This window comes from Osmerus mordax, chromosome 10 (genome assembly GCF_038355195.1).
Source record: "Osmerus mordax isolate fOsmMor3 chromosome 10, fOsmMor3.pri, whole genome shotgun sequence".
In the NCBI taxonomy this organism is placed as follows: domain Eukaryota; kingdom Metazoa; phylum Chordata; class Actinopteri; order Osmeriformes; family Osmeridae; genus Osmerus; species Osmerus mordax.
In genome coordinates, this window is record NC_090059.1 from 2,444,122 (window position 1) to 2,586,743 (window position 142,622).

The 142,622-nt window shown below is 45.3% G+C and overlaps 6 protein-coding genes across 9 annotated transcripts in view; 3 read left to right on the forward strand and 3 right to left on the reverse strand.

Annotated features, from left to right (window-relative positions):
* Positions 1-1,103: 1,103 nt before the first annotated feature.
* On the reverse strand, positions 1,104-46,917 carry nrxn1a (neurexin 1a). Its single transcript, XM_067245111.1, is given in 23 exon segments — positions 1,104-1,388; positions 1,390-1,436; positions 2,343-2,432; positions 3,416-3,587; positions 4,198-4,379; positions 4,633-4,752; positions 6,088-6,261; positions 7,913-8,103; positions 9,133-9,514; positions 10,737-10,859; positions 13,740-13,766; positions 15,234-15,437; positions 18,162-18,414; positions 18,597-18,727; positions 19,702-19,849; positions 22,491-22,715; positions 22,921-22,992; positions 25,642-25,803; positions 28,083-28,106; positions 29,600-29,901; positions 38,387-38,416; positions 39,154-39,171; positions 46,176-46,917. Coding segments are annotated over 23 exon segments (4,104 nt in total).
* A 10,707-nt stretch (positions 46,918-57,624) lies between these two features.
* On the forward strand, positions 57,625-61,755 carry chac2 (ChaC, cation transport regulator homolog 2 (E. coli)). Its single transcript, XM_067244716.1, has 3 exons — positions 57,625-58,038; positions 58,215-58,250; positions 58,960-61,755. Exons 1-3 carry the CDS (start codon positions 57,904-57,906, stop codon positions 59,329-59,331), a joined length of 543 nt encoding a protein of 180 aa, XP_067100817.1. The 5' UTR covers positions 57,625-57,903; the 3' UTR covers positions 59,332-61,755.
* Positions 61,756-64,006: 2,251 nt separating this feature from the next.
* psme4b (proteasome activator subunit 4b) lies at positions 64,007-85,973 on the reverse strand. The gene is made up of 47 exons (XM_067245112.1): positions 85,780-85,973; positions 84,390-84,530; positions 84,005-84,121; positions 83,027-83,071; positions 82,717-82,866; positions 81,953-82,016; positions 81,778-81,852; positions 81,237-81,359; positions 80,261-80,353; positions 79,967-80,145; positions 79,746-79,832; positions 79,008-79,194; positions 78,820-78,909; positions 78,279-78,343; positions 77,655-77,805; positions 77,089-77,187; positions 76,872-76,941; positions 76,357-76,424; positions 75,782-75,985; positions 75,447-75,604; positions 75,263-75,358; positions 75,133-75,188; positions 74,953-75,009; positions 74,753-74,808; positions 74,519-74,617; positions 74,313-74,375; positions 74,122-74,217; positions 73,713-73,844; positions 73,376-73,585; positions 73,077-73,213; positions 72,943-72,996; positions 72,478-72,607; positions 70,089-70,170; positions 69,842-69,995; positions 69,553-69,622; positions 69,336-69,461; positions 69,098-69,250; positions 68,876-68,980; positions 67,271-67,362; positions 66,967-67,098; positions 66,099-66,301; positions 65,926-66,011; positions 65,556-65,684; positions 64,872-65,027; positions 64,446-64,587; positions 64,232-64,365; positions 64,007-64,141 (listed from the first exon to the last, which is right to left on the reverse strand). The coding sequence occupies exons 1-47, from the start codon at positions 85,971-85,973 to the stop codon at positions 64,007-64,009; spliced, it is 5,445 nt and encodes a 1,814-aa protein (XP_067101213.1).
* A 3,042-nt stretch (positions 85,974-89,015) lies between these two features.
* Positions 89,016-98,217, forward strand: LOC136950421 (thrombospondin-2-like). Of its 2 annotated transcripts, none has more exons than XM_067244753.1 (21): positions 89,016-89,073; positions 89,880-89,945; positions 90,022-90,158; positions 90,340-90,501; positions 92,409-92,502; positions 92,763-92,933; positions 93,050-93,260; positions 93,383-93,556; positions 93,649-93,772; positions 93,881-94,015; positions 94,137-94,355; positions 94,463-94,570; positions 94,984-95,143; positions 95,602-95,720; positions 95,838-96,072; positions 96,392-96,619; positions 96,828-96,958; positions 97,042-97,182; positions 97,356-97,453; positions 97,647-97,786; positions 97,880-98,217. In XM_067244753.1, exons 1-21 carry the CDS (start codon positions 89,058-89,060, stop codon positions 97,885-97,887), a joined length of 2,877 nt encoding a protein of 958 aa, XP_067100854.1. In that variant the 5' UTR covers positions 89,016-89,057; the 3' UTR covers positions 97,888-98,217. The 2 variants fall into 2 exon arrangements, with proteins under 2 accessions (XP_067100854.1, XP_067100855.1); XM_067244754.1 differs by having other exon boundaries at positions 93,050-93,226; positions 93,645-93,772.
* A 26,247-nt stretch (positions 98,218-124,464) lies between these two features.
* Positions 124,465-127,230, forward strand: LOC136950507 (potassium channel subfamily K member 1-like). 3 transcript variants are annotated; one of them, XM_067244889.1, is made up of 4 exons: positions 124,465-124,974; positions 125,105-125,509; positions 125,739-126,076; positions 127,102-127,230. In XM_067244889.1, the coding sequence occupies exons 1-3, from the start codon at positions 124,626-124,628 to the stop codon at positions 126,050-126,052; spliced, it is 1,068 nt and encodes a 355-aa protein (XP_067100990.1). In that variant the 5' UTR covers positions 124,465-124,625; the 3' UTR covers positions 126,053-126,076; positions 127,102-127,230. The 3 variants fall into 3 exon arrangements, with proteins under 3 accessions (XP_067100990.1, XP_067100989.1, XP_067100988.1); XM_067244888.1 differs by having other exon boundaries at positions 125,739-126,084; positions 127,102-127,214; XM_067244887.1 differs by lacking the exon at positions 127,102-127,230 and having other exon boundaries at positions 125,739-126,946.
* Positions 126,984-142,622, reverse strand: part of entpd1 (ectonucleoside triphosphate diphosphohydrolase 1) — a 17,821-nt gene continuing 2,182 nt past the window's right edge. Inside the window, exons 2-10 of the mRNA XM_067244886.1 lie at positions 139,986-140,113; positions 139,642-139,759; positions 129,249-129,399; positions 128,718-128,877; positions 128,428-128,625; positions 128,061-128,312; positions 127,683-127,790; positions 127,440-127,577; positions 126,984-127,344 (exon numbers count right to left, since the gene is read on the reverse strand). Of these exons, the coding sequence (XP_067100987.1) occupies positions 127,135-127,344; positions 127,440-127,577; positions 127,683-127,790; positions 128,061-128,312; positions 128,428-128,625; positions 128,718-128,877; positions 129,249-129,399; positions 139,642-139,759; positions 139,986-140,113 (1,463 nt within the window). The 3' untranslated portion in view covers positions 126,984-127,134. The remainder of the gene's footprint in view (positions 127,345-127,439; positions 127,578-127,682; positions 127,791-128,060; positions 128,313-128,427; positions 128,626-128,717; positions 128,878-129,248; positions 129,400-139,641; positions 139,760-139,985; positions 140,114-142,622) is intronic.

Below are 142,622 nucleotides of genomic sequence, written 5' to 3' on the forward strand. Positions count from 1 at the left end.
TGGGTAGTCTGTCTGTGTGTGTGTCAGTGAGTGAGAGAGTGGGTAGTCTGTCTGTGTGTGTGTGTGTTTGAGTGACTGTGCGTGCGTGTTTGCACTTGCACTGGAGGACAGCTTGGTTGCTAGGTAACCTAGTGGATGGTTGAGATTATTTTACAACACACACACACACACACACACACACACACACACACACACACACACACTCACACAGACACAGAAGCGTACACACGATGCACCACATTGAGCGTCAGTATGACCTGATTCCCATCCATAGTTATTGACTCCTCTGCACTGCTCTGCATACCAAATACAGCAGCAAACACTAAACATAGCCTCCGGACTACACACACACACACACACACATGCATGCACACAAACGCATAAACACGCACACTCACAAACACACACACACACACACATATACAGGTTTCAGAGAAAAAGAAGACACACAAACACACACCACACACACACACTCACAAACACAGGTTTCATTGGTGTGAAAAAGCTGAGAAATACACTGTCACTCAAATCCTGCATCCATCCAACTCACACATCCATTATTGATGCTTGAGGCTTAGCTCACAGCTCTGCATTCCATTATTTATGTCTGAGACAGCTGGTGAGTTATACACAGAGGAATTATTCAGCACTGAAACAGAAAGATAGAAAAAGAGATGGAGAAACTGAAAGATAATAGAGAGAAATAGAGAGAGAGTGAGAAACAGAGAGTGAGAGAAAGACGGAGAGCGAGAGAGAAGGAATAGAAGAGGGTTTCACTATCTCCATGGCAACTCCCATCACTGGCAAATATATATTTTTCACAGTGCGGCAGACATAGTGTTTCATAACACCAAATTCAGAGCAGCCCTCACACCTTAGTACACTTTCACACTCACACTCACACTCACACACAAACACACACACACACACACATTGGAACTAGTAATTTTGCAGGATATGTGGCTTCCTTTCAGTTCAAACTAGACCAACGATTTAAATACTGCAGTTTCCCTTCCAGCATAAATCATCAGAGTGCCACCACCCAGACTGCCCAACGATAGTGAGGTCATACTGCTGGTGATCAGGCGCTTTTCTCCATCCTGTCATCCTTCACCACCTCCCCTCACCTGTAGGGTAGTGCCCTGTTTCCGGTTGGTTGCTGTTGTGGTCGTGATGTCACTGATGGAAGGGGCAGAGTCCGAGCGGTTGCCAGCGGCGGCGCTCGACTGCGGGGTGATGGAGGAGGAGGGCATGTCTCCGACCAATCGGGCGCTGCCGTCCACGCGGATGTGGGGGTGTCCCTCGGCGGCCATGTTGAGGATGCGCAGGCCGTTGTAGTAGAGGCCCGACAGCTGGCCCTGGAACATTCCCACACCGCGCCCCCCCCCCTCCCACCTGCACCGTGGTCTGGCTGTTGAAGATGGTCAGCTGACGACCTGGACACACACACGTGCACACGTACCCGGTCGCACACCCACGCAACACACAAGCAAAGACACACACGCGTACGCAATCACACAGCAAAGAGCGTTTGAGTGTTACACAACGGAGCATCTCCCAAACTCTGAGATGAGGATGAGACGCAGAAGCTTTGAAGGACAAGTCAAGGTGGAGTCAAGGTGGTGCTGAGCGAGGTGGAGGTGTGCTGAGCGACGGGGGGGACGGGGGTAGAGGTGAGGAAGCAAAGAGGGAGAAAGGGGGGAAGAGCAGAAGAGCAGAAGAAAAAGAAAGATGGCTGCCATGGACATGACTGGAGAGTGAGTCATCATGTTTCACAAGAGCAAGACACAGGCAGACACAGAGTCCAGATGCAGTTATACATTAACCCAGGAAACATGCACAGGTCCCAACTCTTCTCAAGAGACCTCATTCTATTTAAGGAGTTCTGGTGAAAGTTTAAAGAGGTCAACTTTTGCTTGGTTTCAAAACAAACATACTCTATTAAATAATGTCAAATTTACATATAATACAGTGCTTTGCATTACAATACTTTACTTTGGCATAATTCTTTAGGTGAATCCTTTAAAGTTTACCATTGAAGAAAATTACTTATTACAGAATCTTAATGGGGCCCATTTTTTATCAGTACTTTCACTAGTTTCTGATTTATTCAGATTTATCTGTGCGTTGTCCCTTTAATCTCATATTATCAAACCACTATCACCTTTCACAGGCACTGCAGAAACTCAGTATTACACTCTACAGGTATACCTGCTAAGTTTTAAACTTAGTTATGGATTTAGGATTTTAGACGTTAGTTGATGGTGCACAGGTATCAACTTGCTTCAGAATTGTACGTTTTTAAGCTGAAACTTTTAATGAATTTTAATCAGTGTTTTTACCTTTGTCGAGTAGCCAATCGTCAACTACTCGACCGAGCCGATAGGGGATTCGCTGTCTGGCGATGGCCAGGCGCTCGTTATCATTGTTACCTTTAATTTAGAGATGAAAACACAGTAATTACGCACATCCAAACGAGGTACAGGAGCTGGATACAACAAGAACAGCAATGAAAAGAAAGTAATTGTCTGCCCATTGTCAGCTGATTGTGACCTGGGACCTGTATCAAAGGCGTTCGGTGCAGCGATTCCGTCTCAGCTTTATTGACACTGTCGGAAAGTGAGCAGACTTTTACTCTCTGTTCATTAGCTTTGATTTAAAGAGACATTCCAGGGGTTAACATCTGCAAGAGCACAGGGTGAATCTGCCACAGAATATACTGTCTGAGTTTAGAGACATAGGTTACATAAGAGCCCTCACACATACCTCTCAACCAACTAGCGTTTATCATTTTGCCTGCTAGCTGTCTAGCTTCCCATATCAGCGAAAAACGTTGAAACTAAATATCTTAAATTACAACTTTAACGATGAAATATAGTAAAACAACAGATATAAAATGTTTCAAAACCAAAGACTAAGTTCAAACAAATACATTCCTGTTCCTTTGGTATTTTTTTTTCATTTTAGTTATACATTTCCTCAGCATATGTAAGGATTTTAAGTTGCTGTTTGTCACAATGCACCAACTGTTATTAATGTCTTTTATGATAAGAAAACAAGTTCTACCTGAATTGAATATTTTCATAGATAAGGTACATTTTACACTATTTAACATAACACATAATGACCATTCATAGGAGTAAAAGCTACTGTTATCAACAAAAAGCTCATTTTGTTATTTTAAACATTAAAATATCAAAACATCCATCCATTATCTTTAAGTATAATATAAAACAAGTTTTCAGAAACAACATCACCAACAGGAAAGTAATAAAGTTGTTATCGGCATTAATGTGCACAGTACAATAGCCTTGAATGGACTAAACCATGAAGTCAGGGGGCGTGGGTTTGCCCCAGGCAGTGTTATGATTGGGTGACCCCGGGGGCAGTGCTGGTTGGTGGGTGCGGGGCCTACCAGAGGGGTAGCGTTCGATGACGGGCAGGTCGTCCAGCTGAAGGGTGGCATTGCCTCCGCTGCGGGTGAAGCGGACGATGTGGTACTTCCCGTCGTTGACAAACTTGGAGCTCTCCTCAATGTTGATGTCGTCCGTGCCAACGTTGAACACTACCCTTATGTTGCCCTTGTCCTGGAGGAACAGCACACAACAGCATTACTGCATGTGTGTGTGTGTGTGTGTGTGTGTGCATGTGTGTTTGTGTCTGCTTGGGTAATGAATATTGTGTGTGTGTATGTATGTGTACGTGTGTGTGTTTGTGTCTGCTTGAGTATTAAATAATGTGTGTGTGTGTGTGATATGTGAAGATGTGTGACACGCATGTCTGACTAGTGAGTGTCTGTGTGTGTGTGGGGGATTTGTATACTGTATGTGAGTGTGTGTGAAAATGTGAGTATGTGTGTGTGTGTGTATGTGAGTATGTAAGTGTGCATACGTTTGTGTGTGTGTGTATGTGAATCTGTGAGTATGTGAGAGTGTATATGTGTGTGTATATACAGCTCTGGAAAAATGTAAGAGACCACTGAACCTTTTTCTTTTCTTTTCCAAAACATTGATACTGCAAGTTGAACTCTTCTGTTCCTCAGTAAAAATGTTCCTTATCAAAAAAAATTGGAAAGGAAAGAAAAAGGTGCAGTGGTCTCTTACATTTTTCCAGAGCTGTATATGTCTGAATATGTGAGAGTGTATATGTGTGTATCAGTGAGCATGTGTGTATGTGTGTATGTGTGTGTGTACTGACTATCTGCAGCTGCAGGTAGTCTCCCAGGCCCGTGGCACTGTCCACCCTGAGCAGCGTGGCTTGTTTCTGCTGGCTGCTGAAACCCAACGCCAGGCGGTCAGCTCTGGTGCTGGGCCTCTCGTTAGGGGGCCACGTATACACCACCATGCCCCCGTCACGGCCAAAGATGTATGTGGTACCAGCTGCTCACACGCACACACACACATATATATATATACAGTCACGCATGAGAAAATAAAGACTCAGGTTTACAGAATCTTGTGTCTACGACTGAAGTATGATGAAGTGTTATTTTTCAGCAGTGTGCACTGCCCTCTTGTGTAGACAATGTGTAACACCATGCGTACAGCACTGCTACAATTCTGAAGCTAACACACGACCGAACTGCTCCAGACAGGAAGTGAGGAACAGGAAGCTGGAAGTAGCGAGACTCACCGTCGTTGCAGAGCGGCCCTCCGAATGACGTCATGCTGCAGTCGCAGCTGAAGCCCTCCCACAGCTGCAGACACACCCCCTGGTTAGAACAGGAGTCCTCCTGACAGGTGGTGCTAGGGCCTGGACACACACACACAGAGACATACACACACAGAGAGAGAGACACACAGGGATAGAGACAGAGAGAGAGAGAGAGAGAGAGAGAGAGAGAGAGAGAGAGAGAGAGAGAGAGAGAGAGAGGGAGAGAGAGGGGGAGGGAGAGAGTAAAAAAGAAGAATAGAAAAAGAGGTAAAAGAAGTAAAATAATTAGAAATTATTATAGAGCAGATACAGGCCTTGACTTAATCATGACACAACCCCTGTGCAGTCACACAAGAAGTGTAACAGCAGACCAGTGCCTGTGATATCGTTCAGCCTAAAGTCTCTCTTAGCTCAGGTGTGTGTGTGTGTGTAGAGGCCTGTGGAGGACTAAAGTATACAGCATGGTTAGTTTCATTAGTAGTTTTAGTAACAGGCTGACTACAGGGGTTGGGCAGTCGGAAGGCCTAAATGGCCGTCTTCTGGCAGTAGGGGTGATATCTAGGAATCGAATCACTAATAAAACTATATTCTAACTCCACCAATCCCAAAGCATCTGTTTTAGGAGGCATACAAACAGGCCTCAAGGCTGTGCAAATTTGTCAAATCTGCAATGATTCTTTACTTCATGGAACTTGAACCGAGCCTGACTCTGCTATGAATATAGATACTGACATGCAGCACTGCGGGCTGGGAGAGGAAGGGGCGGGGAGGGGTTCTCAAACATAAGAGGGCGTGGATATGTTTAAGCGGGTTGGGTTATAGGTAGGTGGGAGGGGTTAGAGACATGCCAGTACTGCTGGTGATCGTGGAGGAGGCGTGGTCAAACTCGAACTGAAGTGGTGGTGATGTCACTAGCGTGATGTGTTTACTATGGCCGCCAGGAGAGAACAGGTCAGCGCTGGGTTACCCCTGACCCCTGGATCCTAGGGATCCACACAACACTGACACAGTGGGCTGAGGGTGGGGAAGGAAAAACACACACTCCCAGACACTCTCACACGCACACATGCGCACACAGGGTGATCTACCTTTCAAGTCAGCTTTCATCAATGCAACTTTTGTCAGCCAAACAAAAAAACAAGCAAAATAAGTTAGATGGTTAGTAAAAGCAGACAGATGCCAGTGAAATTCACTTTGATAGATAGAGAGGGAGAGAAAGAGAGAGATAAAGAAAGAGTCAGGAAAAGAGAGTGAGTAACAGAAAAGCAGATGGTATGTCTGAAACAGTGGCCAGCTGGGGGAAGCAAAATGGAGGGAAACAAACAAGTAAAAAGGAAAAACTAAAATAAAAATGCCTGTTATGCAGTGGCATGAGGTCAGGTCCAGATTTAGCGGTGTGTGTACAGAGTGTGAGAGTGTGTGTGTGAGTCTCACCTTCACAGCCTCTCTCCACCTGTCCCGTGGTTGCTAAGGCATCCGCCAACAGGTCAGGAAGACGTCCGTTGAGGTCCACTGTTGCCAGGCAACCCTGGAACCCCTCCCGGGAGTGTACGAGCTTGGGCAAATCCTTGTACATCTCCTTGGCCACGCCCCCTACATAAAGGTCACCTATGGGAGCAAGGACAGCGTGAGTGACATTTTCATGAGGCAATACTGAGCCTTCTTGAAGATGGGCTGTCCAGCTGGTATTTACTAGATGTTCTAAACTACGTGTGGGTTTGTCTCAGTGCGTGTTGGGGTCAGAGTTCGGGTCAGGGAGAGGGATAACAGACAGAACTAGTGTGGTACCAGCTGAGACACTGGTGGAGTCAGATGGCTGAGCGGTTAGGGAATCGGGCTAGTAATCAGAAGGTTGCTGGTTCAATTCCCGGCTGTGCAAACCAAATGACGGTGTGTCCTTGGGCAAGGCACTTCACCCTACTTGCCTCGGGGGGAATGTCTCTGTACTTACTGTAAGTCGCTCTGGATAAGAGCGTCTGCTAAATGACTAAATGTAAAATGTAAATGTAAATGAACGCTCGCAAAATGACATGAATTTGGTGACTTGCTCACGCAATTCATCTGGAAGTCGGTGAGACCGGTTCCACCATGTGGGGGGAATAATTGCACAGTTGAGTAAGTGGCTGGTACCTCTAATCAATCAGTTGTCCAACAGTACAAAATGCGATGTTGTTTGAAAATAGTAGGCTATAGAGTAGGCTAACTATGCAGGGATTTAAAACAACCTAAATTCACGAGGCTGAGATGGAAGTTCACCGATATAGAGATCCCCGTCCAGAAAGGCATTGTCATGCAGCCAAATAGTCTTTCTATTACAGCTTGTGGCTTTGATTGAATGTGTATTGTCTCAGACAGGAACTGTGTACAGTATGGTGTGATGAACCAGGTCTCCTATAAGAGCGTCTGCCAAATGACTAAATGTATCAGCGACACATCCAGATGTTGTAATATAGAGCGCCTGGTGCGGAAACACCAGCCTATATCCTTGTTGAGAGACCACTTGTTTTTAATGCATGAATTCAATCACTCAATCAATCACTCAATTACGGTCTGGAGGGCATTTAATCTACATATTTAGAATGAGTTAGCAAATTCTCCAAATATTGCCTAAGGTGAGAGTTTGATGAAAACAACGCTTTTTGTACCATGTCTGTACATTTTGGTCAAAGTAAATCTTCATACCATTAAATGACCTAGATTGACATGCATGTGTCTCTCCAAAATAATAAAAGACTATGTGTTTCCACTGAAGGAGAATCCTGTTCTGAGCCAAGGCAATACTGTAGACATGAGTGACTTACCCTCTGGTGTTGCAAACAATCTGAACATTTACACAAAGGAAACTCAAGCAATGTACATGGCCTATTGCTCTATAAATGAATGTGCTTGGTTGACTGGTTGACGGGCTTTATTTGAATTGTGGTTTTGGAGCAGGACTGCTCTAATGCATGGCTCTTCCTCCAGACACATCCTCCCAACACACCCGGATCTTTCCACATCCTCTGGACGCTAACACACCTTATGTGGTATCAAAAGTATCAAATGGTTGGAGCCGGACTAGTTTGACAGCTAAATAGACTAAAGTGGCAGATACATTTTACCGAGAGTGTGAGAGAGAGGGAGAGAGAGAGAGAGAGAGAGGGAGAGAGAGAGAGTGTGAGAGAGAGGGAGAGAGAGAGAGGGAGAGAAAGAGAGAGAGAGAGAGAGAGAGGGAGAGAGAGAGAGTGAGAGAGAGGGAGAGATAGGGCGGTTCACACACCCTTCAGGTCCAGGTTCTTGGCCCCCATGGTGGTCTGGGTGGTGACCTTGGTGTCGATCTTGACGGTGTGCAGGTTGTTGGTGTCTCTGGAGACGAGGACGTTGTGCCAGTGGTTGTCGTTGAGGGGCGTGTTGGAGTTTCCTTTGATGAGGTGGGCCCCATTGCCCAGATCAGAGATGTAGTGCAGGTAACTGACACACACACACACACAGGTTAGATCATTCCTCATGTTAAACATGACCGCCACATTGGAAGTCTCCTGGGTATCTGGGTGTAGTGTGTCTTTCAGGGAGGTAAGAATAATAAACAACATTAAGATAGACATACATTCATCAAATGCTAGGATAACAAATGGTCTTTGAGTCTGGTGCATCTACATTATTTTACAATTGTGTAATGATTTCTAAAAGGGAAAAATTGTCGGTACCCAAGGACGAACTTAGATGCTTCCTTAAAGAATTGATGACAGATGTTTGACTACTATACTAACAAATTGTACAGAAAAGATCTAAATATCTGGTGAAGTGATGTATAGACTTTAGGTGAGTATGTTTATGTATTCATATATCCAATATATGTCTTTGTGTGTGCTTACAAGAGTGTGTGTATGTGTGTGTCAGAGAGTGTGTATGTGTGTCTGTGTGAATGTGTACAGTTCATGCTTGTGTCAGTGAGAGTGTTTGTGTGTGTCAGTGAGAGAGTGTGTGTGTGTGTCAGAGAGTGTGTATGTGTGTCTGTGTGAATGTGTACAGTTCATGCTTGTGTCAGTGAGAGTGTTTGTGTGTGTCAGTGAGAGTGTGTGTGTCAGTGAGAGTGTGTGTGTCAGTGAGTGTGTGTCAGTGAGAGTGTGTGTGTCAGTGAGAGTGTGTGTGTCAGTGAGTGTGTGTGTGTGTGTGTCAGTGAGAGTGTGTGTGTGTCAGTGAGAGAGTGTGTGTGTCAGTGAGAGAGTGTGTGTCAGTGAGAGTGTGTACGTGTGTCAGTGAGAGTGTGTATGTGTCAGTGAGAGAGTGTGTGTGTCAGTGAGAGTGTGTGTGTCTGTCAGTGAGAGTGTGTATGTGTCAGTGAGAGAGTGTGTGTGTCAGTGAGAGAGTGTGTGTGTGTCAGTGAGAGTGTGTGTGTGTGTCAGTGAGAGTGTGTGTGTGTGTCAGTGAGAGTGTGTGTGTGTGTCAGTGAGAGTGTGTGTGTGTCAGTGAGAGTGTGTGTGTGTGCAGTCTCCTCACCCCTTGACCAGCTCCACCACGATGAAATCATTCCCGTCACCCCGGTTGAAGAGGATGAGTCCGTCGGGTGAGGTGGTCTTGAACTGCAGGAACAGGTGCATGGAGTAGTATGCCTGCAGCGTGGGCAGGGTCACGAAGCTGGAGCGCGAGCGGAAGGTCACTGGGTCGGCCACGATGCTCTTGTAGCCGATGACGGCGTTCAGCTCACAGTAGTCAATGTCCCCGTTCTTGCAGAGGTCGATGTAGGGCATGCCGTTGAGGGTGAGGCCCTGGAGGTGCCCAATGAAGTTGGACGGCACGGCCGGCATGAAGCGCTTCTCCGTGACGATGCCCGTCTCCACATTGTGGAACTCCAGCTGGGTGTGGTCACCCGCCATCTGACCTGGGGGGGGCATGAGGATCGGGGTCAGGGGGGGGGGGTCCAAGAAGAAAAATGGTGGGGTGTAAGATTCAGGTGTAATATTAACAAATTATCAGAAACTGGACATTATAATAATACATTTTATTATAAATTACCGGTATATATTATACTCAAGGGTGTAAAGTAGCTAACTGAAAATGTTCTTGTTATTATAATTGAGTAGTTTTGTAGGGAAATTGTACTTTATTGTAATAAAAAATGTTTGTAGGGTAAACTTGTACATTTAGACATTTACATTTAGTCATTTAGCAGACGCTCTTATCCAGAGCGACTTACAGTAAGTATAGGGACATTCCCCCGAGGCAAGTAGGGTGAAGTGCCTTGCCAGAGGACACAACGTCATTTGGCAGAGCTGGGAATCGAACCGGTAACCTTCAGATTACTAGCTTGACTCCCTAACTGCTCAGCCACCTGACTCCCTCTGTAGGGTAAATAGCTAAATAGCTACTTGAACCGGCTGCCTAAACAACTATGTTAGCTACAGCGGTCATAGAGGAGATAACAATATTATGATGCTTCAAAACTACAACATCCATGGCCGCACTGTGACAACTATTAGAACTGAAAGACATGAAGGACAATAGGGGCATCATGACTGCCTTCCAAAGCCAGTTGAAATATCTGCCTTCAAGAACTCTGCCTCCAATTTGAAGAATTTAACTTAGTTTTATTAATCACATAGCTTAAAGCTGGCACAGTGTGCCAGCCTTCCAGTGGAATGAGCTTTAGCCAGCTTGCTTGAAATCTATGTAACGCGAAGGCCACACAGGAGACCTTTTTTATTCTGTCTGAAAGACTGCCACTAAAGGGAACATTAATTACAATTCGGGAGCTAAGTGCATTTGTAATTGACCATGATGGGGGAGAAAAAACACATATAAAAAAATATTCTCTACTCTGAGAACTTATAAACAGCTACTCTTTTAAGTAAGACGCTTTAAGGAGAGTTTTGTTTTTGGAAGTAATGGTGCTTTAACTTGAGTAAGATTCTCCACAACTCTTTAAACCCCTGATCAAACGATCAAATCATGTGATTAACTCCTAGACTAGACGGTGCACACTCCTTTACATAGAATCAAGGTAAACAATGTTGGAAGGGGATGAGTCTGAAAGGTTGCTGCGGTCTAAGTAAAGCAAATCAAAGAGTTTCCTGAAGGGGGGGTGATGATGTTTCCATGGTTACCGTCAATGGGCTGCAGGTCATCAACGGTGAGTTTGAGGCTCTTGCCTCGCCGGACGACACGCACAGTGTGCCACTCGTTATCGTTCAGGCCCGTCCCCGCAAAGATGGTCTCTGGTCCCTTACCTACACACAGCCCAGAGCACCATTAACACACACACAGAGACCAGGGGGAGAGAGAGAGAGACACTGCAGAAAGAGGGGGGGAGAGATGGGGGATGAAGATGGAAAGAGAGAGAGGAACAGAGTGAGAGAGGGAGGGAAGGAGAGAGAGAGGGAGAGAGGGGTGTGACGATAGAGAGTCATAGATCCTGCATGTAGAAACAGAGATGGAACAAAAACAGGAAGATAGAGAGTGAAAGAGAAAAGAGAGAGGGACAGATTGGAAGAGAGAGAGCTAACGGGATAGATTTGCTATAAATATCATATATGAAGAGAGAGAGAGAGAGATAGGACAGATACAGTATAAAATGAGGGAGACATAATGAGGGACAGATATATATGAAGAGAGAGAGAGAGAGAGAGAGAGAGAGAGAGAGAGAGAGAGAGAGAGAGAGAGAGAGAGAGAGAGAGAGAGAGAGAGAGAGAGAGAGCAAAAAGACGCAGAGAAAAGAGTGGGAGTAGGAGGGATGGGCAAAGTGACAGACTGGGAGTCAGAGGATGACAGGGGAAGATAATGAAGATGGAGAGAGATGGAGAGAAAGTGAAACAGAACAGAGGGGAGGAGGACCAGACACTGCAGAAGGAACATCAGCATATTGTAATATGCACTCGCTCAGTCACTCTCAGTCACCACACACGCGCGCACACACAGAAAAGCCAAGACGTCACTTCCACACCCACCAAATAATACCAGCCAACACAAAGCTATGTGATGCATTCTGCCGTGCGTTGTGATTCAGAGCCGTCCCACGCTGGGAAGATCCATCTGTTCTGTAAAAAAGTCACACGCGGCCCCGTGGCTCCCCTGAGTGTTCCCAGCCTGACCACACGGTGGCGCCAGAGACCTGGCGCGGCGGTGAGCTGTCCGTGGTGCTGAACTGTCCGTGGTGCTGAACTGTCCGTGGTGCTGAACTGTCCGTGGTGCTGAACTGCAGCAGCACATCATGTCATACCTCACTCATCCCCGGCTCCACCTCTACCCTTCTCTCTCCTTGCTTTTCACTCCCCCCCCCATCCCTCTCCTTCCCCCACTCTCTCTCTCCCTGGCCGACTGCACATATTAGACACCCTGTCCATCCTCACATCCCAGGGGTGAGCCCCTCCAGCGGGGCACCAGTGGGGGCTGGGCATCTGTTAATACTGACCTATAGAGAGTAATGAGGGGGCGAAAGACTCACAGACCAGGCACATTCTGCTGTGGAAAATGTCAAGGATTGACACTCACACACACAAACAGGACCAAATTAATGAAATCACAATAGCAATGGGGGAGTGAGTGTGTTTGTGTACGTACGTATGTGAGACGTGTGTATTCAGCGTTCAGACCACAGAGCTCCCCTGAGGAGACTCAGCTGTGCTTTGGGCATGAGCATCTCATCCTGTTACCATGGATCACTGCCCACAAGTATGTATGTGTGTGTGCACGTGTGTGTGCACATGTCTGTGGCGTGTGCATGTGTGTGAGTGTTTGTAACAGTGTAACTGATGGGGTGAATGGGCTGTTGTGAGAATGAAGCAGTGATCCATGTCGACCTGAGATCAGGCAAGACACACACACACACACACACACACACACACACACACACAGACGTGAAGGTAGGCCTCTGGGATCAGCAGTAAAAGGTGTTACTGTAAGCGGAGAGCTTTTGTCCACTGATGTGGATTAAATCAAAGAGAACGTTTTCAAACGTGTCATGTCCAGAAACAACAGGAACCTCTCGGCATTCATCAGTAGAACCTATGGACAGCAGGAGGGAAAGGACCCATTTCCTAAAGAAGTTCTTTATATTCCACCAAGTGACATGAATACTTCAGATGTCTGCCCGTACATAGTGCTTGACTATCAGGAAGTGTACTTTATGCACAACCTTGTCTTCAAATGCAATAAAAAAATAAAAAAGCAAATGTATAATTCATTGTTTGCGCTCGCCTACAAAGCCTGAATGCTGATCCACTCATTGAGCTTGCTCGTCTAAAATTGGCCGACGGACTCATAGGGTTAGCAACAGCGGTACGGCTAACTGGGTTTCTATAGCAACCGTAGTCGTCCATTTTGGTACCTCCGCACCATCACGGAGAAGAGTCTTTGTGGTCGTGAGGGGAGGAAGTCCACGGGAGAGGATTAGACCTCTTAAGAGACTTTGCTCCCCTCACATCACACATACACTCACACACACCCTCGCTCTCACACTTACAAACAAACAAAGGCGTCAGATAGATGTGGAGATGAGGGATGAGGGGGAGAGAGAGATGGATAAAGTGTTTCTTTTGTTTCCAGTGTGAAAGAGAGATAATTACCCAGCTGTCCTGAGTAGTGGCTCAGCCAATCCCTGCATGGATATTCCCCACCTTTCACACATCCCTCGCTCCTCTCCTCTTTTTACTCCTTAGACCCTCTAACCACTTTCACTCTCTCCATATCGCGTGCTTGCTCCCATCCCTCTCACATCCCTTCATCCCGTTTCCTCAGCAACACTCTCGCTCGCTCCCTCTCTCCCCCTCCTCCCTCCCTCCTTCCTCCCTTCCTGCTTCTATTTCTCTTTACTAAAATGGCCGACGAGGAAAACCCTGGCTCTCAGCAAAATAACCACAGCCCTGCAGAATAACAAAGTAGACACACGCTGACACACACACACACTCTCAGATACACACACACACACACACACACACAACTGCACAGAAGCATATATTCTGACATGGACCCAAAAAACTGAATGTCAGACATTCACATGGAGGCAGAGAGACAAAAACACACCCACACTATCAACCACACTCACCCACACATTCGCAACACATTCACACACACGCGCTGCAAGAGTTTAGGTGAGATGGAGTGTGACTTACTGGCAGTACAGTTAATCCTGATACAGTCTGGAGGGAGAGCAGAGCAGAGGGTTAACACTGCACATATACACACTCCACGCACTGGGGACACACACACTGACACACCTCCCGCACACACACTGAGAAAACACTCTCCCTTAACTCCAGTCAGCAAAGTAGGGTAGGTTCATAGATCATATGCCAACCAGGGCAACTGCCAATTTGGCCTCAACCAATAGGGTATTACTGTTGAAATATCTGCGGAAGTGATTGGTGGACCTTTTAGAGAGGCGACGCCTCATAATTAGCTGAAGGAGAGTGCAAGGTCTCAGCGCGAGTGTCTTGTCATTGGCTGCTCTGGTCTAAGTGACAGTTTCAGTAACCAATCATAATCATAAGGAGACTGAGGTGGGTGTGTCTGTCTGTCTGAAGACAGCAAAAAACACATCCCATCATTTTGTCAGAAAGACTCACAGCAGCAAATCTAGCCCACTGTGGAGCAGAGGCTCATGGGAGCTGGGGTATCCCATGATGCCTTGGTGTGTCGTGTGGCATCAACCACAGCAGAAACGCGGCTGCAGACCACCAGAGACCTACGTGTGCACCCTTCATAACGGAGGGAGAGAGAGAGAGAGAGAGAGAGACAGACAGACAGACAGACAGACAGACAGACAGACAGAGAGAGAGAGAGAGAGAGAGAGAGAGAGAGAGAGACAGACAGACAGACAGACAGACAGACAGAGAGAGAGAGAGAGAGAGAGAGAGAGAGAGAGAGAGAGAGACAGACAGACAGACAGACAGACAGACAGACAGAGAGAGAGAGAGAGAGAGAGAGAGAGAGAGAGAGAGAGAGAGAGAGAGAGAGAGAGAGAGAGAGAGAGAGAGAGAGAGAGAGAGAGAGGTGTGCACAGGTCTTCTGGGAGTGAGCAGAGGATGCAGTCTCTGGTTTGACCCTCTGTTCAACAGACAGACAGACAGACAGACAGACAGACAGACAGACAGACAGACAGACAGAGAAACAGACATACAGACAGACAGACAGAGAAACAGACAGAGAAAAAAGACGTACAGACAGACAGACAGAGAAACAGAAAGAGAAACAGACAGAGAAACAGAGAGAAACAGACATACAGACAGACATACAGACAGACAAACAGACAGAGAAACAGACATACAGACAGACATACATACAGACAGAGAAACAGACAGAGAAACAAACATACAGACAGGCAGACATAAAGACAGACAGAACAGGAACACAAATGTGTGGGCTGTGTGACCATCAGACTAGCTGTGTATTGTAATCAGTAAGTATGACGTATGCAGATGATGCATCTATATGTATGTACTGTTTGGACTGTATTTGGGTACATGTGAATGTAGATGGGACCCTATGTGTGTCTGTGTGCGTGAGTGTATGTGTGTGTGTATGAGTGTGTGCGTGTGTGCATGAGTGTATGTGTGTGTATGAGTGTGTGTTTTTGTGTGTGTATGGGTGTGTGTGTGTGTGTTTACCAAGGTTGACAGTGAGTCGAACACGTCCCCCGTCCAGCTCCAGGCGAAGTGTGTCTGCCGAATTTCGTGAGGTGGTTGCCATGAGAACTCCGTAGGCCCTCTGAGATCGAAACCGTAGCGACACGTCCTCCGCCTCCGTGTGCATCGCCACGGGCAACTGCACCTTCATAAACTTACTGCCGTCATAGGACAGGATGGTAGCATCTAGAGACAGAAGGAGGGGGATGCAGGCAGACAGACAGACAGTGAAAAAAAAGTTTGAGTTAAGTAGTGAAAGAGAGAGAAATAAAATGAGAGAGTGAGAGAGGGAGATAGATGGAAAGAGAGAGAGTGAGATAGAGAGAGAGCTAGATTTGTATCAGACTCTGGTGTCAGACGTGACATATTTAGGTGATTCCCAGTTAGAGTTTATCATCCAATCATTTATGGTCTTGTTCATTACCTCTGTCCCCTTCTCTCTGCATGGACAATCCCTGGCCAGATCTGTTTACTACTGCCAACAGACCTTTTATTGGCCAATTACATTCAGAGCTAGACACATTCTCGCTTCTCTCACCCTCCCTCCATCTCTCTTTTCCTTATTCCCTCTCTCCACCGCTCTCTGCCCCGCCCCGCCCTCCACCTTTCGCTTCCACTCTCTCTTCTTGGCAGCTCCTCTCCCTTCCCCTCGGACCCCCCCTGTCTTCTTCACTCTCCTCTTCCTGCTCTCTCTCTCCCTCCATCTTGCCCACTCTCCCTCCCTCCCCTGCCTGCTCTCTCTCCACCCACTCCATCTCTGTTTCCGTGGGAGACTGTTGGGGCCCGGGTGAAAACAAGAGAACAGGAAGAGAGGGAGGCCTCATGCATACTGATGAGCTCGGAGAGAGAGCGAGAGGGCGAGGTGGAGAGTGTGTGTGCGTGCGTGTGTGCGCGCAATGGCAGAAGGGAGTGTATTTAAGAAACAGCAGAGGAGTGTTCAGTAAAGCGAAAGAGCGAGGAGGGGAAACAGGGAGCGAGGCAGATAGAGAGACAGAGAGAAATAGAGAGGGGAGAGAGAAAGAGGGGGAGAGAGAAAGTGGGGAAGAGAGACGGGGAGAGATGTAGAAAAGGATGGTGAGACAGCTAAAGAGGAAAAGCAGATAGACCTCTTGGCTAAAATGCAAATGAATCCTCATTAACTGGAAGAAAAAATTGGTGGCTGGCCTGTTATATCACAGATAACACACACATGCTCATACATACACAATTCTAAACTTAAAGAAGGCAGCTGACTCCATCTTAGCACCTGACTCTACTTCACAGAGGAGGAGGGGGTAGAAGGGGGAGAGAGAGGAGGGGGTAGAAGGGGGAGAGAGAGGGGGAGAGAGAGGAGGAGAGAGTACTATAGGTGGATAGGAGGAGAGAGAGCTGTAGGTAGGTAGATGAAGAGAGAGAGAAATAGAGAGGAGAGAAAGCTGTAGGTGGATAGGAGAGAGAGAAAGAGGTTGGGTAGGTAGATGGAGAGACAGAGAGAGAGACAGAGAGACAGACAGGGAGAGAGAGAGAGAGAGGGAGAGGGAGAGGGAGAGGGAGAGGGAGAGGGAGAGGGAGAGGGAGAGGGAGAGGGAGAGGGAGAGGGAGAGGGAGAGGGAGAGGGAGAGGGAGAGAAAGAGAGAGAGTGCTGTAGATAGGTAGATGGAGAGAGAAGCTTACCAAGAAGTTTTTGCTGAGATATGTCCTTGTGACAGATTTTTACAAAAGAACGCTGAGTTAGACAGTTGGCCATTTTAGTTTATTGTAGAAGGGAAAAAGATAGAGAGATAGAGAGAAAGAGTGAAACCGCAGGTAGAAGGCGTAAACATGGCCAATCACTCCCTCCATCTGTTTCTCCATCTGGTCTCCCTTTAATTCACTGAACTACCAGTTAGTGACCCCTACACACACACACACACACACACAACATACACTTCAGATCTATATCATACAAAGGCATCCTCACAATCATCTGAAGTCTTTATGTTGGTATGTGTGAGTGTCTCAGTGCATCTCATTTGCAGTATATACACTGTATATCTAGCAGCAATAGCATTAATTATCACAGAGCAAAATAATTGTTCTGATCCTTTATATTTAATCTGCTCTATATCTCCTGGTAGAGCATGAGTTCCTGGGCCTCAAGTATAACAATAAACACACCTAATCACATTTGTGTCTTCCCTCCAGCCCCGGCTGCACCTTTCCCTCTCTACTACCCCCCTCACCTCTCTCACAGGACCACCTCTACCCCCCTCACCGCTCTCACAGGGCCACCTCTACCCCCCTCACCTCTCTCACAGGGCCACCTCTACCCCCCTCACCTCTCTCACAGGACCACCTCTACCCTTCCTCACCTCTCTCACAGGACCACCTCTACCCCCCTCACCTCTCTCACAGGGCCACCTCTACCCCCCTCACCTCTCTCACAGGACCACCTCTACCCTTCCTCACCTCTCTCACAGGACCACCTCTACCCCCCTCACCTCTCTCACAGGGCCACCTCTACCCCCCTCACCGCTCTCACAGGGCCACCTCTACCCCCCTCACCTCTCTCACAGGGCCACCTCTACCCCCCTCACCTCTCTCACAGGACCACCTCTACCCCCCTCACCGCTCTCACAGGGCCACCTCTACCCCCCTCACCTCTCTCACAGGGCCACCTCTACCCCCCTCACCTCTCTCACAGGACCACCTCTACCCTTCCTCACCGCTCTCACAGGGCCACCTCTACCCCCCTCACCTCTCTCACAGGACCACCTCTACCCTTCCTCACCTCTCTCACAGGACCACCTCTACCCCCCTCACCTCTCTCACAGGGCCACCTCTACCCCCCTCACCTCTCTCACAGGACCACCTCTACCCTTCCTCACCTCTCTCACAGGACCACCTCTACCCCCCTCACCTCTCTCACAGGACCACCTCTACCCCCCTCACCTCTCTCACAGGATCGCCCCAGGTAGCCAGTGCCGGAGCAGTCGCAGACGTAACGGTTCCAGCCCTCCCTGCAGATGGCGCTGTGCTGGCAGGGGTTGGACAGGCACTGCTTGGGAGCCTCCCTGGAACAGGAGGGCTTAACCCCCACGGCGCGCTGGGCCTCAGCCAGCCTCCGGATGTCTTTACTCTGCCCGTCCACAAACAGGTCCCGCACACAGCCCACGTAGCCGTAGTTCAGCAGCGCCGTCCACACCTACACACACACACACATATACATTATTGTTATTAGCAGGTCATTACAAACACACATCTTCTCACATGCATATCCACTCATTGGTTTTATTTTCTAACAAATTAATATATTCTCAGATGTTATACACGTTAGACACCTGCAAAGACAAACACACACACACATGCACCCCAGCACACACACACCTCAGTAGGGAATATGAGTCCGGCCCGGTCCTCAGGCAGCCCCCCCAGGTACAAGGTGTCGTCCAAGTCCAGGATCTCACTGTCTCCAGGAGCAGTGTAGGCCGTACGCACAGAGTTCACCGAGATGGTTCCTGAACACACACACACATGCAGGACATTTGGAAGAGAACATTTAAGTACACAGGCAAGTAGCCTGTCTAATCACTGCATTCGGTCCAAACACAATGACTGGTTGTGCTTATTACAGTCCTGGGACGGCCACAGATATTGGATTTATTTAGTTTTACTGTCAGACCATTTGATTTATTGATTGCTATCAAGATGTGAAGTTTATTTAAGAAAATATGACAATAAGTACTTTTCAAAAACATGACCTATCCTAGCTTTAAAGGAAGCAATGTATAACTTATTTTTCTTTTTTCAAAAGAAGGGGAAACAGTTATCAAAGAATTGTAATGTAAAAGTAAAATGGTAATTTTACTTTTAGGAGGGTAATTTGTAATTATACATAAAAATATACCTTTTTTTATCTCCACTATTATGTCCAATTGTTTTTTCTTGCTTCCATTGTGTCGTAAGATATTTCAGGCATTTTACATGGTCACTTTCTGATTGTGAGGTCCTTTCGCTATGTGACATGTTTATGTACAGTGCTTTCATTTAAAATACTTCTTTCACACTGACTGGAACTTGATTGTGTACAATACTTACATATGAGCTAAATGTATTCCTTTTTTATAAATTAATTAGTTTGAATGGTTATGAGAATATTTTTGTGAATATTTGGTAAGTATGTTGAAGATCTAACCAACCATGTACTGTAACCAACTAACTAAAGCCAGTAAGAATGTAGGAAGGAATGTGAGACATTACTTCAAGTAATCATCTTCTCCTTTTAGAGATAATAATGACTGTGTGTGTTCTGAGGGTGCTGGTGTCACTTCTGTTCCTAATGAAATTTAAAAAGTTCAAATCATCACAAAAGTGAGCTTTTCTCACACACCATCCTCCTCACAGTCCTGATAATCATCATCCTCATAACTATATTCATGAGGACCGTCGGTTCCCCAGCCCCCCCATCCTTGTTGCTGGGGTCCAGAGCTACCTGATCGTCCGTCCCTCTGGAAGTCCACATGGTACCACTCTCCATCGTTGACCTTCTTGTCGATGGCCCTGGTCTTGGTGGTGCCTGAGCCCATGTCCAGCAGCAGGTACAGGTGGCCGTCCAGCATCTCGATGGCAAAGAAGTCCACCTGCAACATGGCCGACAGCAACCCCAACAGCAACGTAAACACCACGTTGGAGGTTTAGGCAGGATGACTCAGTAGTTGATCCTGAGTGTTTATTAGCGAGTACAGACACGTCATCTTTGGCGGTACATAAAATACTTTCTACCTGGGAAACCCAACACAAGTTTCAAGTTCAGTTGTCATTTGAGTATAAGTACAGGACATTGGAATTCTTGGTGCAAACTCCTCTCAACAGTTCCTTATCAGGCAAACCTAAATCTCGTGTGGGTTCTAAATTGTCAATTTACAAATAAATATGTTCTAATTATATGTGTAAACTCCTATGTCTAAAATGCAAAGTAATATTTAATAACTAAAATCCCATCAGTGACAGAAAGCTACAATATCCATCCTTGCCACTTGTAGAAAGACAGAACCCAACCTGGAGGCTGAGGAGGGAAAGAGAAGCCTGCGTTCTAAACCCTGGCCTGAGTGAATACTCGATTATGATTGGCTGGAGGGGTCTGTGTTAAGGCCCGGGTTTGGGACTGTTGCATGGACATGAGCTGACGCTGTTTCGGGCCGGAAAAACATTTGGAGCCACGAGGGTCTGGTTTATGTTTGACACATCCACAACAGCCGCGAGGGTCGCTGCAAAAATGAGGTCACACCAGCAGACGCCCTTCGCAAGGATCAGGGGGTTTCACCTGTCCTGGATCAGGAGGCTTTACCTATCCAGGATCAGGGGGTTTCACCTGTCCAGGATCAGGGGGTTTCACCTGTCCAGGATCATGGGGTTTTACCTGTCCTGGATCAGGAGGCTTTACCTATCCAGGATCAGAGAGTTTCACCTGTCCTGGATCAGGAGGTTTTACCTGTCCTGGATCAGGGGGTTTCACCTGTCCTGGATCAGGGAGTTTCACCTGTCCTGGATCAGGGGGTTTCACCTGTCCTGGATCAGGGTTTTTTACCTGTCCTGGATCAAAGGGTTTCACCTGTCCTGGATCAGAGGGTTTCACCTGTCCTGGATCAGGGGGTTTCACCTGTCCTGGATCAGGGAGTTTCACCCAGGATCCCGAAGTGTAAAAGCTCCAAGCGTCTCCACGTCCGGTCATGCCTGTGTAACTATGGAGGTTTTTAAGGGACAAAACTAAATATATAAATCATTAATCGATAATTATATAATTATATGCATGTATACATGGATACATATATAATTATATATATATTTTAAATAAATGAATAATTATATAATTTGATATTTGGTAATTGACACCATAAATAAATCACAAGTTAAACAAGACACTAAATGTACAAATGTTAAGTGTATTTGTGAGTTGATAACTTTATATATATATATTGTGTATATACATATATTTATAATTTTGTAATGTTTTTATTCATTTGTATGTTTATTTATTTAGTCTACTAATTCATGTATTCCGATATGATCTATGATCTAACTTGCTGCAGACAAATAAATCTGTCAATATTATCCATCAAAGTCAGGGGGCATGCTTCACCTGCAGGGATGTTTTGATACTGGCAAGTGCACGGCATCACACATTCAGTTAAATATTACTGCATACCCACATGGATCATCAGTGAAATTGAAAATACTCCAGAAAATAAAGTATCCACTTTTACTTGTTGTGTTGCTTGTTAGCTAACCAGCATTTATTTAATAAAGAAAACACTTTGAAACAAGCTGATTCAAACTACTATGCATGTATTGTCACTCAACACTGTTTATCTCATCTAGCAGTATATCTGTGTTGGAGTAGTCTTATAAAAATGAAAGTGACCGTATGCCCAAATAATGTAAATAAACGTAAGATGTATTCTTCAGAAAACTGGCTAGCATAACGTTTGCTGGAAATGTGTTTTGATGAATTGCAAATTAAGTTTACAAGTGATACATTTGTAAATGGCTATATCTAGAGGTTAACTTTCGAGACTTTTAGTTTCTGCAGGCTTACTTTACCAGCAACTCGAGTCATCTCGTGTCTATCCACTGGAAGAAAATGTTGTGGGTCCTTTCCATAAAAATGTTTGTTTCAAACATGTATAAATTATTGGATGGCATCACTTGCCTACCAGGAATTATGATCATGATTTGATCATGCCTGTGTAACAGGGATAGTCGCGCTGCTTGTCCTTTTACCCACACTGGGCTTCGAGCTCAGGCCCTCTGCCCTACAAGAGTGACTATTAACCAGCTACGCCACCGAAAAGCTAGCTTCTTCCTGGCGTGGGTGGACACTTTACCAATTAATCTCAGCTACACCTGGCAACCAGATAAAAACTAAAGGGACTAGTTAACAAATTAGGCTTTGCCTCAGGGTAGAATTCACCTGCGCCGTGCATTATTTTCAGCACACAGCACACATTGTGTTTTTTGTCTGTCTGACAAGTATTTGATTTCTTGGTCTTAAACATAACATGACAGCGGTATTTTTGACTGACTGGTGCACCCCTCAGAGTTTCCCGCTCAATCAGCTTTGTCCATTTTAAACACAAATCCAACCGGAGATGGACCCAAACAGCACGCTTATATTCCCAACTGTGTAAAGTCAATACCGTTGACAACTGTGTGTCAGCACATTTGTCCATGCGTATGTGTGTGTGTAATTCCAGAGTGCCTTCAGTGACCGTGCGGTCTCACCTTCAGTGTGGGTGGCGTGCGGGGATCCTTGTGTTGCTGTTGCCGTGGTTTCCCGTGGCTGAACAGCATGAGGCCATTGGGCTCGGTGGTTCTGAAGTCGAAGGAGATAGAACCTGCCTTCTTGGCGGTCCACTTGCTCAGCGCCACGAAAGACTCGGGTGTGTCAAAGGTCACTGGGTCCAAAGTGGCCACGCTCTCGCATTTGAACGCCACCACTCCGCTCACCTGCAGCACATGGGTGAGTTGTTACCATGTCAGTGATCAGATCATTTGTAGTTTGAGGCTATTTGTGGGACATGACAGACTGCATTTCTTATGCACTAATTGGTTATGGTGGGACATACTGTAGGGGTGTACATAGGAATGAACAGTAGTTCACTGTTTGGGTAAGAGGTGTCAGTTGAGCCAGGAGGAACCAGTGTGTTCTCACCTTCATCTTAGGATCCCCAACCTTGGCCAGTCGAGAGAGCTCCAAGCGAACATCGTTGTTCTTGTACACCACCTTTGGGGTTAGGATTCAGGATTTGTGGTTTAGCACATAGGCTTCAGGGGTCAGGGGTCAGGGTGCAAACTGAAAAGCTTAGTTTGTTCTTCCCCTAGCCCAAGCCCTGATCTTTACAGTGCATTGATGTTCTGTTGATAATAAGGTCCTGTTCCAAAATGTTTAGGATGCACTTTGAAAATGTACTAGCTTGCTTAATTATTCAAAAGAAGTCATTGAAAACTGTAGTAACCATATTAATTAATTTGATGAGTCCAACTTCAGATGTTCTTGTGATCTCCAGACCTACCGAGGGAAAAGCTACGGCGTATGTAAGTATCTGAGAATCTGCTTTCCATTCTAAGATTATTCTTTTCTTTTTTCTTCCCGAGATTGATAGAGGCGAGAGAGGCTGGAGAAGCAGAGAGGAGGAGGCCACTTCAGACCACTAAGATGCAGCCCAACAACTCCATTCATTTGAATTCAAGTGTTTTGGCCTCTTTGATTCGATAGAAAAACGACCAATTTTTCTCTCTCACACACATTCTCTATTTCTGTCTCTAGACGTCCCTCTTTTCATAGCGTTGCCTCTGTTTCTCTCCATAGGTCTGACTCTAACACACAGTTTTATGACTCTAACACACAGTGTTCTGACTCTAACACACAGTGTTCTGACTCTAACACACAGTGTTCTGACTCTAACACACAGTTTTATGACTCTAACACACAGTGTTCTGACTCTAACACACAGTGTTCTGACTCTAACACACAGTGTTCTGACTCTAAAACTGAGGCCCTCATGTACGTACATTTGCAAACGTAGCGTTATCAGTGACATGGCCAACCCACAGAAAGCACACGCTGTGATACTTCAGTTTACGTCTTATTTACCAAACCTGCAGTTCATCGGGTAATCAGGGCCTTTCTCCACCCACTATACCTTCAATTGCGGCATTTAAACTCACAATTGAATGGGCCTCCTTCTCTCTTTCTATCATGAATCAGCCACCAAAGACAAAACAGCGAAAACAAAGATTTAGTGATGACGAAATTGATCGTTCATGACGTAACAGCGAATTTAAATATTATACAAGGCCGGAATTCCACACCGACACAAAAAAATGCCATCTGGACCGAAATTACAAATTTCAGTAACTGTAATATTGCATGGCTGCTTAATCTGTAACGCGTTATGATTTTGTGTTCACTCAACTGAAAAAGTGTGATCCTTGTGGCAAAAATCCTTTCAGCTCGTCTCCTTGGCCTATGTCTTCGTCTTGCTCGGATTACTGCTGCCATTTCACCAGGAGGCATATGCGAGGAAACCCGCATCCTGTTTTACACCCGCTTTTAAGAGGCGCAGAATTTTTTACGCAAAATAGAGGCGTGCTTTCACGGGCGTTTTTTGTACATACCGTGGAATACATAATGAGGTGCACTTTACGCATCCCCTCCCATCTCTTTATGGGAAACTCCCACTTTCCCCTTGACCCCTCCTGTGAATGTGAATGCATATGCATGACACGGAAAAGCGCAATTTTCAATTTTCAGTTCCTGCGACAGGCAGGCTTTTACCTCAGTGCGGCATGTTTGTACATACCTTGCCATGCTTTTACGTGCACGTTGCAAAACAAATACGTCTGAAGTGGGCGCAAAAGCGTTAGTACAGGAGGCCCACAGTGTTCTGACTCTAACACACAGTTTTCCGACTCTAACACACAGTGTTCTGACTCTAGCAAACAATGTTCTGACTGACAGTGTTCTCTTGTTTCAGCTGGGTCTATCAGCAGCATTTTGATGTCTGCACACTATCTCACACACAGGGTCTAATTCAATACACCACAATCCCATCTGTGACCCCAACACATCTATGCTACACACACACACATATCAAATGGCCCTTCCTTTTATATTCACAGTTGGATGTGTGTCTGTCTATGTGTGTGTATCTGTGTGTGTTTGTGTGTGTCTGAGCGCATGAAAGGTTGTGCAGGCACAATCACTCATGCACGTGATTTGCTGCATACATCTTCATTTGCTCACATGGATTATCATATCAGCATATTAAATATGTAAATGTGTTAGCAGTGACAGCAGCAGGCTCGTTTAAAAGCTATCAGTCTTAATGAACCAAACACACACACATGCACACTTCCACCCCTGATACAGATATCTCTCTGTTTGGCACATCATCTGTCAGTTTGTTTGTTTGTTTGTTTGTTTGTTTATGCCTCTGTGTGTGTGTTTAAATTTGTAAATGTGTGTGTGTGTTTATATTTGTAAATGTGTGTGTTGCGGTGCTGTGGCCCATTTTGAGCAGAGCGGATGGATAGATTCTCTCTGTGGCGTAGCTAATTAGCATGTTAGCGCTTAACTGTGCGTCTTCTCCACCAACCACACTCATCACCGATTCTCTCTGATGTTGTGGAGGGGTTGTGCGCTAGTATGTGTCTGCCAATGTGTGTGTTTTTCACATTTCACATTTTCACATCGACCCTCGGATAATGTGGGTGTATATCTCTATTTGTGTGTTTGAGTGCGTGACTTCACCTGTTCAGGCAAACTCAGAATGCTTGTATGTGTTTTTGGATTGTGCATGTGCACGCTCAAGCATCGTGTGTGATTGTGTGTTGCAATTTTTGCGTGTCATTGTGTGTGTGTGGCCCCCACCTCTTTGAGGCAGCCCATGAAGTTGTTGCTGACGGGGGATCCAGGCAGGTCGGCCGTGCTGGGGCTGCCCCCCACATAGAAGAAGTCGTCGGAGCCCAGCATGGTGTAGTCCTCCTGGGTGTAGCCTGTGGTGGTCAGGATCCCGTCCACTGAGATGGTCACCTACACAACAAAGCACAGGGAAAGGACACGCTATATACTCACACCAAACGCAGCGCTAAGCGCTAGGCTGCCGAATTAGCCCCCTACTGGCAGGGTCTGGTCAGGGGAGATGGTGGGTATTGGTTTGAGTTTTGGTCATCTGGACTGGTGTTTTTGTGTTTTGTGACCTGAAAGTGTGTAAACCAGTTGCCTTTATATGGGAGGTGAAGGTGTTGACTAGCCTGGATACTTGAGTTGCATATGTTATATGTTATTGGGCAATACCATAGAGTTTGCCATTGTAAGGATTATCGCACTGTCCTCGTCTATATCTGCAGATGCAGTGGAGCATTAACAGCAATTCCACTAATGGCCGCCAGCAGTTGCAGAAAAGTGAAGGCAAAATTTGAACTATATCTACAGAATTGGAGTTTGTTGGTTTGGACTGAACCCAATCAACAATACTGCAGTTAGAAGCCTAAACTGCTACAATAGGCCACTGTAAACAAATTGGCCTATGCAGTCTGCTGTGATGAATGTAGCATTACAGCAATTTAACTAAAGAAGCTAATTAGCCTTCAACTTACACTGCTACAGTAGCCCACAATAATATCAACCTAAAGCACCCTATGGTATACCGCTTAGTGGATCTAAATATAGTACCTAGCCCAACTTAAGATCTACCTTGTGGTGGGCATAGCATTAGCAGCTAACCCACCCTACGGCCTACCTTGTGGTTGGTGTAGCATTAGTAGCTAGCTCACCCTATGGTCTATCTTTTGGTGGGCATAGCATTAGCAGCTAGCCCACCCTACGGCCTACCTTTTGGTGGATGTAGCATTAGTAGCTAGCTCACCCTATGGTCTATCTTGTGGTGGGCATAGCATTAGCAGCTAGCCCACCCTATGGTCTCCTTGTGGTGGTTGTAGCATTTGCAGCTACCTTATGGTCTACCTTGTAGTGGGCATAGCATTGACAGCTAGCCCACCCTATGGTCTCCTTGTGGTGGTTGTAGTATTAGCAACTAACCTACCCTATGGTCTACTTTGTGATGGTCGTAGCATTAGCAGCTAGCCCAACCTATTGCCTACCTTGTGGTAGTCGTAGCATTATCAGTTAACCCTGCCAAAAGTGGTATTGTAGCAGTAGTTGCTAGCCCACACTATGGTGTTCTATGTAGTGGCCATAGCGTTAGAAGCTAGCCCACTCTAGCCTAAGCTTACTAATGGTGGACATGGCGTAGCAAAAACAGCTAGCCCGCTCTATGGTCTGCTTAGTGGAGGATGTAGAATATCAACAGCTAGTTTACTATATGGTCTACCTTGTGGACGTAGAATTAGCATCTAGCCCACTCAAAAGTACCCTTTACTTAGGGCAGTTAGTGTTAGTAGCATGCCCAAACAGGCAGGTGTTAGTAAGGCCTCCATAGAGGTTGAGCATACTTGGCTTGTTAGTGATAGCCTACTACTGGTCAACCCAGTAGCAGTGTTAGTACGGTTAGGCCAGGCTGTGTAGAGTTTGTAATGGTGTTAACGTTAGGGTTAGTGGTATGTGGTGTTAGAGGTGAGGATGGTGCTGGTGTGGTATTAGGGTGGGTGTTAATGACAGTGTTAGTTGTTGTGTAAGGGCTGAGTAGAGCAGGGGGGCGACGGGGGTTGTTAGTTAGATCAGCAGATCTGAATGAGGTGAGATACACACGCACACGCACACGCACATTGACATACAGAGTGTTAGATGGGTTAGCTTTGGGTCTCATTCCACACACGCATGCAGCCTACTCCTCTTCCTGCAAGCATGCGGTCCCTGGCAGGCACAGAGAAAAACACGGACGAGAACAATCAAAGGGGAGGACAAGATGAGGCTGGGAAGCACCATGGAGAGAGCATGCAGCCAGAGGAGGACAAGGGGGAAGGGCAAAAGAAGAAGGGAAGAGCGGCATCTCTATTCGTTTGACGGACCGATCAGAGAGAGGCAAGGATATCAGGGAAGGCCATGCAGGGGGGAGGGTGTGGCCAATCGCGTGCAGGTGGGAGGGATGAGCCAATCAGGAGACGCCTACATGTCAATCACGGAGTGATGTGGTGAACGGCAAAAAAGGAGGGGGGTAAACGAAATAAAGAAGGTTGGCAGGGAGGAGGGGCGGGGGGGTTGTTAAGCTTAAAAGAGTACCAACCGCATTTATCCATTTTTTTTGTTTTTAGTTTTGATCTCTATACGGCTCAGAAAGAAAAGAGACACGGGGCAAACCCAAACTAAGAAACAATTAGAATGATATCTACCGAACAATGGAGTTTGTTTACCATAGCGTGTCCAATGCCTGAGTGCTTTGTAGGAGAGGGGGAGAAAGGAAAGCAAAAACTGTGAACAGAACAACTTCCGGGAAGGGAAAGGAAAAGCTAGAAGGCCTCTGGCGAGGTTAGTAGATAGGAGTAGTTCGCTAGGAGAAGGGCACAGGTTAGTAGAATGAGTCATTCCATGGATGAAGGTTAGTGTCTGTAGCAGGTTAGTAAAGTTAGTCCAGTTAGTACAGACAAGCAAACGGGAGAGCAGACTAGATCCCAGCACTCACAGAGCTCCGCCCAGACCCCAGAACTCACACACCAGCACACACACACACCAGCGCACATGCACACACACACACACACAAACACAAGCGCACACTCACACTAGCACACACACACTGACACACAGCAGCACCCACACACCAACACACACACACACACAAGCACACCAGCGCACACAAACACCAGCACACACAGACACACACAGGCACACCAGCAAACACACACACACACACACACACAAGCACACGCAGGTACACCAGCAAACACACGCACACACACTCAAGAGTAGCTACACAGGAACTGTGGGTTCAGACACACAGCCACACGCTCGCATACTGGTTCTCCTCATCTACTAAACGTCGAAAGGGAAGCGGACCCAACAGCCATCTCTATACTGTCAGCATCAGAGCTGGACTGCCACTTCACAGTTCGTCTTAGCAGCGGACTGGGATTAGCTCTAAGTCTCTGACTCCCACCCTGGCTCCCTCACTCACACTCATACTCTGGTCTGGCAGTGAAGGATTCTGGCTGTCTCTGCTGCAGCGTGCTCTCTGTTCTGGTCAACACCCTCTGTTTCATCAGCTACTCAGGGATCTCATTTGGTTTCTAGTTTCTGCATTTCTACAATTATATATTTGTCCTCTGGCTCTGGAACTATGGAAGTAGATTTGTGTCTTTTTGTCGTAATCAAACATTTACATTTTGCGGACATAACTTTTTTTCGCAAAGAAAAATCAAAGCTTTGAAAGCAAAACGTGTCTCAATGAAAGAGTAAATATTGAGAAATGAATGTTTAATATTGCAATCAAATGATTAAAGTTGTGACTGCATAGCCACCCCCATTTGGTCCTGCTGTGTGAATCATGCTGTGCTGTCAGAGCATTTGTTCTGCTTTCTCTCGTTCAGTATTTGTGCAGTGAGTTTCTTTTTTTTTGTCTTTGCTTGCAATACATGTTTCTCTGCTTGCAACTTGGGTTTTTAGATGAACTCTTGACAAAGGGGGGCTGCAATGTTGTCACAACATTCGTTTTTTTGATTGCAATATAAAGGTTTAGCTCTGAAATATATATTTTTTGATTGAGATGTATGTTTTACTTTCAAGGCTTTCTTTTTTAATTGGCAAATTTTTGATTGCTACAAACAGACAATAGTATCCTTCCGTAGAGTCTAACTCTTTAACTCTAGCCTCTCTTTTTGAGTCATCACTCTGCCGTCCCTCTGTCCACCTATCACGCCGTTCGTTGCCTGGTTACCTGTCTCAGGTTTCGTGTGACCTTGACGTCGTGCCAGGCGTTGTCGTTGAACTTCCCGTTAACGGGCTCCACCAGCGCCTCGAAGGCACCGGAGCCCAGGTTGATGACCAGCGACACGGCACCGTTCTTCAGCGCCAGGTTGACGTAGTCGGCAGACTTGCCCGTGTGCAGCATCAGGCCGTTCCTCTGCAGCGTCTTGAAGGAGAGCGTGATCTCGTCGCTGCTGCTCTGGATGGGGCTGGGCGACAGGTCGTAGCAGAAGTACTCGGAGCCCTTGAAGGTGGCCACGTACTCTTCCCGAGCTGGGGGGGGGGGGTACGAAAGGTAGAAGGAAGGATGAACAAGGCAAGGGTAGGAGGGAGAGGGAGAGCAGAGAGACAGATGGAGGGGTAGAAGGGGGGGTATAAAAAGTGGGGGTTTAGTTAGTTACATTTAAGGAACAGCATCTCCCAGGAAGCAGTGTTTTCTTCAAAGTGTCTCACTCGCCGCCCCGCCCAAGCTGTGATCATTCACGCGGATTTGACATTAAACGGGGCAGATACAAGACACACTTGTGTTTCTGTTGCATTCCAAACTCATTACGGTACCTGACATCTCAAGCACAGAGAGAAGCACTGCAGTCGGAATATTAAGTACAGCAGTCTGTTTTGACAACTTTTTTATTTTTTTATTAAAACGTGACAGTGTTTGTGTGAGTCTGTGAGGTAGAAGCTTTGTAAATGGTAGTTGAAAGAGGGAGAGACAGTGGGGGAAGAGGAGCACCTATCAGCCAAAATAGCCAAATCACAAAAGCCAAATCATAGAAGGCTACCAGAAGGTCAACAAATAAAATCCAATAGCTGGAGCCAACGGCAACTTTCCATGGGCACCTCTAGTGACCTCCAGAGATACCGGCCCAAGGTCTCAGATTCTATTACACACACATAGACACACACATGCACACCATCACAGGTTTGCACATGTGCACAGCGGGCACCCACACATTAATACTGTTATACTATCGAGTGCTGGCACACCCACAATTGCACAGGCGACGTTATCTTTCACACCCATCCCCCTCTCAGCGTCATCTCTCCCCCTCCCCTCTCCCTCTCTCATCTCTCACATCTCCCTCCTCCTGCCCACACGTCGTGTTGGCCTCCTTTCTGGGATCGCTAACCTAGCCTTCTGTGCTGCGCCTTCGGCGTAGCCACCATCTTATAGCTTTCGCTAATGACAAGAAAATACGAGAATTTCACACACCAGGTCACAGCAGTCTAGCGCAATGTACATGAAAAGCCAGACACACAGGAACAGCGCAGACATGAGTAGAATAGCCAAGTACAACCCAAAACATGATAGAAGTGAACTTAAAGCACATGCTCAAACAGAAGTGACTAGAATAGAATGGATTAGTTTAAAGTTGAATTAAAAACGATACTGCCCCAGAAACAATGGCATGTAGTTTGTGTGTTTGTCTTTTTCGCTTCCTTCGTGACACACAGCAAAGAAGTGCAAAAGCCATTATGTAGGCAAGTGAGAAACAATGTGTTTGCCAGCGTGTGTGTGAGCGTGTTTTATGTGTGCCATCCCCTCCTTCACAGCATGTTAATTAAGTGTGTGTTTGTGTGTGTGCCTGTGTGTGTGTGATGGGGGTGTAGATGGGTGTCGGTCTCGGTAAATATTGGTGTATTGCTGTCAGAAAAGCTATTACCAACTCCGTGCCTGCGGCTAGTCTTTGCTGAGGCGAGAGAGAGTGAGAGGGAGGGGAGACACACACAAGCACGCACGCACGCACACACACACGTTCAGACGAATGTAGATGAGAAGGCTGGTGTAGACAAGGAGCCAAGTCCTCACAATGAGGACACCAAAGCCGTCCACCGCCATTCTGCCTGTGATTTACAGACTGTCAGTAGATTTCAGACCACCCCACTTCTTGGCCATTCTGTCTGTAATTTACAGTGATGCCGTTATATTTCAGGCTAGCACCAGAGAGCCATTCTGGAGCTAATTTACAGACATGTCATTAGAGCAGACAGCACAGCATAAAGCATCTCTACATCGATCTCAGGGAGAAGACTGCAAACACTTGCTTTCCCTTTCTTCGGATACGATCTTGTACGAGGCACACGCACGCACGCGCCGACACACACCTTTGCACGCTTGCACACGCACACACTCGCATGAGCATGCTGAGTGGTGGAGTGGATGTGCTCTTGCTCAGATTAATTGAGAGAATCAGTATTAACTCAGAGTAAACAGTGAGACAGACACTGACATACTCACCACATGCTTCCCTCTATCCCATGGAGAGGGAGAGAGGGAGAGAGAGAGGGAGAGAGAGATAGATAGAGAGGGGGAGAGGTGGGAGGAGAGGGAGAGAGAAATTGGCGAGATTGAAAGAGAGAAGGAGCGGGAGAGAGACACAGAGAGGAAGGTAGGATGAGACACAAAATGGTTGACAGAGATAGGAGGGGAGAGAAATATGGGAGAAAAAGAGAAGGAGATAAAGAGAGACACGTAGAGGAAGATAAGGAGAGACACAGAATGGGACAGAGGTCGAGGGGAAGAGGAGACATTGGGACACAAATGGGAGAAAGAGAAAGAAAAAGAAAGGGAGAGAGAGATAAAGAAGGAGGCAGAAGGAAACCGAACATGGGAAAGAAGGGGGAGAGAGAGAGAGCAAGGTGCTGAGGCACAACAGGGGAGATGGAGAATGACAGCAGTGAGCACAGAAAGCACAGCCTTGGGAGCAAAGGGAAATGTTGCAAACCTCCTCCTGTGTTCCCATGAAGGAGCTGAGTCTGGGGGAGGGGAGGGGGGTTTGTGCTGCTCTAACACTATATAACTCACTGCTGGCACCAGCTGCATCGCCTCCTTAACCATCAAATACAATTCATATGTAACGGATAGTGTGTGTGTGTCTGTGGATTTGTGTCTCATCTTCCGCGTCTTCCTCCTCAACCTTTCACACACTAATTTGTTATTTCCATGGCAACCCTTGCGCGATAGGGCTACAGCTGTGAATGTGTGTCTGCGTTTGTGTGCGAGTGCGTGTGTGTGCGTGTGAGAGGGAGGACGAGAGAGGTGGCGAGGGAGAGACTGACTGAACAGTACATTATCTTCGACAGATGTGCTAAATCAAAATGGCGGACAGAGGAAGGGAGCGCATCAGGGTGCCTATACCACCAGGCAGTACCTGATGGAGAGAGAGGAGCAGGGAGGGAGGGAGGGAGGGAGGGAGGGAGGGAGGGAGGGAGGGAGGGAGGGAGGGAGGGAGGGAGGGAGGGAGGGAGGGAGGGAGGGAGGGAGGGAGGGAGGGAGGGAGGGAGGGAGGGAGGGAGGGAGGGAGAAATATGAAGGAGGGAGGAAAAACACAGATGTCGAGAAAGAGGAGAGAATGGGAGAAATGGATGAGGAAAGAGGTTTAAAGAAGCAGGAGGGAGAGAGCAGGGGAAAGACTGAAGGAAAGAAGGGATGAGTGAAGAGAGGAGTGACAGAAGGGAGGGGAAGGATGGAGAGAGAGAGAGAGAGAGAGAGAGAGAGAGAGAGAGAGAGAGAGAGAGAGAGAGAGAGAGAGAGAGAGAGAGAGAGAGAGAGAGAGAGAGAGAGAGAGAGAGAGAGAGAGAGAAAATGCTGCTGTATCTAAATCCCAGAGTAGCTGGCTTCGATCATAGCAGCCCTGTCAACGTGGAGATAGCACACTGCAATTCCACACAACCTAATTTCAGCCCACCATGCATTTCTGCTATCTTCTATCCTCAGACTGTCCCTTACACACACGCACGCGCATGCACATGCACACACGCTACGTATGCACACGGGTGTGCCACTTACTGTACATACAGATAGATGTCCGTAGTGCCTTAAGCATGTAAATGTACGCTAACATATGCAGACCCTGGATATTAACCTTCAGTCTGACACAGAACCAAGTAGAAACACAGTCTGTCTTCTCTCTCTCTTATCTCTCTCTCTCTCTTATCTCTCTCTCTCTTGCCTCCCATCAACACACCCGTCTTCCTTTCCTAAAAACACGCGGCCATGATACCACAACAGAACCGATCACATAAATAGGCTGAGATACCACAGCAGGGTAACTACTGTGCAGCGGCAGAATCAAACCTTGGCCAACAGTCAAATTAAATACAGGAGAAAGGAATCAACCTTCTGGATGGATTCTATGCTCTCCCTCCCTCTCTCCCTTCCTCCCCCTCTCTCTCTGTGGGGTCTGGTTGTCTCTCCTCTACCCAGGAGAAACCAGCTTGTTTCCATGACAATGTCTCCTGGCTGAGGCGAGGATTTGTCTCAGGCTGGATAAGATCAGAGTCGGTTTCACCCATAGAGACAAACACACACGTGCGCACACACACATCAACAAACACGCACGACCGCACACACAAAGGCACACATACAAATACACTGGCCAACGCCAACACACACAAACACACGGACACAGACAAACACATGGACAAACACACACCCTCCTAATGGACCTTCTCATCGCAGATCGCAAGCAAGTAATCAAAGAATCGGGAGCTTCTGTGAGGTGGTGTGTTCATAATGAATGGTGTGGATATTTCAGACTTGCTAGTTACCCATGACACGGGAAACAAATTAGTTTGGGTGTGGGAGTGTGTTTGCGTTTCAGAGGACAGGCAGGAGTGCCTCTATAAATGACTGATGGATAATTGGAGTGAATCACTCAAGGACCTGCACACCCCTACCGATAAAGAATGGACCTTGCCGTGACAGGTTTAGGGCAATTTGGGAAGTGGACCGGTCCATCTTCCCGTGCGGTGGGGGGAAGCGGGGGTTGGACCAATGACCCTTATTCCAGCTGTGTGTATCCTGCGGAGCCGCTAAGAGCAGAGGCAAAGATTTAACACCCCCACTGATAAATGCTGCTGTTTCTTACACCTTGTAATAGAATATGGGTTACCGACTGGCTCTGATGTTTTTCCTCTCTCCCTCTCTCTCTCCCTCTCTCTCTCCCTCTCTCTCTCCCTCTCTCTTTCTCTCCCTCTCCCACTCTCTCTCTCTCCCACTCTCTCGTGACCTTCTCTCTCGTCCCTACTCTCCATCTTGGTCTACCTTTCCTTCTCCACTCTCCTTCCCCTCCCTCTCTGACTCTCTCCCTCTCCATTCATGTCCTCTCTGCCTCTCTCTACCTCTTCTTCTCTGCCTCTCTCCCTACCTCCCCTCCCTTTCTGCCTCTCTGCTCCTCCCTCTCTTAAGTCTCTCCCTCTCATTTCACCTCCATTCTGCCTCTCTCCCATCCTCTTCCTCTCTGCCTCTCTATCTACCTGCCATCCTTCTTCCTCCGCCCACCCTATCCTTGAGTCTGGATTGTGTGTGAGTAATGTGTGTGTGTTGGGGGAAGTGAAGTCTTTGGAGGGGTCTGTGCTGTGCATCAGGCACCGAAGTGTTACAGGCTGGTTCCACAGTCGTCTTTGATGCTTCTCCAAACCTTGCATACGGTGGAGTGGAGCATTGCTCTGGTACGTGTGTGTGCGTGTGTGTAAGTTGCTTTGATTGCCGACGCTTTATGAGTCACGAGTGATGAGTCACAATCCACCTCCCCCTTAAAACTAACCCGCATACTCTCTCTCACAAACACACACGCTCTCTCACACACACATAACTCCCATTTCTCCCACCTTCCGTGCACTGACCGTGAAAAGAATATGCAGGCAGCTTTACTCATGCATATTTACCCTGAACACATGCTCACCTACTCAGAGGGCACCCCATAAAGGTTAGATTGTGTGTGTGTGTGTGTGTGTATGTGCATGTCTATGCTTGTATATGGGTATCTTAAAGGTCAACGTTAGAAAGCACCAACATCCTTATTTGAATTATACACAGATTGTTGTATCAATAGCATGTCATGTTCTATCCTTCCCTAAACGTCTTCAGGATGAATGCACAGAGCAAAATATTAACACATCATATTCGTAATAAAAGCACTAATCTCCCCTGTGTCATACGAATAACCCATTCATAGAGATCTGGCCAGATGGAGAGAGCAGAACAAATTAAAATGTGCAACTTTTCGCAAATCCTGTTCAATACTTTCGGGAATGTACTGAAGCTTATTTTTCTTTCTTCTATCTTCCCTCGTTCTATTTTCCTCTCCTCCAGCTGACTCGTGGCCTGTGAGGGCACAGTTAGGGACTCCAACCCCCCCTGACAATGCCGGGGGCCAGAAGGACTGTGCTCACTCCTCACTGGTGATGTCACACTGGCCTCTGGGTTCAGGCTGGGGCAGGGCTGGCTCTTTGGAGATAGAGACCCTCCACATCAGAGGGGAAAAACTTTCCCTTTTTCTCTCCCTCTCTTTCTGTCCTTCCCTCTCTTTGTCAGTCTCTCTCTCCCTTCTTCTCTCTCTCTTTTGCGCTCAATCTCACACATCCCATGCAAACACACACACACAGGGAATGTTGGGTGTGCTAAGTCACACACACGCATACACATGCACAAACACACACACACAGGGAATGTTGGGTGTGCTAAGTCACACACACGCATACACATGCACAAACACACACACACAGGGAATGTTGGGTGTGCTAAGTCACACACACGCAAACACATGCACAAACACACAATCTCTCTCAGACACTCCCTTCCATCTCCTCAAAGAAACTCATTTCAGATTTGCAGGCTCCTCAGAAATCCTCTTTACACTGAGCAACCTAAGCTAGTCCGCGTCCGCTCACGTTGGCAGCCTTTACATCTTTATATTCGGAACACGCACACACTCACACACACACACGCACACAAACTCACACAGGTAATCACATACACACTACTTTGACTGCCTTCACACACAAACGGCAGCTGAAAAAGGCCAACGTACTTGGCAATCAAACTGTTGCAGTCAGCCAACCAGTACAAATCAGCATAATAAAGTTTGAATATATCAATTAAGCTACTCTCACTTATTCAGTCAGCCCCAGGAAAGCATGAATGCCGGTAGATTTCACAGCAGTGAAGCTCAAGATGCAGAAGCTTTACTTGCATTCAACCTGTGGCAGCCCTGGTAGCCATTTTGAGTCGCTGTGTCTCAGCTGCTGCAGAGGGAACCAGTCTCCAGCTGCTCTCTTTATCTTAGACAATCAATTTACAGGAACTCCTAATATCACCCAATCCTTGTTGCGTCTAGCTTCGGTATTAGCCAATCAGTGTATTTGTGAAGTCATGCAATTGAAGTTGAGCAATGCAGCACCTACCTTCTCCAAAGATTTACTGGCCACGCACACATTCCATCTATCACAAACAGACACACACACACACAGTCCTACGTACATTCATGCGCACACCTACCTCGCATAACAATGAAGCATTCCATTCCATATGCACTGTAGAGAGATGGGAGAGCTAATCCACATGGGCAGAAAGCTCTATTAAAAGCTTATGATTTTAGATTTTTTAAGTGATCGAAGCCATACATACGCATTGGGAAGCTATATAAGAGCTCATGGCCATACATACTATATGAACAGATAATGGACATAACAGTTCAAAGCCATACATATGATCTTACCGACGCAATAGCAATACATTATAGCAAATAACAGCCATCCATCGAAGCTCCAGCCATACTTCTGTCTCCCTCAGTCAATCTTCCCAAGATTAAGACTAACAAACTGAAAACTACAGAGCAGGTGTAGCCATACAGCCTGGTCACAGGAAGTCTTCCAACTGTACAGTCGTCCAACAGGTAACACATGTGAGAGCTCATACGTCAGAATGTACACGCATTCATAGAAGGGAATTGGGTGGTACCTCTTAGTTTGCCTAGTCACACATTGAGGGTTGTGTCCGAGAAAGAGAGGGGAAACAGGGAAACAGGACAGGGAAAGAGAGGAGAGGAAGAGAGGTTGTGAGCGTGAGGTCCGTGAAAAGGAGAGAAAAGGAGAAGGGGGGCATTTTGTGAACGCAGAAAAGCAGCACTGGTGTCAAATACAACCGGTTTATTCTCCCGCACCGGCAAAACAGAAAATAGGGCGCAATGATTTCACAAAGTTCTGACTAATTCTTCAATTCCGATGGGAGGGCATGTGTCTAGACACAAGTGCTGCTTTTATACACGAACACGCCCGCCCCCAGAACAGGGTAACGTCACATCGAATCACATGCACCAGCCAATGACGGAGGAGTACCGAGTGCATGAGCCAATGGCAGGAGAGAACCATGTGCATGAGCCAATGGCAGGAGAGAACTATGTGCATGAGCCAATGGGAAATGAGCATAATACGAAAGGCCCAATGGGGAGGGGGGAGTGCGGGAGGAAGGAATGGAGAATTCAACCAACACATACAAGGTTAGAAGTGCGTATGCACTCACACACGCACCCAGGCACACACACACTTCAAACGCAGACACACACACACACTCATACACGCACACTATGCAGAGATGAAGGAGCATGGAGGGAAGGTGGGAAGTAAAGTTCAAACCATCCACGGAGAGCCGGCGCTTTGTTCCACGACCCAGAAACCCAGACCAGGCTCACCCTGCTGGGGAGCAGCCAGACCAGGACCAGCTCCCTCTGGTACCTCTGACCCAACACCAGCCCCCCCCCCCCCCCCCCCCCCCCCCCCCCCACCCCCATAGTAAGGAGGCACGTACCACAACACACCTTGCATCAGGGTCTAGAGACAACTGCAGCCTGCTCCCACCAGGGATGACGATGACCATTTATGACAGTTGGGGGTGGGGGGGTGGGTATGTGGGGGTGGGCTGGGGCAGGGGGTGACGGGTAGCAGAGGGAACAGGAAGTGAGGTAAGAGCCCATACCTTGGTCGCCGATCATCAGGTGAGCCAGACCTTAAAGGAAGACAAGAGCACAGTCAGCACAGCAAAGGATCATGGGAGTGGTTGTGTCACAGCAGGGGGTTTGTGGGCGAGCCAGTTTGGGGAGGGGTGGTGGGTGGGGGGGGGGCTATGCGTGTGAGTGAGTGGATATGTGGATATGTGTGTGTGTGTGTGGGATTAATTATTTCTACATGAAACATCTGCAAAAAGCAGACCATCTCTCTCATTCTAGGCAGTGATCCTACGCACGCACACACACGCACACATACACACACTAAAAATGTATAGTGTACCTGTGTCTAACCTTGAATGTAGAGACTCTTGAAAACATGATGATTTTCCATGAGGGGAAAGTACTTACCGTTCCTCTGCACACCAACACACACTCGCTCTCACACACTCTGTCACCCACACTCTTGCGCATGGATACACGAATCAGAAACAGCCTCGCATTTACAGTAGCCAGATTAGACATAGTGGGGGAAGGTGATGGAGGAGGGGGGAGATAAGGTGAGGCGAGGCGGAGCGAGAAACCCGGGGGGGGGGGGGGGGGGGGGGGGCTGGGGGGACTCAGAGATGGAGGGAGGGATAATGAACGATAACAGTGTAAGACATAGAAGGAGAGGTGAGGCGGGAGAGATATATATAGAGGTGTGGAAAGAGACGGAAAGATAGCGGTGTGGGGAAAGATGAAGGGAGATAGTGAGAAAGACTTGGGGGGAGGGAGGTAGGGAGGGAGGGAGACCCACCTGGGCTGTAGCTGTGCTCTGGGGGGCGTCCAGGTCGAGGAGAGAGAGAGACAGACATTCATTAACATGCATGCTCAGACCCCCTAGGTTACCATGGGTACTCACATGCACACCCGTCCAGGTCACCGATGTTACACACATGCAAATCCACCCAGATGTCACTATGGAACCCATGCTGCACTGGTAGCCAACGATCGCCATCAGATTAGTCACATACAATCCTACACACTCACACTCGCACGCAACACACACACACACCACACACACATAGAGGGTGGACATGGTGGATGGAAGACGACGCTCCTACCTGTTCATGTGGGATTCTGGAGCCTTTTATGAACCCTAAACTTACCTTGTAGCAGTTTCCTCTCCCCAGAGCCCCTGGACAAACAGCATGCAGTACACACACAGTTCACCCCCCCCCCCCCCCACACACACACACACACACTGTTCACCCCCACACTCACACACATGCTGTTTACATTTACATTTAGCAGACATACACGCATACATACGCACACACACACGCGCCTACTGCACATTGAGCATGGCAGTAATAATGGGGATGTACAATAGCAGATAAACATGGAAGATGTAACAGCAGTGCAGGATAAGGGAAAACATGCTGAAGTCAATACTGTAATGATGTGTGTGTGTCTGTGTCAAAGTGTGTGTGTGTGTGTGTGTGTGTGTGTGTGAAAAAGTGTGTGTCTGTGTAAAAGTGTGTGTGAAAGAGTGTGTGCCTGTGTAAAAGTGTGTGTGTGAATGTGCATGTGGTTTGAGCCCCCTCCCCTATGTCCTTGCTGTGATAATATGGTGGAATCGGGTGGAGCTATTAGAATGCTAACAGCAAGCTGCCCTCAAGGACAATGGGATGCAGAACCCTTACACAACTAGCCTAACACACAACCCTTACACAACTAGCCTAACACACAACCTTTACTCAACTAGCCTAACACACAACCCTTACACAACTAGCCTAACACACAACCCTTACACAACTAGCCTAACACACAACCTTTACTCAACTAGCCTAACACACAACTCTTACACAACAAACACACAACCCCTACACAACTAGCCAAACACACAACCCTTACACAACTAACACACTACACTTATACAACTAATACACAACCCTTACACAACTAGCCTAACACCAACCCTTACACAACTAGGCTCACTCACAATCCTTACACAATTCAAACAACTCTTACAACACTAATACACAACCCTTACACAACTATCCTAACACATAACCCTTACAAACCTAGCTTGACACAACTAACACTAGTTGAGCTGGATGAGCAATATCTGTTTTTCAATGGCTGATGTCGATCCTGGTATTTAGAGATCAGAGAGGCAGACAGACAATATATTTACATGTAGTAATGTCATTTTAGCAGATGCTCTTATCCAGAGTGACTTACAGTAAGTACAGGGACATTCTCCCCGAGGCAAGTAGGGTGAAGTGCCTTGCCCAAGGACACTTGGGCAAGTCAAAAATCGAACCGGCAAACCTTCTGATTAATAGCCCGACTCCTTAACCGCTCAGCCATCTGACCCCCCACTGCTCATCAGAAAAAAAAATGGTATCTGATAAAATTGATTGAATAATAATTACAATAGAGACAAAAATTTGCTGAACTGAAATGAACATGTATTTTATATTGTTATCATGTTTTTCTCTGCATTGTCTATGTACAGACAACTAGATATCTGTCCAGCCATTTATAATTATTGAAATAGAAAAAAAACAAGGTCAGTATTTCTGTTCAAAATACAAATGTTATGTAAAGTGTGACCAAAAGCCTTTTCTGTGGTTGTTAAAGTGCCTCTAAATGCTTTAGCAATCCGAAGCATGACAGGTTCACTGCCGGGGGAATTTTGTTCGCCCAAACCACATTCTGCTGGTATTGACAAATGATTTATAGAAATGATCTAGTCTCGTAGTGCATTGATAATAATCTTGTTTACTAAGTTGTAACTTGCAGCATAGGTTATGCAAGAAATTCGATTTTAAAACGACCAAACTAGCAATAACATTTCACAAATTTTTGTGTTTTTGTTTCTTTTCTGTTGTTTTTTAGAATCCATTGTTTTAAATTGCTCTGTCCGAAATTAAATACATAATATATATTTACTGTTTTTAAATACATATTATTCAATCTCATTATAATCTTATTAATTATTTTAAATTTGTTATCTTTTTGTATTTTATATTATCCTATTTTCTACACTTTATAAACAATTCTATTACTTTGTACTATTGTTGTTGTGATTATCTATATCTTGTTAAAGCACCTTGAGACCTCTTTGTATTTTAAAGTGTGCTATACAAATAAAATCCATTATTATTTATTATTATTTACTAATTTTTGTGATTCTGTGTGGATGAGTTCAAAAAATTGTGTCATTGTAGGAAAAAAAATATTTTCAAAGACCAAAAGGATTCCCAGTCACACATACTTGCCGTCTTACAACCATTCCAGATGACAAATCTGATAACTGTTTTACTTGCTGGAGGAGTGGGGACTGGGGAGTGTGTTTCATGCCCTGTAGGCTATAGCTAGAAGATATTTTAGCTGGTTGAAGGCTTACAACAATACCTTCCCAAGAGGGTGTTCACTGCAGAGCCAAATGGGTAGGTCTAGCCCCACCCCTAACTCAGGTTTTTGGTGTAGAATGGAGTGAAATACAACATTGTGAACACACTCACTGCCAGTGAGTGACCCGAGTCTGACTGAGGCTAACGTCAAAACAGTGTAACGGGGGACCAAGGCATGGCTGGCGCCTAAGACTATGCGGGCAACGCATTCTCACTCAAATTTCAAGACTTTCGTGACCCAAATCTAAATTAGGATGCGACAGATCAATGGGGAATCGCTTTCTCTCTTAAAGGCTGTCCTCCTCGACCTTTGTGGTGCAGAATTCACAGAGATGAAAGTATCAACTTCACCGAAACACAGAGGAAAAAAGCTAGCTATATACTTCGTAAATCAGTTAAATAGACGTAATGAGTGGCACATAACGTTAAGTAACATGGCATTTTATTTTGTTTGAGGTTTAACTTGTCCAGTGGGACAAGTACATTTCTCTTCCACTTTCCCTACAAAAAACCCCACTTGTCCTGGACAAGCAGAGAAGCCTTAATGTCGAGCCCTGAAATGGGACTTGTTAAACACGTTTTTTTTATTCATCAGCCCACTTACAATTGACTACGTTAACAACATTTATATTTGTAGTACTTGATGCAAGTTGAATCTAATCTAGATAGCAATCACACCAGCAACTGCTCAATTTAAGACAAGGAGTTTGGTAAATAGAACAGAATATACAAGGCAACCAATTGCATTCAATAAAACATTGTATTATACAATATGTCGAGTGAGAGGGTCAAGTTTGTTTTTAGTGAGTGGACCTGCAATTCCTGCCGATCATTGAGCGCTAGCTCAATTCATTGTTGCTAGCTCTAATCAGATGCACTAGGCTAATAAGACTAAGTTTGTATGCCAACGAACACCAATTACTAGAACTAATTTGACAGACTAAACCAACTTACTTCTGGTTATGATACACATGCTCTCTAGCTAGCTTCAGTAAAAGTGTTGCTTACGTTAGATAGACCTACAGCTCTAACTGCATTTAAAATCTAACAAGCTATAATCTTACGATAAACTTTATCTAAAGCTGGCTATATAAAATACTACTACTAACAATTGATATGTGGCGGTAGAAATATGAAAAAATTCTGGATTTTCATCAATTTACCAGCTAAAATTAATGGGGTTGAACGGTGGAAAATACAATGCTTGGAATTATAGGTCGCATGTGACACGCTTTACTTCTGCATTCTTCGATAACAATGGGAGTCTATGGAAGTGTCGCAACTCTCTTTTTATATGGCTCTGATGTAAACCAAGCCCTGGGTATTCTTCTCCGCCTTTGAAAAAAATGAAAGCTGAAACGCTCGGTTTTGAAAATGTTGGTTTTAAGACGTCATAAGAGCGAAGGTTACCGTCCCTTTCTCTGCTTTGCCCGCACAGAGAATTTGGCCCACCAATGAGAAAATGAGCTACGACCGTGCGAGCGCGATATTGGTTTTCCTCGAAACATCATGGCTGGCAAACGACCGAAGCATGGCAGTTAGCCCCGCCTCTTTCTTCCTCATAGCATTTAAAGCTACAGACACAGAAACAGCACGTCCTGAGGAAAGCTCATTTTGGGACTGCTTGTAGTGGCTGTAATTCTGCAAAAAGGCTGAATTTCGGGAAAGAAACTTCAGATACAGTATTAGGGGACCACTAAGGCCTATATAAAAGCATCCAAAAACAGCATGTCATGGGATCTTTAACATACTTGTCGGTGTTTCTTTTTAATTCGAATTTGGATGGGTAGTAAACAACACATTCTTCGGTGGTGTGATGAACTTAAAACTCATTTTCAATTCCACTTTACCGGATCTTTGACACATGGTAGCAAGCCAGCCCAGCTCAGTTATCAGCCGCCTAGTCAGCTGGACCTCAAGCTTTTTGATAATTGTTTACTGGTCAATGCTTTAAAAACTTCTAATACATAAATTTGCTTCTGAAGACAAATATATCACCTATAAAATTACTAATTAGACCAAGCAAGGCAGTTTGACAGTGTTGAACAACCAGAGACATTTACTAGCAAGTTGGCAATTTAGCTGATTCCATCTCCTAGAGGAGCATCACCAATGCATTTCCTTATGTCCTGGTCCAGCTCCACCTTTTTGGCTATTTCCAACTAATCTTATTAGCATTTTCTCAGTAAAAGACCAGAATCTAATTTTACGGACAGTCAACTTTGGATATGTTATTCAGAGTGCCCAATTAAATATATTGAGCTTGAATTTTAGTGTTACCTTTTCTGTCAGGTAATATTACATCTAGCATTGGCACAGCACCCACTGACGTCAGCTTGTGAGCGCAGGCATTGGCTGATGCCGATTATCTCAATATTGCATTTAATCGGCCCTCTCAGCCAGAGACCTGCACTGCTTGGAGAGACCTGAGCCTGCTGCTGCTAATGTTGGTGCACAAGTCTGAGCTGTGTGTGTATGTGCATGTGCATGTGCATGTGTGTGTGTGTGTGTGTGTGTGTGACAGACCCTTTGCAGTCTAGCTGTGTATTCACATTTTGTTTTCTACTGCTGTGAGCAGTGAGCTTTGCATAGTCGTATGTGTGTGTGTGTTTCTGTGTGTTTCTGTATGTGTGTGTTTCTGTGTGTGTTTCTGCGTGTGTGTGTTTCAGTATGTGTTTATATGTGTGTGTATTTGTGTGCGCCTAGGGCAAAGAGACTCTCCTGCAGCACCCCTTTCCCCCCTAGCAGTACCAGACAGGATCAGATTGTGTCAACATCAGCACACCTGTCTGCAGAGACAACTACTGTAGTATGTTCATGTTACCTCCTCCCTCGACCAGCACACCACTATACTGTCATATCCATACGATTTTAACCCCCTCAACACAAATCCCAATGGCCTGTTACTAAGATACCAGCATCACTCTTGAGTTATTCACACACACACACACACACTGTCCTGGTTTGACACATACCTGTCTTTGTCACAGCCCCTGGCGTGTGAGTCTTATGGCGGAGGTAGAGAGAAAGGGAGAGGGAAAGAAAGAGAAAGAGAGGGGGGATAGACAGAAAGAGAGAGAGAGAGAGAGAGAGAGAGAGAGAGAGAGAGAGAGAGAGAGAGAGAGAGAGAGAGAGAGAGAGAGAGAGAGAGAGAGAGAGAGAGGGAGTATGGAGGCAAATGGCACAGACTCTCCATAGTAACCCTGTTGGCCAACCAACATGCTGGATGGTGGAGGATTCAGTTGGAGTCTGGGATAAGAGAGGGCTGATGTGCCACATACTGTACTGTACGTGACTTATGGACACAGTGCTGTTATGACATACACCACTTGTTTTTATCAATTGCCAAATTCATAAATAAAAACTATACCATGTTTATTCTCAGTGACAGTATTTACTGTTGCCACTGCCCGTTTGACAACTGACTTCAAAGAGAGAGAAAAAAGTATTGTCACTTTATTTTAAAAGTTTATTATTTTGTGGTTTTGGTGTCGAATCCAAGAAAAACCAAATAAATGGAACACACAAACACAATAACACATTATTGAATCTACCAAACCCATTGACATTAGACTGCTGGATTCAAATGGGCTTGTGAACCTAACAAGCACAACTCATCTCAAGTCAATAAAATAAAAACATATTTTTTACTGACAGTATCTCAGCCATCGACAGCTAGTGAGCAAGCCATTACTAGCTACAGTTTCAGGTGGGTCTACAGTATAAAATCATGACCTGCTTTACTTCAATGTCCACCAACCGAATGTAACCGTTACCATCCTTAAAGCCAGGTAGACCACCAACATAAAACCTTTCATAGTTTTAGTACCAGGTAGACTTACAGTATAAAACCTTTCATAGTTTCAGTACCAGGAAGGCCTACAGTATAAAACCTTTTATAGTTTCAGTACAGTATAAAACTATTCATAGTTTCAGTACCAGGTAGGCCAACAGTATAAAACCTTTTATAGTTTCAGTACAGTATAAAACCATTCATAGTTTCAGTACCAGGTAGGCCGACAGTATAAAACCTTTCCTAGTTTCAGTACAAGGTAGACCTTCAGTATAAAACCTTTCCTAGCTATAGTACCAGGTAGGCCTACAGTATAAATCTCTTCCTAGCTTTATAGTGAGGTTGGCCTACATGAGGCTATGATGAGCCAGGGTATTTATCTAAGAGCACAGAGCTGGCCAGGAAGACTGGTATGACTGTAATCACATTAGAGATCTGTGTTTAATCTTCTGGACTCAATAACACTTAGAACAGGAACTGCATAACTCCACTTTCAAGACCCCGCTACAGTGGGTGATTGTGGGTGGATGTAGTCTGTATGTGTGCGCGTGTGTGAGTGTGTATATGTGCGTGCGTGTCAGGATGACAGTGCTAGGGGGGTCAGGGTGATCTGGGCCTTACCTTCACTGCAGTCGTTGCCTTGGTAACCGGTGTGGGAGCAGTCGCAGATGGGCTGGTCGTTCACAACGCTGCACACACCTCCGTTCTGACACACGTGGTCGGGCCCACACCCCGAGCTCACAGCCACGCCTTCCGACTCCTCCAGCATGGTCGCCGAGCCGTTCACCGTCACCGCGGTGACCCAGCCCCGGAAAGGGTTGTGTTCTCTGACGGCGGGCGAGGTGAGGCGCAGCGGGGACGAGTGCAGCTCCGGAGAGACCCCGCCCATGAAGGTGTGGCTGAACACCGTCATGTCTCTGCGCTTGCTCTTCACCTCTGCCCACCCCTCCATCCCATCCACCTCAAGCGTGGTGTTCCTCCAGTCTCGCTTGACGCGCACGGCGTGCCAGCGTCCGTCGCTCACCGCCACGCCCGACTGGACCTCCGCCGGCTCGGCACAGAAGATGGAGAAGCGCAGGCGGAGCCGGCCGTGGAGCAGGAGCAGTTCCAGGAAGTCACAGAATCCCTCGTCGTCCAGGTAGAGCAGCAGGCCCTCCTGGCTGTGAGTCCGCAGGCTGAAGCTAAGCACACTCTCGCAGCAGGCGTTCCACACCGGGAAGCGGCCCCACTGGCCCGACACGCCTCCGAACTCCAGCACCTCCCCCCGGGCCTGCCCCCCCACGCTGCACAGACACAGCCCCAGGAACAGCAGGGGGGCCGCGGCCCACACACACACCGCCATCGCACACACGCTCGCACTCATACACGCTGTCTCACACGCGCGCACACACACACACACACACACACACGCACGCACAGGAGAGGACAGGGGCTAAAGCAGTGAGGGACTCTCCAGCCTACAGCTCATGGTGCTAACTGTAGGAGCCTTCTTCACTCCCTTTGAAGCCCGGACGCTCTCTTATTGGCTCACCACAGTCTTCATAGGGCCGTCAGAGGCACTCTGGGAAAGGATGCTGGGCTGGCGCAGGGCCTCTTGGTGGCACCTGCTAATCTTCAGGCCTTGCTTCACCGTGAGAGGGTTCTTGTAGGTCTGGACCGTGTTCTTCCTCCACGTTCAGACCTCCTGTAGTTGCTGAATTTGTGTGTGTGTGTGTGCTACTGATGGTAAAAGTGTAATATGAGCTCCATTTCTGTGCCCTGGTTTGGGCCCGTTCCCAAGAGTGGGCAATTCCCCAGTGTGTGTGTGTGTGTGTGTGTGTGTGTGTGTGTTTGCCTCACACACAAGTGACAGAAAGAGACAGCACCTTCATAGCAGACCTGGATGTTTTCTCTGTCTTTGGAAAGCTGTGTGTATGTCTGTGCGCTTGACTGTCTGTGTGTGTGTCCCTTAATGCCGCGTCATCACTCTATCCCGCGACCTATAGAAGAGAACAGAGACAACACTATCAACCAGGATCAGATCACACAGAGAAACACACAGACAAACTGAAAGTTTACATAAATTATAGTAGGCTACATTCCATATAGGCAAGAGAGAGGACCCCTCAAAACCAAGGAATGCATTCAGGGTTTTTTTTCCAATATAGCTTGCGCACACTATGAACAATTCAAATCCACACACAGGTATACGGACTTTCGATTCGTCCCTGACGATAGACCATGTGAATATACGTCCAAGATCAACCTAAGGCTTAGCTTGCGACAAAATACATTTACCGAGCTGCGGCCGCCTCGCGCCTCTGTGAGTGATTCATTTGCACAAAGAACAGCGCTCCTCCAACACCGCGCGATGCGGTGGATGACTCAAATGCGCCTCACTTATCAAATTATCCCCGTTCTTTGCTCATCACACGCCTCTAACTCATTCAATCACAAACACACCGCACACACACACACACGCACACACGATAAAACACACCTCCGAAGAAGCGTCTGTCTCTGTGAACGGGATAACGATAAACCCTCGATGGTTGGGGCTCCAAATCACCTTATTGATAGACGTGGCGGAATGAATGCGGTTTAAATATCGATTCTCGATTTGCGAACATTCTTCTTGTCCTTCTCTTATGCCGGAGCGCGGCCCGTTACTCCCGTTTTCCTTTTGTAGACTAGCCTATCTTCTCGTCACCTGCGCGAGAGCATCTATTGCCGACCGTGAATACTGCCGCTGGGGAGGAAAAACGCCCGTAGAACCTTCCTATCAAACACACAGACCCTATTAGCTTTGCGGTCTGCATCAAACCAACGCCACCTGTCAATATAGCACAATCAAAATGATAATGAAATTCCTTTACATTCACCCGCGTGCGCACACAAACAGTCATTAAGCGTACCTTCAATCCTTTGGTCGGTTCCATGACATTGTAGTGCGGTTTCTGATCGGTTTTCTTCTTTTCATGTGATGAACACTCAACCCGCTGTGAGAGGAGAATTGCGGAGCAGGCGATCAGGTCTCCCTAACACCGGGAACCGATATCAAACCAGGACAGAAAGAAAAGCCCAGTCTCCTGGCGACAAGGTAGTCTACCATTGCATCCAACAGACGCTCGATTGCGCTCTCTCTCTCTCTCTCTCTCTCTCTCTCTCTCTCTCTCTCTCTCTCTCTCTCTCTGTATTTCTCTCTCTCTCTCTCTCTCTCTCTCTCTCTCTCTCCTGTGAGGAGGAAAAAGGTGCAGTCTGATGCTCCACGAACTCGAACGTCACGTGGTTGCGATAAGAAGCGGATGGGCGGGGCTGCGCGCTGCTGCAGCACCTTGGACAGCGCGCCCTCACCGTCTGCGCGGTATAGAAACTCAATTACTGGAGACTTGAATTCGGTGGGGGGACTGGAAGATCTAAATGATAATGGCATAACCCTGACTAGACTATGTCCTTCCACCAAATTCGATGTGAACGTAACCGAGAGATTGCCCAAATAGATGCGAGAGCAGAGAACAGACAATAAGACTAAGCTGCCTCCCTCACCTTGACTTCTATCAATACTAATCTCTCTTTCTCACGCTCTCAATGTCTCTCTGTCTGTCTGTCTGTCTGTCTGTCTCTCACACACACACTTCTCATTCTCGCAATCTGTCTTTTTCTCCCTCTCTTTTTCTCCCCCACACAGAAACACACACACACACACACACATTGACGACCTGTGGACCGACACCCATCTTCTGACTGAGTTCTGGACACACTACTTTGTTCTTCAGGAGTGATAGGCCTGTACGGCCATTTACTCTCCACGCATCTAATGCTACAACGTATTATCCGACACGAACAGGAACTATTCCCTGCTGTATGCGAAATATTAAAGGTACTGAGTCTACATATTCAATTAAGTTCTTAAACGTATAACATTAGACAACTAGCCCTATGTTTCACCTAGGCCCCTCAACCAATGAGATAGGTTCGTTTTATTGTATTGGCTACTAGCCTACATTAATTGAATTGATAGCAAGTTTTATTTTCTAACATAAACTCTTTTGTAGATTTCTTAAGTAATTTTCACGAGCAAGTGTTCTTTATAAACTGGCACTTTATTGACTTCTTCACCAAAACTCACTTTATCTTCCAATTCAATCAGCCGTGAGAACTATAGGCCGAAAGATAAAGGCAAACATAAGTAAATAGCCTACATTACAGCACTTGAAGTCTAATGAAATGAGTTACAATGCTAATCTTCTTTACATTCAAATAGGCTACAGCTTGAAATAAACGGCATTCAAAACACTTTCCACAATGAGACGATAACCGCTCGTGGCTAATAGTGCGTCATTAGCCGATAGTTAGGCCCAAGCTCATTAACCTTCATAACTTAACTTTAGAAATAACTCAAATCTACGCTACCTCAGGTTGCCCATTGCAAATGTAGAATTTTACATGATAGGTTCAAAAATCTAACTAAATGAAATCGTATAAAGTTCACTAACTTTATCTCTGGACCTGTTAATTTTTCCAGGTCCTTCACCGTTTAAAAAAATAATAACAGATACTAACATATTAATCTATTCCAACACAAAAATTTGGGGAAATAAAAATACACATATTGACTGTAATAGGCCTTACAGTTACATATTTCTTGTAAGTCGTGAATTGCAAGAATATATTATTATTTTACTAGAATGGTATAGAACTATTTTTTATGCTCAAACTATTTAAAATATTGTAAAAGTGAAAAGTGTTAATCACTTAATCTATAAAGGATACTGGATATCTGTATTCTGATACAGCCCTGACAGGCTACCTTGACATTCAGAGGCCCTAGTGCCACCTGACATCAAGCTAGGATTGTAATCTATTCACAACAATAATCTGTGAAATCACTTTAAACTGTATTCGTTTGAACACTACAAGACATTATACCAAATCACAGCATTACTGATGAGGAGCCCTGGGTCCCCTTGACAACGAGCTGTGGTCCTACTTGCTCAATTGAACGTTGTTCAAATGTTGTTTTATGACCTAACAATGGTATCTAAAATACACAATAGATGTTAAGCTATTCGTCTAAGTCAAAACTCAGGTCATTCTTAATCTATTCCAAAATATCAAAGGAATTACTTCTTAGTATGTTCGTCTCCATAAAATTATTCTACAAATACATCTAGTACTAAAATGACTCTAGACTAACAGTAAAAGTTATAAGAATCAAAAACTTGATCTAATGTAAACTCTAACATGCTCGTTCAACACATCTCTTTTAAATCTGATCACACAATCCCCCAAAATGTTCCTTTTGTTTTACCCCTTCTTGTAGAAAGCAGACCCAAATCTACACTCCACAATTCTACCTCCAAGGCATGTGATGCTTGACCATCTTACAGTACATTACAAGCAATATTTTCCCCACAGCGCAATATCTTTCCACATTTCCATTCTCAATTAATCCTTTCGACCCCAGCTGTATTAGGAAACACAGCACCCTTCATTCACTGAGCAGTCAACAGGATATTCAGGACCCCTCTCAGCCCCCCTCCCTCACAGCCACTTCAGAACCCAGCATACTTTCATGGTGTCTCATATGTTCGAGTCCCAAACAGATGGAAATAGTGCTTTAATTCTGGTGTTATACTTTAAATAGCTAGATTGCTCTGTTTTCTCTGAAAACATATAGCTTTAAGTCCGGAAGCTATTGTCAATCTTTTCTGACCCTGGCTGACAACACGCACACACACACACACACGCACACACACACACACGCACACACACGCACACACATGCACACACACACGCCCCCACACACACACACACGCACACACACACACATACACACACGCACACACCCCCGCACACACACACACGCACACACACACACACACACGCACACACACACGCACACACACACACACACACAGCAGCAGCAGTAGCCAGAGTAGCAGTAGCAACACTGTGTTTCAGAATCTCTACTAGACCTTTGGCCTATGTTCCAGGCTTTCTCGGACAGGGCACCCTCAGTGCTGGTTTACCCAGCTCTGACGTGCTACAGCCCCCTAGCAGGGCCTCTCTGGGTGCCTGGTTCCTCCAGCTCTGCTGACACATCCTTACAATACTAACCACTGCATTCTGAAGAACAAGAGTGTTCACTCAATATCATTAACAAGGCTGTTGCCATGAGAGAAGATCGTCACTGACCTTCTAGTCAGAGCGGAGGAGGGATTCACAGATACCTTGAATGGACCAGCCTTGCTCTGGTTCCAGTTGGTGTATCATTGCAATGATGTAGTAGAGGGTGTAACTGTATAAGTCTGTAGGCTGCTGACCAGCAGTTTTTGACTAGCGTGCTAGGACATGAATCTATCACAGTATTAACTGGAATGTGATTGATAGAAATTGATTTCGGCGGACTACCAGATGAATGTGGCACATGTGATCTAAACAGATGGGAAGATGTCTGTCTGTGTGTGTGTTGTGTGTAAGAGAAAGACAAGTAAAGAAAGAGACAGAGAACGAGGTGTATGTATGTGTGTGTGTGTGTGTGGGGGGGTGGACAGAGAGGAGGAAGACGGGGGAGAGGAACGAAAAGGGGGAGACGAGGGGTTACTATGGAAACTATCTCCGTATCAGCACCTGCTTCCCGGCTCTCTTTTCTTCTTTCTTCTTCTTCTTCTTCTTCTTCACTTCTTCCACGGCACCTGCCCCAAATCGGGAACTGACCTTATGACTAAAGCCTTATCAAATAATAACGCAGTGCTGAAAAGCATGTACAGTTCTTACAAGGAACATCTGAAATACGTAATAATAGAGTTCCTGTTGTCCAGTGGTACGTCAATAGATCCAGGTCCATGTGAAAACCACTCAAAACCCAGCCGAAGACCGTAAACGCATGGCTGCAACACATACATTGTTGCATCCTCGTTTGGGGCTCTTGAAAGAGACAAACACTTGCAATAAATTACATTTTGTATTGTTTATATTATATTATAATCTACGTATATGATAGATATTAGTTCAAGTCATCATCCCGGCCAAACCCTCCATCTCCGACGATCTCTCAATCACCCTGGGATCGGCGACGGTGACCCCTTCATCCTCTGCCAGGAACCTCGGGGTGACCATGGATGACGAGCTCTCCCTCACAGCCCACATTGCTGCGGTCTCCCGGTCGTGAAGATTCACCCTCTACAACATCCGGAAGATCAGGAGATACCTGTCTGAGCACTCCACCCAGCTGCTAGTCCAAGCACTTGTCCTCTCAAAGTTGGACTACTGCAACTCGCTGCTCGCCGGTCTCCCAGCATGCGCAACCCACCCTCTCCAGAGGATTCAGAACGCGGCGGCCCATCTGGTCTTCAATCTACCCAGACGCTCCCATGTTACCCCGCTCCTCATCTCCCTCCAGTGGCTTCCCATCACGGCCCGTATCCGATTCAAGACTCTGGTACTGACCTTCCGAGCGTTGAACGGGACTGCACCCGACTACATCAAGTCTCTCCTCCAGCTTTACACCCCCCCCCGCCACCTATGGTCTTCTTCTGACAACCGTCTGGTGGTCCCACCGCTCAAGAACGCCCGGTCCCAACACAAGCTCTTTTCCTGTCTGGCCCCCCAATGGTGGAATCAACTCCCCACCTCCAACAGGTACACTGACTGTCTCCCCACCTTCAAGGAAAGGCTCAAGACGCACTTGTTCCGGGAGTACAACGGCACTTAGGAATGCTTGGCTGGACCTGATGTTAGTTTCCTCCAGGATCACAATGACTCGTATTGAGAGACTGGTTGCTCTTGTTGGTTAGTTGTAACGGTTTCAAATTCTTGTACTCGCTGTGAAATATTTTACTGTTGTTTTTTCTACAGGTACACTCTTGCACTCTGTGGGGAGTTTCATGTTGTTCAATTGTAACTAGTTTAACTGCATGCTCTTATGGTTCTTCCCTTTGGCACTTATTTGGTTTTCCACAATGTATGCTTCATGTTTTGGCTGCTCGCAATGTTTGGGGCTATCTCGTTGTTTTGATCAGTGACCTATGCTCTTTTGTAAAGCTCTCCCTTGGAAGTCGCTTTGGATAAAAGCGTCTGCTAAATGCATAAATGTAAATGTAAGTAAACAATGGAAAAACACAGTACAGCCTCCATCTTTTTTTCAGGTACTTTGCTAAATGTGTTACTAAAAGTTACCCTGGGTGTGAAAACATTTTTAGAGTTGGCTAATTACTCTGCAGTAACACAACACAGCAGAGCCCTGCACACCCCTCAGGGTGAGCCAGAGGTGTTCTGTGGTGAGAGTGAATTGTGGTGAGTGTTTCTTCCACGATACAGCCATACAGTATCTCCCTTCTTCTACCACCCCATTTAGTTATTCTTCTCTCTCCCTCACGTCGTATCTCTCTCTTTCTCTCCCTCTGACAAGCTGTCAGTGAGCAGTGACCCCTGACTCTTTGCCCACTCAGCAGAGAGAAGGTCAGTGTGTGTGTGTGTGTAGCAATGTGTGTGTCTGAACTGCTAGCAGAGAGAATATAAAGCCAAAAATAAAAACCTCGTCTGTCAGCACACACAGACAGTGCCAATGTGTGTGTGTGATTCTCTGAATAAGAGACTAGAGGTTTGTTACAGTGACTAAACAGTAAGGTGTTGTTTTTACATTCAGAGATCCTAGGGTAAATGGTCAGACTTAATTGGATGTGGTTGCATACGTGAGAGTGTGTGAATGTGCTATTGATTCGAATGGATGGTTTTAACACCATTGTTTAATGACTGCCTGGTATACTTACCTCTGCTATGCATAGAGTTGCTGTGGGTCCATCTGATGCTCCCTCCACAACAGTACCCAAAAGATGGTCAGAGAGAGACAGAGAGGGTGGGAAAGAGAGGGCAAGAAAGAGAAAGTGAGGGCGAGAGACTGTGTGACAAGCATCCAACCCTCTTTAAATGAGATTAAATGGGAGGTTTGTCTCTAATCGTGTTGTAATGACTTTCCATGTAGGTCATATATTTACTAATTCCACTTGCCAATAGTGCAAACAGTAAATTGTGCAGGTGCGTGTGTATGTTTGTAAGAGAGAAAGTGTGTTGGGGGAGGTCATTTCTGTGCAACCTCAGTCTCATTTGTAATAATAGTACGGCCCTGTCCTCGAATGATTGTAATATTTGAAAACAAAATAACATTAAACCTGTCTGTCTGTCACACACAAACGTGACTACACGTACACACAGACAGCAGGCTATAGATCTGTAGTTCATTAGGACCCTTTACAGGCATTAGCATTGATCAGCTGACCCACAGAAGGAGGCTGGCAGTCAGAAGTGCAGAGTGCACCAAGCTTGTGTGTGTGCGGACATCCTAATGGAAAGGCTTACTGGCGATCTATAGTTCATTACATTCCTCCTCAAGCCACCAATCAACCTGCGGGTGTGTCTCAAAACGACGCCAAGGCCCAAGGCTGTCTGCTGGCCTGGAGGAGGCTGGAGGTCAGGAGTCAGAGAGGTCAGCAACAGAGTAAATCCATACAGTTCATAATGAATAGTAACCAAGTCACTAGAAGAACATAAACCTTCCTCCTCCAACTAACCACTAAATATATCAGGCGCTCATCCAGGTTCCCAAGGGGCTGGAACTGGGCAGGGTTCCATCCAAACGTGGTACAGCCCCCTCAGACTGTGACAACAGCAGGAAAGGGCTCCATTCCACAAGCACACACAGAGACATGCTTCCTCACAAGGAGAGCCTACCTCACTTCCTGTTAAGCCACCGGAAGTGCCTTGTTTGTGTGTGTGTGTGTGTGTGAGTGTAGGCAGTACTTTGGGAATGATGAGTTGATGATGATACTATCACACTGAAATAGAACATCAAAGTGGTACCATGGTGACGCCAGCAGCGCTCTCGCCCGTTTAGTCGCTGATTTAATTATCTTTATCTTTAAGGGAACAAAGTGGCTAAACGCACTGCAGGGAGGGGGGGAGGTAAACAGAGAGGACAGGAAGATGAAGTAAGGGTGACAGAGGAGGTGACGGCAAAGACAAATTTGGGGGTGAGAGGAAAAGAGGGAAAAGGGGAATGGAAGGAAAGAGAAAAATGGATTATAGAGGACGGACCAAAAAAGACACAGGAAATAAGAGAGTGTGGAAGGTGGGGAGAAGGCTGGGAGAGATGGAAGGAAGGAAATGGCAAGGGAGAGGGAAATAGAGTTTGACTGATGGGGAGAGAGAGAGGAGGGGAAAGAGAAGGCAAGTGGAGAGAGTGTGTTTCAGATGATCAGGTGTTTGGCGGTCTCCTGAGAGATTTCACACATATGCTTCAGATCTTCTGTGATATTTGCACTCTGTATGTCTGTGTGTTTCTCAGTATGTGTGTGTGTGCAAGTGACAGACAGAGACACATAGGGAGTAAAAAGAGGCAGAGGGAGACAGAAAGAGGGAGAGAGAAGAGAGGGAGACAGAGAGAGAGAGAGAGAGAGAGAGAGGGAGAGAGAAAGAGAAAGGGAGAGAGAGTTAAAGAGAGAGGGAGAGAGAGGCAGGGAGAGAGTGAAAAAGAGAGAGAGGGAGAGCGAGAGTGAAAAAGAGAGAGAGGGAGAGCGAGAAAGAGAGAGGGGGAGCGTTAAAGAGAGAAGGAGAGAGAGGGAGAAAGAGAAAGATGGAGGGAGAGAGAGAAAGTGAGAGAGCGAGAGAGAGGGAGAAAGAGAGAGACAGAGAGAGAGAGAGAGAGAGAGAGAGAGAGAGAGAGAGAGAGAGAGAGAGAGAGAGAGAGAGAGGGAGAGGCGTGTAGTGTGTCTCTGAGGTGTGCTCTGTGACTGAGTTAGAATAACATGGGGCGACATAGCTGCTGTTAAACTTTATGGGGGATTGAAAATGGACAATTAGCATCCCAACGATCTGACAGTCACCTGGTGCCTTCTCCTCCCTGTTGTCATGGTAACCGATTCTCTGCACAACCAGGCGGTCTAGTTTTTTGTGGTTTTGAGGGAGCCTCTACTCTGAGTGAACCCCCCACCCAACTCACACCCCTACCCCCCCACATAGGACAAGACACTCCCTTATTCCCTGTTTATGAGCCCCTTTTTTCAGACTATTTGTGACTAAAGGACATTCAGCTTCTGTTTCTTTTGATATTCTTTGCTTTATCTCCTTCCCCTTCGCTATCCCTTTCTTGTTTATTTTCTTCCTCCTTCCCCCTCTTTTTTGCTCTCCTGGCTGGTCCCCCATCTCCTCTTTCTAATCTATGCTGCTCTTTCTCCACCTCCTTCCTCCGATCACCAGGTTGCTAGGCAACTGTGCTCCATTGATCTAGAGAAGCAGGATGACAAGCTCACATAGCTGTCATGAAAAATGCACACACACACACACGGCCACACACAGCAATAATACACACACGTACAAGCACACACCGACCTACACATTTCATCAAAAACCTTTGTGTTAATGGCACCTTTCGAACAAATAGTTTGTTTTTATACCTGAGCTGTAGAGGACATGGAACAGGGGAAGAGAGGGGGGAGAGACAGAAGGAAAGGAGGAGGAGGGGGTTGGCTGAGGGATCTCTTCACATAGCTTACCTCCTTTTTCTTTTTCTTCTGCAACTACAGTACCAAGAATACCACTATTGTGCTATACTGACTGTGCTACACTTTGAATAAAATTGGCTTTATACTATAAAAATCCTACAGCAAATACTTCCAACAACATGACTATACAACTGTGGTTAAACTACTTTCCTCTAATATGGATAGGATCAACAAATCTCAAAACTACAACACTACACTGTTCATACACTACACGATCCCACAGTATATAATACCTTATAGCTCTACTAACTACAGAAATTTTTTAAATACAATAAATATACTTATAATTACATTTACTAGCCAGAGCAGTAGGCTATTTATTCGTAGACGATTTGATAAAAACATCAATATTTATTGTTAAGTCTTAGCACCATCTGGTGTTCGAAACATGCCATTATAATCGTGACTTTCGCCTTTAGCGAGCCGAACAAGAGGCGGTTCTTGAGTTCTGTACAAGTGGTCTTCTTTTAGGTCGTCTTTCCAACCACGAACGTACTGTGTTCGCCAACAGAAAACAATGCTACAAGTAGTAGCATATGTTTGCTGCGTCTGTAAACTAGTTATGTGAATTAGTTACTGTAGACTCAGTATACTATAAACTGTCTGCCAGTGCTTGCGAAAACATGAAATAGTTATGATTTAATGAAAGCTAAGTTCATTTTAATAATAGCTAGCTACTGTAGCTGGCTAGCTAATTCTCGCTAAATCCAGATAGCTACTAGCTAAACTAGGCTACCTCGCATACAGTAGCTTCTATGTAAGCTGGCTAGCTAACACCAGTAGTTTGTTTGTGGTGTCTAGTTGTTGCCATGTGGGTTTTTGGATATGGTTCTCTAATATGGAAAGTGGATTTTCCTTATGAGGAGAAACGTGTGGGCTACATCAAAGGTTTCTGTCGCCGGTTCTGGCAGGGCAGCACCGATCACCGTGGAGTACCTGGAAAGGTGAGCCTGGACTGGAGAAACTGTACCTAACATGTGGCTTGCTAGAAACCAGCTAACCAGCTAGCTTGGTAGAATAGCCAACGTTAGCTTGCTCATGGTCAGGGACTGTGTGTCTAACCTTTCTTGATCGTTGAGAGTGAGATAGTAATCATTCTCTCGCTTCTCTTCCCCTCCAGCCTGGACGTGTCGTCACCCTTGTGGAAGAGGCTGAGGTGAGCGGAGACGGCACATATTCAAGTGTCACGTTTATTAGTGTAGTAGCCATTTATAACAAGAACAGGTACATATGAATTATATGGTCCTGCTCCTCTCGACAAACCCTAGCGGGGTTTCTAAAACTATAATAAATAATCTGTTATAAATACATAGCCGACTGTTAGTGCAAACTCATAGCTATTTTACCCCATATAATATAGTAATCATTTTAAAATGTGAATACTAATGAATAATTCACCTAACAACTGAGAATACCTAAATTAGGAATATAAAATGAACTCAAAAACCTAAGCCAGGGTCAGGGTACTGTTTTCCACCTGTCCTGCTATACCACAGTAGGTTTACAGCCGTGTATGGCAGAGACTTGAAGAACTGATGGGTTCCCATGGTCATGAAAAACCTGGAAAAGTCAGGATATAAAATATTGTGACTTCCAGGTCTACAAAAGGTTATGGACATTAATAAAATACTTTACTATCCTTGAAAGGAAAAGTCATGAACCTCTTTGAGACAATACGTATACATGAAGTAGGCTAAAACTTTGAAAGGTCAACGGTGTCATATGAACTGACGGTGCAGAAATTCTGTTGCTACTACAACAACAGATCAAAGAAGATCCACAACCTGACAAATGTGTCTTTATCTTTCTATCTGTCTTTGTCTCCATCTCTCTACTTGATTGTAAATATTGTGTGTCCCCTCCAGGGGTGTGTGTGGGGTGTGGCGTACAAACTGCCAACAGGGAGAGAGGAAGAAGTGAAGCGTTACCTCGACTACCGGGAGAAGGGTGGTTACCGGGTCATCTCTGTGACCTTCCACCCCCGGCCACCCCTCACCCCGCCCCCCGGTGAAGCACTGCTCTACATTGGCTCCTATGACAACCCAGACTACCTAGGTCCCGCCCCGCTGGAGCACATAGCCAATCAGATTGTGGATGCGGTAGGGCCAAGTGGACGGAACACTGAGTACCTGTTCCAATTGGCTGAGGCTTTGAGGACGATCCTGCCTGAGGACTCGGACTCACATCTGTTCTCCTTGGAGACTCTGGTCAGAGAGAGACTACAAGGAGCTCAGTAACACACACACACACAGACTGGTACAGAGCCTAAAGAGGACAGCCAGTATGACTTGACTTAAAGGTCCCATGACATGCTGTTTTTGGATGCTTTTATATAGGCCTTAGTGGTCCCCTAATACTGTATCTGAAGTCTCTTTCCCGAAATTCAGCCTTGGTGCATAATTACAGCCACTACTAGCAGTCCCACAACAAGCTTTCCTCAGGACGTGCTGTTTCTGTGTCTGTTGCTTTAAATGCTAATGAGATGGAGAGAGGCGGCACCATGCGCTAATGTTGACAGTGGATGTATCGCAATGGCTCGTAGCCCCATTGCTGTAAGATGCCTAGAATTTGCCCATTCTCATCTGATCACCCTGGTTTGCAGAGGTGCACACTCAGTCATTTCAATGAGGGGAAAGGCGGATATCGCGCGCGCCTTAAAACCAACAGCAGAACGGTTATCCAAATACAAAGAAGTGTACAACACTCGCGTTACAGTGTGTGTACTCACACACATACTTGATGCTATCTACCTTTACATTAGCGACAGTAACTGAGCTGTTAGCTGCAGAGCTAATGTTACAGCCACATTCTGAAGGTGACATTCTGACATGATGAAGGGTAGCAAGCTAGGTAACCATACAGTAAAGCAACAAAATGATATAGTGTTAGTTGACTTACTTATCCAAGGTTTGTAGCCGGACCAAGGAGAGTTGGTACTGATGCAGAATTACATTTTAGACGGTCAGCAAGGCCAGCTTTGTATTGGCCCAAGTTGAGGATACAGTCGTGGCTGAAATGTTTGGCGCAGACATACAAAACTTTGGGAAGTTGTGTCGGTGCATTTCCAGAGAAAATAAAATGAAGAAACTGGTTCTTCAGAGGCTCGGATGGAGGAACAAAAAAAATACTATTGTTTACATCCAAACACTGAGCAACTGTTATGCTTCGTTCGTTTGCAAGCCATGATGTCTCTCTAGGAAAAACCAATCGCACTCGCATGGTCGTAGCTCAGATTCTCATGGGCGGGCCAGAGAAAGGGGAGGTAACCTTCCTCCTTATAACGACATAAGGAGAGGGTTTGAGCTTTCATTTTCTCAAAGGCGGAGAAGAATACCCATTGCTTGGTTTACACCTATCAACATTTCTAGCCACCAAAGGCAGGTTGGGGGAACTCATATTAAGGTTAAATAACCTCCTAAAGTGAAATGTTCATGTCATTGGACCTTTAACAGAACTAGAACTCTCTGTCTTCATGGTAACAGGGCAGGGCGGTGTTGTCTGTATATTGTACCAATGCTTAATTTGTGCCGAATCCTGCCAGAACAGGAGACCTCTCTGGTTTTGAATGTCTGTGTTCCGGTACCTATTTGCGGCAATCCGGTACCTCGTGGTAAATTACGCATGGCGATGTGGTCATTTGCGTGTTGTGCAGAGTCATTTAACCCTTGGGATCTTCGGGTCATTCTGACCCATCAGTCATTGGGTCACAATGAGTTGGGTCACAAAGTTGTCGTATTGCGACAACTTTACCTCATACAAAAATAAAGTGAAGCTTTTTCTTTTAACCGTCGGGCTGTCTCAGACCCCCCCACATCGCGAAGGTTATTATGTAAAACCAAATTGTGCCCCTCATCCACACCCAGCTGCAGGGTGGGTGTGGCAACTTAACATGACTGTCGGATATGACAACATGGAGGTACAGTTATAGTTATTTTGCTGCTGCTCAACGACAAAAAACTGATTTTCAAAGTAGCTAAATTGGCAACACAACGCGTTCTGGAACCCATGCCTGCCTCCTCACCCCTCCGCTCTCATATGCACTTTGCGTTCTGGCACTTTCCGATTGACAAATTAAGCATAACAAACACCTGTCTCAACTAGCTGCTGGCAGTCTACAGTTAATCAAGACATGTAATAGTATACTTGTCCTTGAAATGCAAAATGTGGTAGCATCTAGCATTATACAAGATATTATGTAAGAAATGCCGTCCGTGCTGGAGCACCATGAGTAGCTGGGCAGTGTGGTCCTCACTGTTGGTTTTTAATGTTTGTTTGGATGGAAAGACACCAGGCTGCAGTAACCTGAAGTGTGTACTGTGAGTTGGTTATAAATCAGATCAGTAACACTGGGACGAGCCCTCAGATCTGGGTGTTAATCCCTTTTATGGCTGCTATAAATTGATAAATTAGGTGGACTGCTGGGTAGCGATGAGGCACTGTTGACAGTCTATACCCATATAAAGTATTACCTGTGCAATTTGAGCTTTTACTATTGATTTCTGTGTTAACCGGAGGGCACATTTATAGAGCTGGTATTTATATTGCCACATGCAGGTTTTGTTGATGCCTTGTCTGCACACTTGGTTCCTCTAAATAAAAACACACTTATTCATTCGAGTCTGAAACAGGTTTCATTGCCAACACAACAATCAAAGTGTTAATAATTCAAACTAATTATGGCAAATAAACCAAACAAATACATCTGTGTTGGTGACAAGTTCCTGCCCGGATGACTGAATGTATCTTCAAAAGGGTTTAAGTCAAGATTCTACTGTTGTTGACAGGGCAACACAGGTACGTCCAACAAAGCCAAACTTGAAAAAGAAGACGTCTACATTCTACTCCAGTCAAATCCACACACACTCCCAAGGTGGTCCGAAGTCATGTTTATTGGCTTTGGTCTACAGCACAGCTATAGAACATGTTTGGCACTACGCTACATCTGTACTCTTTCAGAGAGGAACACCTGAAACATTATTCAGATCAGTGCATATTAAAGTAAACCATCCCACCAGCCCTACTGCAGGTGCTTTGAATACAGAGAGGCCTTGGGCAGAGGGAGAGAGAGGCCTTGGGCAGAGGGAGAGAGAGGCCTTGGGCAGTGACACGTGAGGTTTCTATGTTTATGATCTGTGCTGCAGCACTTTGAATTTGAAAGGATGCGCTGAGCTTAAACTCCTGTCAGGGAAGGTATTTTCATTCCTACTTGGTATGTCCTACTGTGGTCCTTCCAGGCCATACTGCTGCTGGTGTTGGTTCTGGTTCATTTCACCGGGCTCTTTGCTTTCTGTTTCCCCTCAGCATTTAAAATGCATGCTCCATTAGATTCAGATCGAATTATTGACTTGGCAAGCTAATAACTGGCCATGAAGAAGTCCTTGGTTGCTCTAGCAGTGTGTTTGTGGTGAGTGTCTTGCTGCATGAGGACCCGCTGTCCAATGAGTTTAGAGCCATTTGGTTGTATCTGGGCAGATGATAGTTTTCTCTGTCCTTTTTTTCCTGTACTACACAGAGTGAAACCTGCTGCTCTCAGTAGTCACTTAATCAGTGAAGACAGGGAGCCTGTTCCTACAGCAGCCACACATGTCCAAACATCACCAAGCTTCACAGGCAAGGTGGGATCCTTTGCCATGTGGACATGGTTATGCTTTCCAGAACTCTTTATTCCAGAACATTCCAGGATCTTGAGGTACTTTGTATTAAACAGTAATGCTGTTCACGTATGTTCTTGATGCCTACATCCTGGAGGGTGTCTGGTCTGTTGGGCTTATCCTGTTTTTCTTCTTACAACAGAGAGTATTTACTAACCATACACTAGTGGTCTTGTCTGGTCAGCCAGGTTGTCTTCATATATTAGTTTAACAGTGCTTAATGGACCAATAGTTGGGCCACAACCACAATATGTGAAATGCTATGGCAGCAAGATGATTTAGCTTCGAACCAACAGTTCTCCCATGCACACACTAACAGCACAAAGGCATACATTTTGTTACTGAAACAGCTGTGAAGTCCATTGAACAAATACTGGAAGTCTGCTAAGTGTCATTTTTCTGTCATATCTAAAGAGGCCAAATTAAGCTAACTGAATTTATTAGTTTTGACATCATCATGTCAGTGCAGGATGACTAATATACACAATGAAACATGTCAATGAGCAAGGATTTGTGTTGCTCACGGATTAACAGAAGGTAACAATAGAAACGTTTAAACAAGTAGACTGACTAAATCCCTCACTCTCCCTATACACACCAGTGTTCACCTGTCACCACCCACTCTCCATCCACTCTGTATTTTCACTTTGATTCTTGCTCTTCATTAAAAGTAAAAACTACAACTTTGATCCAGTTGTCTGGAGAGAAATGCTGAGGAGATTAAGAGGCGAGAAGGAGACAAAAGAGAAAGGACAAGGATAAGTGCATTAAGAAGACTATAGTAAGTGATGAGAAAAGGTGTCTTCTAGTGCTTTTACATAAGTAGCGATTAGGCGACTGACATAATGTTGAGGGAGATGCTCAGACAGTAGAATGATTAGGATAATGTGGGAACATTCTGTTACCTGTCTAAACGTTGTCGGAGGGTTAGGGTAATGTGGTAAGTTTGTAGTAAGGTTGTACCTGTCTAGATGTAGTAGCAGGGTTAGGGTCATGTTGTGGTAAGGTTGTACCTGTCTAGATGTTGTAGGAGGGTTAGGGTAATGTTGTGGTAATGTTGTGGTAAGGTTGTACCTGTCTAGGTGTAGTAGCAGGGTTAGGGTAATGTTGTGGTAATGTTGTGGTAAGGTTGTACCTGTCTAGGCGTAGTAGCAGGGTTAGGGTAATGTTGTGGTAATGTTGTGGTAAGGTTGTACCTGTCTAGGCGTAGTAGCAGGGTTAGGGTAATGTTGTGGTAATGTTGTGGTAAGGTTGTACCTGTCTAGGCGTAGTAGCAGGGGGAAACCAGCAGGTCAGTGAGCACTAGCAGCTGGTCATCTGTGAAGCGCTGACGGTGCTTTTGCCAGTTGTCATGGTGAGTACGTCTGAAGTCTGACAGAGTTTTCTTCACCGTCAACTACGAAGCATAAGACACAATGCTAGTTCCAGATAATAGACTATTGTGTGTGTGTGTGTTACCAAGTTACTTGGGTGCAACAGTGTGTACCTCTATGGGCTGTGGGTCATTGAGGTGGTTGCTAAGGTCCATGAGGATCGGGGGCATCCAGACAGGGACGTCATACGGACATGACAGGATGCAGGCGCTGAGGCCGAGAACTCCCGCATGGCGGCGAACCAGGTCTGCACACACACGCAACGTTTCAACCTCAAATCACATCGTGAATCACAAATACTATGAGTGTGTGTGTGTGTGTGTGCACCTGTGGAAGAAAGCTCTCTGCTCCTGGCCCTGGGGAGGGAGGTCTGACTGAGGGACTGGAGCTGGCTCTGCAGACTGACGTCCAGGGGAAAGAACTGACACTGCAGGAAACCACTCAGGGTGGTCCCGGCCATGTCTCTTACCTGGAGCACAACAGGAACAGAGACAGACAGGGAGACCGAGAGACACAGAGAGAGAGAGTGGGGGATAGAGAGAGGGAGAGGGAGAGGGAGAGAGAGAGGGAGAGGGAAAGAAAGAAAGGAGGCAAAAAGGGAGGGGAGGGATGGTGGAGCAAGAACGAGAGGAGAAGACAACGTTGAGAAGAGGAGAAGGGAGATCCCATGATAATCTGACACAGTCCCAAGTGCTGCTGTCATGCCTAGCCTATCGTGTTTCCTGCTGGGAGAGGTGGTGTCACCCTGGTTACCTCCAGCTGCTCGTCTTGCAGCAGCTGCAGCACAAGGGCCCGGATGCTGAGCACCTGCGTGGGCAGAGCCAGGATGGTGAACAGGTTGTAGAACACCATGATCTGCAGGTAGGACAGCACCGAGTGACGCGCGTGCCACGAGCGATTGGACGACATCTGCAGGGAGGGGAAGAACGGGACAAAAGTGGAGAGAGAAGGATGGGAAGGGATGGACAACAGGAAGGGGGGGAGAGAGTGATAGAAGAGAGAGGGTAAGAAATCAAGGTGTAAAACAGGGAGGAAAAGGAAGAGTTTGAGAATCCTAATTCCACAAAGAGCGGAGGGCCTGTGATGCCTGTGATGTGAGCAAAACAAATAGGTGTGTGTAAGTGTGTTGCTGGGTGTCGGAGTAAGTGAGTTCTAGCAGGAGTGTGTGTGTGGTAGGGTATGTAGTGAGTTCTTACATTTTTATATTCTAGATTTAAGGACTACATGCACTTTTTAAGATTATTTTATGTTTACTGTATGCACCTGCCCACCAAAGTAAATTCCTTGTTTTTGTACACTTACTTGGCAACTCAACGTTATTCTGATTCTGAGTTTTAGCAGGAGTGTGTGTGTGCGTGTTTGTGTGGAAGAATGTTTGCGTAAGTGAGCAGGTGAGTGAGTTACTTCTAGCAAGAGTGTGTGTGTGTGTGTGTTTACCTCCTGCAGAGCAGCCAGGACTATGGGGATATGCTCCGTGTAGAGCAGACCCTGTGACATGAGCGAGAGACAGGTGCGGGCATCCTGTTTCATCTCATCATAGTTCTCATCCATCTCCACTGGGGCAATCTGGACCGAGACACAGGCGGAGAGGCCAGAGAAGAAGTCGTTAAAAAATCATTTAGAGTCGGTGAAGACAGTAATGGAATTTTAGGGAAGAGTTAAAATGAATGTGTAATGACGCTGTCTTGGTTGAGTTGTCAGGGTCTTGGGAAAGTGCGTGCGTGTCTGCCTATGTGAGTGTCTGTGTGTCTGTGTCTATGCGTGGGAGTGTATGTGTGTGTCAAAGTGTGTGTGTGTATGTGTGTACCTTGAAGAGCAGGGGGAGAAGCTGCAGCTGCTGTTCCACAGGAGTAGTGAAGGTTCGTCCAGCGCTGGCCATCAACCACTTCAACACTGGTGAACACAAACAAGAAAGGGTTACCGTGGTTCCACAGGTACCTCCCCTCCCCCCAGCCCTGCAGGGACGCTGTGGAGGCACACCTGTCTTGAGAAGTTTGATGGCCTGGGTCTTCTCGTCAGGCTCCTGGAGGTTCTCCTCGCGGACGTGGTTGTGGATCTCCTGCTCCGAGGTCAGGGGCTTGAGCCGGGCCAGGACCCTGCTGGTGAACTCAGCCACGTGGGGGGAGCAGGTAGGGCGCGTGTGGGGCAGCGCCACGTCTATCATGAAAATGTACGTCAGCACGCTGGGGGGAGGGAGAGAGAGGAAGGGAAGATTAGATGGCAGCAAAGAAAGCAAAGAACTTCTGCTGGGACCCACTGCTATTCCCTTGAGATTGTAGGCTGGAAGACAGCCCTGCCATTGTGTGACTCACTGTTGCACTGGCAGTCATATGTTGATAAGTAAGGGTCAAGATGTGATCTGATTGGTTGATCTACTGATAATAGTTTGGAAGAGGGGATAATGAAGCATTGTTCTGTGGATTCTTGATCTCCTGAGGGCTTTTCCTACTCCTCCTTCCTCACCTCTTACTTTTTCTCTCTGGTATCTGGTAGTAGGTAAGATTTAACTTTCACTTTGCCTTGTAATTTATTTAATTTGTTTGAAATGTTATTAAAGATCAATTTTATTTAATTATATTCTAATTAAACCTGTTGAATCAAATAACTACAATTTCATCGTGTGTGGTTCATATTAACATTAATATACAAATATTCATTAATACAATACAGTTTAACCCTCTTCCATTAGATCAAGGGGCAAAGTTTTGGTTGTTTGGCCAATGTAAAAACTGCTACAAGCTTAAAGATTATGAAAGCTGGTGATGAAATATAATAGAAAACGAAGAAAGAACTTATTAAAGAGTAAAGAAACCTGATCTTTGATATTTAATATTAAGTGTGTGTGTACCTGCCGATGCGCTCCCTCACGTTCTTGTACACCTGTGTGAGTTTGGGCTCCAGGTAGGCCAGCAGTCTGTGTAGCAGGTCAGGAACCCTCCACTCCTGCTGGGCCAGCCCCCCCTGCAGCACGTACAGCAGGCTGAGGGGGGGGGGGGAGAGGAGAGATGAGACATGAGAGATGAGGAACGAAGGGTAATGAAATAGTCATGTGTGCCACATCTCACAGCTCAGCTCAGCCTACTTTTAGAAATCGTGTCGAGGGGAGGAGAGGAGAAGGTATTTTAGGTGAACACACACACACACACACTGACCTGGCGTCCCTGAATGACCCCCCCTCCCCACTGAGGGGGCTCTCCATCAGCAGCTCAAACAGCCAGTGCAGCTTCCTGGGGTCCCGGCCCACCTGGAACACACACACACGCAGCCTCTTAAACTGGGTGTTGCACATGACTTTACAACGTGTGTATACTTTACGTGTGTATACCCTATAAGTGTATATTCTAAGTGTGTATACGTATATGTGTGTATATTCTATGTATGTATACCTGGGGCCTGTTCCATAAAGGCTGCTCAAAAAGGATGGGATTAAAGAACCCAAACCTGACTTGAATTAACCTAACAAGTCAGTCGGGGCTAAAGCGGTTCCATAAAGGCCAATTCTAGTTCACGCAATCTGCCTAATTCAAGTCAGATTCCAGAAGTCAAGATCATTGTGGATGCACCCTATTCTTAGGAATCCTGAGAGGTAGAACATGGATCATATCTTCCCGAAAGAACGTTCTCTTTATGACACGTACTATGACAGCTCATCCACCACTTCATCAAAATAAAATGACATGCCATGATTGACATGAACGATAGGCTACATATGTCAAGGTCAAAAAAAACAAACATACACCCTCTAAACACATCTAAATTGACGTTTTTTAGATTGCTATTTTTTTTAAACTAATAACCAATACATAATCCAGTAGTGTAAGAGCCATTCATTTATTTTGGATAATAACTACAAGAGCTCTAAATATAGTGATATAGATTTACGTTATATTAATTAATAATGATATTATTATTAACATTGTGTTAGTCTGCATGGGTGTCCCAAAAACTCGTCATACTCGTCCCTTTCCAATGAGAAACCAGTGACCCAGCCCGGGGGGTGGCAGGTGTGTGTGGAAACAGTCATTGACCGTGTCATCGGGTCAACGTGTGGACGGGCCACGCCAAGACAAAGACACTTGGAATAAAGAAACATCATTTGAAAGGACTCTTCTAAAGTTTATATAGCAGTTTTACATTTGTTTCCTTTTGGAAAATAAATCCATTCATCAAGAGGAAAGAAATAACCAGTTTCATCTTCAATAAACTTAACTTTTTAACATGGTTTTTGTGTCGGAAAAATAGAGAATAGATGTAGGCTATGGATTTAGGTTAATTGTTCAATTGTAGGCTACTGTTATGTATTATGTAGCTATGATAATTATACCTGGATAATTTAGAATGAGATATGTAGCATCAGCCTAAACTTTTGATATCACAAACTACCATATAGTAATACGTTTAATGTAGGCTATGTAGGTTTGTATCATTCTGAAATCATTGTTGATCATTGTTGCATGCATACATTTTTATTTTATATTTTAAAAAAGGCATCACGCCAGATAGTCCGTTGGTAAATCATCGTTTTCCCGTTGGGTCAGTGTTAAGCAACAACACAAGCCAAGCCTGACAGTTAGCCTGCCCCGGACCAGGTTAGTTTCGCAGCATAAGTTGCCATAGTAACTGGGTTTGAACTAAATTGAACTGGCTTTATGGAACTGAATGAACTGTAAATGAGTCCGACTAACTGACATAAGCCTGGCTTATTCCGAAAATTCGCTTTATGGAACAGGGCCCCTATATTTTATGTATTTACGTACACATGCTGTCGCGATGCAGGTGCCCCAGTCTGTGTACGTTTCCACGGTGATGTTGGACAATGCTGTCCGGATGAGAGGACCCAAAAGCTTCCACATGTTCTCCACCTACACGCACACACACACACACACACACACACACACACACACAAACAAGCACGGATTATCAGACCGCAACAGTGGTGGCTACAATGCTCAATGAGTGGTGTGTGTGTGCGTGTGTACCTTGCTGTAGCTCCAGTGTTTACTGCCCCTGATGAGGCCAGCTGTGACTTCACAAACACACCTCTGGGAGCTCTCGTGAGAGTCCCCAGCCAACTGCTCCAGGTGGGGCCACAACAATGACAAGAACGCATCGCCATAGTTGCGGAACAGCCCCTGTCAGGTACATACAGAAACATAAATGGTTGGAGAGCACACAAGGATCGCGTGTGAGTGTGTGTGTATCTGAGACAGTGTGTACCTTAAACAGGCAGAATCGACGAGGACTGAAACTGTCCTTGCCTTTGCGATCCTCCAGAGACAGAAACTCAATCAGCTGGCCAATGAACTCTGGGTCTATGAAATGTTCATAGATGATCTTCTCACCCTGAGACCACACGCACATACAGTTCACACATGTAAATTAATGTAGAGACTACTATGGTAACCCACACAAGAGTGTGTGTGTGTGTGTGTACCTCACACATCTCCTCATATTCCAGGGCTTCCTTGGGCTGTTCTACATAAGGTGCATAGATGACGATCTCTCTGTTCACATGACCAGGGTCCACAGGAGGGATGGATGGACACATGGATGAGTGGACAATCATCAGTCGGTCAGCTAGTCAGTTAGTCAATCAGTCAGTCAGTTAGTCAATCAGTCAGCCAGTCAATCAATCAGTCAGTTAGTCAATCAGTCAGCCAGTCAATCAGTCAGTTAGTCAATCAGTCAGTCAATCAGCCAGCCAGCTAGCCAGTCAGTCTTACCTAGGCCATGTGTAATAGCCCCAGTGAGTCTTCTCCACATAGTTCAGAGAGTTCCACTGTTCCTGGCTGAGGGGGAGCCTGTTGCTGTCATACTGTATCCAGCGGTTTGAATCCCTGTCTCCCACACACAGATGCTCGGAGTCGACTACACCACCTAGACACACACACACACACAATCGTCCCAGTATAACTTAGACTCAATGACGGCACGTGTCTGTTCACTTGATTGAGCTGTGTGTTTACTCACTGATGTCCGGGGGCTTCAGAGACACTTTCTTGCGTGGTCTCTTCAGCTGTTTTAAAATGGCAGCTACAGTGCAGATGGCCACCTAGGGGACAGGAGGAGAAACTGACACTTTGTAAACAAGTCCTTCATGTTGCTCCCAGTCTGCTACCCAGACAGACCACAAAATGTAGACACCAGTGTTTCCTCTATGTTGATTTTGCCGTGACCCGCAAATTTCTGCCGCCACGGTATCAGAAATAGGGCTGTACAAAAGGCCGTCTATCAGCAGTGATTGTTAAAGGCCGATATATGCTTCTCCGTTTAAAAAAAAACGGACAAATGGGAACGCCCTCCTCTACGGGGAACGCCCTTTCCAAGCTCTCCGAGAGCCTTCGGAGAGCCCCGGAGAGCTCGACGTGCACCTCCTTAATTTTCGAACTATCCGTCGTAATTTCGGATAGTTACTGATACCCCATTGGCTGTGATTGGTCAGTATTACAGTTTTTCTCAATTGTTTACACACAAATACTGGTACTAGAGACACAATGACCACAACATGTAACTCATGCACCAACCCCATGAACCAATTTTGCTAAACTACAAGCACAATTCCTGCTTTACACTCAAATTGCAGTTCTAAAACACACTTTTTTCAAAACACTACACACAATTCTCTGCATTTGGCACAATTTTCATGAAGAAAATCTTTTGTTTTCACAAGGAACACACTGACATTCAAATACGCACACTGACTCATCGCATGGACAAACACCTGTCACACAGTTTTACAATTAGCAATCAGAGCTTTAGCATAAAAGGGCAACAGGTGACCTCTTCTGTTTTTGAGCAATGGATGCCAACATTGGAAACAGAGGCAGATGAGTGAGAGTAAGAGGAGGAGGACAGGGAGGACGAGGATGAGGAAGGCCAAGGACCATAATCTCTGAGAATATCCGAGCCGCTTTGGTTGACCATGCGGTCAACCATGGTCTAACAATGAGGGATTCTGGGCAAAGAGTACAGCCAAATTTGAACAGCTACACTGTAGCATCCATCATCCGGACTTTCCGAAATGAGAATAGGTAAGAAATCTACTCTCACTACAAAATTGCAGTAGGCCTACTGAATATCAATACAGTACTCAATGAGTACAGTAGTACAGTATTGCCTGTGGACTGTTCTGTAGGACTGTAAAAATAAAGTATGTTTCAAGTATATGAGAAATGTATTCCTACTTTGTATTCCTACACAGTATTTACAGTATTTTACTATTTGTTTGGCAGAACTGAAAGATTACCAACACAAGGTGGTCGGGAACATCTTCTGTCTCCTGAACAGGAAACTGAAATCATGAACATGGTCCTAGAAAATAACGCCATAACATTACGCAAATACAAAGAAAAATAATAATAATGTAACTGTATAAACTATACAGTAAATTATTCTGTTGTTTTGTATGTAGACCACTGTATGTGCAACTTTGTGTTGGTTGGGATGTACACTGTGTACATTGTTTTTCTGGGAAAAATACGTAAAATATATTTGTTACAGTGTATTTCTGTGTTCTGAGTATAAAAACAATATTCTCAAATATTTTACAACACACTTATATATGTACTGTCTGTAGTAAGTGTAACACTGAACAAAAAAAGGCCTAACTCACTATGATGAATGAAGAAGAAGAAGTGTTTTCCATTTATCATAGTGTTTTACATTGAGCACATCAGTGTTCAAATGGTTCTTATAAATGTCTATTCATATGATGGTTTGTGTTTGTCATTTGAAAACAAAGGAGAAGTGAGGGGTTTTGCCCATTGTGTGTGTGATTTTTTGATTTGTGTGTAGAGTTCTGAGAGTATGAGGTATGCATTCAGAAAATGTGTGTAACCAATCGAGAAAAACTGTAAGAACCGCTTGCGTCAGGGGCGGGGTTGCCGTGATAAACAGGATGAACAGAATCCTTTGACCACCATTGCTGTAAGTTTTTACAATTAATATTTCAGCTAAACAGTACATGTAAATCAGCATCTGAATTAAAATGTGATGAGAAATGGGCAGTGTAGTTGCTGAAAATGTGCGTATTTTATTGATGAAACGGCTAATTTGTGAATTATTAATTGGCAGAATTTATGCCATTTAGAACATACTTTATGAGTGTGTTGAAGCTGTCTTTAAGTAGCCTAACCGTATTGCTGTAGGGGAAATAGGCCGAAAATCTGTGCAATATGACATTACAGCTATTAGACTATTACATTATCCTGCTCCGAAATATAGGGTTAGAACTTTGTTTTGGCTGGGGGGGGGGGGGGGGGGGGGATTTGGACATACCTGCCTGCAAAAAAAAAATCCTAGAGGAACCACTGGACAAACACGTACACACACACACAAACACACACACAGGGACAGACACCTTGCGTATGCTGAGTGAGTCGTGCGTGAGGCCTTGTGTGAAGTACAGGATAGCATCCGGAGGGAGGGGGTGGTCGTCTCTCAGTTGAAGAGAGAGCAGGTCTGTAGCCATGTGCTCAAACTTCCACGGCCTGAACACACACACACACAGATTCTTTGACAGAACACACGTACAACATCCATATACACCAAGACAAAATCATTTCTATATCCCATCCACAAACCCTGAGGGCAGCCATGTCTAATGATGCAAATTGGCACTTTATGACCATTTCATGAAGTTATTGAAGTCATGGGCTAAGGAAGGGCTGTTTCTGTAACTCCATTTGTCTTCACTTACATGTCCTTGTGGAGGAAAGGGGCTGTAACTGAAAATTAAAAATTATTCTGTCTCTCCAAAACTCCCAAACAGTACACCTACACACACACACACACGTTCACAAAAATACACACAACCAACACTCACAGGTCTTTGTCTTCAAGGCAGTCCAGGAGCTCGTTGACAAGCTTCTCATACTTCCTACAGAAGACAAGATGTGCGTGTGAGCGTGTGTGAGTGTGTTTGAGTGTGTGAGGAGGTGAGTGTATTTGCATGCTAACCTGACGGCCACCAGGTTTCTGATTCGCTGACGCTGAAGCCCCTCCTTCAGCTCCTGTTTGGTCGGTGCCTCCAAGCTGGGGGCGGGGATTTGAGATGCAAAGATCTCATTGGCTGTTTCTACGCAGCTGTCAGACACCTGGAAGAGACCGTGACCACAGAGGGGAGCAAATCAGACACTAACAGTATGTGTATCGTGTGTGTGTGTATGGCGTGTGTGGTGTGTGTACGTGTGTACATGTGTGTACAGTATGTGTATGGTGTATGATGTGTGCATGGTGTGTGTGTGTGTGTAACACACCGTAAAGTGAAGGCCTATCGTCTCGTGCTGCCGGTGGATCTTGTCTGTGATGTCATCAAGGAGCCGTCCAATGGAGGGCTTCTCCAGGGTCATGGAAGGAGAGAGACCACAGCGAACCAGAGCCGGCCACACCTCCCCGACACAGTCCCAGTCTCTCACATTGGCCAGACACACCCCCCCGTACACCCCCAGCAGACAGTACAACGCGCCCTGGAGAAACACAGCATCACTCCTGGACAGTCTCATGTGAGTGTGTCTGTGTGCGTGTATATGCATTGTGTATGTGCATTGTGTATGTGTGTGTATGTGTGTGTGTGTATGTGCGTGTGTTTTGTACCTTGAACTGCTGCTGTGTCCCTGAGGTGTGTTGTGGAGAGAGCAGTTTGAGAATCCGGGGAGCCACATCTCTGTAGGAGAGAGTGAAGGTTCCCAATGCAGCCATCAGCACAGCCTGGGCCCTGCTACGCACCTACACACACAGACACACACACACACACCACACACACACACACATCCCACACACACACCAGACATACACACCACTCAAACACACCCACACATACCATACACACACGCACACATACACGCACAACATACACGGACATACACACACACACACACACACCACACGCACGCACGGACGCACACACACACACAGGCTGGGTGAATATACTAGAGTTCTAGAGGTAGCGATGTAAGGATTTGTGTGTGTGTGTTTGTTTGTGTGTGTGTGTGTGTGTGGCTACCTGACTATAGGTGCTCGTAGACAGGAGCAGAAGATCGCTCATCAGCTCCTGGTGGACCATCTTGTATTCACAGCCCTCGCAAACCAGCTTCCTCATCTGAACACACCCGCTAGTTACACACAACTTACTACAGAACAACACCCCTACACAGCCAACACTTGACCATCATAGATCACCATTAACCAACTGACCTCGTGCTGCAGCAACACTCTGTCGATGAGCAGAGCGCGAATGTGCTGCTTCTTCCCATGGAGCTACAGAGAGAAACACAATAGCTGAGCTGTGCCGCTGAGCTGTGTGTGTGTTTGTGGTGTGTGTGTGTTTCTGGTGTGTGTGTGTTTCTGGTGTGTGTGTGTGTGTGTGTGTTTCTGGTGTGTGTGTCGACACGTTGCCTCACCCGGTCTTCCATGGACTTCTTGACGAGTGTGAAGCTTTTCCAGCGGGAGTCAAACTCCTTCTTGTGCGTTCCCCGGAAAAACAGAAGGTCACTGATGATCTGCACACACAAACATGCACACGCACACACACTGTATAAACCGGGACATGGAGATGGGGGCTCTTTTGTATTTGGAGCACCCCCCCTTACGAAACACACATCCAGAAACACACTAACTCATGACAAGGTGTGCACCTTTATAATGGCAAACAGGGACTTGGTGTCGTCCTCTGAATTTTCCAGAATGTGATCTAAGGGGTAGAGAAGAGGGGGGGGGACGGACCAATCCAGGTGAGATCGGAAGTCAAAACAGAACCCATCACGGCCTTTCAGGGAGTGTGAAGTGATGCTGCGCAGTGCTTGGGCAGGCGGCCCACATGCTGGCTGTCACTTACGCAGCAGTAATCTCATGGTTTTGCACATGGTCTCTCTGTAGCTCTCCCTGGAGGCATCTGGAGAACAAGAAACATTCACACACAGCCAACTCAGCATGTACACAACACTAGGAGAGCTGCAACACCAAGGCTTCTAGTGTGTGTGTGTGTCTCTGTGTGTCTGTGTGTGTGTGTTTTCACCATAGTCCACTCCAATGTGAAGCTTTATCTCCTCCAGGCTCACCATGGTGGGAACTCTGAGAATAAATAAGTATAATGACCATCATATAACACATGGTGAGGTGTGTGTGTGTGTGTGTGTGTGTCTTACAGGTCAGGGACAGCTGGTCCGTCCAGAGGAGGCAGCATGCTTCCAGTTCCCAGCAGGCAATGCTGCACAATGGCCAAACTCTGCAACAGCTCCTCCCTGTGGTCAAAAGGTGCAACCATGCGTTTGAACACCATCGCATTTTCAGAAGACATTGAGAACTGAGATAATCTGAAGGAGAGCTGACCTGCTCATTGGTTGCTGGCCAGAGACATGATCTCTGATTCGCTGGAGCTCAGGCTGTAGAAGGCAGGACAAGAGCTGAAAGACAAAATCCTCCTCCTCTTTACTGGGCACGTGCCAACACACCCCCAGTGCAGCTACATCCCCAGCCCTGCCCCAGTCCTGCACAGGGAGAGAGAGAGACACAATGCTACAGTTTGTACTGATAAACAAAGGGTTTGTTTAGCTAAGTTAGTTTAAATGGTTGAATGTGTCTGTACGTCCTGTATGTGTATTGAGTGTGTGCATGTGTACTCATATGTGGAGGTGTGTATTGAGTGTGTGTGTGTGTGTGTGTACCCGTATAGGGAGGTGTGTGTCAAAGCCCCCAGGTGTGCTGCGGTATTCAGTGGGGTACGTGAGCGACAGAGAGCGGAGTGTGTGTTCCAGGAGACAGCAGGCCAGAGTGTAGGCCTGCTTACAGCGCAGACGCACACACACACACAGGATCTGCTCCAGATCCTCCCGGTACAGCAACAGCTGGTCCCCGTCCACACGAGTCACCTGCGACACACACACACAGCCATACACGCACAGCCATACAAGCACACACACAGACACACACAGACACACACACATACACGCACACAGACACACACATTGATGAACCATTCTGTAGAGCTTTCCATGACACATGTCTTGGGAATTGTGGGATTAAGTCTTAAATCACAAAAATAGTTTGTTCAGTCATTTACTTAGTAGTGTGTGTATGTGTGTGTGTGGGGGGTGTATGTGTATGTGTGTGTATGTTTTTGAATGTGTGTGTCTATGTGTGTATGTGTGTGTGTATGTGTGTGCGTAAATGTGTATGTGTGTACGTGTAAGTGTACGTGTATGTGTGTGTGTGTCAGGCAGAACTGGTATGTTTGTCTGACCTCTGAGAGCAGCTGCAGATTCCACAGCAGCTCCTTATCCATCTCCTCCTCATTTAACAGCTCTTCATCTGTGAACACACATGCACATAGAAATGCACATTGATACACACACATACATAAATATAGGTTGATACACACACACACACATGCAAACATGCACACAAATACACACTAATACATGAACACAGGGAGTCAGATGGCTGAGCGGTTAGGGAATCGGGCTATTAATCAGAAGGTTGCCGGTTCGATTCCTTGGCGTGACTATGACGTTGTGTCCTTGGGCAAGGCACTTCACCCTACTTGCCTCCGGGAAATGTCCCTCACTTGCTGTAAGTCGCTCTGGATAAGAGTGTCTGCTAAATGACTAAATGTAAACACGCTTCAAACTACCATACACTAACAAATACACAAAAGTAAAAGCAAATAAAAGTATTAGCAACTAACAAATACACAATGGACAACACACAAGTATCTGTACTAGACAGTCTAATACACGAAAAACACACGGTACTGACTGGCAGTGATGTGCAGGATGATACTGCAGCAGTGAGGGACAAACAGTCTGAGAGACTCTGCTGGATGACACTGCAAACGCACAAACACATGCCACACAGACACACACTCATGTAAGCATACACATATGATGCATGCATGCACAACCACGGTCAGACAATTGTTAATGGCCAATATGACTGTAATCTGCAGGTAGAAGAACTAGAAAAGTCCAGGCACCTTGGCTGCTGCTCGACACATGTCCGCCACCATCCGGCCAGACACACACGTCTCAAAGATGTTCGTTGTGGCAAAATTGTACACCTTCTCCAAAGCCACCTAAACCATCCAGTCAGAACCAGAACCAAGGGCAGGAATAGCAGCTCAATAGATTTAAATGTCACTTCAACCTCACAGACTGTTGACATCTACTGATTCTTATCAGGTCATGTGAAAGGATTCTTTATAGAATTGGGGTTTAAAGATGTGTGTGTGTCTGTGTGTGTGTGTGAGCATAAGTACATGTGTGTGGACGGGGCGGGGTTCTTATAGTGTGTGTGTGTGTGTGTGCACGTGTCATAGTGTGTATGGGTTTGTGTGTGTGTGTTCCAGAGTAGTGTGTGCGTGTGTTGCAGTGGGTGAGTGTGTGTTGCAGAGTGTGTGTGTGTTCCAGTGTTTGTGTGTGTGTTCCAGAGTGTGTGTGTGTGTGTGTTCCAGTGGGTGTGTATTCCGGTGTGTGTGTGTGTGGTCCAGAGTGTGTGTGTGTGGTCCAGAGTGTGTGTGTGTGGTCCAGAGTGTGTGTGTACCCTGTAGATGGGGCGGGAGCACTGTGTGAGGATGGTGCTGATGGTGGAGGACAGGCCCAGCTCCACCAGGCTCTCCAGCTGGGTCTGCGTGTCTGTCTCTGTCTCCCCACGAGTCTGCTCCAGGGTGCTGCTGTCTATCAGAGCAAAACACCTACACACGCATACATACACACACACATACACACTCACGCATACATACACACACACATACACACTCACGCATACATACACACACACATACACACTCACGCATACATACACACACACGCATACATACACACACACATACACACACACACATACATACACACACACATACACACACACGCATACATACACACACACGCATACGTACACACTCACGCATACATACACACACACGCATACATACACACACACACATACACCCACACATTTTCAAACACACTTTGTTGCTGTTCTGCTAATTTACAAACAAGTAAACAATTTGAGATCGTAGAAGCATTAGAAATGACATTAAGTAACTGAATTGAAATATTGTCCATAAACTTTGAATGACCATCTCCCCCCTCAAACTCTCCATTACCATCTCCCCTCTATGACTAGCAGAAGCTCACTGTGTGCGCCTGTCTACTGGGACTGTACCTGTCCATGAACTGGAGAACAAAGTCTTCAAACTCAGCAGAGGCAAAACACAGCTCTCTCTCAATCTGACACCAGAGGAGACAAAGCTCGAGTCAATGTCTGTGTTTATGTGTATCTGTGCGCTTGTCTAATGGGGGGGCGTGGGGGGGGGGGGCGGGGGGGGGGGGGGGGGGGGTTGTGTGTCAGTCAGGGTGTGTGTGTCTGAATGAGAGTGTGTGTGTGTGAGTCAGTAAGGGTGTGTGTGTCTGAATGAGAGTGTGTGTGTGAGAGTCAGCAAGGGTGTGTGAGTGTGTGTGTCAGGTTGGAGAAGGAAATTGTGAACTTTTTCTTTTTTAGGCAGTTTAGGGTTTGGAAACTCTTCACCCCTCACTAAAAGTTTGCTTGTGATTAACAATGGCGAGACAGGCCACAGAACGCTATGCAGCTAATGGTGTTACGTTAGCTAATGTCAGCTCCCAACTTTTTTATTACGTGAGTTACACATATGTCACATATATCAGATATGTGTGTCAGATCTGAGTGATGCTGTGTGTGTGTTTACCTCTGTGAGGTCAGTGTGCTGAGAGGGAGCAGACGAGCAGTCGACAAAAGGCACCAAAGTGGTGAAGGTGGCGATAAACTGGAATGTTATCTAGAGAGAGAGAGAGAGAGAAGGAGGGAGACACTATAAATCACACCAGGCAGAAACTGCTGGAGGAGTAATTTGCTCGCCCCTGGTGTAACACCTACCATGCACTTGCTGAAGTCGTTTGGATCGACCCCGGGCAACGCTCCCATGAGCAGCGGGAGAACGTGTGTGCGGCCTTCTGGGTAATGGTTGCCGGCGGAGATGAGGCTGCGAGCCATCCCAATCATGCAGCTGAGGGTCGCCGTGAGCGTGTGAGGTTCAGTAAGAGTCTGCATAGCAGCATACGTTCTACAGACACAGCAGGGACGCCCCGAACACACACACATGCACACACACACACACATACACATATATCCACACACACACATATACACACACACACATACACACACACACATACACACATATATACACACACACATACACACACATATACACACATATATACATACACACACACACACACACATATACACGCATACATAGACACACATACAAACACACATACACATTCACACATACACACAAACACAATGGACCACAAAGATATATATTAGACAACGTACATGTACATTAAACCACACAGATGTACATTACATTAGTTTTTCGGTATAGAAATAACTCGCTGTAGGGTTAGAAAGCCTAACCCTTTATGCTGCATGCAATGATTATTTACATGACAAGATTAGTTATCAATTAGGGTATATTGTAACTGTTTGTAACCGTTGATTGTAAACTAAAGTAGAAATGTCTATAAATAGCATCGTCATTAGCGTTACACCCCCTCACAAACACACAGACAACACACACAACACACACACACAACACACACAACTCACTTCTCCAGTACGGGAGGTATGGTGAGCTGAGGGGTGAGGAGAGCCAGGTTCTGCAGTGCGTAAGCAGCGTCCATACTGCCTGTCTTACTGCCAGCCACCAGCAGGGGGCACATGCAAGACACCCAACAGCCCTTCATTAGCTCACTTCAGTTATCTTGATATATATTTGTCAATTTGATCCTATGTGTATTGAGTGTATGTATCTATGCCAGCAGCAGTACCTGAACATGGCCAGCAGGGCGGCTCCACTGAGACTGAGGGAGAAGTGGTGCAGGTCAGCGTCGCTCAGTTTCTGCTGATCTGGGACGGGCGTGATCCAGGACGGCTGGGCGTGGCGCTCACGGTGGACACGACGAACCACGCTGGCCGGCAGCCGCTGGAGGAGCCTCATCAGATGAGACTACACACACACACACACACACACACACACTGGCATCAACATATGCCCTCTGCTGGGTCAATGTGTTTTGGTGTGGCAGGGGTGTGTGTGTTTGTGTGTGTGTGTGAGGTCAGACCTGCCAGCGTCCATGATTGGAGGGGTGGTAATAGGAAGCGATACTGTTTAACAGACAGCTCAGCTGTTTCTGCGCAGGGTTCCCTGGCCCACCCTACAGGGACACAGGTCAGGGTTCAAACCGTCATTATGATCACTATCATCATCATCATCCTCGACATCCTTTTTCTCACCATCCTACTCATCATCATCCGTTTCATCCTCATCATCATCCTCCCCTCATCCTCATCATCATCCTCCTCCCCGTCATCCTTTTCATCCTCATCATCATCCTCCTCCCCCTCATCCTTTTCATCCTCATCATCATCCTCCTCCTCATCCTTTTCATCCTCATCAAAATCTTCCTCCCCCTCATCCTTTTCATCCTCATCATCATCCTCCTCCCCCTCATCCTTTTCATCCTCATCATCATCCTCCTCCTCATCCTTTTCATCCTCATCATCATCCTCCCCCTCATCCTTTTCATCCTCATCATCCTCCTCCCCCTCATCCTTTTCATCCTCATCATCATCCTCCTCCCCCTCATCCTTTTCATCCTCATCATCATCCTCCTCCTCCTCCTTTTCATCTTCATCATAATCTTCCTCCCCCTCATCCTTTTCATCCTCATCATCATCTTCCTCCCCCTCATCCTTTTCATCCTCATCATCATCCTCCTCCTCATCCTTTTCATCCTCATCATCATCCTCCCCCTCATTCTTTTCATCCTCATCATCCTCCTCCCCCTCATCCTTTTCATCCTCATCATCATATTCCTCCCCCTCATCCTTTTCATCCTCATCATCATCCTCATCCTCATCCTTTTCATCCTCATCATAATCTTCCTCCCCCTCATCCTTTTCATCATCATCATCCTCCTTCCCCTCATCCTTTTCATCCTCATCATCATCCTTCTCATCATCATCCTTTTCATCAATCCTCCCCCTCATCATCCTCCTCCTCCATCAGTTATCTTCCCCCAGGGTGCAGAGCAGTACCAGCAGGGCAGTGATCCACACCACCAGGTAACCCATGTCGTAGGAGTTGGTGAGGTATCGAGGAGCCACCATCTGACTGACCCCAACAGGCAGGTTCAGACTGCGCAGGATCCTCGTGAAGATCTAATGCACACACACACACCACAGGTTACAAATGGAATGAAAAACCGACCCCTCAAAATACACATACTCTCACGTACACAACCCAGACAGGTGAAAGATTTAATAAAAAACAATCCATCAAAATACAGACACACGCACACATTCACACACACACACACACACACACACACATACACACACACACACATACACACACATACACACATACACACACTCACACAACCCAGACAGATTAAAAGCGGAATGAAAAACCAACCCTCAAAACACAGATACACACACACATTTACACACACACACACACACACACACACACACACACACACACACACACACACACACACACACACACACACACACACACACGCACACACACACACACACACAACCACACACACACACACACAGAAGTTTTACTCACAGTGGGGATATAAGGGGTCCAGTCCACATAGCCAATATTGTCATTGGCCAAACGCGCAAACAGGTTCACAAGACACTGGAGACACAAATCAACTGTTGAGTGTTTGTGGGGGAACATTCTTTTGTTTGTGTGTGTGCATGGTTTTAGAGTGTGTGTGTGTGTGTGTTGAACTCACCCCTTCCCAGTTGGGCTGACTTTGGACTGATACCCACAGGCTCATCAACTCATCAAACCACAACCTTAAAGAGCACACACACACACATACACACACACAATCAGATACACAATTTTTTTTCAACTATGTGCTCTCACTGACACTCCCTCATGGATTTCGAAATAAGACAAATAGTCTTGGAAAATTCAGGTAAGCCTTGTGACTAACTATGTTGGAATTGGAAACTGCATGGAAAGTTCCTTCCAACTCCTGAGCGTGACCTCCAGTAATGTGTCTAAATCTAGAACAGGCCCCAACACTCAGTAATGTGTCTAAATCTAGAACAGGCCCCAACACTCAGTAATGTGTCTAAATCTAGAACAGGCCCCAACAGTAATGTGGCAGAATCTAGGAAAGACTTCAATAACACATTCTGGAGGACAGTTTGCAGCAAGCAAAGAGAAAAGAGATGAAAGAGGAGAACATGCCACTGAAGACGCTTCATTGAACAGGTTTGTTCCTGTTGTTGACACACACACACATTTATACACACACACACACACACATATATATACACGTACACACACACACACATACACCTACACACACACACACACACACACACACACCTACACACACACACACACACACATACGCACACACACACCTACACACACACACACCTACACACACATACACACACACATACATACACACAAACATACACACACACACATACACGCCTACACACACACACACCTACACACACACACACCTACACACACCTGAAGCCCTGTGCGTGCTCCTCGGGGGGCATGATGGTGGGAAGGAAGAGCTCCATGTAGCTGACGGCCTTCTGCATGATCACGTCAAACACACACAGCAGGGGGCGCCACTCATCTAGCATCTCCTGGGTGGAGGACGCAGGGAAATACCTGGTCCACACACACACACACACACACATACACAGACGCACACCCAGACACACGTACACAGACGCGCACACACACACAGACACACAGTATGACATTACAGTAAATATATGAAGGAGTATTATTTTAATGAAGTGTCTTGCAATCACTGTACAAAACTCACAATCTGCAACTCTTCACCATTGCTTTCAGCATGTTCTCCAAAGAGCTGGGGAACAAACAGGTAGAAAGAAGGAGGGTCAGATGGAGAGATGATGGAGAGAATTGGAGAGTCCATTAGTCCACGTGTTAGTTCATGCATGAGGATGATGGGATGTGTGTGTGTCAGTGGCGATTTCTTTAAGACTGCAAGGGAAGCTCAGCTTCCCTTAACATTTCAAAAAATTCATGGTCAAATATTTACTATTGTGTTAACATTTTAAATGCGTTAGAACACGTTCATATCGAAGACGAGTTCTTTCAGAATCAGCTACATATATTAGCATGTCGACTAACTGATTTCCTTCTCATACATTCCCGTAGCGCCACAGTGCATTTCCCTGTTGAAGCTCAGCTTCCATGGACTTCAATGGGGCTGCGTTGAACAGTTTTTTTCAGTGCTTCGAAACTATACGGTCATCGGATAAATGCTGCGATAATGTCCCGCCCTGGACGCTCAGCGTCTCTGGGGGTGAATGGAGGAGTGGGCTGGCCTGGACGCTGGGCTTCCGCATGATGATCGGAGGGTCTGTCGAAAGACTGCATCTCCTTTTGATTGACAGCGATTTTGTACTATAAAAAGTCGCCGAAGCTATTCAAGCTCAGTCCCATCACGGATTTTGCAACTGTAGTTGAAAGACAAACGGCTGCAACCTATTTCTTGGTATTTGCTTGGCGAAATTGCTAGCCAATTTTCATCATACATTTCATACAATTATGCATCACATTCCTTGTTTCAGTTGAACCTAATTCCCATATTTACTTCGGGTTTAAATATTTTTTGGTTAGATCGTTTGTTCATTCATTCATACAGTAGGCTAGGCTAGTGTCGTAGGGGTGAACTAGCCAGTGAACTGAAAATGCATATGATGTAGGCCGAAACTGAGCTTCCCCTGTTTGAAAGACCAGCGGCTGCCACTGGTGTGTGTGTATCACTACGTACTTGGGGAACCAGATAAGGCCCAGGTGTTCCGTTTTAGAATGTAAGACCTTCTCACACAGCGCGTACAATGGTCGCCATGGCAACTCCAGGTCATCCCGTGACAGCAACTCCTTTTTCCTGTCGGCGGATGAAGTGAATCATCAGACCCCAGACTGTGAGATCTGTCAGGGCTGTGTGTGTGTGTGTTGTAAGGGCTCTGTCTGTGTGTGTGTGTATGTGTGTGTGTTGTCAGGTCTGTTTGTGTGTGTGTGCGTGTTGTAAGGGCTTTGTGTGTGTGTGTGTGTGTGTTGTAAGGGCTGTGTGTATATGTGTGTATGTGTGTGAGTGTGTGTTGTGAGTCCTGTGTGTGCGTGTGTGTGCGTCGTGTGTGTGTGTGCAGGCCTACTTGAGCAGGTTGATCAGAAGCCTGGCAAAGCTCTGCATCATATGAGGCTCCAGGTTGGGCAGAGTGACCAACTCATACATCAGCTTAATGAACACAATATGGTCCTCTTTACTGAACCTGCGGCCATACAGCTTCAGAAACCTGCCAAGGAAAGACAGAGAGAGAGAGAGGGAGAGAGAGGGAGGCAGAGAGGCAGAGAGAGAGACAGGGAGAGAGAGGGAGGCAGAGAGGCAGAGAGAGAGACAGGGAGAGAGAGGGAGGCAGAGAGAGAGAGTAATAGAAAGAGAGAAGGGGAGAAAGGGAGGGAAAGAGCGATAGAGAGGGGGGAGAGAAAGAGGGATAGAGAGAGAGCAAGGGAGCAATAGAGAGAGGGGGGAGAGAGATAGAGAAAGGGAGAGAGAGAAGAGAGAGCAATAAAGATAGAGAGAGAAGGGGAGAGAGGGAAGAAAGAGCAATAGAGAGAGAGGGCGGAAAGAGAGAGAGGCGGAGAGAAAGGGGGGGAGAGAAAGAGAGAGAGATGGGGGAAAATAGGGAGGGAGGGATAGAAAGAGAGGGGGAGGGAAAGGAGTTGTGTGGAGATTAAACATGAACTCACATTTAAAGCACTGTCTGTGTACTTGAGGAAAACTGGGCAGGATTTAAGTGATGGAAGGGAAACAAGGTACACACACACGCACACGCTAAAACAGTAGGCCTACAAAGGTTTTCTAATAGGGGGAAAATGAAGACTGATCGCTTCCTGCTGAAGCACTAGCAGGTGACCCATTAACTGGCTAGACATAAACAACGTCACTGCCGCTAATGGGATGAGGAGCTGGAGGCCAATGTGAAACCTTCATAAAACAATGGCTGAACTTCTACGTGAAGTCATACTGTAGAATTAGGATTCAATTCAATGCTTATATAATTGATATTATACGGTGGTTACCTTAACCTATAGGGTATCCTAAAAAAACATTTCAACATTTCCTAGATTTCTTGAATCTTCTTGTTGGTCAACAAAATGGGATTAAACAACAGGGCCAGGTCACCGTGATATCAACAATTGTTATGAGTAGCAGATAGGACATGCTTACGGGGTAATTTCAATTCAATTTAGATATATAATCCATGTGTCATTATTTAATAGATTAAAGTTAGACATTTAGTCTTAATTTATGCAGTCTACCAATGATGGAGGCTATACTACATTTACATTTAGTCATTTAGCAGACACTCTTATCCAGAGCGACTTACAGTAAGTACAGGGACATTCCCCCGAGGCAAGTAGGGTGAAGTCAGTTGGCATGACCAGGAATCGAACTGGCAACCTTCGGATTACTAGCCCGATTCCCTCACCGCTCAGCCACCTGACTCCCTATACTAGACCAGCATCCACGCCTCTACTTACGCAAATAGTTTCCTTGTCCAGAAAGAGACACCGGGCCAGAGTTCTCTGACCATGACTGCCCGGGCCAGGTTCGCCTTTATCTCGGCCAGTAGCCGAGCAGCCTCGTGGTCCAGACGGTCTGCGTACGGCAGCAGGCCGTTGTAAACAATCTCTTTCTGAGGGACGAAGTCAGGGGGGTCGGCCTGGTCCGTCATCGTCGTTTGAGAGATATTCCTACAGTTTTCGACGGAGTGACTCAAAGGGTCTTTTTTTGCTTCCCTCGAAGCTCCAAGTCTTACTCAGCATAATCCCTGTTCGAGATCCGGTAGGGTATCACCGTAGGCTACAGGACAAAAGCAAAAGTGTGTCACACGCTAATTAAAATAAAGGCTAAGCGCAAGCTCTTTTGCCCGTGACCTCCGCAACCTGCATCCCTGCTGCTCTGGTACACCTAGGCTGTTTGTGTCCACGTCGCGCCTTTCAACGGAACGCATGACACAAACACATATGTCTTTAGTGATAGATGTCTGCAAGTGTTATACCGTCTTCTTCTATCCTACATCCTCTCAACTACAAATCCCAGCTACCAGTGTGAGTGTATTAAGAGGTTAATCTGTAAAGATGGAGACACTAACAGGATAGCCAGCTAACAAGATTAATTCCCTTCCCCCTTCCTTGCAGAGCTACCTTAACACTACCATCATACACACTCACACAATAGTATCTATCTGAATGGTTGGTATAATATGAGGCTCAATAAACAATGACATTGCTAGTCTCTCTCCTTCTGCCAAACCCACTCCATGTACCTGTTTCCTCTGCCAACCTTCATGTACCCCTTCCATGTCAATCCATTTATTTTAAGACTGTGGTAATTCAATGAGCTTCATTTGCATGCTGGGGAAGGAACAGATAATCAACTACGGGGAAGCGAAGTTGAAAACACAACCCTAGGTGACCCGTCTTACTGTGGCACAGAAGAGGGCTGGAGAGAATTTAGCTGGACTGTCTTACAGTGCGTTCACACTGCAGCGGAGCGGGCGGCGGGCGGCGTCGGCTTCCAATTCATTTTCATTGAAACCAGGCGTTGACGCTCGCGTAGGGCATTGTGGGAAGGCGAGCGGAGCGGAGCATTGCAAGTTGGATTTTCTCAACTTTATGTAAATGAGGAGCGTGAACACGCTAGCGTTGGCCAATCGAATTGGTTTCTTGTTACGTAGCAACTGTTGCTCATGGTAAACATGTCTAGGTTTTACAATTTCAAGATGGAGGAGAAACTTATCGTATGTGTCCGCAAACCCAGTTCTGTTCAGAACAAAGTTACGTAATGTGACAAGCCTGAATTTAAAGATGACATTAAACTAATAATGCATGGTGCAGGGTTGCCGACGTTGTCAGTGTCCCTAGTGTGTTTTTATACTTTTAAATTCAGTCTCGTCACATTACGTGACTGTTCTGTGCCACTGCTAGCTCGCTAGCCCAGCCTACAAACGACTGGTTGAGTGACCGGTGGCGTAACATGTATTCTACTGTAATCTTGCACTAGTAAAAATTCAGTATTAATGTTGTGTAAAAGTGGTATTTTGATCGATATTGTGAGTACATGAACCCAAATCTGCATGCTTGGCACTGACTATAACAGTGACCTTAGAGAACTACAACTCTGTACTGACCTGTCTAACACGCCCCCGAGCGTGGTGTACTGTGGGAAGGCAAGCGATGCAGAGCGTAAAAAAATGCTGTAGTGGACACGTACCGTAAGTCCAAGTCTCACTCTGCCTCAGTCCATGTCTCACTCTGCCTCAGTCCATGTCTCACTCTGCCTCAGTCCATGTCTCACTCTGCCTCAGTCCAAGTCTCACTCTGCCTCAGTCCAAGTCTCACTCTGACTCAGTCCATGTCTCACTCTGACTCAGTCCAAGTCTCACTCTGCCTCAGTCCATGTCTCATTAAGCCTCAGTCCATGTCTCTGCCTCAGTCCAAGTCTCACTCTGACTCAGTCCATGTTTCTGCCTCAATCCATGTCCCTGCCTCGGTCCATGTCCCTGCCTCAGTCCATGTCTCTGTCTCAGTCCATGTTTCTACCTCAGTCCATGTTTCTGCCTCAGTCCATGTTTCACTCTGCCTCAGTCCATGTCTCTGCCTCGGTCCATGTTTCTACCTCAGTACATGTCTCTGCCTCAGACCATGTTTCTACCTCAGTACACGTCTAACTCTTTTCTCAAGGCAGCCTGCTTTTGCTCCTGTCCATATCTACTTCAGACCTTCTCTTTTAGACTACAGACCTGTATAGACCCTTAATTCCTGTTTTTCCCTCTCTCGTCGCCACACTTTTTCAAACCAATGTAATTGAGAGTGATTCCTTGAAATAGAAGTTCAAGCTCTGCTTCGATTTGTTGTTCATGGTGAAGTTCCAGAGTCTGTGTGTGTGTGTGTTTGTTGAACATCTGTAGGAGTCATTATTACACAAGCGGAATCTACAGATGGAAAAAGTGATGCAGGATTATTCAGCTAGGGACATAGAACACTGTACCAGGGCACTGCGAGATCCCACTGGAAAGAGAGAGGTAGAGCGGGAGGGAACGCAGAGAGAGGGAATGGAGTGAGAGAGAGATGGAAGGAAGAGAGAGAGGGAAAGACAGAATGGTGGGAATCCCAAAGGAGAAAGGTAGAATACTTTAGGGCCCAAGGATAGAGAGAGATAGAGAGAAGGAGAGTAAGGCAGAGAGAGGGGGTCCTGTGGGTGGGAGATGAGGCTGCTGGAGATGTTGTTCTAGCCTGAGGATCTACCTCACTTGTGAAGCGGAGACTTCCAAACAGGTCTCACATACACCATGCATGTGATTGCAATGGGTGATTTATAGGAAAGTCCCTGTTTTTATTCTTCAAGTACTGGACAAAACATGTAGCAATGAGCCTGTATGTGTGTCTGTGAGTGTGTGTGAGAGAGTGAGAAAGAGAGAGAGAGAGAGAAAGTGTATGCACACTGAGGGGAGGGGTGTGTGTGTGTAAATGATGTGTCTGGGAAATCTGCATCCAGACATGAACACACAGACACACACCCACACACACTGCTCCTTCGCTCCAGCTGGGGTTCTCTCTGGGAGATATGCAGGTCTGCTCATCGCCAGACAGACGGGTAATATATGGGTCCCATTCCGGTCCGACACACTCACACATACACACACACACACACAAATAGGCTTCAGTCAAACCAGAGCTGTAGCTCATGCAGGTCGGTTGGATTTCTGTCTGTTGTCCGTGTCCTTGTTGTGTTTGACTGACAGCGTGAGGTCTTGATGATCCTTTATCCAGGTGAGTTGTGACAACTGTTACATGACTGCTGCTGGAGAGCAGCCAGCTAGCAAAGGCTAGCAGCCTCAACCTTCACTAACACACTGACCGATCTGACCGATCTGACTGACGACCAACTCTTTGACTGCCTAATGACTAACTAACTGACTGACTAATTGATTTTCTGACTGTTTGATTGACTGACTACTTTAAATGATTGCTTGATGGTTACTGTAAGTGGCTGACTGCCTGGATAACTGACTAAATGACTGACTGGTTAACCCTTGTGTTATCTTCGGGTCATTCTGACCCATCAGTCATTGTGACCCACCGTCGTATTGCGACAACTTTATTGCATACAAAAACAAAGTGAAGCAGTTTCTTTTAACCGTTGGGCTGTCTCAGACCCCCCCCCCCCCCCCCCCCCCCCACATTGCGAAGGTTAAAAGAAAATTATTTTTATTTGTTTTTGTATTGGGTAAAATTAGGTAAACACAACGATGGTTCGTTATGAACCTTAGGGTCATGTGACCCGAAGGCAGCACAAGGGTTAAGTGACTGACTCAATGCCTAGGACACTTGGAAGAAGGAAGATTTAATGGTCAACATAAGTGTCACTGTGTCATTATTTATAATAGAGTGAGTGCTTGGCATATTAATATCAATGTTCATGTGTTTATTTATTTGTATGTATGTGTTTGTGTCTGTGTGAGTGTGTCAATGTATCATTGTTGCGTGTATGTGCGTATATGGGTGTGTGTGTGTTTGTGTGTGCGTGTGTGTGTGTGTGTTTGTATGTGTGTGTACGTGTGTATGTGTTTCTGTAGGCATGAGTCTGCTGGGCAGTTTTTCCTGGCTCCTGATATTTTTGTGTGCAGACGCTCTTACCTCAGGTAACAAGTATTCACACACACACATACACGCAGACGCAGACCTCACACTCACAAGCTCCTCTTCTCCGTACTGCAGAGGGAGCGACTGCTGGGGTAGGGGGCGTGGCCTCGGAGATGTGTCATCATTCGTGCGAGGACTTGATGACAGTGCTCACTGAGCTGCATGGGCTCCGAGCCCTTACCAGCAGCCTGCTTAAGGACCTGGGGAGAGCAGTAGGACACACACACACATCATACAACTAGTTTACAACCGGTTCAGGTTAAACGGTCATGTATAAACTGGGGGGGCTTTGTGTTTGTGTGTGTGTGTATGCATGGGTGTGTGAGAGTGTGTATGTGTGTATGTCTGTGTGCATGCATGTGTGTGCCTGTGTGCATGTGTGTGCGTGTGTAGACGGAGGAGAACGAGGAGATCCGCATCTCTCTGCAGGAGCTGGGGAACAGCAGCAGCCCGGGCAGCAGGGAAGAGGAGGAGTCTGAGTGTGTGCAGGACGGCCGCGTGTATCCGGAGGACGATGACTGGGAGCTGGACAGCTGCACGACCTGTAGCTGTCAGGTCAGTCTTTCACACACAGCACTACTGTAGCTGTCAGGTCAGTCTCTCACAAACAGCACTACTGTAGCTCAAATCAAATTTATTTGTATAGCCCTTTTTACACGCAAGCATGTCACAGAGGGCTTCACATATGCCCATAGAACTGCCCCTCAACCAACCTAAACCCTCAAGGAAGACATTTACATTTACATTTATTCATTTAGCAGACGCTTTTATCCAAAGCGACTTCCAAGAGAGAGCTTTACAAAGTGCATAGGTCACTGATCATAACAACAAGATAGACAAAAAACATCGCGAGTAGCCAAAACATGAAGCACACATTGTGAAGACAAGGAAAAACTCCCAGAAAAACTCCCAACAGGAGAAAAAATTGAAGAAACCTTGGGAGGAGCAATTCAGAGAGGGATCCCCTCCTCCAGAGACGGTTGGTGAGGGAGAGGAGCAGAACACAGGCTAAACATAGTCATACAGTGTCAATGGGTTTTGAAACACCAAAATCCATTGTTCAACTTTATAGATGCAGAACAGGACCGGGAGACTCGCGACCAGGTCCAGCGTTGGCTGACCGACGACCAGGCAGGTGCTGACAGCTCAAACCCCCCACACCACAAGGGAGGTGTGTGGGGGGGGCAGAGAGAGGAGAGCAGGGATTAGAGAATGCCAGGAGCAGCTAACAGTTACAGTCATAATAGAATGAGATCCCCACCGGTCAAGTGTGGACTGGTGCAGCAATTTAACAGAGCAAAAAAGGGGTATTTGATGCAACCCCACACACCAAGACAGCGACAGCCCCCCTCGGTTGGAACATGAAATCTGTTCCAGGGGAAAGAACTCTAAAATAAGTTATACTCCTAGAATAAGGATGAAAACAACCCATCCCGTCCCCCGTTGCCTCCAACTAGTAACAGAAACAATAATAGTAACAATATACAGCAACGGAAACTATAACAGTGACAATATACAGTAACAGATTTACTTTATTTGTAACATCTAGATGTAACATCCAGATGGGGCAATGTGAACATATAAGCTATATAATTACAATTTAATAGTTACATGTGATACACACATAGGCAACATGTAGCTGTCAGGTCAGTCTCTCACACACAGCACTACTGTAGCTGTCAGGTCAGTCTCTCACACACAGCACTACTGTAGCTGTCAGGTCAGTCTCTCACACACATCACTACTGTAGCTGTCAGGTCAGTCTCTCACACACAGCACTACTGTAGCTCTCAGGTCAGTCTCTCACACACAGCACTACTGTAGCTGTCAGGTCAGTCTCTCACACACAGCACTACTGTAGCTGTCAGGTCAGTCTCTCACACACAGCACTACTGTATCTGTCAGGTCAGTCTCTCACACACATCACTACTGTAGCTGTCAGGTCAGTCTCTCACACACAGCACTACTGTAGCTGTCAGGTCAGTCTCTCACACACAGCACTACTGTAGCTGTCAGGTCAGTCTCTCACACACAGCACTACTGTAGCTGTCAGGTCAGTCTCTCACACACATCACTACTGTAGCTGTCAGGTCAGTCTCTCACACACATCACTACTGTAGCTGTCAGGTCAGTCTCTCACACACAGCACTACTGTAGCTCTCAGGTCAGTCTCTCACACACAGCACTACTGTAGCTGTCAGGTCAGTCTCTCACACACAGCACTACTGTAGCTGTCAGGTCAGTCTCTCACACACATCACTACTGTAGCTGTCAGGTCAGTCTCTCACACACAGCACTACTGTTGCTGGCAGTCTCACACACCACTATTTTTCTTCAGCCACAGGATGTGCTGAGCATGAGGCTAGTCCAGAGTTATAATGCTTAATGTCTAAGGAAGCCTCCTAGACATCCTTCTACATGTGTGTGTGTGTGTGCGTGTGTGTGTGTGTGTGTGTGTGTAGGAAGGGGAGGTGGTGTGCAGACAGGTGTCCTGCCCTGCCGTGTCATGTTCAAGCCTCTCCTTTACTGAGGGCGAGTGCTGCCCCCAGTGTTCAGGTGAGTGTATTGCACTAACCTTCCCACCCAATGCTTCCATCTCATCAGCAATCATTAACATCATCAGTCTCATCTGCGGATTAGCATGGTCTAATGAAGAATCCTGTTAATGCCTTGCTGGAACTGTCGTTCCAGAACTAAAAAGGGTTCTTTGTTGAAATCTACTTCTGAACTAGGGGCCATTTTTTATTGTTACAAACATACTATAGCATTTGTGTGTGTCTATATGCGTCTGTGTGTGTGTGTGTCTGTGTGTGCAGCTAAAGGCAGCGAAGATGGCTGGTCCCCGTGGTCGGAGTGGACACAATGTTCTGTCACTTGTGGGCGTGGAGCGCAACAAAGGGGACGTTCCTGCGATGATGTCATCACGTCCTGCTCCGGGCCCTCCCTTCAGACACGCAGCTGCTCCCTGGTAAAGTGTGACCGCAAAGGTAGGACACACACAACACACACGCATCACACACTCCACTCTATGGGAACAGAGACATGAACTGATGACCAGTATAGTGTCAGTATGTGTGATGTGTGTGACATGTGTGATGTGTAGTGCGTGTGGACGGGGGCTGGGGACTGTGGTCTCCGTGGTCGGCGTGTTCCCTGACGTGTGGCGAGGGGAACATCACGCGTGTGCGCCTCTGCAACGCCCCTCCTCCTCAGCGAGGGGGCCAAGACTGCGTCGGTGAAACCAAAGAGATGCAGCCGTGCAACAACACACCTTGCCCCAGTCAGTACACACACGGAGACAAGCATGTAGCCACGTACGCATACACGCACGTGTCACACCTACAGTTCACACGCACATAGACAGTTGCTGCTGCTGTAGAACTGAAGAACAGTAATGTGTCTGTCTTTTTGTGTGTGTTTTCACTACTGTGTGTAGTTGCCGGAGGCTGGGTTTCCTGGTCGTCGTGGACAGAATGCTCGGTGTCGTGTGGGGGCGGACTGTCGAGCCGCCAGCGAGAGTGTTCGAACCCCAGCCCTCAGCACGGGGGCAGGAAGTGTGTTGGAGACTCGGTGGACTACGCAGCCTGCAACAGAGACGCCTGTCCTATCGGTGACCTGTAACCTCTGCACCTCTCGCCCTCTGACCCCTGGAAAGTCAGAAACCGCGTTCTCATCCTATCTGTGTGTGTGTCTTCCAGACAGCTGTCTATCCAGGCCATGCTTCCCAGGGGTGGACTGCGGCACCCACAGCGATGGATCGTGGGAGTGTGGACCTTGTCCACTGGGTTACCATGGAAACGGTTCGTTCTGCGAGGACGTGAATGAGGTGACCGGCCACGTAACGTGAAACACAAGGGGATGAGCTTGGTACACGCGAGCCAGCCAGAGTAGACCGTGTCCAACCACGTGTGCCTGTGTCCGTCTCTTGTTACAGTGTGACGTCGAGGGTGTGTGTGTGACGGAGTGTGTGAACACTGAGCCGGGGTTCCACTGTCAACCCTGCCCGCCTCGCTACCGAGGATCACAGCCATACGGCCTCGGACTACACGCTGCCAAGACCTCCAAACAGGTAGACATGTGTGTGAGTGTGTATGTGTGTGTGTTGGCCACTATGTAACCATGAATGCAAGTCTGGCAGTAACATCATGCGCAGAGTCATTAAAAGCCCTATATTCGGTGTGGGTGTGTAGATGTGTGAGCCCTACAACCCTTGCAAAGACAATACACACAAGTGCCACAAGCATGCCAGGTGTGTGTACCTGGGCCTGTCCTCGCAGCCCATGTACCGCTGTGTGTGCGCTGTGGGTTTTGCCGGAGACGGCTTCCTATGTGGCGAAGATTCCGACCTGGACGGATGGCCCAATCACATCTTGACATGTCATCTGAATGCTACGTACCACTGCCAGGAGGTAACACACACACGTGTGTTCACACACACACACATGAATATCTAGAATATCTAAGCTGTACCCTGGTTGGCTGGATGATCCTTAAGGTGAAATCTGATTGGCTGTAGGATAACTGTCCCATCATGCCAAACTCGGGGCAGGAAGACCGTGATAAGGATGGCTACGGGGATGCCTGTGACCCTGATGATGACAATGATGACATAATTGATGAAAGGGTAAGCCTGTGTGTGTGTACCACCTCTTGTGCCAGGAGAGTATCAAGAGACTGCACCCCCAAAATGGTTTGATGTTGCACTTTTGACATGACACTGACTTTACTGCGCTGTACTATGGACTGCACTGTACTATGTACTATACATGCAGTTCATACATTAGGTTCACCGAGCCTTGTAGCTGAGATGAGGTTACTTTGCACTGTGTCTAGTAAATACATAGTGCCTGAACACTGAAACACTGTTAAATCTTTGCACTTCTGTTCCTTGATGTTCTGATCACTTTCACTGCTAAATGTCCCAAAAAATTTATGTAACCTAGGTATTGGGATTCTGACTGTAAAAAAAAGAGAATTGATTGAATAGGTACAGTAGGCCTAATGTTTACCTTGCGTATGTGCATACATTCTCCCCAGGACAACTGTCCACTGGTGTACAACCCTCGGCAGTTTGACTCAGACAGGGATGGGGTGGGGGACCGCTGTGATAACTGCCCCTTCGAACCCAACCCCCTGCAGACAGACACGGACGCCAACGGAGAGGGGGACGCCTGCAGCATAGACATGGATGGAGACGGTACTTGGCTAGATGCTAACCTGAGCTGGTCACGGCTAAAGCTAACACTAACTCTGCAGCATAGACATGGATGGAAATGGTAGTTGGCTAGATGCTAACCAAGGCAAGCTATGGCTAACCCTAAATCTGGTAATGGATGGAGAAGGTTGCAAGATGCTCATCACAGTTGGTGAGCTGGTAGCTGGGGGCACAGGAGAAAAGGAAATTAGTATATTTCTATAGGAGGAGGAATTGGGGGATCATAAAGAATCCTGCTCTGGTCTTGATAGAACTCTCAATTTGTTCTTTCTCACCTGACAGGGGTTTTTATGATGAACCTTATGGACATAAAAAGTGTTCTGTGGGAAATTTTTGTTCAGAGGGCATCTATATTGTTACTGTTTGCACCTTTGTTTTTAAGCACAGTACAACTACTAATATGTACTACTGTGTGTGTGTGCATGTGTGTGCGTCTCCAGAGATGCTGAATGGGCACGACAACTGTCCTCTGGTGTACAACACAGACCAGAAGGACACTGATCTGGATGGAGTGGGAGACCAGTGTGATAACTGTCCCCTAATCCACAACCCCTCACAGGTAAACACACACACACACACACACACACACACTGGCTACTGACCTGCAGCAGTGGATGATAGAGGTGGGCTTGTTAGGACTGAAAGATAACTACTTCTGTTGTGTTTGTGTGTGCAGACTGACTCTGACAGCGACCTGGTTGGTGACAAGTGTGATGACAACGATGACATTGACGAGGACGGCCATCAGAATTCTCTAGACAACTGCCCATACATCGCCAATAGCAACCAGGTCGACCATGACAAAGACGGAAAGGGCGATGCCTGTGACCATGACGATGACAATGACGGTATCCCTGACGACCGTGACAACTGCAGACTGGTGCCGAACCCAGACCAGCTAGACGTGGATGGTCAGTAAACTAGAACACATTCAAGGTCACACTGTTTATCTATACTCTCCCTAACACTCCCCTCGCTCCCTCTCCCTTCCTACTTCTAATGAGCATTCTGTTATTTTATGCCCTCAATCTCTCTGAATTTCCCCTCCTTCCCTTTTCCTTCCCTGTTCTTCCCCTTCTTATAATCCTTTCCTCTCTGATTTGATTCTGTGCCCACCCTCACACTTCATTCACACTTTACCGTACCTCGTTCTCTCTCCACCTCTCCTTCTTTTTCTCTCTCCTTCCACCTCACTCTTTCCATCCCTCCACGCCTCTCTCTGTCTCTCAGGGGATTGTCGCGGAGATGCCTGCCAAGATGACTTTGACAACGACAGCATCCCAGACGCTCTGGACCCGTGTCCTGAGAACAGTGACATTGGAGCCACCGATTTCAGAAAGTTTCAGTCGGTGCTGTTGGACCCCCGGGGCACGGCCCAGTCAGACCCGCTCTGGGTGATCCGTAGTGAGGGGACAGAACTGCTGCAGACTGCCAACTCAGACCCTGGCATTGCCCTCAGTGAGAACCCCAGCACACTGCCTAATACTTTACCAATAACAAGACTTCTGTCTTAGAGCTGTGACGGTAGAATCAATGTCAAAGCTACTATAGAATATTCAAACCTGGGGCACTGTAATCGCATACAATGTAATATGTGTTTGTATCTGTGTCTATGTGTGTCTCTCTCCATGTGTTTGCCTGTGTTCGTCCATGCGTGTGTGTGTAGGCTTTGATAAGTTCAACGCGGTAGACTTCAGTGCAACGTTCTACGTGAACACAGACAGAGATGATGATTACGCAGGGTTGGTGTTTGCCTACCAGTCCAGCAGACGCTTCTACGTGGTGATGTGGAAACAGGTGAGTTCGACGTGAAACACGCACACACACACACACACACACTCACTCTCACCTAACCCGTCTGTGTGCGGCGCTTTCGGTAGCTGTCTCAGGCCTACTGGGAGAAGAAGCCTTCTCGTGCCTTCGGCTCCGCTGGCGTCTCCATCAAGGTGGTCAACTCCAACTCCGGCCCAGGCAGGGGCCTTCGCAATGCCCTGTGGCATACTGGCAACACCCGCCATCAGGTGATGTCCCCACTTCTTCCTGTTTACACTATGGTCCTTGGGTCACATGAATAGTCCATGTGAAGTGTGCATCTATTCTACACTTCTCTGCATAACCCAGACGGGAAACACCATGTTCATCCACAGCTTGAGTTCTAATCGGGTCAGTCTGACCGTGTATGTGTGGTTCTCAGGTCCGTACACTATGGCATGACCCCAACAACATTGGCTGGAGGGACTACACAGCTTACCGCCTGCACCTCATCCACCGGCCAAAGACTGGCTTCATCCGGTAGGTATACCACAAGAGGCCATGGCTGGATTGAGTTTGGGGTTGAGTTGTTTTGATTTAGTGACTTGATGTTGTGGTTGAGGTTTCTGTGGGGTTATGTTTCAAAATGGTCATGTGCAGTTGTGTTTTGTGTGGGTTTCTCTAGGGGTATGTGGTATATAGTGTTGTGGTTGAGTTGTGGTTGTGTTCCCAGGGTGGTGGTGTATGATGGCAGGGACATCATGGTAGACTCTGGCCCAGTGTATGACCTCACGCTGGCTGGAGGCCGACTGGGGCTGTTTGTATTCTCTCAAGAACACGTCCTCTTCTCAGACCTCAGATATGAGTGTCGAGGTGAGGTCACACACACACACACACACACACACACACACACACACAGAACGGATTCACACACCAACGCTCATAACCTTGTTACTTTCTTTTCAGATAACTGAGCTCTTCAGTGGAAGCCCTATCTGATGACAACAAAGGGAACACCTGCTTGTGGTTGTTACTAAACATATACATTCTTCAGTAAAGGTGCATTGCAATGTTTTATACATCATTTCTTGGAAGAGCCAGATCTGTATGATTATTATGCGCGTTCAATTTATCATGAAGCTTTTCAGAATTTTGTAAAACTGTGTATATTTACAAAGCTATGTTTGCTTTGCAGAAGAACAATTTGTAAATACTTATTTATTTAACAATTTCTTTTGTAACAGTGTTACAATACTCTACATCTATCTGATCATTGTAGTTCACACAATAAATAACATTTTAGATGGTGTGTCTGAGGGTTTATGTGTGTGAGAGAGGGTGTACTGCATGGGAGAGCATGTGTGTGTGTGTGTGTGAGTGAGAGAGGGTGTATGTGGATCTGAGAGGGTATATGTGTGTATGTTTGTGAGACGTGTGTGTTGCTGCTGTATAGGTGTGTACAAAAACTGTGTGTGCTGCAAAAACACGCTGTGCAAGCTTGCACTGTCTGGATACAGGTTAGAAAATGTTTGTTTAGGTGAGAATTAATCACACCTTTGCGGCGCTCCGCGGCGAGAGTGTTCCAGGCATTACCCACAGTGGTAGCTCTAAAGACAGGCCTACACACAGCACCAATAAAAGGTCTTTGCCTTCAGGCGTTAGCACACTGGACACATTTTTTTCTGTGCATCTTGTTTGGTTTTACAATGAAGTAAATAAATGTCAACAGACTGGTTATGGCTCCAATGGCTCCAACACTCCGGCCCCTAATTGTCAAAACAATTATAACAAAAGTCAATGGAGCAATGATACAGTAAGTATATGAACGAGAGTAGTACATGGCATTTCATGTTAAGCTCAATATCTAGGAATCAAGTCCATCTTCTTTATATAAATTTCATGCCCATGTTCTTTCATGTCAGAGTTCATCTGTCTATGGGGTTGCGTAGAATGTGTGTGATAGTTTGAAAGTTCATCAGTTCACTCTAATGCCTCCATGAGCAGACATGTCTATAGTCTACCTATAGGCTGCACTGCAAAAACTCCTGCTCTAATCAAGCGGAGCTGGTTCATGCAGGGGACGCGAGACATAGCGCCTCACTTGCAGTGCCTCACTTGCAGCGCCTCACTAGCAGCGCGTCATATCACGCAGTAGGGGCACACCTTCTTAGCAGGGCGGGCTATTTAATCAGGATATCGCTGCACTCTGAATTGCTTAGTGCAACACAGGATGCTCTGTTAAGTCTGCTGATTCCCGTGTCAAATGCTGTGTCCGATCGATCTGGTTCCTAGGTGGCGTGAACAAATGTGTCGTCAGGTAAGGACGTTAATTGGTGGATTTCCGATGTGCGGGCCTGAATCTTTAGAAAACGCTTGGTCGAGTGTGGAAATGTGGCCGTGCTTTGGCGGGACAATGTGGGATGTGTCCGTTCTGCGAGTAGCACGGCGTTTCCGCAGGAGCTGCCCTGTATGTCTATCTGGTCCTCAAAGTCTGGACTGGTCCGTGTTGGATCTGAAGTGGTTAGCCGCACGTTGCTGGGCTCATTAAGATGGCGTGTTCTGGTGCGGTTGTTTCTCCTTTTCTATTGGGCTGTGCCCTCACAGTGTGTCTTTCAAATGGGTGGCCCTCCGCGCCTTATGCAAACTGATGTGGAGCATCGCTCGTCAAACGCTGGTGTCTACTACGGGTCCACTACTGTTTGTGTATGTATTTCACAAAGGGGGTATTCGTAAATGCACGATGTAGGCCTGTGCTTTGTTTGTTGGGGCTGTCTTGTTGTCATGGTTATTGACCTATGCACTAAAGCTCTCTCATGGAAGTCGCTTTGGATAAAAGCGTCTGTTACATAAATGAATGTAAATGTGAGGGATTTATGGCTGGGTAAGATGTCTGCTCAGTGTCACTTACAGTTAGGTCCATAAGTATTTGGACAATTTTCATCATTTTGGCTCTGTATACCACCACAATGGATTTGAAATGAAACAATCAAGATGTGCTTTAAGTGCAGACTTTCAGCTTTAATTTCAGGGTATTTACATCCAAATCAGGTGAACAGTGTAGGAATTACAATACATTTTATATGTGGGCCCCCCCTTTTTAAGGGACCAAAAGTAATTGGACAATTGGCTGCTCAGCTGTTCCATGGCCAGGTGTATGTTATTCCCTCATAAAGGGAGTTCGTTATTTCATTGACAAGGAGCAGATAAAAGGTCTAGAGTTCATTTCAAGTATGGTATTTGTGTTTGGAATCTGTTGCTGTCAACTCTCAATATGAAGTCCAAAGAGCTGTTCCAAAGAGCTGGTCCCTTAAAAAGGGGGGGACCTGGTCGCGAGTCTCCCGGTCCTGTCCTACATCTATAAAGTTGAACAATGGATTTTTGTGTTTTAAAAACCCATCGACACTGTATGACTATGTTTAGCCTGTGTTCTGCTCCTCTCTCTCACCAACCGTCTCTGGAGGAGGGGATCCCTCTCTGAATTGCTCCTCCCAAGGTTTCTTCCATTTTTTTCTCCTGTTGAGTTTTTTGGGAGTTTTTCCTTGTCTTCCTTGAGGGTTTAGGTTGGTTGAGGGGCAGTTCTATGGGCATATGTGAAGCCCTCTGTGACATGCTTGCGTGTAAAAAGGGCTATACAAATAGGGAATGGCTCTGAAAAAAGTAAAGAATGGCACAAACTTTCTCGAACAAGCTAAGGTGTTCAGCCAGTCACAGGAAAATGTGGGAAAAGGCATCATCATTGCAGCAGGTGAAAAAGCTCTAGTATCACTGTATGGGGCGAAAAAGATGTATCACTGGATATGCTGAGATACAGGCGATTCTGTGATAAAGTAGGGAGTCAGGTGGCTGAGCGGTGAGGGAGTCGGACTAGTAATCCGAAGGTTGCCAGTTCGATTCCCGGTCATGCCAACTGACGTTGTGTCCTTGGGCAAGGCACTTCACCCTACTTGCCTCGGGGGAATGTCCCTGTACTTACTGTAAGTCGCTCTGGATAAGAGCTTCTGCTAAATGACTAAATGTAAATGTAAGTAACTCAGAACTCATCTCCAGTGGAACCTCAAACTCTCCCTCCAACGTCAACAACTGCAAAGTTCCATAGTCTTCGGGTCTTTTACATTATGATGGAGTGGAAAGGGGGAAGTGAACGTATGGACCCAAAAGACAGGGGGTGGCATGTTTTGGATGGGAGATGTATGCCAATAATGACCGATCAGCCTGCGGCACCACCAGAAATACAAAATGTAGTCCGCTGTAGTTGCAAGAAAGACTGCAGCACAAAGAGATGCACATGCAAAAAACATGGACTCCCTTGCACTGCCATTTGCGGAGAATGTCGTGGTACTAGCTGCACAAACTCACAGTTGCCTGATTTATCAGATGAATATGACCCAGAGGGGAATAACTAAGCAAAGAACAAAACAGGAACTGATATAGGGGGTGCCAGAACCAAGAGCCACGGAGAAGGGGTCGAGGATCCAGCCTGGATCTTTTTTTTTTTTTTTTTTCTGTTGTTGCTACCTTGTCGTGGTGGGGAGGCTTGTGTCTCTCCAATACCCTTAACACTATACCGGCGGGGGTTATACCCCTGGCAGGTACTACTAAACCAGGCAGTTTTCAGATTAGAGGCCAGTCTAAAAGCAGCATTGCCATCACCCATTGGCAGTAGAATGATTGGATGAAGATTGGGCCGATGTATTTGTCATACATATGAATGGTGTTTCTGCCTATGCAAATGAATAAGTGTGGATCTCATGTGCATATTTAAATGAATTTCAAAACAAACTTGTAATACTAAAAAAGTTACTTTTCATGTGTCCTTTTACTTTGTAAAGTTGTATTGTGGTAGGAGTAAAGGAAACAATTAAGCCTATTTGGGTGTATTTTGGGCATATTAGTTAGTGTATAGCTCATTTGCATATTCAAATTTATTTTATTCATTAACTTGTAATACAAAAAAAATACTTTTCATGGGTAATTTCAATGCGTAAAGTTTCATTTTGATAGAAGTAAAATAGCCCCATTGGGGTGTAATGTTGCCTGGCCTTATCGGCAGTGCTAACCGAACACCGTTTCTTTTCTTCAGTCTGACTTGCCATGCGAAACCCTGGTGCCGTCCTGGAAAAAGAAGATAACATTCTGTCCTCTGCTCCGTTAACAATGAACTGTGATGCGAAACAACAACATATTTTTAATAACTAACGTTACATCAATTCAGCTTGCAGACTACATTCAATGTGCGTTTTTTTCAGTTGTTTAGTTGACATCTTTTGAACGCACCATTGCATGTGGCAGACACCGCGGCCATTGAAGTAGGCTAATCTGTTGTTTTCATTTTTATTAATGTTATAACGTTACTTTCTTGCAAACGTGCATGCACTTAATCATTAGGGTTTGCGTCGTTGTGGCACTATACACATGCAGTGAATTAACCAGGTTATTATGTAGATACATGCATAAATAATTTGTATGTTGATAGCACTTTTAAAATTAGGTCCTTAGCTGCTAAATCTTATCTGAGCTTGTCGTTTTGTAGAAATAAGCAGGTTTTTTTTCATGGTTGTATAGTAGATTGTGTTATTAAGTTATGATTTTCTTTCCCACCAGATAAAGGAGCTAGTAGAGGATAGTGATGTGTCGTTCGTGAACGAGTAACGAGTCCTCTCAAAGAGTGATTCGTTCATTTTCTCGTGGCCGCGCATCGGGACTGTTGCATAGGCTCTTCCAAGTACACAGAAATGATTCGTTCATTTCCCGACTCGGTCTTGGGGTACGAGTCTTTGGATCATTTTTCACGTGACCTGCATAGGCTCTGTAGTGGTAGCTAGAGGAGACGAACGATTCGTTCATTTCCCGACTCGGTCTTTCTACGAGTCTTTGGATCATTTTTCACGTGACTTGCATAGGCTCTGTAGTGGTAGCTAGAGGAGACGAACGATTCGTTCATTTCCCGACTCGGTATTGCTACGTGTCTTTGGATCATTTTTCACGTGACCCACATTGTATTTTTTAGTAGAGGAAACAGTTTCCTCATTCCCTTTCGCGTGGCCGCTGTTTTAGTAAGACGTGAATGATATTCGCTCAAGTCATCATACTGACTGGTTTTGTTATTTTCACTTTACATTCACACAGTTTAGTGCAGTGTAATTGTTTGCCGTGATAATTAAATGCTAGTGTGATAATAAATGACCAAATCATACAAACTGTCATGATACATTATTTTAATGCAGGAATTTCTTTTAAAATAGTATCTGCTGGTGCACATGTCATGCACTAACCTACATGAGAATATGATACGTGTTTGCAGTGGACGGATAGCCCCCACCCCCCCCCCCCGTTGAAATGAACGAATGACTCGAAAAAAGATTCGTTCATTTTACTGAACGAGATTCAAAGAACCGAATCCGTAAAATGATCTGAACTTCCCATCACTAGTAGAGGAACCTAATGAGAGGGGACAATCATGGATGAACTGGATGATGTCACAGCATCCATTTTTAATGGTATGCTGTCTAGGTGTTACAAGCTGCTTTATAATGTGTGTTGTCAGATAAGTAATTAAATACACAGATCTCAAAACAAAATTATCGTAAACTTTTTTACAATTTCAAGACACCAAATGTCTGAATTATATTTAATATACTCTTACGCCGTGGCTACACCAAGCGCAGAAAATCTGCCTTGCGGACGCGGTGTGGACTCAGCAGAGTTCTAATCCGTTGTAAGCAATGAGAGTGGCTACACAAGACGCGGAAACGGAATGTACGCGCCGACAATTTCCGCACGGAACATTGAGAAATAGACTGGCTTCTATTTTTATTATTTTCCGCGAGGTTTGTGTGGCCCTTTATACATAGTCTGGTAATAAATCTATGAAATGTTATGACATTTATTATATATTTTGCTGTAAATAATGAAGGAAGCAATAAATCTGATTATTTCCCAAACCCTCTCCCATGGAGATTTTACGTTTCAAACGATTTTAACGTTGCTTTTCTATTTGAAGATATGACAGTGATAGTAAGTAGATAGATTCAAGTGTTAAATAGTAAGTAAGATAGTTGAGTGTTTATAAAATAAATAAACAAAGACAGTTAAACGGATTCATCTTCAATGCGTCTAGTGTAGCCCGTTCTATTTCCGCACGGCAGAATTTCCGCGCTTGGTGTAGCCGTACCGTTAGGCATGGACAAGATATACTAGAGGATTTACAATGTATACTTTCACCTGTCGTGTTAAATACCAGTACATTTCTAATTTAAAGAACATATAAAGACATATGATTTTTTTTATATATAAAAGCTTTTAATGATTATACTGTCTTGTAGCTGCCAATATTGATGAGGCCTTGCTCCACACCCTCAGTTGTGATGATTTCAGAGACCTTTTTCCTGGGTCGGAACACTTTCTCAAGAGGAAACAAGTTTGTGCTCTTATTAACCCAGAGGTAGCTGGTTACCTAGCCTGGTCCTAACAAGACTCTCGTACATTTCATTTGTACAGAGAGTTTGGCCTCGCTCCATTGACAAGCATTGACTTCCTTGTAGGCGGGTACTCTGTTGAAGTTTAAAACTATTGGATCTGCCCAGAGCCACTCTGATCTGCCATAACCAATCGCTAGCGTTCGCCTTAGCCATTCTTATTCCTTCACCACTACTGTAACAGAGCTAGCTGCCGTAGCTGCAAAATCAAACTGTTCCCGAACCCCATGGGGAGGAGGGCCACAACATCATGGCCACCAACAAAACTCAGGAAAACTTGTTCTTGCTCTGGCTTTAGCTTATGGATATTCGGCAGCGTTGCCACAACGGACCGAATGGCTTCGCTCGCATCTTTCTCCGCCGCCATTACGGAACTACAACACAAACTACACCACACAGACCTAGTACAGAAGCAAAATCAAAATTGAGCGGAAGTACGTAGGAGGTCAGAGCCAGGCTACTGGTTACCTACTTTCCTCTAAAATATCTAGCACAACATGGGGTTTCTAACTGAGTCTGTTGTTTAACTTTTGTACATTGTACTTTTAGTTTTTCTCTTGTAGGATGGGAATGTCACTTTAACAGACAAATCTGGCCCTGGTGAAGCAGGACCAGTGTCTCCCAGACATCTTCTCCTTTGGTGATGAAAAGGCCAAAGAAATTGGAATAGGTTTTTATTCGCCATGAAAGTTTGCACAGACAAGGAATTTACTTTGGCCGGAAACAGGGCTGGACTGGGACAAGAAATCGGCCCTGGCATTTTTGGGCCCACGCCCAGTGTTTGGCGCCAATACTCAAGTGCAAGTAACAGTGGAAAGCTGCATGGCCTTTGAACAACACTGGATTATTAATGCATGCATCCGCCTGTAGATTCTTTTGCTTTTTCTCTCTTAGGTTTTCTGCGCCTCCCTTGCGCTTTCGTTTCTCCATTTTTATCGATGCTAAACTTTAACGATGCCAAACGATGTTAGGCATTAGCCAACAGCTCGTGTCTTCCTGGATTTGATTGGGTCAGGCGAGTGCCAATTAAGGAAATTAACCAATGGGCCGCTGTCAGTTCTTTATGGGCCGGCCCGACCCCCCCCCAAAAAAAAGAAAAAATACAATTATATCGGCAAGTCGGCCCAAAAGTGCGTCGGCCCACCGGGCAAATGCCCGGTATGCCAGATGGCCAGTCCAGCCCTGGCCGGAAGGTGCCGACCCTGCAGCTTCCCAGTCCTCCACAATATGTGGTTTATACAGACATTGAGTTGGAACAAACGCGCAAGCACTACTTTGAGATGGGCCGCACTGGCAGAGAAGGGGACTGTGTCATGTCCAAAGAGCTGAGATGCAGACTGGTGAGGAACACCGTCACCAGCATGATTTCCATCTTGAGAGCCAGTGAGCAAAGAAGCATGAAGTCACTTCAATGGCTAGAAGACTTGGGGAATATTACCCAATGCTACAGGATAAAGACAAAACTATGAAGCATGTAAGTGATTTAAATTTGTGGTAAATATATTTGTTTATTTATTTTGACTGACATGGTTTATCTGTAACATAAAAAGATGGCATCTAATTATAACAACAACAAAAAATGTAACCACAGGTGAGCATTTACACTCACATTTACTTCACAAAAGGCTGCAGAATGTGAAGTCCCCACATAAGAGGCAGGGCCCCACAACAGAGAGGGGCCAGCCAAAGAAAAGATGTCGCATTGACTTCTCATCGAGTGACACAGAAGAAAAGGATGCAGACTCAAGTGGTGCATCAACGATTATTTTGAATCAAACAACTGGGATCAGTTCTGATGATGGCCACAGCTCACGTAAGTTGGAATTGTGTAATTTAAACAATAATATTAGGCATGTTCTGACAGTTTTGGCTATCATGATATTGTAGTAGGGCTGACTTGCAGTGCGTTGGGTACACACCCTCTTAGGGGTGGTGTTTATATCAGCTGTTCCGAGTAACACGAATAAGTCTCACTTGGGTAAACGTCAATTTAGACTTAAGCCTCAAGCCGTTCCACTAACGTTCCGTTCCACTAACAGGCAACGCTAATTCAAGATAGACCTCAATAAGCTTAGACTGTGCAGCCCAGATCAGGCGATCGTCGAAAAGAGGAGTTATGTCGCAAAAAGCAAAGCGTAAACCTGCAGAGTGGTGTTGTTTCAGCAGCGTAAATTGATTTTTTGAGTCTTTTTTGGAGTTGTCCCCATAAAGGGCAATGTTGCCGCAATTAACATGGCAAGGGAGACAACTTGTCAAACCATTACGACTGTTTAAATGCGTAAATTGTAGACCTACCACATCTACTTAACATATGCATTTAGGCCTACTGATAATTAGCGTAATTTGATGAGCTGTCTGAAACCGTTCTGACAGTAGGCTAGCCTATGGCCGATATTCTCAGCAGGAGATTGAGAATAATCGCCCAAAAAAGAACGTGGCAGCAATTGAAAATTGTTGGATAAAATAAAAAAAAACTGAAGAAGGCCATGGTTAATTGCACTTGATGTGGGCTAATAATGTTTTTGTCTTCACATCTTGAACAAAATTAATAAATTACTTCAAAATAACTTTGCCACACGCATTTATTAACTGATAGGCTAAATGCTGAGCTTTAAGATAAAAGGGAAAGATAACCATGACTAAAATGGGGATTCACTTAAATAACTAGTATTGCATAGATCCAGCACCGACTTCAGATCAGTAGGTGACCAAAACTGTAGCACACTTTGCTTGGCAGAACAGTCATTTAAAATTGCTCAGCATGACTAAGAATATATCATTATTATATTACGCGTGCATATTTAATCCAAATACAATTATTACTATTCTGGCTGACAGTGTATGGACAGCTGCCCCATATTTCCATATTTCCAATTAACATAGTCTTCCTCCACAGATCCAGAGGGGGCTTGGACAGTGGCAGACTGTGGCTGTGCCAAGGGTTGTCACAGCCTCACTTTGGGAAAGCATGCCCTAGTGGGATCATTAGGGGAGACTGTTGGGCACAGCATCTAATCGTCTTCTTTGGAAAGGGCAACATTTAGGACACTCTCATGTAGGGGCAGCATAAAGGGCACTTCATAACAGCACCCTTTTCCATTGGAAGTAAGGGCATGGGAACAGTCCAATTTAGACCATTGTAAGGGCACCTTATAGGGTACTGCATCACATTTTATCTACTATAAAGGAACTCATGAAGACATGTTTTTACATTTATAGAGGGCACACTGTCATTTATTGCATGGGGCAGCCTGTGCACTCAAGCATATTTCACAATATGAATGGCAGACAGTAGGGCACTTGGTCTAATTTTTGCCACTCTAGAGGGCATTTTAGAAACACCTTTTCAACCATGGGAGCACCAAGCAGTCACCCCCTGAGTCTTCCAGTGGGCCTGGATACACCCATGGGTACAGTATATTGCACCTATAATATCGGGGGAGCCAGAAGGAGAGTTAATATAGAGGCTTGTCAACATATGGCTACTTTAAACAATGAAAATACTTTATACAATTGAATAAAAAGTCTCCTTGATTCTTTGTGTTTCAAGATGACCTGAAAAACTGATGATAATATTCAGGTACTGCTTTGGAGCAAGGTATACCCTTCATATTTCCTGGCATAGTTTTCCGTTCAAGAATGTCCCACATGCAAAGACACACAGAGATGCAGACAGACTGAACAGTGTCAAGGCTTGGCTACAGTGAGTTTGCTTCCTTGTGTGTGATTCCAGCAGACTACATAGTCTAGGCCTACCTACATAGACTGCAGTCTACTACCCTCCTTTCTACAATTATAGTCTACTACTCTCCTTTCTATTACTTTCTACAAAGGATGGTAGGCTGCTCTTATGTGTTCATTGCCATCCTTAAGAGTTGCTAAAGTGTTATTTCATATATATATATTTATGTATTTTTTTTTTTAAGAATGACAATTAAATCTATCTAGATAAACTATGCTGGGCCTGCTGAACCTATACTTCTTCCACAGATACTGGTCAGGGAAGCATTACTTCTGTCTCTGAAGACCCTTGGGGCTGGTGGGATAAACGCTCTTTGTATAATCTGAGCACATTCATCCACCACAGGGTTGTCAAAGAACGGATACGCCATAATTGATTGTAACTTGTCTAGACGCACTGCTTAGTTTCTAAGGCCTTATTTTATGTCAATTAACCAATGGCTTTTGAAAACAGTTAAAGTGACATTATTTCTTAACTTGTTTATTTAAATTCATATATTTTCTGGAGATGAAGTAAACACGTAAATCGTTAATGTCTGCACTTCAAAAAGTTTGAATTTACGTTTCCGAACACGGACTAAAGTGCTTTGCGCGCAGGAATTTACTGGACGGAACTGTCTTTTGAGATTCTGTTTCCGCCTGTTTGAAATTATTTGCAACACATTTTAGTTTAGCTTTACTTTTAGCCTGACACGGATCAGGCTAGTTCCGAAGTATAAGTTACCTTGGTTACGTAGCTAGAACTAGAATAAGCCACCTTAAAGGTGACATGACATGCTGTTTTTGGATGCTTTTATATAGGCCTTAGTGGTCCCCTAATACTGTATCAGAAGTCTCTTTCCCGAAATTCAGCCTTGGTGCAGAATTACAGCCACTACTAGCTGTCCCACAAGGAGCTTTCCTCAGAACGCGCTGTTTTGGTGTCTGTAGCTTTAAATGCTAATGAGGAGCGGAGTGGCGGCACCATGCGCTAATGTTTACAATAGATGTATCGCAATGGCTGTAGCCCCGTTGCTGTAAGATGCCTTGAATTTGCCCATTCTCATCTGATAACCCTGGTTTGCAGAGGTACACACTCAGTCAATTCAATGAGGGGAAAGGCGGATATCGCGCGCGCCATAACACCAACAGCAGAACGGTTATCCAAATAACAAAGAAGTGTACAACACTCCTGTTACAGCATGTGTATTCACACACATACTTGATGCTATCTACTGAAGGATTCAAAATCTTTGTGTCTATTCCAATAAGTAATGATGGTATTCTATGACACAAATCTGTGTTCTAAAAAGAGTGGTCTGGAGTCGCAGAGGTCCGATAATATCAGCTTTAATGCAGCAGTTGGAAATCAACAAGTACAGAGCTCTGGGGTTGTCTACGTTTCCCTACCCGCAACAGAGTTTGGGCTGGTTCACGAAGTCCAACTGGCTATCTGTCCCTTCCCCAGCATATAATATACAGTGCAATTAAAACAGAAAGATGAAAAGAGGGTTGAGCTTGTTCTCTCGTGCATCAGGGAGTTGTTCTTGCCTCCACGTCCCACCTGCTCGGGTGCCGTCTCCACCCAGATTCAAGGTTGTTTCTGAAAATGAAAAGATACAGGCACAAAGAACAGCCTGCTTCCCACACTCAGTGTGAGACCCAATGTTTAAGCCTGGGCACACTTCTAAGTTCATAACTTTAATAAGCACAATACATAACTTTAATAAGCACAATATATTCTTTACTACCTTTCCATTAGCGACAGTAACTCAGCTGTTAGCTGCAGAGCTAATGTTACAGCCACATTCTAAGGGTAGCAAGCTAGGTAACATACAGTAAAGCTACAAAATGATATAGCGTTAGTTAACTTACTTGTCCGAGGTTAGTAGCTGGACGAAGGAGAGTTAGTACTGATCCAGAATTTAATTTCAGCAAGGCCAGTTTTTTATTAGCTCAAATTGAAGAAACAGTCGTGGCTGAAGTGTTTGGCGCAGACATACAAAACAATGCGCCTACAACAGAAGTTGTGTAGGCGCATTTCCAGAGAAAATAAAATTAAGATACTGGGTCTTCAGAGGCTCGGATGAAGGAAATGTAAAAAGATTTTAGTTTTCCTTTGTACATCCAAACCGAGCAAATGTAATGCTTCGTTCATTTGCAAGCCATGATGTCTCTCGAGGATAAAAACACTTGCACGGTCGTAGCTCAGTTTCTTATGGGCGGGCCAGATTCTCTGGGCGGGCAAAGCAGAGAGAGGGGAGGTAACCTTCCTCCTTGTGACGTCACAAGGAGGAGATTTTCAAACAGAGCAATTGAGCCTTCATTTTCTCAAAGGCGGAGAAGAACACCCAGGGCTTGGTTTACACCTACCGAAAAAATTTGCCACTGGGGGACCAAAGGCAGGCTAGGGGAACTCATATTAATGTTAAATAACCTCCTAAAGTGAAGTTTTCATGTCATGTCACCTTTAATGGAACAGAACTCTCGCTGAAGTAAGTGAGACTTGGCGAAATAAGTCTTGCTTTTCCTTAATCGACGTTGATGGAACACCCCCCATGAGTTAAATGACTGTTACGTTTGATAAGAAGAGCTGGATTAAAGCAACATGAGACCATACGCAGGAATTAGATTCTTACAGCTAATAATAAGTGTCATTTTGAGAGGGCCCCCGTTCTCGTCAAGTGATGCACGATCGGTGGCGTTGGAGGGGCCCCTAAACATATAAATATTATAGTAAATCATAGTAAATGGACATTTATTACGTTTACTTCTTTAAGTACTTACATTAATTGAAAGTGCACTTGAAAGTATTCCAAAGTATATTTTGAAGTACTTTAGGAAGTATACTTCATAAACTAAAAGTGCACTACACAGGCTACTTTACAGTATTCAAAAGTAAACTTCAAATACACTATAAGTGTACTTTAAAGTGTACTAAATGACCTAAAAAGTGGGCCAATAAAATTTACTTAGTACAAAAATAGTATATAAATAAGAACACTGCTAGTATACTTTAGGTACCATGATAATAGTATACTTTTTATACTTAAGTGTACTTACAAATTAAACTTGAAGTATACTTCTTTTTTGTAAGGGTATAAATTGTACAAGTCCTCCTTGTGCATTGGAGTGCAGAGGGAGCTGATCATAAGCTTAGGATTTTTTATTGAGACTTCTGTTTACATTCGTCTGCAGCCATTTTTACCACTTCCTTACTGCTGCTAGAGCCTCTAGGTTTTACCTTATCACTCGAAAAGTTTCTATCCTGTCCAACTTTTAACAAACAATTCGCTGGAATATAGAAATGAAGTTCCGCAAACCAGTTTGAGTCACTGCTTGATTAGATTTATTTGGATTAATTTTTGTTTTATAAGCAGCAGGCTTTGTTAGCAACAAACAAAATGTTTCAGAATTAGGCGCTGATATTTTTTGGAGATGAAGTCATGCGTCCCACCCCAGGCCAACCCATCCAGTGGGTTGGCCTGGGGTGGGACGCATGGCTCGCTGAAATACAGCGCAACTTCACTTTGTTGGATATCGTTATCCTTGTAGTAGTCCTCTCAAAATAGTGTGTTGAGTGTTGCAGTGGCGATGTGGGTGCGGGAGTGCGTCGGCTGCTCCTCAGAGGCATCTGGCTGAGCATTATCGGTGTGGCTTTTGACATTTTGACACATTTCGGTCAGTCTTTCCCTGATCTCCAGGTGGAGAGGCTGTTGCACACAGTGCAGGTGCTTGCCACTTGCTCCCACCACCCGACTCACAAGCTCTGGATAAGAGCGTCTGCTAAATGACTAAATGTAAATGCTTGTGTCTTGGATCGAGCGCTGTGGCAATGAGCACTACCTTGCCTGTATGAGATAAATAATAATCCAATGTTAGGCCTGTCACCGGATTGGACTAATACCGGGATGGATGATACAGGTATATTATTTATTTTGTAATATAATGTGCACATAAACACACATTAATTTGGTAATAACATACATTAAATTAATTAAACAATTACCGGGGTCAGTTGAGGGGACTATGCGCTTTCTCAGCGAGGTTGCCACTGCTTTCTTGAACTCCCCAACATTTCGGGACTCTGTAGAGTTTGGGATTAGGTGCCTTGTCAGGAGGCTGTGTGTCACAGGGTGCTCCAAGCGTATGCACACATGGGTCTCGCTGCACAATGCTGTAGTAGCACACTTGAGAGACTGGAGTGCGGGCATGATGTCTTCGATCGTTTGCCAGTTGTCATCCGTGAGCTCCAGGGTCCTGGCCAGTCTTGAAGCCCGATTGGTTGGGGTCAAGCAGGTTGTTCTGAGAGAGAAAGTTAGACAGTTGGTTAGATACAGCACGTTCAATTGTTTTTGAAAGGAAGGGTAACAGTGATACCGGTCTGTAGTTCTGGAGAACGGCAGGGTTAAGGGAGGGTTTTTTGAGTAGAGGGGTAACTCTAGCCTGTTTGAAGGCAGAGGGGAAGGTGCCAGAGGTGAGAGAGGAGTTTAGGACATGGAGAAGAAAAGTTATGATGGAGGGGGAGATGGTTTGAAAGAGAGGGGAGGGTATAGGATCAAGGGGACAGGAGGTGGGGCGATGAGAGAGAATGAGGTCAGAGATCTCTGCCTCAGACAGGGGAGAAAAAGAGTTTAGACATTTAGTTGGGTCAGTCATGGAGGGTGAGAGGGTAGGAAAGGTGGGTTTAGGGAACCGACTGCTAATGTCGGCAACTTTTTTCTCAAAGAAGGAGGAGAAGTCGTCTGCTGTCAGGGTGGAGGGAGGGGGTGGGGGAGGTGGGTTAAGAAGGGTGGAGAAGGTAGAGAAAAGTTTGTGGGGGTTTGAAGCAGAGTTAATTTTGTTCAGAAAGTAGAGGGTTTTAGCACCAGTTATGTGAGAAGAGAAGGATTTGAGGAGGGAGTGATACTTATCAAGGTCCAGACCGCCTTTGGACTTGCGCCATCTCCTCTCGGCTGCCCGAAGGGTGGACCGTTCTTCACGAATAACATCCGTAAGCCACGGGCAGGAGGGAGAAGATCGTGCAGGCCTGGTTGACAGGGGACAGAGAGAGTCAAGTGATGCAGTTAAAGTGGTTAACAAGGTGTCGGTGGCAGTGTTAGTGGGGTGGGACGAGAACTCGTCAATGGGGGGGAGGGAGGATGTTACAATAGAGGAGAAATGGGAGGGGGATAGGGAGCGGAGGTTGCGCCGGAAAGTTACAAGGGGAGGGGAGGTAGAAGGAGTTGGAGGGAGAGAGATAGAGAATTGGATAAAGTAGTGATCAGAAATATGCAGTGGGGTTACAGAGGTTAAGTCAGTGATACAGTTACGTGTCAGGATGAGGTCTAGCTGTTTGCCTGCCTTGTGGGTCGCCGGTGTGCTCAGCAGCGTCAGGTCGAAGGAGGTCAGGAGAGACAAGAAGTCGACGGCCTGAGTTCCTTGGAGGTGGATGTTGAAGTCCCCAAGGACTATCAGGGGGGTTCCATCATCCGGGAGGACGCTGAGGAGCATGTCCAGCTCCTCCACAAAGTCGGCTAGCGAGCCTGGTGGGCGATAAAGAACAATTAAGCATGCTTTGATAGGATCAGTTAGCATCGCATAATGGTGTTCAAATGATTTGGCAGTAACAGGGAGTGGTGTGGATGTGTATTTAATATGTGGGGAAAGAAGCAACCCTGTCCCACCACCCCGCCCGGTTGAGCGGGGTGAGTGAGTGAAGGAGTGGTTGACGGAGAGAGCAGCTGGAGTTGCAGTGTTCTCACTGCAACTCCAGGAGAATCTCATGATCCACAGTGTCAAAAGCTGCACTTGAACCAGGACAAAGATAGAGCCCGCGTCAGAGGCTAATAATAGATCATTGACTACCTTGGCTAATGCAGTTTCAGTGCTGTGGTGGAGACGAAATCCAGACTGGAGAGGTTCATAAAGCTGATTTGAGGAGAGGTGCTCAGTGAGCTGTTGTGCCACAGCCTTTTCTAAAATTCATCAACTGCGTGATGTGCTCGCTTCTTGTGGGGTCACAGCTGCGCTTCGAGGTAGAAAATGAGGTGATGAGGGGCTTTGTTTGTCCTGATAATGGAGCGCATGTTAGGCAGGTTAGGTACTTGAAAGAGAGCCATCCATCTGGTAGCCGCATCTTTGGACTTCCATTCATTCTCTGCACCTTCTCTGAGCCCCTTCAGAAGGCTATTTGCTGTGGTGCATTCATCATAAAGTTCATCCATGCTGACTTTTTGGATGAGGTTGAGCTTATCAGTGATCCTCTCAGTGTCGCTGAAGGAAAGCATGCCATGGTGCAGAGACAGAGGTTGCAGGGAGAACAGCCAATTTTCCTCTGAAAAGTCAAACCATTTCTCAATGTATGAGATTGCTGTGTTGAGAAATGCTGTGAAATCTGCCCTTGCCCTGTCTGCATCATGTGTGAGAAGATGCTGCAGCTTCACTTTTGTTAAGTAGCCATAAAACTAGTCATCTCTTCTCTGTGTGAGTTTTTGCTTGAAGGTAGACATGATGGAATATAACTCAACACAGGTGGTTGAATCATTTTCCAGCTTCTTTACAACATCCTCAAAGAGGGAGAGGATGTTATAGGAGAACAGGAGGTAAACTTCCACATTATCAGCATCTTCTTCAGTTGAGGCTTTACTGAGCTTTAACAAAGCTCTGATCTGTTTGGGACACTCTTCCCCCAGGCTGATGAAATAAGACCTCTGAGCAGTCCAGGATTGCATAAACCAGGAGATGGCTGGATTGAGGGACAGCCACCTTGTTGAAACATGTCGCAGAATCTCGCGGAACTCCACATCACAGAACTGGCAAAACTCTTTGAGTGATTGCCTTCGTTTGGCAGATGTGGAGAAGTGGCCAATGACCTTCAGCACAACATTTTCCACATCTACAGTGAGCTGGTCGAGAGCATGCTTCACTGTGTTGTGCACAATATGGGCATGGCAGTTCCCTTGCAGCAGATCTTTTTTCTTTTTCTTTAGGTTGGTGAAGACAGAGTTGTGGATTCCATAATTTACATTAGTTTTGTCTGCACTATACGCTGTAGCTTGATCTAATGATAAGCCAAATGTATCAAGGGATTGTTCTATGTGATCCATAATCCCAGCAGCTGACTCATCTGCATTCTCTCAAATCAAGCATTTTGTTGCAGATCCCAGTTTCAGGCCTGAAATACTGTACAGCAAGGGGAAACATCTTCTTGTTCCCTTTATTTGATGCATCCGTCTGTATGGAGAATGGGAGGGGTTTACCTGATGTTAAGACGTCAACAACATCAGCCACTGCCTTTGGAGCAAGGACATCTTTGACCATTGCTTCTGCCTTAGTTCTCCCGAGGGACATTTTATCTATGATTTTGAAGTTATGCAGAATCTTTTGGTTGAGTTTGTGTCCACAGTCAGCACTGTTATAGCTGAGGTTGTGTTTAACCGTGTGGTACACCTGCGTTAACTCCGCTGCTGTAATCTAGAGGGGAGTAGGATCAGAAATTGCTAATGAACTTGAGTAATTGTATAGGGTGGTGTAAACAGATTATTCGGCACTATATTTTTATTATTAAATATGTATAAAATATCTCTTATCACTTATTAAAATAATGCTTATGTGTCTGACTGTACGTACACCTTAACCTTAATAAACAAATCACACCATAACATGATTCATAATTTTTTTTTACATTATTTCTTAACTAATAGGCAGCCTATGCAATCTAACGTAAGCAATCAGAAAATGATTGAGGTGATTAAAAAACTGTCATGACACTATCTGCCTCAGGAGATGATTGAGGTATGAAAAACTGGGAGACGGTGCTTTGACTTCTGTGAGCTCTAGCATTGCGGTAATGTTGCTCTTCCGAAGCATGCTGTCGCACATCTGACAGGCCACCGTGTGCCACAGAGAACACTCTGCGACAAATTGTGCAATTGGCTTGATATTCATTTTCGCTGACACTTTCCAGCCAAGTATTCTATTCCTCCTACTCTCGTCGGTACTTTTGCATCCGCTTTCGCTTCAGAGCTGGATGTGGGGGGTATCTGGAGCTGCCTCCACCATTCTTTCAAATCGACACTACGTCAAGAGACCCTCCCTCCTCTGACTCTGATTGGTTTGTTTCAGGTTCACGGCCAATCAAACCAACGATGGCAGCGAGTATTACACAATCAGGGGCAGAATAGGACGAGTCTTGACAGAATTCAGGTGGGATGATTTGCATGGGACGCTGCATTGAAGACAACTCGGAAAAAACAGGGCAAACCCTGTCCCGTATTGATTCAAAACGGGACAAGCTATTTGGGTGTGCTTTGCCTTCGGCAAGGGCACAACCTTTGTTCTCTCACATATATATTATTGGGTGTGCTCAAGCCTTCGGCGAGAGCACAACCTTTGTTCTCTCACATATATATTATTATTATTATTCTTTTTGCCCCCCTAAAACTCAGTCAATATTTGGCCTACATAGACAACGTAGGTGTCAACAGTTTCGTCTTGGTAGCGATTGAGTTGCTTCTATTGGAGTTTACGTTCCGTTGCATGGTTTGGGCTTAAGTTAAGTTTTTGTGGCGAAAAGTGAAGCTAACGGTGGCTAATTTGCTAGCCACAGTCACTGACGTTACTGACGTCACTAACGTCACGAAAACACGCGTGACTACCTTTGGCAGAACATTCGTTTCGCATCTGTTAACTTGGGGGATAGCTAGGCTAACTATAGCTTTACTGCAAGGCAGCTGCAGAAACGCCACAAGCAAAGAGGCCAGGGTGATAAATATTTACTCATTTTACTTTGTGATATGACACACAATTGTGATGTGTAATGTACAATATAAGCTGATATTATTAAGGAAGTACATCTACTTTCGGAAACAGTAGTCTACTATTTCACTGAAGTATTAGCATCATGACATTAGCCTGTGTTGCCCGGTTAACACATACTACAGTGGTCTATGATGTATCTGTTTTCAATCGTTAAAATAAACATTCCTCACATATACATTTTCGTTGTATGATTTATTCTGACATTAGTAAACGATTTGTTGGTGAAATTACCTTTACCTGTGGTTTCAAACCAGTGTAGCTCACTGCAACGCTGTAGCCTACCCGAGACACTAGTGTGAGTAGCTAACAAAAACTCCTCAGCTGTTCAAGTCAAACGGCGACAGAACATGTTCGGCACTCCCCTTACTCAAAAGTCTTTCAATAGTTGAAACAATCTGACTACTAACCTGAACTTCATTGCCACAGCCTAAACTTTGTCAATCTGTTCATGAAAATAATTAATTTCAGCCTAAACCGTACAACGGAACGTTAAATCGAATTCAACCAACGCAATCGCTACCAAGACGAACACAGCAGTAGTCTAGTACTGTACTGTAGTAGTAGAATTTACCGGGGCAGCTTCTCCACACAGGGCTATATCGCATTTTGCGTTGTTACTGACAATGATCGCTACCAGTGAGCTTTTTATGAATGAGCGATTTTCCACTAAATAAATGTCAAGCTTATTTACGTTTTTGGGGGCATATTTTCAGTTAGAAGATGGTACTGTTTGAATCGCGATTCTATCTTCTGCCGGTAAAGTCGTAGAATAATCTTCAAAGGGGGTTCTTTATTAATGAATGAATGCAATATGAGTAGGATAAATGCCTGAAAATATCACGAGAAGGGACAACTTAAAAGGAAGTTTAAGTCATAGAGATTAGGTCCATTTTAACACCGGTCTGCCAAATGTATTCGTTTTGATTCAGCCTGTCAGCTGCCTCTTGCAGGGGAAATGAGAAGACATCATATTTCATTCTACACTTCACTCGTATTTTGAGTTGTAAATGAGCAGCAAAAAAATATGCTTTTAAATCTATGTAATCTTTATAAATAATAAGTAGGCCCGATGCATTTTTATATAAAATATACAGACCCCTGTGCAACCGACGCAAGCAAGCACACCCTACAATTTCCTCAGAAATTGTATCCTCTCTAGGTTATTCTCAAATACGGAACGATTCCGTATTTTAAGGGACAGGTGGCAACCCTACTGGTAGCGATCATTGTCAGTAACAACGCAAAATGCGATGTAACCCTGAGTGGAGAAGCTTACCCCGAAAATTGTACTACTAGACTACTGCTGTGTTCATCTTGGTTCTGTAGTGATTGCGTTGCTTGAATTCGATGTAACGTTTCCGTTGTACGGTTTAGGCTTAAATTACGTTTTTTCAACAAATAACAAAAGAAAGGACAGCAGCACATATCAAACCTGCGAGAGAGATAGAGATAGAGAGAAACTAAAGCTTTCACATTTAAATATGTCTAATCTTTCTACGTATGCTCTTCAGTTGGAGAAATCTGATTTCAATAGGTACATTAGGAAATTGAAGCTCTCTGTTGAAGATCAGATTCTATCATTGCCAGAGCCATACAGTGTAAATGATGGATGGTATGCTGCTGTTCCTGACAATCTGCCCCCTGTTCAGTATATTGACCTTTTAGGCTGTAAGGTGAACCCTGTTATCGTTTCAACCCGCTCCACAGTCTGGCATCTACACAATCTTTAGCTCATAAAAAAGAACGAGTCCTGCTAAGCTACCAAAAAAAAGTTTGTCACTGAAATTCCAGTCGATTGTCGATGCGTCTATGTTTTATGCAGAACTAGTTTCTTCAGAGCGTAATAGGATTTTGGTGGCACGGTTCGACACGTGATCCTTCTACACCAATAAGGTAGCTGCTTTTTGTCAACATGGATGGATATGGTTGTCAAATAGGATGGGACCTTGCACGTTAGTGTTTCCTATGTTTATTTTGGCGTGGCGGCACGCCACGACAAAATTTCTGCTGCCATGGTATCAGAAATAGGGCTGTACAAAATTTTAGGACGTCTATGTGATTGTTAGAGTGCATGTCGGAGAATAGCATGGATACGCGCTTCACACCACAGTTGAGATTGTGCGTCTTTGAGAAGTCGTATAGCTAACTTGTCAGTTAATTTAAGCCTGTTATTGTATTAGTTAATATTCTTGCTAATTTAAATTAAGTTAACTGGTGATCTGTATTATTCCCCTGCTAGCTAAATTGCAAATGTCTGTTGATTCGATAGCGATTGCTGCCTTTGCTTACGTTTGTATTTTCGGTGCATTACTATGCAGAAGTAGTTGACTAAATGTAAATGTAGTTTTAATTACTAAATAGGGTTTATTGTTATTTTTTGCTACAGAATGCTTAGCCTATCAAGCTCAAATGAAGCAGACAGTGTACATGCTTTCGAGTACCTTAATCGATAGGCTAGGCTACTGACCAACGTCAATTAATACGTCCATTAATAATTGGCAGCATTTATGCCATTTAGAACATACTTTATGAGTGGAAGGTCTCTAAGTAGCCTAACCTTATTGCTTTAGGGGAAATAGTACGAAAATGTGTGCAATATTACATTAGTTGTTAAACTAGGCTATTACATTAACCTGGGGGGGGGGGGGCAGACAGACTTATGTCGTTGTTGTAACATTCATTGATTCATTCTTCCACAAATGAAAACACTGATCAACCATAAAAACAATCGTAATGAAAAATATGAAATATGATATATAAAACTGTACAAAACCGAATAAGGAATAACAGATTAAGGACACTCAGTCCTCACTGTCAGTGTCAGGACAGTTATCTCCCAGTTCCTCAGTCGCTTTTGTATTGGCACAATTACAACAATGACATAAGTCTTTGCAACACAGTCCTGCAGAAAAACATGAACATCTGCCTGTCTCACACGCACTTTTGCAGCCGCAGTGTATCACATGCAAAACACTGTCAGGGGCCGAATTTTTGTTACGTGCAAGGTCCCATCCTCTATTTGCCAAACATATCCAATTCCCGGTTGACAAAAAGCAGCTACCTTATTGGTGTAGAACGATCACGTGTCGATCCGTGCCACCAAAATCCTATTACGCTCTGAAGAAACTAGTTCTGCATAAAACATAGACGCAACGATAATCGACTGGAATTTCAGCGACTAACTTTTTTTTGGTAGCTCAGCACGAATCGTTCTTTTTTATGAGCTAAAGATTGTGTAAATGCCAGACTGTGGAGCGGGAATCATTTTCTAAAAGACTTTTCGTGGTTCACCTTGCAGCCTATTTATAAAACAATTGGGTTCTATTAAATTATTTAGCTGTTTCTGATTGGACGAGAGACTTTCCATGAGTTGGAATACCCCAGGACATCCCAACTCAAACTTTTCACAGCTAATAATAAATCACTCCGCGATGAAACATTCTATAGCGCGTTGATACAATTAAGCGATAACCGTTAATTCAAAGTTTGGTAACACTTTATAATAAGTCAAAGCTTTTTGGCATTTACAAAGTGTTAACTAATAGTTGGTTAATCCTTTATAAAACATTTTGAAACATTAACAATACATTATTAAATAGTTAATAAGCTTATTATTAAACACTATGTTGATCATTAATAAACACTTAACAATTATGGATTTTATTCATAATACAATGCATAAGGTGTTTAATAACTGCATTATCATACTTTATAGACAGCTTGTTAATATAGTTGCAAACCAGTAAGTAAGTAAGACTTTATTTATATAGCACATTTCATACAAGAATTGTAGCTCAAGGTGCTTTACATAAAATCAATAAAAACAATAATACAAGTGATAAACAATTCAAACAAAAATAAAAATCCCAATAAGATCTCTGTTCAAGAGAGAAAACAACTTTAAAAGTAGGAAAACCCTTTTGAGATAAAATTACTTAAATGCTTCGGTAAAAAGGTATGTTTTAAGCTGTCTTTTTAAAATGTCTAGAGTGTTTGCTTCCCTAATATTTATGGGTAATTTGTTCCATAGTTTTGGGGCGTAATTGACAAAGGCCGAATCACCAATCTTCTTATGACTGCTTCTGGTGACCTCTAATAGGCATGCATTTGATGATCGCAGTGTTATAGCTGGTGTGTAGTTTATAAAGGAGTTAGCAATGTAGCTAGGTCCTTGTCCGTGTAGAGCTTTGTATGTGAGGAAAAGGACCTTAAAGTCAATTCTGAAGGTAACAGGGAGCCAGTGTAAAGTAGCTAGGACAGGACTAATGTGTTCTCTCCTTTTAGTTTTGGTTAATAATCTAGCTGCAAAATTTTGAATGAGCTGTAGTCTTTCAGTGGTTTTCTTGGGAAGACCAGTGAAAAGTGCGTTACAGTAGTCCAGCCGGCTGGATATAAAAGCATGAATTAACTTCTCTGCATCATTTTGGTTTATGAATGGTCGTACCTTTGCTATATTCCTCAGGTGAAAGAAAGTTGTTTTGGTCACTTTATTAATGTGAGAGTTGAAATTCAAATCTGAGTCCAGGATTACACCGAGACTCGTCACCTCTGGTTTAAGACAGGGGGTTAAGCCTCCAAGATTCTTAATAAGCATCTCTCTTTTGGATTTGGGGCCACATAGTAGGACTTCGGTTTTGTCTTCATTTAATTTAAGAAAGTTATCATTCATCCATTTGTTTATTGCCAACAGGCAGTTGGTAATGGAATTGATGGCCGTTGCATCGTTGGGTTCAGTGGATATATATTGTTGTGTGTCATCCGCATAGCTATGGAAATCTATGTTATGTTCTCTGATTATGTCGCCGAGTGGTAACATATAAAGAGAAAAAAGTAATGGACCTAAGCAGCTTCCTTGAGCAACCCCGTAGCAGTTCTCATGTTTCTTGGACCTATGGTCACCTAAACTAACATAAAACTTCCTTCCTGTGATATATGATTTCAGCCAGTTCAATACACTATCCGTGAACCCAATAAGCTTTTCCAGTCTATTGATTAGGATGTCGTGATCAATTGTATCAAATGCTGCACTGAGATCTAACAGGATAAGGATAGAGACTTTATTTGCATCAGAGTTTAGTCTGAGGTCGCTAATTATTTTGGTGAGAGCAGTTTCAGTACTGTGATATTTCCTAAAACCTGACTGCGAGACTTCCAGGATGTTATTTTCTTCAAGAAAATAATTTAATTGGACTAAAACTATCTTTTCCAGTACTTTACTAATAAATGGGAGGTTTGATATTGGTCTGTAATTTGCAAGTAGACTGTTATCCAATTTGGGTTTCTTTAATAGGGGCTTTACAACAGCTGTTTTGAAGGCATCTGGGAAGACGCCAGTTCTAAGGGATGCGTTTAGCACCGGACCTGAGACACTATCAAACACTCGCTTAAAGAATGTTGTGGGTATAGGATCAATATCTGAGGTTGTGGAGTTAGATTCGCTGACAATTTTTGAAAGTTCACTAAGTGTGATACAGGTAAATGTGCTCATGGTTATGTTGCAGAATCTACTGATGTCAGTTTCGACCCCACTATTAATAATACTCGCTCTGATCAAAGTTATTTTGTTATGAAGAACAAAGCAAGCTCTTCACATTTAACTGCTGAGGATGGAGGTGGGGCAGGGACAGTGTTTAGCAGCTGGTCAATGGTGGAGAAAAGAACTCTGGAATTTCTGGCATTTTCTGTAATAATGTTGGAGAAATATTCTCTCCTTGCTAGACGGATGGTTTTGTTATAGGTGGTTAGTGTATCTTTGTAGATGTTGTAGTGGATAGTGATCTTTGTTTTCCTCCATTTTCTCTCTGCTGCACGGCATTTTCTTTTCGTTTCACTAACATTTTTATTTCTCAGCCATGGGGAGGTTCTGCTTGTGCACTTCTTTTTGGTTTTCAGTGGTGCAACAGAGTCTAACACAGATAATAGTGCATCATTGAGGTTCTCTACCATTTCATTCAGAGAGCAATCATGGTTAGTCGGCTCATATAGAGCAAATTGTTCAGAAAATGTCATCATAGCTGTATCGACTAAATATCTTCTATGGACTAAGAATTCTTTTTTGGTTTTTGTTAGGATAATTTCCACATTAAAAAGTATATAATGATGGTCTGAGAGGGGTAGATCAGTTATTGAAATATTATTGATATTTAGTCCAGTTGTTATCACTAGATCTAGTGTGTTTCCGTGCCGGTGTGTTGGGTCTGTTATGTGTTGAGTTAGATTGAAACTGTCAAGGAGATTTAAGAGCTCAATAGTTCTTGGGTCTGCTTTTTTATTTACTTGGATATTTAAGTCTCCGTTTAAAACTGCTTTGTCATATCTAGTGACACATAGTGATAATAGTTCAGAGAATTCTTGTATGAATATTGGCGAGTGCTTGGGTGGCCGATATATAATAACAAAAAATATTGATTCGGTTTTGAGCTCTATAGCAAGATATTCATATGATGTTAATTCACCTAGCTCAGTGATTTTGAACAACAGTTTAGAGGAGAAAATAGCTGTGACTCCTCCACCTTTTTTTGATGTCCTTGAAACTTGGTGAAAGTCCTAGCGTAGCTTTTCTTTGGGAAAGTCTCTGTCACTGAGCTGTTCCATCACAAGGGAATTCATCCGGGGGGTGCAGATCTGTGCAGGGCCCATGTCCTTGCAGGAGGCTGTTTGAATGTTCTGTTCCATGGGAGGTTGTTTGGGATGCGTCAGTCAGCTTAGACAATAATAGAATGGACATGTAGAACCAAAAAGTCTATATTGCTTGGTAACTAGTGTCTACTTTACATGATTTTCTTATAGTCATTGTGCACAGAAAAACAACTCTAGACTGGGGTCTTTCGGTTAACATAAAATTATTTGTGTCATTGCGCCTGATTAAACTGTTTAAACCGATGTTGCGTGGTATCGTTCTTCTATGGACGTGAAGGGCACTTCTTTGGTTTCGACTTGTGTTTTGTTTTCAAATCAACCCAAAGAAATCTAGATACCCCAAGCATGCATCAGTCTTACAAAATAAAATATTATTTGAGGTCCATCCATACTGTCGATATGAATCAAGTCCCCAGGTTCCCTCTAGCGGTAAAACATGAAATCGCCAAGAGAAGCATTTCATTCGCATTTGCATTGAGTGAAAGAACAATCAATGCAAAAACAGTTTACTAAATAACTTGGTGATGTAGGCCTAATAATGCTTTGGTGTCTTGTATTGTAGCCGACATTTTCACATAGTTGTAATAGACACTATGAGAAGGGCACTGTCACGGTGAATGAGCCACGATTAAGATGTAAAACCTGAAAAACCTGTTGGGTGATACATTTACAACAATCTAATCACAGCTGATCGCTCTCGTTCGTTCGTTCGCTCTCTCTCTCTCTCTCTCTCTCTCTCTCTCTCTCTCTCTCTCTCTCTCTCTCTCTCTCTCTCTCTCTCTCTCTCTCTCTCTCTCTCTCTCTCTCTCTTTCACACACACACACCTGTACACCTGGCCAGGTGACAATCGCTGACGTAACGCCTCTACGCCTCTCTCATTGTCAGCTCGGGCATCACCTTGGGTTTGGCCACGGAAGAATGAGGAAGAGAACTTTTCTCCCGAAAACTCAAATGAACTAACCTCACTTCCATAGAATATCTGGTATAAACTTTGAGAATCGAGTTATGTTACACTATATATACAAAGTGTAACAGACACCGTATTTCCTCAAGTATAGTTAGCCTTCTGTTTACAATGGTCCAAGGTTTTGGAGGCTGGTGGACACGGTTGTTGGAGCGGCGTCAGTCGGAACTAAACTTCACGTTGCTGCTGCTGTGCTATGTACTCTACCTGTTGTTTGGCGCCGGGGTCTTTTCAGCGGTCGAGCGTCCCTACGAATCTGAGTTACGTGAAAAGCTACAAGCTCTCCGACACAAGTTCCTCCAGGACCATGCTTGCGTGTCGGACGAGCTCCTTGAAAACATACTGTCTCGTGCCCTTCAGGCCAATAACTATGGCGTGTCAATGCTCGGTAACGTCAGCAAATCGAACTGGGACTTTATATCATCGCTTTTCTTTACCAGCACTGTGCTAACCACAACAGGTGAGTTGGACTGTGAACTTGCCATAATCAGTGTGTGTGAGAGAAAAAAGGAAAGCATAAATTCAAATAACTGCCATCTTGTAAACACATTTTTTATAAATTTTCACCTTGTTTGTTTGTGTTGTCTCAGGCTATGGTCACACCGTCCCCTTGTCAGATGGTGGCAAGGCCTTTTGCATACTCTTCTCTCTTCTGGGAATCCCCATCACCCTCCTGTTCATCTCGTCTGTGGTGGAGAGGATCATGGTGGTGGTGACGCGGAGGCCCCTGGCCCACCTCCAGGTGCGGTGGGCAGTGCCCCGGGCGAGGGGCGCTGTGGGCCACGCCCTGAGCCTGACCTTGATTTCGGCTATGCTGCTCTTCTTCTTCCCTGCGCTGGTGTTCCGGGCCTGGGAGAGCAGCTGGAGCTTTCTGGACTCTCTCTACTTCTGCTTCATCTCCCTGACCACTATAGGGCTGGGAGACTATGTGCCAGGGGAGACCCACCCCACCACCACCAACCCACACCGGCTGCTCTACAGGCTGGCCATCACAGGTTGGTTCATGTGACAGTATTTGTACTGGCTGGGCATCACAGGATGGTTCTTATGACTATATTTCTACTGGCTAGCCATCACAGGTTGGTTCTTATGACTATATTTTTACTGGTTAGCCATCACAGGTTGGTTCTTATGACTATAATTCTACTTGCTAGCCATCACAGGTTGGTTCATCTGACCGTAGTCAGTGTAATCCTCTCTCTCCCTGGTGTGTGTGTGTACCAGTGTACCTTCTGCTAGGTCTGGTGTGTCTGCTAGTGGTGGTGGAGACCTGGTGTGAGGTGCCTCAACTGAAGAGCTTCCAGAAGAAGTTCTACAGAGGGAAGCAGGACGGCCAGATCCCAGAGGACATGGCTGATATGGTGGACGACACAGATGACAATGAGCTGACTGATCACATGACTGCTCCGCCGCTGGGCCTGCCCAACTTCTCCTACGTGTCGGCGCAGGCCGCCTCCCTCCGCCTGGAAGATCCCGCCCCCTTTACTCATCCCCTGGAGACGACCGCGCCTGCCCATGGCAACCACCTCAGGAGATGACAGTCTGTGTCAGGAGGGAACTGCGTGAGTGGGTGAGAGAGTTTCCAGGTCGTGTGTGTGTGAGAGAGTTTCCAGATATAGATTGTGAGGATAGAGGTAGGTCCCTGATGACAGGTTGTTTGTAATTTTTTTGCAGCACTGTACACTTCCTGCAGTGAAGGGAACTGGCCTTATAAAGATATGTGTGCTTGTGTGTACTGGCCACACTACTGAGTAACTTCTTATCATAACACTCTAGAGGAGCTCTTAGGTCAGCCAGTGCCAACGATTATCCAGGAAAAGGCACCACCCATATATTAAATATCACAGGACTAGTGTTTGTATTTTTCTCCTTTTCCCCTTTATTCCTTTCAAATAAGACCTGTATCTTTGACACAAAGGAAGGGCTTTGGTCTCAAATGGAGGGAAACTTAGGCTGTGGCTTCCTGTTTGAGTCAAAACCCAAGGGGCACAATCCCCCCCGAAAGATAATCTTAGACTTTACATGTCAAATTACGTTCTTCATAAAGCTACAGAGGTATTTACATATTCCATTGGCCCTGTGCATAATGAGCTTATGCATGTAAGGGGATTTAAAGGAGGAATAGCTTGAGTCTCACCTTACTTCCAGTTTGTTGGTTAGTCTTATTAATGAGATGATTTAAAAACAGTGTACTGACCTACAGTATGCAGAACTGGCGTCCCGTCTCTCACCACCAGAGGTCAGTATGTTACTGACGTGTGTGTGTGTGCGTAGACTCGCCATCTCCATTGGCGATCATGATGAACACTGACCATTGAATAGTCTTAAAGCATGCATTCTGTGCTCGAAATCAGCTTGTCTCCAGACAGTTACATTACAAATATGGAGGAATCATCCAGCATTCAATACATTGTCAATAAATGATGGCAGCTGAGGAGGAATCGGTCGGAGTTTCAGTAATCAGTGTCCTTTCTTATAAACATGATTGTATTAACATCATATTCTCATGTCCCAAGTCAAACACAAATTATTTCTGTCTCCCTCTCTCTCCTACTCGCTCACACACACACACACACGGTACATACAGTATATGGCTGCTATACAGAGCATGATGGAGTGTTCATATGATCCGTGTCTGGGCGGGGCGACAGCGTGGCCAGTAGGAGCGAAGACTGAGGACCAGAAGAAAGACGAGCAGCAAGGCGATGAAGGTCACTATGGTGACGAAGCCTGCGTAGGGGAGAGGGGGCGTGTCAGGCGCCTCTGCTGGGACCATGTTGGTCAGGTTCAGCATGTAGCCCAACGTCCAGCCAGCGTCACTCCCTGATATCTACGCACACACAGGCAGGAAGGGTGGGGTTGGGGGTACAGCAAAAACAGGAAATACATACAATGTACATCCTTGTGTGCGTTTACACGTCCTACCTTCTTAATGAATTTGATGTCGTTCCAGCTTTCCGACGTGAAGTTGTAGCCTTCCGTCAACAAGGTGACAATGTAGGTCCCAGAGAAACAGTACTCAGCCAGGTACTTCTCCTTGATATCTGGATGATCCTGCTTCAACTTCACAAAGCACAGCAGGAACACACACTGAAACATGACACACACACCCAAGCTACCCCGAAAAGTAAGAAAGACAGTATTCAGTGCTCGTGTGTGTTGACTGACCTGTGTCCAGGGTGTAGCACAGTAGCGCTCTAGTTTCTCCTTGACTCTCTCCAAAGGGTCAGAGGTCAGATTCAGGAAGTTCATCACAAAGTAGAAGGCTGAGAAGGCCTGAGGGGAGCCAAACAGAACCACGGCCAAAGTCAACAACCACTCCTGGAGGTCCTGCACACCCCAGGCACCGCAAGCCAAAAGAACACCCACCCATCCTCCATGCAAAACAGGCAATTTTTTAGGACCTGCCACATTAAGTAGTACACAAAATACATCCCCTACTGCGTGACATGTTTGGGTTAACATTAAAGTTTTAGGGCGAAAACGCAGAGATTGTGCAGATGATGCTTTTGCCATGACCTGTACGTGTTTGGATACAAGACTCACCCCAAAGGTTCCTCTCAAGGGTGGCTGGTAGACCTTGTTGAAGGAGCAGGAGCTGAAGTTGCATCTGCCAAACTCAAAGACTCTTCTGACCACTTCCTGGCATTTTGATGCATTTCCTGTTCCGACGTGGGTGAAATTGATTTCCTTTGGTTTCCTGGCTGTCACACAGGGGCTTTTGTACACAGCTGAGTATTCCTTAGTAACGCTGTAGCCTGGGTGGAAACATGGGTCTGATACTTGCCTTTCACCTGACTGAGAGAGGGCAGGTGTTGACCATAGAATGTTAGTAGTTTTTCTGTCCCTGTGGTGAATTCAAAAACACAGACTCCCTCAGTTTCCCTGTTGTCAGGTTAAAGCCTGGGCTTACCTCCGTGAGCTGGACCAGGGCTAGTTTTAGCACCTGGTCTTTACCATAACAAAGGAAGCTATGAGTGTACAGGTGGTAGTCGTTTCCATAGAGACGAAAGGCCACAGCGTTTTCCGATGACTCCACTTCCTGATTGGACACAAAACTGATCTGTGTGGAGGCTCCGCCCAGGTCAAGAGCTCCTCTAGTTCCCAAGCCCTGGGATAAACACACACACACACATACGTTAACACACACACCCATGCTAAATTGGTGGAGGTGCTTAACGTTCTATACAAACAAACACACACCTGTCGGAGGCGATCATCGAGGTAGTTGACAGTGACCCAGCCGAAGGCTCCTTCCTCCAGACCTGTGAGGATCCTAGCTCCCTGGAAGGAGAAGGGGAACATTTGCAACTCCCTCTCCACTGCCGTAAACACCTCACTCGACGCACTCCGGTTCTCTTTCCTGGAAAGCACAAACACACACACACACTATTCACTGTAGTGCTCTTGTCAACTTTTTTAGGGACTGACTAACTAGAGATGGACTAACATTTATTTAATCAAATATTTACATTTAGTCATTTAGCAGACGCTCTTATCCAGAGAGACTTACAGTAAGTACAAGGTCATTCCCCCCGAGGCAAGTAGGGTGAAGTGCCTTGCCCAAGGACACAACGTTGTGTGGCACGGCCTGGAGTCGAACCGGCAACCTTCTGATTACTAGCCCGATTCCCTAACCGCTCAGCCAGCTGACCCAAATATTGACACATTTTTGTGATGCACACATACACAGAGGTTGGGCTGGCCAACCTCTGTTATTGTGTGTGTGTGTACCTGAGCAGCCTCATGCCGGCGGTAGCCCCCAGGTACAGGGGGGTCTCCTGGTGCCTGCTGAGGGGCACGTGGCGCTCAGCCTCCTGAAGACACTTCCTCAAAGAGTCCCCGGCCTGGCTCGGAGACGACGAGTAGCTGGAGATCCCAGGGCCTGCACAGCAACACAGAAGAGACGGCAGACTTACAGAGGAGTGGGAGGAGATGGAGGGAGGACAAGGTTAATGGATGTTGAAGTGAGAGAGAAAAGGTCATGATGGCTAAGCATGAGATGGCCAGGAGAGTATGGACCTATGTGCTGTGTTTGTTATACATCTGTTTGCTGTTAACCACAGATGGAAATGTAGCCAGCTGGGGGGTATTACAGAAAGCGGGTTCAACAAACTGTGAACCTAACCCTGAACTTTGACTTGATTTAACCTAAAATTGGAAACTTTTTTGTTAAATATACTTGGAGTACGTCCACTCTGAGTTAAGCGCGGGCATGAGAATTATTGAAAGCCAACATCAATGGAGCTCAGGTACTAGGATTCACTATGGCACCTGGCGACAAAAAAACGTTGTCCTACTTCACCATGCTTCAGATCTAAGTGTTAATACGTGTTTATGGTGAATCTGAGCACATATTCCTGAAAAAAGCAAAGAGACAATTGGCGTGGGAAACTTGAGGCTGGCTGAGTCAATGCATACATTTGAATGCAGTAGCCAGTCCATACATTGAACATTTAACCACACTGCCCATTGATATTACAGTAATAAACTTCCACTCCAAGACGACACACACACACACACCGGCGAGAACTTTAGGATAAACACTATCAGCTAGACAGCTGCTATGCAGGGGCCAGGGGAGGAGCATTCTTATCAATGTTGTATAAATGGTCTTGCATGAAGACTAGTTTCTCAGACAACTTTGTACCACCATGGACATGCACCTTGCTGCATGCGCAAGTAATAAACTTTCTTGACTTCATCGACTCTGTCCACTACTTGAGAAAATATTTTTCCAACAAGTTAACCTTCATTTTGTAACCTGTTTGCCTTGTAACTGATTAAATTCATTTGCAATGTTATTACGGTAAATGTTTATTTTATTTAAGCTTACTTTGACCATTCTTGCTCTGATTTAACCCATAGAGTCAAATAACTGTAATTCCATTGGTATTGGCATTATTTGGTTAATGTTAAAGATCCTGTAAAGTAAATTCCATGTTTTGCTTCTAAGTACATTATATACGTGTGAAATTAGTTCCTGAAAGCATGTGCAAAGTGCTAAAACTTTGTCGCACTGAAATGTGGAGTTACACCGAACAGTTTCTCTTCCGTTTTCAGATCAGGTTTTAATGGGCGGAGCCAAAAAATGCCCTATCTACGTCATTTTGCCCCATCTACGTCAGATCACTGAATGGCTCCTCCTGCTGTACTTTTATTGTAGCTTACATCAGCTAGCTAGCTAGCTTCAGGATGTCTCCCACCACCCGCAACTGCATCTTCCCTGGATGCAAGAACTCCAGCTGCGCTGCAATGCCATTTAAGTTCCCTGTTGATAATGAAAGGACAAATAGGTGGAAGAACCACGCTGATGTAAAGCTTTGGATAAACTCCAACAGCCGCCTCTGTGCCACTGACCATTTCATGGCGGACAGTTTTAACATGGACCAGAGACCGACGGGGTTCACTTCTCTTGCAGCGCGGAGCCGTACCGAGCATCGCCCCCCCGGCCGTTTATCCTCCGCTCCTACTGGACCATCCACCGCCGCCAGCAGTTCATCACTCAGTTCTGTGTGCTTGTTATAATTATACTAGATAACTTTTCCAGAGATCTGCTATAATTAGTGCAAACCGCTAACTTGATATTAGGCTACTCGGTGTAGAATGATGGTATTTTGCTGTCTGCTGTCTCTGCTGTAAATGTTTACTCCTGTGTTACAGCTCAGGGGAACATTTCATTTATATGCCTCTGTATGTTTCACTCATTGAACAAATGCATTCTAATTCTATACTGTTTTGTTCGGCTTGACGTAGCGTCCATTATCTGGGTCGTAGGTACTTGAGAGAAGTGGCGCCTTCCAGCGAGGGGGCCGAGCTTCAGCTCTTTCCGGCGACACGCCCCCCCAGTCTCAAACAGAGAAGACTGCTGATTTTCTTACCATTTCAAAGCCTAATTGAACATACTTGTCTGTGTTTTTTTTCATTCTAATTTGGATGGGTAGTTAATAACACATTATTATGTGGTGTGGTGAACTTGAAACTCGTTTTTAATTCCACTTTACAGGATATTTAATACCATGGGCGATTTTAGGATCAGACCTTTAGGGGTGCCCAGCCCCCAATGAGAATGTGACATGGATACATGACTTGCAAAAGTGTTAAACCCCCTTGCTAATAAATCACTAATTTCTTTGGATAACAATAAATGTATTATGCAAAATATTGAATGAATGAAAAACCTAAGAAAGTCCATTATCTTCATGAACTTACAGCATCAAATTAAACGATAATGATAACTAGAGAGGGTACAATTTCTGGGGAAATTGTAGGGTGTGCTTGCTTGCGTCGGTTGCAAGTGATTCAATTTTTACAACTGATATTTCTGTATACTTTATATAAAAATGCATACTTATTATTTATAAAGATTACATAGATTTAAAAGCGCTCATTTACAACTGAAAATACGAGTGAGGTGTAGAATGAAATAGATATCTTCTCATTTCCCCTGCAAGAGGCAGCCTCATCGTTGAATCAAAACGAATAAATTTGGCAGACCGGTGTAAAAATGGACCTAATCTCTATGACTTAAACGTCCTTTAAAGTTTTTCCCTTCTCGTGATATTTTAAGGAATTTAGCCTACTCATATTGCATTCATTCATGAATAAAGAACCCCCTTTGAAGATTATTCTACGACGTTACCGGCAGTAGAAGATGGAATCGCGATACAGACAGTCCCATCTGCTAACTGAAAATATGCCCCCCAAAACGTAAATAAGCTTGACATTTATTTAGTGGAAAATCGCTCATTCATAAAAAGCTCACTGGTAGCGATCATTGTCAGTAACAACTCAAAATGCGATATAGCCCTGTGTGGAGAAGCTGCCCCGGTAAATGGATGGATGGATGGATGGATGGTACAGTAGTAGACTACTGCTGTGTTCGTCTTGGTAGCGATTGCGTTGGTTGAATTGGATTTAACGTTCCGTTGTACGGTTTAGGCTGAAATTAATTATTTTCATGAACAGATTGACAACGTTTAGGCTGTGGCAATGAAGTTCAGGTTAGTAGTTAGATAGACTTTTGATTTAAGTAAGGGGAGTGCCGAACATTTTCTGTCGCCGTTTGACTTCCTAAACAGCTGTGTACTGTACTGTAGCTAGATGTTTTTGTAGTGTGTCTCGCGTAAGCTACAGCGTTGCAGTGAGCTACACTGGTTTGAAACCACAGGTAATGGTAATTTCACCAACAAATCGTTTACTAATGTCAGAATAAATCCTACAACGAAAATGTATATGTGAGGAATGTTTATTTTAACGATTGAAAACAGATACATCATAGACCACTGTAGTGTGTGTTGCCCGGGCAACACAGGCTAATGTCATGATGCTAATACTTCAGTGAAATAGTAGACTACTGTTTCCGAAAGTAGATGTACTTCCTTAATAATATCAGTTTATACTGTACATTACACATCACAATTGTGTGTCATATCACAAAGTAAAATGAGTAAATAGTTATCACCCTAGCCTCTTTGCTTGTGGCGTTTCTGCAGCTGCCTTGCAGTAAAGCTATAGTTAGCCTAGCTATCCCCCAAGTTAACAGATGCGAAACGAATGTTCTGCCAAAGGTAGTCACGCGTGTTTTCGTGACGTTAGTGACGTAGTGACGTTAGTTACGTCAGTGACTGTGGCTAGCAAATTAGCCACCGTTAGCTTCACTTTTCGCCACAAAAACTTAACTGAAGCCTAAACCATGCAACGGAACGTAAATTCCAATAGAAGCAACTCAATCGCTACCAAGACGAAACTTTTGACACCTACGTTGTCTATGTAGGCCAAATATTGACTGAGTTTTAGGGGGGCAAAAAAAAATAAAAAAAATAATAATAATAATATATATGTGAGAGAACAAAGGTTGTGCTCTCACCGAAGGCTTGAGCACACCCAATGAATGAATAAATAAACATGGTTTGAACTCGTCAGAGCACTAAAACTTATTTAAGATAATAATAATTAATTAATTAAATTAAAAACAGAGACTTTCATTCATCTTCCGTTTTGTGCTTTACGGAGACATGGCTGAGTGAACTGATCCCAGACTCTGCGCTACAGCTAGTAGTGATGGGTCGTTCGTGAACGATCCGGCTCTAAAAGCCGGCTCTTGAAGGTGAACGTCGGGAGCTGGCTCGCATATCTGAAGAGCCGACTCTTATTTTTAATAGATTAATACAGCCTATAAAAACTAAATGATTATGAAATAACTAATTTTAATTGTATTTAAAATAATTGACTAATTCAAAGAACAACAAAAAAATAATTGTAGGCTTAAAGGCGCACACGATCATCCTCACATTCTGTTCCTGTCAATCCTGCATGAGGGAGGGCCGAGCCAACTCACACAGTCAGAGAGTAGTCAAAACTCGGAGAAGAGCCTTGACAAATCAATGCATTTTTAAAGATATGTGGTTACGGTCGAGTATGATTTCATTTCATAATTTAATTCAAATTGTTTTCACACCCATCATAGTCAAATTCATAGTTAAAACATGTATTTTTTAAAGAGCCGTTCGGGAGCCAAAAGAGCCGGCTCTTTTTGGTGAGCTGAGCCATACGAGCCGGCTCAAGAAAAAGAGCCGGAATGCCCATCACTAACAGCTAGCAGGTTTCAAACTGCTGAGAGCGGATCGTGACCCTGTGCTCTCTGGCAAAACGAAAGGAGGTGGTATTTGTTTTTACATTAACAGTGGCTGGTGTGAAGATGTGACAGTGATTCTGCAGCACTGTTCTCCTGATCTGGAATCATTTTTTATTAACTGTAGATCTTTTTACTCGCCACGAGAGTTTGCATCATTCATTCTGGTTGGTGTCTACATGCCTCCGCAGGCTAGCGTCTACGAGGCTCAACGTGTGCTCGCCAGCCAGATACTGAGTGTGGAGCATGAAAATCCGGATTCCTTGGTTATTGTGCTAGGCGACCTTAACAAAGGCAATCTCACTCAAGAACTCCCAAAATATAGACAATTCATCAAATGCCCTACCAGAGAAGGAAACACCTTGGATCACTGCTACTCTACAATCAGCAAAGCATACCATGCGGTCCCCCGAGCAGCACTGGGTCACTCTGACCACGCCATGGTCCACCTGATTTCTGCATACAGGCAGAAGCTAAAGCGCTGTAAGCCTGCTGTGAGGACATCAAAACAGTGTACCAGTGAAGCTATGGAGGATCTGCGGGCGTGCTTGGACTGCACTGACTGCGACATGTTCACGACTGCTACCAATAGTCTGGATGAGCTCACAGAGGCTGTGACATCATACATCAGCTTCTGTGAGGACTGCTGTATAACAACACGCACCAGGGTAAGCTACAACAACGACAAACCCTGGTGTACAGCTAAACTCAGAAGGTTGAGGTCAGAGAAAGGGGCCGCGTTTAGGAGTGGGGACAAAGACAGTTTCAAGGAGTCGAAGAACAGGTTTAGCAAGGCTAAACGACTTTACTCAGGGACTAAAACACCAATTCTCTGCAAACGACTCTGCTTCTGTCTGGAGAGGGCTCAGGCAGATTACCAACTACAAGCCCAGAGCCCCCCACTCCACTAACGACTCCCGCCTGGCCAACGACCTGAATGAGTTCTACTGCAGATTTGAAAGACAATTGGACAGTCCTGAACTACCCCTTCCCACCCAGGAGGCCTCCCACCTCCCCCCCTCTACAGTGACGACTCTCTCCATTCAGGAGGGGGAAGTTAACAGACTTTTCAAGAGGCAGAATCCCAGAAAGCAGCTGGGCCGGACTCTGTCTCTCCAGCCACCCTCAAGCACTGCGCTGACCAGCTGTCTCCGGTGTTTACCTACATCTTTAACACCTCCCTTGAGACATGCCATGTGCCAGCCTGTCTCAAGTCCTCCACCATCATCCCTGTGCCCAAAAAGCCAAGGCCAACAGGACATAATGACTACAGACCCGTCGGCCTGACCTCTGTGGTAATGAAGTCTTTCGAGCGCCTGGTGCTGGCACACCTTAAATCCATCACTGACCCTCTACTGGACCCCCTGCAGTTTGCCTACAGAGCCAACAGGTCTGTGGACGATGCAGTTAACATGGCCCTCCACTTCACCCTACAGCACCTGGACTCCCCAGCATCCTATGCCAGGATCCTGTTTGTGGACTTCAGCTCTGCCTTCAATACCATCATCCCCGCCCTGCTTCAGGACAAGCTCTCCCAGCTGAACGTGCCTGATTCCACCTGCAGGTGGATCACAGACTTCCTGTCTGACAGGAAGCAGTGCGTTAAGCTGGGAACACAAGTCTCTGACTCCCGGTCCATCAGCACCGGATCACCTCAGGGCTGCGTCCTTTCTCCTCTGCTCTTCTCCCTGTACACCAACAGTTGCACCTCCAGTCATCCGTCCGTCAAACTCCTGAAGTTTGCGGACGACACCACCCTTATTGGGCTCATCTCTGGTGGAGACGAGTCTGATTATAGGTGGGAAGCGGCCAACCTGGTGACCTGGTGCAGCCAGAACAACTTAGAGCTCAATGCTCTTAAGACAGTGGAGATGGTTGTGGACTTCAGGAGGAACACAGCCCCACTCACCCCCATCACCCTGTGTGACTCCCCAGTCAACACTGTGGAGTCCTTCCGCTTCCTGGGCACTATCCTCTCCCAGGACGTCAAGTGGGAACTGAACATCAGCTCCCTCATCAAGAAAGCACAACAGAGGATGTACTTCCTTCGGCAGCTGGAGAAGTTCAACCTGCCAAAGACAATAATGGTGCACTTCTACTCAGCCATCATTGAGTCCATCCTCACCTCCTCCATCACCGTCTGGTACGCTGCTGCCACTGCCAAGGACAAGAGCAGACTGCAGCGTATCATCCGCACTGCTGAGAAGGTGATTGGCTGCAATCTGCCTACCCTCGAGGACCTGCACACCTCGAGGACCCTGAGGCGAGCGAGGAAGATTGTGGCCGACTCCTTCCACCCTGGACACTCCCTGTTTCAGTCACTCCCCTCCGGCAGAAGGCTGCGGTCCATCAGGACCAATACCTCACGCCACAAAAACAGTTTCTTCCCTTCCGCTGTTGGCCTCTTCAACAAGGCCAAGGGACCACACTGACTCTAATGACTTATTGCTTAAAACACACTGCTTTTTGCACTGCATTACAATAATGGTATCTTGTACATTTGTATTTTTTGTAATATTTGTATTTTTGTATTTTTATATTGTAATTTACGGCAACTTATATTTTATTTTATTGTATATTTAATTCTATTCTAATCCCACTTAGTACTGCTAGTTTATGTACCCTTAGTATAGATAGTCCACATATTTACATTTTAGGTATATGTTTATTGTATGCACCTTCCTGCCAAAGCAAATTCCTTGTCTGTGCAAACTTTCATGGCGAATAAATTCCATTCTGATTCTGATAAAGATTATACATAGTCTAATTTGCTGCCTATTTCAATAAACGTTGATTCAACATGGTGGATAGCTGCTGTGCGCCGGGATGCCTGAACCATCGGACCCACCCATTGCTTCAACTGAGGATCATTCAGTCTCTTGGAATTACTTATATGTAATAAATATGTAATGAAATTTTTGTGATGAAAAGTGCACTGATATAATGTACGTAAGCCAACGTTAATAGCTAACCGTTGACGAACGTTACAGACTAGCTAACCCCAGACATCCAAATGCCCCCCCGGGGATGAAATCCGGACGCATGATGTACCCCCTAGACCAGCACGTGTGTGTGGATCACTAATGTTTAATTGATCCCGTTTTGCTTTATAGCTGCCTATGTCTTTTGAATTAAAGTGCCTAGTGAACTCGGACAGGTTGAAATCTGTGCTGGCGGCGTTCATTTTTGCCTCTCCTGCCAAAATGGCGACGTAAATAGTAAAGTCACGTGACGTCCGGAGCTCTATAGGGGTTATGCGGAGCACCCAGTGTTCGAACCGGAAAACAGATGTAATCATTTCCGCTGCTGTGCTAACCCAACGGCAAACCCAGCTAGTTCACACAATCAACAATAAAATTATTATTATTATTATGAGCATGTTGGGCGTTTTAAATTATTTAACTGTGAAGACCATTTATTTATCCAAACCGTTCAGAACCGGAAGTGATGATGTCTGTTTTACCGAATACGGAAGTGTTTTCCGCATAACCCCTATTCCCAGACCTAGTACAGAAGCAAAATCAAAATTGAGCGGAAGTACGTAGGAGGGCACAGCCAGGCTACAATTAACCCCCTACAATCTTGAAATTGGTTTTCTGCAAAACCAGTTATAGGAGAGTCACAGGTGAATCATGTAAATTGTAGCAACAATTAATAGCCAATAAAAACACTAATTGTTGTATTTCCATTTGTAGGCAATGAAGAAGACCAATTACTATGGAGGATTATAGGGGCCAAAACTAACTAAATAAATAATTAAATGGCTAAATACTTGAATAAATAAATAATGATATAAAGCAAAGCTTAAATAAATGACTCATTATATAATTTAATGCCTAATTGACATACAAAATGTATAAATTACAAATTAATAGAGACACTAAATATATAAATGTTACATGTACTTGTGTGTGTGTATGTATATATATATATATATATATATATATATATATATATATATATATATATATATAGTGCTGTCAAACGATTAAAATATTTAATCGCATTAATGTCATAGTTAACTCGCAATTAATCGCAACTTTTTAAAAGTAAACATTCCATTCTGAATCTTATTGGCATCCATTTCGGCGTCTCGCGCTCGCCATCCACTCAAAATGTAACATTAGCCTGCTACTCTTTAGCCGGCTCGCAAGCCCAAACAAGGGTGTGCGGTGTGCCTGTTGTTTTGTTTCCGGTCTAGCTAGATCCGGTGTGGTGTTGTAGTTTTTCTAACGTCACTTTTTTTCACAGCATTTGAAAAAAACTACAACTGGCCAAGTTTGCTAGGCTTAAAAGAACGTTAATCTCGCAATAAAAAAATTGACGCTGTTCAAATGGGTTGCTTTAACGGCGTTAATAACGCGTTTAACTGACAGCACTAATAGATTTACATTTCCATGCGTTTACACAAATAAATCTGTTGTCACCTGTCAAAAGTCTGGGGGCGGGATAAAGCCTCTGATTGGTGAATGAACAGTATTACACACCAGGCAGGCTCAACCTGTCGATCAAGCTCTCTTCGATACAGAGGGATCCTCTATCGGCCCACTCTGCAGCCTCAATAGGGAAATGCAGAGATTGTCATAGAAAACCTGCTACGAGTAAGTTAGGTTCACAGAGTAAGTTACCATTGGACACTGACCAAAAGTTTTTGTTACCTCTCTTTCTGGAACGGAAAACACAGAGTTTGCCTCATTTTAGGGTTACTCAACTCTTTCTGGAATACCCCCCTGGTTAGGTCAAACAAGACACAAGTCAAGCAGGCATAAACTGTGCCGCTATCTCTGTGCCACATTCCTGAAGAATTAAAGGAAGATTAGCTTGCTAGAAAAAAGATCTGCACATGCATTGTATGTAGGTCTAACAACTCACAGTATTATGCATAGTAGCTAACATGTAAACACATTTATTGAGCACAGAATAGACTTTTGCTTGCAAAATATATGTTTCTGAGCTCCAAATCTCCCATTGCCTGTTCAGGGGATATTTGTTTACAAATGTCTTCCTTTGCTCTGTCAGGAATGTTAAATCAGACAGACAATCAAATACTGTGAATCAGAGAAATGAGGCAACATTATTAAGCATTTCCAGATACTGAGTTCATGTGTCCTCTAAAGACTATTGGCAATTTAGTAAAAAAGTTTACAAACTGTATAATTACTTGTATGTAGTTACACATAGGAACTGATGAACTACAATTGAATAACCGTGGTTATTCACAGTGGTTATATACAGTAAATACAAGGTGGCTTGACCACATTTAAAGATTATTATCGCAAGCATTGATTGTCTAGGGTCATTGTTGTCAATGCACTCTTAATGTATGCACCAGTAGTTTGTGTGGGTGTTTATGTTTGTGTGGATACATGCGTGTCAGTGTGTCTGTGTGTGTCTGTGCATGCGTACGTGCATGCGTGTCTGTGTGTGCATGTGTGCACGTACGTGTGTGTGTGGGCATGTCTGTCTGTGTGTGTGTGTGCACCTCACGCCTACCATTGACCTTGCAGGCGTGGGTCTGCTGGACTCTCCCTGTGTCGTTGTCCTTCTCTGCGGGCCACTGGTAGATATACATTGCTGTGTGGGACGAGCCAGCATCCAGCACAATGCCATACTAGCAGAGAGAGACAGACAGAGAGATGGAGAGACAGAGACAGAGAGAGAAACAGAGAGAGAGAGAGAGAGAGAGAGTAAGAAAAAGAGATCGATTAGACAACACAAGGACTCTGTGGTCCATTAGCGTGGTGTGGTACTTGTGTTTGTCTTCATACTCAGGTGATGTCTGCAGCCTGCCCAGGTGGGAGAGGAGAGCCCCCCAGGTATTGGTGTAATGACGGTACCTTGTACTTCTGGTGGAGAGGCTGGTTCTGCATCACTGTCACCGTCACCAGGGCAACGATCGCTATGACGCCGAGGACAGCGATGAGGATGGTCACTGGTCGATGCCAGGGGTTCTTCCCTTTCATCTCTGAGAGAGGGGGTGTGAGAGAGGGGGTGTGAAAGAGGAGGTGCGTGGGCATATGAAAAGGTGGAGACAGGAGGTGAAGACGAAGTGAGACGCACAGAGAGACAGACAGACACACAGACAGATAAGAGAGACATGCAGACAGAGGAACAAGGAGACAGACAGGGAGAAAGAGAGACAAAAATGGGAGGTACAATTGACATCTTCTGTCCAGATGCTGGTAATTAGCTTTAGTGTCCCAGCTGCATGTAATTAGCTGTGTGTGTGTGTGTGTGTGTGTGTGTGTGTGTGTGTGTATGGGTTCAGGGGGGCTTGTTTTCGTGTTTTGATGTGCCGTAACTAAAACATGAGCCATTATCCAGTCGCACTATAATTTTCCGTCGCACATGGCCTGTTTTCTGGTCTTTCTTAAAGCACTTCACTTTTGTTTCCCACCCAACAAAGGTATGTCATTTCCAGGCTGTTGTAAAAAAAAAAAAGGAGATGTAAAAAACATCAAAGGCACTTAGCTTTGTCTACTAAAAGGATTATTCCTTGACAATAAGATCCATAAATCATCAATATACTAAATTATGTAAGAGTGCTGTCTTCTACAAACTGGTACTAGAACAGCAAGCTATTATATAATACACATGATAATACATGTGGGATCCCAATAAATATGAATGATGAAACGCTCATGGTAGATTTGAGTTCAGAGGAATTGTATGTTTCAGAGTTGTGAGCGAAACCAGGACGTCATCAGTTAAGCCTCTAGCTGAGCCAACTATGCACTCTCTGTCCTGACTAAACTGTGTGTTCTGCGATTGTTTGGTTTTCTTTCTTCGCTGAGGCTAAATTAGTTTCTACTGTTTAAAAAAAGGGAGGTGTGAGGTGAGTCTCTGCTCATAAACTCACTGACACAAACAATAAATCACACACCATCTGGATCTTTAACAATATGACGTTTAACAAGCAGTCGTTTCATATTCCTTTGCTGAGATGATGCTGTTAAGCTGGCTAGGTTCTACCACATCCCCCGCTTGACACACATAATTACACTCCCCCCCCCCTCACACACACACACACACACATGCATGCATGCAGGCACACATCACCCTAATGTAAACTAAACCTAAAACCTTTGACTCACAGGGATGGGTACATATACAACACAAAGAAAGACCTGCTGTGTGCAAACATACCATCAAAGAACTATTACGTCTGAGATCCTTAACCGGACCAATACTCACCAATCTAAAACTAAAATAGATCCAGGAACGTACCACTACCCGAGACCTACAACTACAAACGCTTATTTTTAGGACTGTACCACTACTGAGCTCTAGGATTGATCCATGTTTGGACTGAACAACCATGTTACTATGAAGACAAAAAGAGACGCAGCGAATGAAGGAGAACACTCACCTCTGATGTCCTTTTATGGGAACACACTGCTTGCTGAACGAATACAGGGAGACAGGGAGAGAGAGAGAAAGAGAGAGAGAGAGAGAGAGAGAGAGAGAGAGAGAGAGAGAGAGAGAGAGAGAGAGAGAGAGAGAGAGAGAGAGAGAGAGAGAGAGAGGGAAAGAGAGAGGGAGAGAGGAAAAGAGAGAGGCGGCGAGCAGGAGGAAGAGAGAGGGGAGATTGCTCCAGGGCAGGCGGAGAAAACAGGAGAGCTGAGAGGGAGACGGAGAACAGAGAGATAGCAGGACACAATGGCTGTAAAAATGTTAGGAGATAACGAAAGTTTTTTTGGGTCTGTGGAAGAGGTGGAGGGGAGCAGAGTTGTGCAGAGGGGGTGTTTTTTAGAGAAGCACCGCTGAAGCTCTGAGTTTGGCATTTCCTCCCCAAGCCTAGGCAGCACAGCTTGTCACCATGGAGACACAGCTCGAATGTGCATGTGTGTGTCTGTAAGCCCCTAAAAGGGGCTCTTTCTAGGAGGGGTAATGAGAAGCGAATGCTGACTGTTTATGCTGTTAAGACTGTGTGTGTGTGTCTCTCTCTCTCTCTCTCTCTCGCTCTCTCGCTCTCTCTCGCTCTCTCATGTGAGACGAGCAGGAGAGAGAGAGATGAGGGAACTCCTCTGGCTGCTTGTACTGAGGGCATTCTGTGATGTCATTGCTGTGACGGATTGGAATTCCCTGTGTTTGTGTTGGGGAGTGTGTGTGCCTCTGTGTTTGTGTGATTGTGTGTGTGTGCGTTACGGAAGAGGGTTTGGTGGGCAGGGGGGGGTGTAAGAGTTAAGCAGCAAGCATGCCCGGACTACAGATGAGATGGGACATTTGAAAAACATTTGTGTCCAGATATGTGAATGCACACATATGTAAGCAACACACGTATACACACGCGCATGCACACACAATGCTATGTCTCTTATCATACTCTAGCCTCTCTTCCTGAAGAGGGGCCTATCCATCCATCTCTCTCTCTTTCTCTCTCTCTCAAATGAACCACCCACTCACTCACCCACGCACTAACACACACACCACACACACAGTCTCCTCTGGTGACAAGTATCCTGCCTTTGTTC

Bases quoted from the DNA above. Each gene is read 5' to 3' on its own strand.
- chac2 (XM_067244716.1), top strand. From the start codon at position 57,904: ATGTGGGTTTTTGGATATGGTTCTCTAATATGGAAAGTGGATTTTCCT. The intron at 58,039-58,214 runs GTGAGCCTGGAC...CTTCCCCTCCAG, and splicing joins ACCGTGGAGTACCTGGAAAG to CCTGGACGTGTCGTCACCCT. The intron at 58,251-58,959 runs GTGAGCGGAGAC...TGTCCCCTCCAG, and splicing joins CCCTTGTGGAAGAGGCTGAG to GGGTGTGTGTGGGGTGTGGC.
- psme4b (XM_067245112.1), bottom strand. From the start codon at position 85,973: ATGACGGACCAGGCCGACCCCCCTGACTTCGTCCCTCAGAAAGAGATT. The intron at 80,146-80,260 runs GTCTGACCTCAC...GTGTGTGTGTAG, and splicing joins CCAATCATGGACGCTGGCAG to TCTCATCTGATGAGGCTCCT. The intron at 74,618-74,752 runs GTGCACACCTTG...TTGTGTGTGCAG, and splicing joins CCCTGTTTGCCATTATAAAG to ATCATCAGTGACCTTCTGTT.
- LOC136950421 (XM_067244753.1), top strand. The intron at 90,502-92,408 runs GTCAGTCTTTCA...GTGTGTGTGTAG, and splicing joins GCACGACCTGTAGCTGTCAG to GAAGGGGAGGTGGTGTGCAG. The intron at 94,356-94,462 runs GTAACACACACA...GATTGGCTGTAG, and splicing joins CTACGTACCACTGCCAGGAG to GATAACTGTCCCATCATGCC.
- LOC136950507 (XM_067244889.1), top strand. From the start codon at position 124,626: ATGGTCCAAGGTTTTGGAGGCTGGTGGACACGGTTGTTGGAGCGGCGT. The intron at 124,975-125,104 runs GTGAGTTGGACT...GTGTTGTCTCAG, and splicing joins CACTGTGCTAACCACAACAG to GCTATGGTCACACCGTCCCC. The intron at 125,510-125,738 runs GTTGGTTCATGT...TGTGTGTACCAG, and splicing joins CTACAGGCTGGCCATCACAG to TGTACCTTCTGCTAGGTCTG.